The 144,179-nt window shown below is 32.7% G+C and overlaps 1 protein-coding gene across 1 annotated transcript; it reads left to right on the forward strand.

Annotated features, from left to right (window-relative positions):
- Window positions 1-6,642: 6,642 nt before the first annotated feature.
- On the forward strand, window positions 6,643-109,329 carry LOC110733803. The gene is made up of 7 exons (XM_021913868.1): window positions 6,643-6,892; window positions 6,992-7,075; window positions 7,313-7,475; window positions 105,750-106,624; window positions 106,898-107,618; window positions 107,766-108,133; window positions 108,644-109,329. The coding sequence occupies exons 1-7, from the start codon at window positions 6,643-6,645 to the stop codon at window positions 109,327-109,329; spliced, it is 3,147 nt and encodes a 1,048-aa protein (XP_021769560.1).
- Window positions 109,330-144,179: the final 34,850 nt, after the last annotated feature.

The raw sequence follows: 144,179 nt of genomic DNA on the forward strand, positions 1-144,179 counted from the left end.
TCAATTAGCTTTGTAGAATGCATTTGACTTTCATTTGATTCAATTAGTTTTGTTGAATGCATTTGACTTTCATTTGATTCAAAAAGCTTTGTTTGAATGTGTTTGACTTTCATTTGATTCAATTAGCTTTGTAGAATGCATTTGACTTTCATTTCATTCAATTAGCTTTGTTGAACGCATTAAACTTTAATTTGATTATAAATGCTTTGTATGAATGTGTTTGACTTTAATTTGATTCAAAAAGCTTAGTTTGAATGTGTTTGACTTTCATTTGATTATATTAGCTTTGTAGAATGCATTTGACTTTCATTTGATTCAATTACCTTTGTTGAATGCATTAGACTTTGATTTGATTCAAAATGCTTTGTTTGAATGTGTTTGACTTTAATTTAATTCAAAAAGCTTTGTTTGAATGTGTTTGACTTTCATTTGATTCAATTAGCTTCGTTTGAATGTGTTTGACTTTCATTTTATTCAGTTAGCTTTGTTTGAATGTGCTTTACTTTCATTTGATTCAATTAGCTTTGTAGAATGAATTTGTCTTTCATTTGATTCAATTAGCATTGTTAAATGCATTAGGCTTTCATTTGATTTAAAAACCTTTGTTTGAATGTGTTTAACTTTCATTTGATTCAATTAGCTTTGTTTGAATGTGTTTGACTTTCAAATTATTCAATTAGCTTTGTTAAATGCATTAGACTTTAACTTGTTTCAAAAAGATTTATTTTAATGTGTTTGGCTTTCATTTGATTAAATTAGTGTTGTTTTAATGTGTTTACTTTTCATTTAATTCAATTAGCTTTATAGAATGCATTTGACTCTCATTTGATTTATATAGCTTCGTTTTAATGCATTTAACATTCATTTAATTCAAAAAGCTTTATTTGAGTGTGTTGACTTTCATTTGATTTAATTAGCTTTGTTTGAAAGTGTTTGACTTAAATTTGATTCAAAAAGCTTTGTTTGAATGTGTTTGACTTTCATTTGATTCAATTAGCTTTGTAGAATGCATTTGTCTTACATTTGATTAAATTAGCATTATTGAATGCATTAGGATTTCATTTGATTCATAAGCTTTGAATGTGTTTGACTTTCAATTGATTCAATTAGCTTTGTAGAATGCATTTGACTTTCATTTGATTCAATTAGTTTTGTTGAATGCATTTGACTTTCATTTGATTCAAAAAGCTTTGTTTGAATGTGTTTGACTTTCATTTGATTCAATTAGCTTTGTAGAATGCATTTGACTTTCATTTCATTCAATTAGCTTTGTTGAACGCATTAAACTTTAATTTGATTATAAATGCTTTGTATGAATGTGTTTGACTTTAATTTGATTCAAAAAGCTTAGTTTGAATGTGTTTGACTTTCATTTGATTATATTAGCTTTGTAGAATGCATTTGACTTTCATTTGATTCAATTACCTTTGTTGAATGCATTAGACTTTGATTTGATTCAAAATGCTTTGTTTGAATGTGTTTGACTTTAATTTAATTCAAAAAGCTTTGTTTGAATGTGTTTGACTTTCATTTGATTCAATTAGCTTTGTTTGAATGTGTTTGACTTTCATTTTATTCAGTTAGCTTTGTTTGAATGTGCTTTACTTTCATTTGATTCAATTAGCTTTGTAGAATGAATTTGTCTTTCATTTGATTCAATTAGCATTGTTAAATTCATTAGGCTTTCATTTGAGTTAAAAACCTTTGTTTGAATGTGTTTAACTTTCATTTGATTCAATTAGCTTTGTTTGAATGTGTTTGACTTTCAAATTATTCAATTAGCTTTGTTAAATGCATTAGACTTTAACTTGTTTCAAAAAGATTTATTTTAATGTGTTTGGCTTTCATTAGATTAAATTAGTGTTGTTTTAATGTGTTTAACTTTCATTTGATTCAATTAGCTTTATATAATGCATTTGACTCTCATTTGATTTATATAGCTTCGTTGAATGCATTTGACATTCATTTTATTCAAAAAGCTTTGTTTGAGTGTGTTGACTTTCATTTGATTTAATTAGCTTTGTTTGAAAGTGTTTGACTTAAATTTGATTCAAAAAGCTTTGTTTGAATGTGTTTGACTTTCATTTGATTCAATTAGCTTTGTAGAATGCATTTGTCTTACATTTGATTAAATTAGCATTATTGAATGCATTAGGATTTCATTTGATTCATAAGCTTTGAATGTTTTTGACTTTCATTTGATTCAATTAGCTTTGTAGAATGCATTTGACTTTCATTTGTTTCAATTAGTTTTGTTGAATGCATTTGACTTTCATTTGATTCAAAACGCTTTGTTTGAATATGTTTGACTTTCATTTGATTCAATTAGCTTTGTAGAATGCATTTAACTTTCATTTCATTCAATTAGCTTTGTTGAATGCATTAGACTTTCATTTGATTCAAAAAGCTTTGTTTGAATGTGTTTAAATTTCATTTGATTCAATTAGTTTATTTTGAATGTGTTTGATTTTCATTTAATTAAATTAGCTTTGTTGAATGCATTAGACTTTAACTTGCTTCAAAAAGATTTATTTGAATGTGTTTGGCTTTCATTGGATTAAATTAGTGTTGTTTGTATGTTTTTAACTTTCATTTGATTCAATTAGCTTTGTAGAATGCATTTGACTTTCATTTGATTCATTTAGCTTTGTTGAATGCATTTGACATTCATTTTATTCAAAAAAGCTTTGTTTGAGTGTGTTGACTTTCATTTGATTTAATTAGCTTTGTTTGAATGTGTTTGACATAAATTGGATTCAAAAAGCTTTGTTTGAATGTGTTTGACTTTCATTTGATATAATTAGCTTTCATTGAATGGGTTTTGATTAGGGGATTTTGCTCCCACCAATCGGAATGCGCCACGTGGGCCAATCAGGTCCTGCCAAGTGTCCCCCAGTTGGACATCTCAGGGCTTGCCACGTGGCACACGCTTATTCGTCCACCCTGGACTTATTATGTCATGACACGTGGCATACTCCATGCCTAATGGAGAAGCCTGTCACCTAGGCCCAACTTCCGAGGGAAGCCCAATCAGCCCAAGGTTAACCTAAACCTAGATTGGCACGTTTCCCGAGGTTATAAATACCTCCCTTAATCCTCATTAAGGGAGATTACGCGAACAACGCAGATTACACACATTAAACACTCTCACCTAGAGAGACCCAATCACTTTAATTTCCGCATTAATTACTCCTTAATCAAGTACTAACTTGACCGTCAGAGGCGGATCTCCAAACATCCGGAGCATCCGTTTGTTTTGCAGGTACAGGCGTCCGGTTCCAGTCTCGGAATTGTAACTCTCCCGCAGGACATCAGAAAACCCTGAAACATTTTGGCGCCGTCTGTGGGGAGAGTACTTCTGAGATGGCACCCACGTTTGTACCGGCTCCTGAAGAGAGACGTCCCCTGGACGATCCTCTAGTTCAGTCGGACCACGATACTGAGAATGAATTTGAAGTTGAAGCTCACACAGCTTCAGACGGGACCCTAAGGGCCCGACGTACCTGTCATACCGAAAGGAGGGAACGGGAACATCTTCAAACTGGAAGCGAGCCAGCAGGCGCACCGCCTGTTCGGCAGCAGCCGACTGATGGGTCTGCTCCCATCACAAGGAACGAACTCATGACCTTCATGAGGGACTTCAAGGGAGAAATTCAAGAGTTGATCAACAAGAAGCCGCCTGCTCTGGACAAGGAGCAGTCGGCTAAGAAACCCTCCACTTCACGGAAGAGGAAGCCAGTTCAAGGGCGAGAGGCGACCCCTCATCCTAAATCTAGGAAGTGGGAGCCACCTGCCCTTGATTTCACAAAATACCGTTTTCCTACTCCAGGAAATAGGAAACATGTTCGTCATATTCAGGTGGACGGGTCGAGGAAAACATACACAGACGCTCGGCTACTGCTAGAGCAGAAGAAGAGTGACCGATTGTCAGAGTCGGCCTCTACTTCATACTTCCAAGACAGTCTGCGAAATACCTCGATGAGGCATACTCAGTCGTATCATGAGAGTCAGTCAGGCGGCACCTCCCGTCAGTCCGGCTTTCATAGCGACCAGGCGGTACCAAACTTACCGTTTGTACCGCAACAACAATATTTTTTACAGCCACCTCCGTTTGGTGGACATGCAGCAAAAAATGTCCAACCTATGGACTGGCAGCTACGGTTGCTTAGACTTGGTGAACAGCCGTCGGCCTTCTCCAAGGAAATTACTGAAGCCGCTCAGCCGGCCAAAGTAAAAAAATGTATTAGTAGGCGCCTATGACGGCACTACTAACCCAGAAGACCATCTGATGGCATTCACCAACCTGATGTACCTTCAAGGGTTGGATGATCCCACTTGGTGCAAGTGTTTCCCAGCGACTCTCAAAGGAATCGCACAACAATGGTTCGACAACCTGCCGACTGGTTGTGTAAATAACTTCAAGACGCTTGCTTACTTATTCACCTCCAACTTCGCCATGAACATCCCTGCGAAGAAGACGACCCTTGATTTAGGAACAATTCAGCAGGGCGAGAAGGAGGGGCTTCGTTCTTACATCAGGCGGTGATGAGTGACATTTATGTTACTCTTAGGGGTAGTGTATTGGTCTCTTTTATCCTGTTTTTCTTAGGTTTTTCTACCTCTTTTCTCCTCTTATGGCTTCCTTTTTTTTTATGGATGAAAAGTATGCTTATTTGCGCTTGTTTTGATAATCTTTATGCATAATTTTATCATCTCCATGCTCTCATGATCTTTGCTATCTTTTGCAGGTTCCATGACGGTCCTAAGCACGGTAGGAGGCCCCTTGGCCAAGTATGGAGGCATGGACAAAGACAAGAGGAGCAAAAGGGAAGGAGAGGAAGCAAGAAGAGGAAATTCAAGAGGAGGTGTGGCCGAACCTCTAAGAGGTTCGGTCGAACCAAGGTGTGGTCAAACTTTTGAAAAGTTCGACCGAACCTCCAAGGCAGTTTCAACCAAGTTTTCAGCATGTTTACAGGAGGGGTCGAACCAGGAAAGTTCGACCAAACAAGGATCAGGGAGGTTCGACCGAACCTACCCTGAGTTCGGCCGAACCTACCCTGAGTCCGACCGAACCTACCCAGAGTTTGGTCGGACCTTTTCCCGTTTCAGCTGACTTTTTTGCGGAGCTTCCTAAGCAATTTTGTAAGGGGTATAAATAGTTTTTTTTTGCTCATTAAAGAAAATGATTTTTTTTTCAGTTTAGAATAGATTTTAGGTTAGTTTTAGGTTTTAGAGAGAGAAACTCTCAAAATTTTAGAGAGAGAAAGTGAGGAGCACAATGGTTTTCATGGTTTTTGGATAATCAAATGAGGAATTTGAAGATCTCCACCTTTTATCAATGAGCATTTCTTACTTTCTCTTCTCTTATTGCTTTATTTAGTTGCTTTCATTATGCTTGAGTAGTTTCCCTTCTACTAGGTGTTGAGTGAGGCTTTGTAATGATTATTTGAGTTATTTGAGATAAATTTGATGATAATTGTGTGATTAAATTGATTGAATTGATGTAGGCATGTTGTTTGTTTTAGATTGGATTGATCTCCCATGATAGCACACTTAATTGCATATTGGTTTTAGTTTGACAAGGGATTGTGAATTAGAATTGATATATTTGATTGCATTTTGGGTAATTTTCTTCTATGCACCTAGTCAATGAGGGATCTAGGCTAGGAATTTGAGAGATTACTTTTGAGTGTAGTTAATTCTCATTATAATTCTTTCTTTGCATGATTGATTATCAAATGGATTCTCATTAGCTTATTAATTGTTCTAAGTGGATCTTTTCCCCTAGTAGACTTTATCATACCTTATTCTTTATATGTGTTTTAGTGTAGTTGTAGTGTCCTTTATCCGTAAATCGACTTCGGCATAGCTTAGGCATTAGATTAAGAACAATCTAGCATTACCGTTCCTTGTGGTTCGACTCCGAACTTACCACTAGACTTGTTTAGGGGTTAGTTTTAGGATTTATAAATTTATTTTATAGAGTGTGGAGTGTGCGACCGTTCTAACGCCCATCAAAATGGCGTCGTTGCCGGGGAACGATGCCAATGCTTGATTGTTTTTTATTGCTTGAGTCTAGGTCTTTGTGTATACTTTTTTTTATTTGTTTATTTATTTTTTGTTTGTTTGATTGTTTTTGTTAAAAAAAATTAAAAAATGCCATGTTTCTCATTTCCTCAATATGATGATGAGCCTTTTTGTGATTATTTCAATAGACTTGAGGGACTTGTAGATCGTAATTCTTATAGTCTTTGGGAGGCTTCTGAGATTTGTTATTTTGGTTTGAATAAGCAAACTAGGGATATTGTTGAAAGCATGTATAATGGTGAATTTAAAGCATTATCAACTGATGATGCTTGGGATTTTTATGTATGGTTTGCTAGGGATGTTTACAATAAGGGTAATCATGTTTCTAATATTGATGTGCAATGTGTCGATTCTTCTAATGTTAGCATGCATTCCCATGATTTGTCACATGATCTCATTAGTGAACCTAGAACAAATGATTTCAACTCTATTTCCCCTATTGTTCATGATGATGAGGTGCATTCCAATGTTGATGAGCATGGTGTGTTTCATTATTCTTCATTATTTAGCATGCCTTCTTGTGATGTACCTTTTTCTCCCAATAATGAATCTTATATGCTTGATTGTGCCCCCACTCCCCGTGATGATGATTATACTCATCCTTCTAAAGTTGATGCTTACAATCTTGGTTGTGATCCTTCTCCCCTTGTTAACCCTCAATTTTCTTCATCTTGTGAGTGTCCGATTGATTATTTAGAATCCCTTATTAGGTGTGTTGAGCTTGATTCTACTTTTGGGCCAAGTAAGGAGTTGTTTTTAAATTCTATGAGAAGTCAATTGGAGATGATGAATAGGAGTGAAGAGCGTATTGAGGAGGTAATAAGGAGAAAGGAAGAGCAAGAAAGCCAATTGTCATCTTTGTTGCATGATCTTGAATCTTTCAAATCCCATGTGTGTATTGAAGATGATGATGATGATGTTTTTGTGCAATCAAAAGATTGTGAGGAAGACAACAATGAGCTTTTGAGTGAAGTAAAGAGAGTTGAGAGTGAATGAAATGATGATTTTATGAATCAAAACCCTCTTTCTTATTTTGACCAAGTGCATGTTTGTGATTCCTCTATTCATGAGTATTTGGACTCATTTGAGATTATGTCCCATTTATTTTGTGAGGTTCAAATGAAAAATAATGACATTTTGAGTGAGTTCATAGAGAATGCTTCATGGGAAAGAGATGAATTTGAGATGAATTTGCATCCATTCATGCATGGTTTTGAGATCTTAGGCTTTCAGATTTCTAAGGGAAATGTTGTTTATCGTCGTGATAGGGAATTGGAAGATGAGGTTGTTTCTCTTGGAGATTGGTTGTTTGAGGGATATGTAGATCACGAGTGTTCTTCTTTTGAGAATTCAATGATTAATTTTCATTCCCTTATTAGTGATGAGAGGCAAGGTGGTGAAAATGAGATCATTTGTGAGACCATTTCTCCTATCCCCCCACGTCATCATATTCCATTTTCAAGAAAATTTGATCATGTTCCCTCCTATCCCATGTCACTCCCTTCTTTTCTCAAAGAGCCTATTGGGGACCCTCTTTCTATTTGTGATCTTCAAGCTCCCCACTCATCGATTATTGAGGAAAAGGGTGATTTTGCCACCAAAAAACATTTTAAGGAGAGTTTGCCTTCCTTTTCTTATTCTTCTTCTTCTTCTTTCTTTGTTGAATTTTCTTTTGATTCTTCTTCTTCTTTTTCTTGGCATCTCTCTCCTCATTTGCGTGCACTATCCTTGTTGCACGTTATCTTCCCGTCATTTTCCTACCTTCTTTCTTATAAAATGTGTAGTAGTGCATTTGATAAGCTCTTACGATCCTTGCAATATTATTTACTAGAGCGGTCAAGCTTGGACCTTAAGCAAGCCTTTCTCGGGAAGTAACCCGTGTTTATTGCTTTCATTTTTTATTTTTTTTAGAATAGTTTTCGGCCTCATGGAAATGTTTGTGTGCTTGGTGCTAGGTACATAACTTAATATACTCTTATACATTGGTTTGGATCAAGAATCGAGGAAGTTTGACTCCACTTTTGCTAGCACATGGAAAACAAGATTCAATTTTATAGGTAGTCAGCTTCAAGAAGGTTTAATTGGGTCATTTGCGGGTACTATACCCACCTAATATCCGGTAATATCCTTCCTTGCTCTTCCTCTAATGATTTGTGACTTGTTAGACATATGTTGGTTGGTTGGATGACTTTCTTTCTTTTCTCCTCCCATGGATTCTTTGGTTTAAAGTTTGAGCATGTTGCCTCATTCAAGCTTGGGGGAGGGTATTCTATCATGTTTGGTGGAATTTTGATTCATATATGCCATGCACATTTGTATATGCATTTCCATTTTCTTTATTTTGAAAATTCCAAAAAGATTTTGTTTCTATCAAGGCAAATTTGCAATGTGTTTTGTTTTGTTCTTACTTTTGACATAATACGCTTGGACTTGTATTCTTGAATGTCTTTATTCCTAAATTATAAAGGTATGCACGGTTTGAGAATGTGTTAGGTTGACTCTAGGATATGATATGCTAAGGTAGTTGTTAAGAACTTTGAGACCATGAAGCCCTAGTTCACTTGCTTGTGGTAAGATGGAGTTGCTCTCTATGGTGGATATGAAATCAAGAGTTAGTTATTGCTATCCCTAGTGAGGTAAATTGTTCAAGCCTTCATCATACTTTGTTGAGCGGCATATTTGGATCCTTGGCTATTGCATTCTCGTATCTAGAACTTGACTTTTAGCTCCCAAGATCGCGACCGTGCCACTTTAGGGGATGACAAAGGAATTTTTCTTTTTATAGGATAGATTTTCTATTTTTGAGTTTAGTTTATATTTGCCCCTCTTGCTAGCCCTTTTGAGCCATATACCTTCTTTTCTCTAGCCACAATACAAGCCTTGAAGCCTTGGTTTCACTTTCTACCTTTAGTTTTGTGAAGCAATTTAGTTTTCGAGCTTGTTTTATTGTTTATGGTGCAAGTTTAGAATTATGAGTTTATTTGCAAAGCAAGTATGTGTTGTATATAAGTTTGTGCATAAAAGCAAATGCATTTTGAGAAAAAGTCGTCCAAAGTTAAAGAGGCAAGGACTTTTAAATGAAAAAAAAAATGTCAAAAAAAAAAGGTAAAAGAAGAATGAAAAGCACAAAAATGATTTTGTTATAGTTGTTTTTTTTTCCCTTTTTTTGTTAGTTTGTTTTAAATAAGCTTGGGGGAAATTTATTTTATGAGCATAGTTGGTACTTTTGTTTTGGATTCGTTTGGATCTTGTGGAAAAAGTTCCACCCGAGCTTCACATGTAGGTTTACCACCAATTTCAAAAGTTTTCCACACCTTTACTCTCCTAGCCTGTGTATTACAACCTTGAAAGTCCTTTTGATCCTAGAGGGTTAAGTCATTTAGTGGTGGCAGGAAATAGGAATCAAGCCTATAGAGCGAGTTTGCATAGCCAAGATGTTGGGTAACCTTCTCATGTTTTGAATTTCTTACTTATTTTCCGGTTCCTTCGTGGAATCATGAGAAGCTAACTTGAAAGTGGATTTGAAACTTGTAGAGAGGTTGTGGTTTGATTAGTTGGAACAAAAGGTGGAATATGTTTCCGTTAGTTCTCTATGCTTAGCATATGCTATGTTTCAATCAACCTTGGACATCTTAGAACGTGCATACCTTTATTTTTTTTTAGAAAGATTGACATTCTTTAGTGCTTGTTCCATTGTAAAAATCCACTTAAGAACGCTTGTAACCTCTCTTTTACTTCAATTTATTTTATCTATTTGTTTATTGCTTTGCCTTGATTTTTGTCAAGAGTTATGGGTTAAACTCTTAGGTTACCCTTACGAGAGCATACTCGTCCTCTAGAGCGATCTATGGGGTTTAAAGTGCTTTATGCATGCGCTAAATGCATTCGTGTTTCCTACGAAAGTGAGTTAGTGTATATTCTTTCTCTTCTAGTTTTATTTTATTTTATTGTTTTTTTTAAAAAAAAAACATATACATCGTTTTCCGTTGTGTTTGTTTTGTTTTGCTCGAGGATGAGCAAAAGTTAAGCTTGGGGGTGTTTGATGAGTGACATTTATGTTACCCTTAGGGGTAGTGTATTGGTCTCTTTTATCCTGTTTTGCTTAGGTTTTTCTACCTCTTTTCTCCTCTTATGGCTTCCTTTTTTTTATGGATGAAAAGTATGCTTATTTGCGCTTGTTTTGATAATCTTTATGCATAATTTTATCATCCCCATGCTCTCGTGATCTTTGCTATCTTTTGCAGGTTCCATGACGGTCCTAAGCACGGTAGGAGGCCCCTTGGCCAAGTATGGAGGCATGGACAAAGACAAGAGGAGCAAAAGGGAAGGAGAGGAAGCAAGAAGAGGAAGTGTAAGAGGAGGTGTGGCCGAACCTCTAAGAGGTTCGGTCGAACCAAGGTGTGGTCAAACTTTTGAAAAGTTCGACTGAACCTCCAAGGCAGTTTCAACCAAGTTTTCAGCATGTTTACAGGAGGGGTCGAACCAGGAAAGTTCGACCAAACAAGGATCAGGGAGGTTCGACCGAACCTACCCTGATTTCGGCCGAACCTACCCTGAGTCCGACCGAACCTACCCAGAGTTCGGTCGGACCTTTTCCCGTTTCAGCTGACTTTTTGCGGAGCTTCCTAAGCAATTTTGTAAGGGGTATAAATAGTTTTTTTTGCTCATTAAAGAAAAAGATTTTTTTTTCAGTTTAGAATAGATTTTAGGTTAGTTTTAGGTTTTAGAGAGAGAAACTATCAAAATTTTAGAGAGAGAAAGTGAGGAGCACAATGGTTTTCATGGATTTTGGATAATCAAATGAGAAATTTGAAGATCTCCACCTTATATCAATGAGCATTTCTTACTTTTTCTTCTCTTATTGCTTTATTTAGTTGCTTTCATTATGCTTGAGTAGTTTCCCTTCTACTAGGTGTTGAGTGAGGCTTTGTAATGATTATTTAAGTTATTTGAGATAAATTTGATGATAATTGTGTGATTAAATTGATTAAATTGATGTTGGCATGTTGTTTGTTTTAGATTGGATTGATCTCCCATGATAGCACACTTAATTGCATATTGGTTTTAGTTTGACAAGGGATTGTGAATTAGAATTGATATATTTGATTGCATTTTGGGTAATTTTCTTCTATGCACCTAGTCAATGAGGGATCTAGGCTAGGAATTTGAGAGATTACTTTTGAGTGTAGTTAATTCTCATTATAATTCTTTCTTTGCATGATTGATTATCAAATGGATTCTCATTAGCTTATTAATTGTTCTAAGTGGATCTTTTCCCCTAGTAGACTTTATCATACCTTGTTCTTTATATGTGTTTTAGTGTAGTTGTAGTGTCCTTTATCCGTAAATCGACTTCGGCATAGCTTAGGCATTAGATTAAGAACAATCTAGCATTACCGTTCCTTGTGGTTCGACTCCGAACTTACCACTAGACTTGTTTAGGGGTTAGTTTTAGGATTTATAAATTTATTTGATTGAGTGTGGAATGTGCGACCGTTCTAACGCCCATCAGGCGGTTTAACCTGATGAGAATACAGATTCAAGGGTTACCGGATGAAGTAGCCTATACTGACTTTTTCAGAGGTCTCAAAGACGGGTCGACCTTCAAATTTGATTTGGTCCGAAAGAGGGTGTCGACTCTTCAAGAGGCCTTGATTGAAGCGGAAGCCTATATACAGGCGACTGATCTTTGTAGTACGGTAAAACAGTCAGACGGGAGAAGGTCCGACAAAAGAGAAGGACGACAGAAACAGTCGTCAAACAAAGACGAGAAGAGAAAAGAGGTCTGGGCGGCTGATTCCTCTAAACAGCCGGCCTAGAAGAAGAAAAAAGAATTCAAACCATACTCCCCAAAGTATGCGTTTAACAAGGATAGCCAATTTATCCTAAAGGAAATCAAGGGACGGATCTCAATTGAGAAGCCGATCCCCATGAAGGGTTCTGCAAACAATCGGAACAAGAAAAATTATGTGAGTATCATGAAGATGTTGGTCATCACACCAATGAATGCATCAGTCTCATGCGCTATCTGGACCGCCAGGCTGAGCAAGGTGATCTTGACACTTATGTCAAGAAATCTACGGGGAACACTTCCTCGAAAAAGCAGTCGGCCAAAAAGAATCAACAGGCCGACAGCTCCGATACAGATGATGCAGTCGTCTACACCATTGCAGGCGGCTTCTCAGGAGGCGGCCCCACTATTAGGGGCAAGAAAGACAATATCAGACGGTTAGATGTAAATTCCGTTCACCAAGAACGGCCCTCCAAATATTCATTTCCTGAGATTGTCATCACTGAAGAAGATCTAGGAGGGGTAAGAGGGCCGCATGACGACCCTATTGTTATTGAATGTAAAGTGGCTAACCAGAGAGTTGGCCGAATCCTCATAGATACCGGAAGCTCCTCAGATCTCATCAGTAGAAAATGTTTGTCGAAACTAAAATATCAGACTGATTGCATACATCCGGCATCCCACCCTTTAGTAGGGTTTGGAGGAGGAGTCGTCCACCTAGTGGGACGAGTGGATTTACCCATCCGCCTGGGCGAAAAAGGGGAAGGACGACACATGGTAGTCCGGTTCCTGGTAGTAGAAGAACTCTCGGCCTACAACATGATTCTGGCACGACCAACCCTGAATAATTCCAAGGCTGTTATAATCCCATCTCTTATGTTGCTCAAGTTTGAGAGGGATAATGGAACAGTCGGGTCCCTAAGGGGAGATCAGAGGATGGCCCGAGAGTGCTATCTCTCGGATGTCAAGCCCACTGTTATGGCCACTGGGTCGAGCGGTGGAAAAATAGACCTTGACAATGTCAAGGAGAGTGCGCATGTTCAAGAAGCAGGCGGCAAGAAGAGAAAGGCATCCCAGACAGGGGCCGCAAGAAAAGACAGAAAATAGCAATCATTGGCAGAGGAGCGGTCGGATGAATTCCGCCCTCAGCCAGCTGGTGAGCATACGGACCTGATCTTAGATGACTCGCGTCCTGACAGAACAGTCAAGGTTGGGACGACTGCTCTAAGGGACCTAGGTGACGACTTGCACAAACTATTGAAAGAATACAAGGACATCTTTGCATTCGAAGTCCATGAAATGCCAGGCATTACTCCTGATCTGGCGGTACATAAACTGGTCGTGGATTCGAAAAAGAAGCTGGTACGGCAGAAGAAGCGGAACCATGGCGAAGAAAGAAGTCAGGCGGCAGCCGCCGAAGTTAAAAAAATTACTTGATGCAGGGTTCATTCGGCAATGTTACTTCCCAGACTGGGTTGCAAATGTGGTGCTTGTTAAAAAGCCGAATGGCACCTGGCGAATGTGTGTAGACTACACAGACTTAAACAAGGCGTGCCCCAAAGACAGTTACCCTCTGCCTAAAATTGATAACCTGGTCGACTCAACAGCCGGCCATGCTTTGATGAGCTTTATGGACGCCTAATCTGGTTTCCATCAAATTCCTTTATGGAAGAAAGATCAGGAGAAGACGGCCTTCGTCACTGATCAGGGGTTATACTGTTACACGGTCATGCCGTTTGGTCTTAAGAATGCCCCGGCCACTTTCCAGCGAATGATAACCACTGTGTTTTTTGATCAGATTGGGAGAAATGTCGAGGCATATATTGATGATATGATTGTCAAGTCTAAACTTCAGAAAGATCATCTGTCGGACCTCCGAGAAACTTTCGCCACACTCAGGCGGCACCATGTCATGCTCAATCCCAGGAAATGTTTCTTTGGAGTTGAGTCTGGGAAATTTCTCGGATTCCTTATCAATCAGAGAGGAATAAAGGCGAACCCTGAGAATGTGAAGGCGGTCATCGACATGCAGTCGCCTCGTACCATCCGAGATGTTCAGAAGTTAACAGGTTGTCTGGCGGCCTTGGGAAGATTTCTAAGCCGATCAGGCGACAAATGCCTATACTTTTTCCAGGCAATTAAGAAAAAGGCAAGGTTTGAATGGGGGCCGAATGCTGAGGCGGCCTTCCAGAAATTGAAAGTTCACTTGCATTCCTTGCCGAGGCTGGTCAGCCCTTTGCCCAAAGAAGTACTCTACATGTACCTGGCCGTCTCTGATCATGCGTTAAGCGCTGTTCTCCTTGCTGAAAGAGACGGTTGTCAGCTCCCGGTCTACTTTGTCAGTCACGTACTGAAAAATGCCGAGTTGAGGTATCCCTTAGTGGAGAAATTTGGTCTTGCACTCTTCATGGCTGTTAAAAAATTGAAGCCCTACTTTTTGGCATATGCAGTCGTCGTGTATACAGACAAACCTATCAAGCGGCCACTGACCATCATGGAGTCGTTAGGCCGAATGATCAAATGGGCCATAAAAATACAGAGCCTCGAAGTTACCTTCGAGCCTAGAAAAGCAGTTAAGGGGCAAGCCTTTGCTGACTTTATTGTTGAGATGACTCGTCCTCCTAACTCTCAAGTTCCAGACCAAGTCTGGAAGGTATATGTGGATGGAAGCTCTACTTCAAATGGTTGTGGAGCAGGCGTCATATGTCAGTCGCCAGAGGGCGACAGGTACGAGTATGCTGTACGCTTCAGTTTTCAGGCCTCAAACAATGAGGCAGAATATGAAGCTTTACTAGCCGGAATCCGCATGTGCAAGGCGGCAGGGGCAAGAAAAATAGACGCCCTTGAGTGAGTCACAATTGATAGTGAGTCAGTACAATGGCGAATACGAAGCAACCCATCCAGCCATGATCAAGTATTTACAGGCGGTCCGACAAGCAGTCGGCTCCCTTGAGGATTTCCATCTGACCCAAGTGTCGAGATCAGAAAACAACCAGGCGGATGCACTTTCAAAATTAGCATCATCCGCCTCCTGTGATACTCCTCGAACTGTTTTTTGGGAAGTAATGGAGAAGAGAAGCATCGAGGAAGACCCTATTGGAATCCTAGACAGAAGCTCAACCTGCATGGATCCAATCAGGGCATATCTGACAAACGGTACCCTGCCGGATGATCATCAACAGGCGGCAGCACTGAAAAAATGAGCAACCAGTTTTGAAATAATAAAGGGAGAACTTCACAAAAGGGGGTACCTTCAACCCTTCTTAAAGTGTGTTACTCCAGAAAAGGGACGAGAGATACTAGACGATCTTCACTCTGGTTACTGTGCTTCCCATATAGGCGGTAGGACGCTTGCTCAACGGGCAAGGCGGCAGGGCTACTTTTGGCCTACTTTAGAAGCAGATGCAATGGAGATGGTGAAAAAATGTGACAAGTGCCAAAGGTTTGGCAAGCTAATTCACCGTCCGGCTACAGACCTCACTACCATTCATAGCCCACTACCGTTTGCTAAGTGGGGCATGGACATTCTGGGTCCATATACGCCTGCTACAGGCGGAAGGAGGTACATACTTGTTGTCGTCGACTACTTCACTAAATGGGTAGAGGCGGAAGCTATAAAGGGAATCAAGACGAAGGATGTAATTTCATTCATTTGGAAAAATGTCATCACTCGGTTCGGGGTTCCCATGTCTATGGTTTTTGATAATGGTCCCCAATTTGAGACGCCTGTTCTCGAAAGCTGGTTGGGTGACCAAGGAATTGCACACTACTTTGCATCTGTCGGCCGTCCACAAGCAAACGGCCAGGTAGAAGCCTTTAATAAAATCATCTCAGACGGTCTCAAGAAAAAGATTGAACGAGCAGGCGGCCTATGGGCGGATGAATTACCACATGTTCTCTAGGTCATTAGGACGACTGAAAAAGGGGCGACTGGAGAAACTCCATTCCTCCTAACTTATGGTGCGGAAGCTGTTCTTCCAATAGAACACTACGAGCCGACTCTTCGAGTAATGCTATATGACGAAGAGGCAAACTGGGAAGCCATGCGCCTGGCATTAGACTCACTTCCTGAAAGGAGGGGCAATGCTGTCTTGCGCCATGAAATTTACCGCCTAAGAATGACTAGATCATACAACAAAAAAGTACACAGGCGTCCACTCAAAGTGGGGGACTTTGTATTTAGAAAAATAGAAGCAGTTGGAAGGGCTAATGAGTCTGGCAAACTAACTCCCAACTGGGAAGGACCCTACCGAATCTGTGAAGAGGTCAGGGACGGTACCTACCGTCTGGAAACACCAGACGGCCAACCTTTGCCTCAAACTTGGAATGCAGATAATCTTAAGAAATATTTCTTTTGAATGATATAAATAGTCAAGGGCTACTTAATAAAAGTTTGCATACTTAATATTCAATTTTGTACTAAGAGGGGCACGCCTACTAACAAACAGTCGGCTACTCTCCATACTCAGTTTTCATTTTTACTTAAGAGGGGCATGCCTACTGACAAACAGTCGGCTACTCTCCATGTTTAATTTTTATTCTTACTTAAGAGGGGAAGGCCACCTATACATTTACAGTCTCCTACTCTCCATTGAGTATTTCACTTTATCATCAGAGGGGCATGCCGTCTGTACCTTTACAGTCGGCTACTCTCCATTGAGTATTTTACTCTATCTTCAAAGCATGCCGTCTGTACCTTTACAGTCGGCTACTCTCCATTGAGTATTTTACTCTATCTTCAGAGGGGCATGCCGCCTGTACCTTTACAGTCGGCTACTCTCCATTGAATATTTTACTCTATCACCATAGGGGCATGCCGTCTGGATATATAGTCGGCTACTCTCCATAGAAGATGATGCAAATCACGAAAGTCCTATTAGTCCTAGTAACAATTCTCATTCAAGTCCAAGCACAAGTCCAAGTTACGGTTCATCCAAAGAAGTGATACTTGCGAAATCATTTGAAGACCAAACCTTGGATTCTTTTGCTGCCCATGGTCCGTTTGGTTTTAATCATGGATTTACTTGCTTAATTGCTCATTAAGAACGTTATTTGAAGCATTTTGAATAGCCATTTCAGTTGGGAGGAACTCAAGGAGAAACTTCAATGCATGAATAATGAAAGGGGCGTGAATCAGGGGGGGTTACAAATGCACCTCCAACGGTTTTCTTGCTGAATTTGTGGCTGTTTGTTTAGCTCAATTACATGCGTTTAATAAAGACGTTAAGGGGCATATGAAGACTAAGAGGCTGCTGCACTTAGACGTAATTTAGTCTTAGTTTCATTTTCGTTGTTTAAAGCTTTAATAAATCAGTTTGCTTCTTTGAGTTAAGCAATGATTGTTAGTTCTTTTAGTTGCTTATAAAAGGCATGTAATTGTAGTTTGTAAGGAGATTTTGATCAATGAAAAAGAGCTTTTGCTTGAACTTAAAAACTGATTATTTGTTTGTGAAATAACCGGTTTTTGTACCAAGTTAGACTTGAAGAGATTGAGTGGTCAAGTGAGTAATCCTTCCATACAATTTGAACTTAGTAGGTTGAGTGAGAAATCCTTGCCTTCATATCCTTGTTTGTTAAGTGAGTAATCCTTGCAAACCTACACCTAAATTCTACATAAACGTACCTAAACACCAACCTAAAATCTATCCTTTGCTTAAGCTTGATTCATTAACTTGTTTAAACTAATTTCATCTATTAGTTTTTACATCATTTGGCGCGTCAGGTAGGGGGTTGTTTCTGTCCAAATGGATCATGCAAACCTAAATGAAACCGTTGACCAAAGGAGACTTAGAATTATGGAGGAAAACCAACAAAGGCTCTTGGAAACCAATGAGCAATTACATGGTAATATAATGGCTCTAATGGCTCGTTTGTTGACACAAGAACAAAGGGATGGGCGTCAAAACCCTCCTAGATATGATGACAAGAGTCTAAAGATGGATGAAGACCTTTTTTATGGTACTCTTGACCCTGAGAAGTACTTGGAGTGGGAGCAATCACTTGAGAGGTATTTTGAGTTCAAAGACGTTGAGGAAGATGAACAAAAGTACAAGATTGCTAAGGTGAAGATAGCCAAGTATGCTGAAACTTGGTTGAAAGGAGTCCAAAGAAAACGGGAAAGCAATGGTAAAACTCGTATTTCTACATGGACCAAGCTTTGGAAGAAACTTAGGGAACGTTTTGTGCCTTCTAATTATAAACAATCCATGTATGTTAAATGGAGTACCTTGCAACAAGGTAGTAGTAGTGTGGAGGAGTATATAAAAGAGTTTGAAAGATTATCCATTATTTGTGAAATAGTGGAAAATGAGGATTTGAAACTAGGGAGGTTTATGGCTGGTCTAGATAAGGAGATCCTTGAAAAGATAGAAGTGCAACCCAATTTGACTTTCGATGAAGCTTGCAAACTTTCTGTTAAGTTTGATAATCAAAAGAAAAAGAAAAATCCTTCTAATCCATTTGAGCCAAAATACAAACGCCCATTCAATCCACCAAAAGAAAACTCTTCTTTTCCAAATTCCACCAAAAGAAACCCAAGTTCCTTTGACCCAAAAGAAAAAGGCAAAGCTGTTGCCAAAACCGGGGACTTGAGTGACATAGTGTGTTTTAAGTGTCATGGAAGAGGACACTATAAGAGGGATTGTCCTAATACTAGAGCTTTAACCATGAGAGAGCTCAAAAATATGATGGCTCAACCTTTTAGCCTAGATGAGGAGTTAGAGGATGAAAATGTTGTTGAAAATGACCCTTTGGAATCTTATGATTCTAATGAAGAGGAGGAGCAAGGTGATGATTGTTTCCCCGAAAAAAACAGCTTAGTCTTGAGGAGAGCTTTACAAATGCAAGTTGAGGTTGAAAGAAACCCTTTGCAATGGGAGAATGTCTTTTTAACCAAATGCAAGGTTAATGGAGATGTTTGTGACTTAATTGTTGATAGTGGTAGTGAAGCGAATGTCGTGTCAAGTGACCTTGTGAAAAAACTTGATTTGAAAACCACTAGACACCCTACCCCTTACAAATTGAGTTGGCTTGATAAGAGTAAGAGTACGGGAGTTAGGAGACATTGCTTAGTAAACTTTCAGATTGGTTCTTATGTTGATGAGATTTTGTGTGATGTCATTCCAATGGATGCATGTCACGTTTTATTAGGAAGACCATGGCAAAGTGATAGAAAATCAATCCATGATGGTCTAACTAATACCTATACTATCACCCACCAAGGCAGCAAGAAAGTGTTGCATCCCTTACCACCACAAAAAAAGATTCCCCAAACACAATTCCCACCACCACAAACACCACAAAAAGAGCCCAAAAGAAAGGAAATCTTGTTACTTTCTTTCAAAGAATTCGAAAAGACCTTAGAGAAGGAAGATGAGGTGTTTTTGTTGTTGTCTAAGGAGGAGCATGAAGGGTTTGTTCAACAAAACCCTAGGTTGGCCGAATTAGTCAAAGCTTATGAGGATGTTTTTCCTAATGAGTTACCTTTAGGATTACCTCCCATTCGTGGGATTGAGCATCAAATTGACCTAATTCCGGGAGCACCCCTTCCTAACAAACCACCTTATAGATGTAATCCCATGGAAACTAAAGAGTTGCAAAAACAAATTGAGGAGTTGATGCAAATGGGTTATGTAAGAGAGTCTATGAGTCCTTGTGCTGTTCCTACTTTGTTAGTGCCTAAAAAAGATGGAACATGGAGGATGTGTATTGATAGTAGGGCTGTGAACAATATAACCATTAAGTATAGGTTTCCCATACCTAGGCTTGATGATATGTTGGATGAGTTGAGTGGGGCTAGAGTGTTTTCAAAAATTGATTTGAGAAGTGGGTATCACCAAATTCGTATGAGGGAGGGTGATGAGTGGAAAACAGCTTTTAAAACCAAGCATGGGTTGTATGAATGGCTTGTTATGCCATTTGGTTTAACAAATGCCCCAAGTACTTTCATGAGGCTTATGAATGAGATGTTGAGGCCTTTTTTGGGGAGGTTTGTAGTTGTTTATTTAGATGATATTCTCATCTATAGTACAAATGAGGAAGATCATTTGAGGCACTTGGAAGAAATCTTTAGAACTTTGAGGGAGAAAAAATTGTATGGGAAGTTGGAGAAGTGTCATTTTTTGCTAACCGAAATTGTTTTTCTTGGTTACATTGTTCCAGGTGATGGAATCAAGGTGGATCCAAGCAAAATAGAAGCCATTGCTTCGTGGCCTATCCCAAAAACCATAACTGAAGTTCGTTCATTTCATGGACTAACCTCTTTCTATAGAAGGTTCATTAAGAACTTAATTACCCTCATGGCTCCTATCACCGAGTGTACAAAGAAAGGAACCTTCCAATGGAACCCTCAAGCCCAAGAGGCGTTTGAACTAGTGAAAAAAAAGATGTGTGAGGCACCTGTTTTAGCCTTACCGAATTTCATGAAACCCTTTGAAGTTGAGTGTGATGCAAGTGGGAAGGGAATAGGGGCTGTCCTAATCCAAGAAAAAAAACCCATTGCCTACTTTAGTGAGAAATTGAGCCAAGGGAAATTGAACTATTCCACTTATGACAAAGAATTTTATGCCATGGTTCGAGCCTTAGATCATTGGTCACATTATTTGAGGCCACAACCATTCATCTTGCATTCGGATCATGAGTCTTTGAGGTTCATACATGGCCAAAAAAAATTGAATGCTAGGCATGCTAAGTGGGTAGAATTCTTACAATCATTCAACTTTGCTACAAAATATAAGCAAGGGAAAGCCAACATCGTGGCTGATGCATTGTCAAGGAGGCATACTCTTCTTGGAATCATGGAGGTTAAGGTCCTTGGTTTTGAAATTATGAAATAAGCTTACAAAGATGACCATGAACTTATGGAAATCATTGAAGCTTGCAAACATGGAGTGAATGGTCAATTCGTGATGGTGGATGGTTTTCTTTTCAAAGGAAACAAACTTTGTGTTCCGAAAGGGGCAATTTGTGACTTATTGATAAGGGAAGCTCATGGAGGAGGACTTGCTGGTCATATGGGTATTCAAAAGACCCTAGAGATCTTGCAAAGTCACTTTTATTGGCCTAAGATGCTAGCTAACGTGCACCAAATCTTAGCTAGATGTTCTACTTGTCAAAGGGCCAAAATGACCTTTCATAGAGGTGAATACAAGCCTTTGCCAATTCCCGAAAGACCTTGGGAGGATTTGAGTATGGATTTCATCATGGCCTTGCCTAGAACAGCTCGTGGAAAAGATTCAATCATGGTGGTTGTTGATCGGTTTTCGAAGATGGCCCATTTCATTGCTTGTAAAAAGGTGGATGATGCTTATAACGTGGCTCAACTTTTTTTCAAGGAGGTGGCTAAGTTACATGGTTTGCCTAGAACCATTGTTTCAGATCGTGATACAAAATTTGTGAGCCATTTTTGGAAGTCATTATGGAGGCTCGTGGGTACCAAGCTGTTTTTCTCAACTAGCCATCATCCACAAACGGATGGTCAAACTGAGGTGGTGAATAGAGTTCTTGGAACATTGCTTCGTGCCTTAGTGAACAAAGGAGGGAAAGATTGGGATCTAAAGCTAGCTCATGCTGAATTTGCTTACAATAGAACTCCAAGTAAAACCACGAAATACTCACCATTCGAAATTGTTTATGGGGTCAATCCTTATGTTCCTATTGATTACATTGCAATTCCTAAGGACAAATTTGTTCATGGGACAGCCAAGGAGCATGTTGAGTTCATGATGAATGTTCATAAAGAAGTTAGGAAGAACATTGAGAAAGCTAACGAGTCCTACAAGAAGCAAGCAAACAAACACTTGAGCAACGTGAGAAAATTCGAAGTGGGTGATCTTGTTTGGATTTTTCTTCGAAAAGAAAGGTTCCCTAAGCAACGAAAGCACAAGTTGATGCCAAGGGCAGAGGGTCCTTTTCAAATCATGGAAAGGATCAATGATAATGCATACAAAGTTGATCTTGGAGAGCAATTTGGAGTTTCATCAACTTTCAATATTGGTGACCTAGCTCCTTATTTAGAAGATGAAGAGTTGAGGACAACTCCTTTCGAAGAAGGGGAGGATGATGCAAATCACGAAAGTCCTATTATTCCTAGTCACAATTCTCATTCAAGTCCAAGCACAAGTCCAAGTTACGGTTCATCCAAAGAAGTGATACTTGCGAAATCATTTGAAGACCAAACCTTGGATTCTTTTGCTGCCCATGGTCCGTTTGGTTTTAATCATGGATTTACTTGCTTAATTGCTCATTAAGCACATTATTTGAAGCATTTTGAACAGCCATTTCAGTTGGGAGGAACTCAAGGAGAAACTTCAATGCATGAATAATGAAAGGGGCGTGAATCAAGGGGGGGTTACAAATGCACCTCCAACGGTTTTCTTGCTGAATTTGTGGCTGTTTGTTTAGCTCAATTACATGCGTTTAATAAAGACGTTAAGGGGCATATGAAGACTAAGAGGCTGCTGCACTTAGACGTAATTTAGTCTTAGTTTCATTTTCGTTGTTTAAAGCTTTAATAAATCAGTTTGCTTCTTTGAGTTAAGCAATGATTGTTAGTTCTTTTAGTTGCTTATAAAAGGCATGTAATTGTAGTTTGTAAGGAGATTTTTATCAATGAAAAAGAGCTTTTGCTTGAACTTAAAAACTGATTATTTGTTTGTGAAATAACCGGTTTTTGTACCAAGTTAGACTTGAAGAGATTGAGTGGTCAAGTGAGTAATCCTTCCATAAAATTTGAACTTAGTAGGTTGAGTGAGAAATCCTTGCCTTCATATCCTTGTTTGTTAAGTGAGTACCTTGCAAACCTACACCTAAATTCTACATAAACGTACCTAAACACCAACCTAAAATCTATCCTTTGCTTAAGCTTGATTCATTAACTTGTTTAAACTAATTTCATCTATTAGTTTTTACATCAGAAGATGGTCGACTGGTTCCAAAGCACACAGCCACCCCCCTTATACTTAGCTAAAAATGATCAGGGCCTGGCCGACCCTGTGCCTAAACAGGCGGCTACCCTCCTCTTACTTAGCACCTACGTTCACCAAGAACTAACCAAGGCCACAAGCGGAATGATCAGTCCAGGGGCCAAGCCAACTGATCCAATCTTTAAACTAATACGACCTGTCCCAACATCATAGCAGGCATCCGGCGGCATCCCTCCGGATGAAATTTGTCGCAGAGAGCAGCTCCCTTTTGGGTGGAACATTGCTCTATAAACTAATTACACGACACCTATACGACTGTCCCCAAGGGCAACCACGTAGCCGTTTTTGAGACAAGGATAACTCTATCACTAACCAAACCAGTGGTAGCAGTTGACATCTGAGTCAGATGACCGCCTGTATTACTTGGGATAAATGCAGGGGGTACCTCTTGAGTTAATAGCCAACAAACATTGGCGAATCAAAAGGTTCAGCCGGCTTCCGCCGCCTGGTACCTTTATTACTCAAGCAGGAGTGACGACGACTGAGTAACACCAAAGTTAACTCATAGTCACTCTCTCAAACTTAGTATGGAGCCTAAAAGGTATGAGTCGTCCGCCTATTTTTGACAAACAGGGGCTCTCAACCACTACTCCTGCTAGGTTAACAACCTATGAGTTAAAAGCCAACAAACATTGGCGAATAAAGGGGAACAACCGGTACCCACCGCTTGATACCTCTACTACTCAGTTACTTGGTCACTCCTTAAAAATTTAGTATGAAACTAAAAAGGTGTTCATACAGCACCTGTTCACACTAGATTAAATATGGCGGGGAACAGTCGACCTAGACGGCCTAAAGTCTCTAGCCTAAAAGCATGACAAGTAGGAAACCACTTTCCTACTTGGTTAATTTTACAAATGACAGGACCGCCTGCCTAAAGGGGATCCAGTCTTTAAAATGTTTCGAATACCGATTGGATAAATGGCCGACTGATCGTCTAGCCTGGAAACAGACAAACAGTCGTCCAGGGGCATAGGCGGCGTGACTAACTATCCTTACCTGTCTGCAACTATCGGCCATGTAAAACAGTCGGTATAGTGTATAATTGGATATCAGAATATTCAATACTTAAACAAATTTGAAGCAAAACAAAAATATTCATTAAAAAGAAGCCGGTCATTAAAGACCAGCAAAATATTCAGAGCCCCGGCCCCCTGGCCGGGTAAATACAAACAAACGGCACGCAGGCCGGGGAAAGAAGACATAAAGCTTATGAAGGGGGCAGATCTTCAATATTAGCAGCTGCCGCCTGGTCAGCACTCTTTTTGCTGGACTCGGCTTCAGCTGCATCCTTCTTTGATGTATTACCCCCAAGCGGCACAAGCGCCACCACCGGCTGCTCCTCCTCCTCCAGTGCCTCTTCCTCAGCAGCCGCCAGGATCTCTTGATTATATCTATCAGAACACTGGCGGTACGTTTTTTCCCAGGAGGCAAAGTCGGCATTGGGGAAGAGGCGGCCCCAAGTCATGCGCTGGATTTGAGCAGAGTCTTCCATCATCTCCCGGACCAGCTCTTTCTTTTCTTGCTCGGCCTTTTCCGAGAGCTCCTGAGTAAGACTCTTCTCCTGGGTCACCAGGCGTACCTTTACGCTCGCCAAGGATTTCTCCAAGGTTTCGTATGAGGACATCTTTTGGCGAAGAGGTCTCAGCTCGGTCTTGAGGTTGTTGATGGTCGCCTCCAGCTCGCTATTCCTCTTCTGGGCCGCCTCTAACTGAGCCCGGATAGCGGCGGTAGCCTGCGCCTGATAATAAAGAATATCAATGGTCAGAACTTCATTTTGGGCAATTTGAACATTGCCTTATCACAGTCAGAGGCGGCCATAGCTTTTGCAGCCTTTACCTCTTTGTTCTTCCGGTCAAGCGGCTTGCGAAGGCCGTTCACTCGGAGCAGGGCCTAAGTAAAAAGGGGAACAGGCGTTAGTTTCCAAACAAAAAAGAAAACAGGCGTCCTGGAATTCAAATACTCAAAAATATGCTAAGTATACCTCAGCAAGGACCCCTGCAATCCCGTCTAGGTCAAGGGTGCCGACACCCCTGACCGCCTCCCTTTCAGCTGGAGGAACGACTTTGATCATAGACTTGGCCACTTCGACCAAGTCAGGCTCTTGAGGGCCGGCTGCATCAAGCATAAACAAACGGATTAGACCTAGTAAAGGAGGGAGCAAGTCTAAAATTTACAAGGACAATTTCATACTTCTAGGTGGCCTAGCTGGAGTTTTAGAAGAAGTGGTCGGCTGTTTCTCAGCCGCCTCATGTTTCCTGGCAGAACCAGGAGAGCTCGCAACAGTCGTCCTCCGGGCCTTGGGGTCCGGCTGTTGGGAAGAAGAAGCTCTTGGAGCGCCCGTCTAAAAAAGAAGAAAAGAGTTAGTATATGCATAAACACAACTCCAAAAAGAGGGTGAAAGGTTCGAAGCCCACCAAGGGTGCCCCCTTGTTGGGGAAGTCGGTTGAAGACTGTTGCATGATGGAGGCCCGCAACATGGCCGCCGCAATCTTGGAGGCGGTAATTTTGCTCATGGCGTCCGCTGCAAAAACAAATAGCAAAGTTAATAAAAGTCATAACAAGAAATGCATGGAACAACAGAGTATTCGACAGGCCGGCTACCTCTTGAGCACCGACTGCTGAGGCCACAGGCGGCCAAAAAGTACTCGTCGTAGAGCCATTTGAAGCTCGGGACGCAGTGCAGGGGTACTTGCTCTCGTACCCCTGAAGTATAGTTCACCTTCGACTCTACTTTGAAGAGTCCTTTATCTAGGATCTCTTTCTTAGCCTTGGGGGGAACAGGCGGCATGCTGCGGCCGCCTGCAAGAAGGGGCGGATTCCTGTTCCACCTGTTGAAGCGCTTGTTCAGCTATGTGTCTGAACTCTCAATGATAAGGAAGGTGCTCCGCCAGTCCTTCCATTTGTTTGCTTTACCTCTCGTCATAAGGTAGCCCCTGTGGCTCGTCTATTGATACCAGCCGGTACCGCCTGCCTTAGGGGTCCGGCTGAGGTAGTTCATGTGGGCGAAAGCCTCGAAGTTCGGCTCCACCCCGTGCAGTTCGCACCCGGCCACATAGCCGAGTACGTTGACCCAGGAGTTCGGGGCTAACTGCCATAACCCCAACTCATACCCATCCAAGATCCGCTGAACAGCCGGATGTAGTGGGAAGAGCAGCCCAGCCTTGATGGCCGCCTCGTAGCAGCCAAAGCAGGCGCCATCATAACTGGTACCAGCCGGCCAGACGACTGTGTCTTCTGGATCCGGCACGAACACTAAAAAGCGGGGCCCATTGTGTGGTTTGCGATAAAGCTCTCCACTTTCTCTTGCATGGCCGTGATCCGGCCCCAAGGTACCGTGCAGTAGTAGGGGGTATTTTGCTCTCGGTGACAGGCGGATGGCTCCGCCCAATCGTCCCCCTTCTCAATTGCGTGAGAAAGCCTCGCCTCTTGTAGGCGACTGTTTTTCTCTTCTGTGTCCAGAGAAGCATGGCCAGAAGAGCTAGACTCGGAATCGTCCTCTGACGAGTCCGAAGAGGACGACTTCTCCCCTCTCCCGGAGGGGCCCGCCTCTTCTCCTTTAAAAGGAGCAGGAGAGAATGTAGAATTGTCAACTGTAAAATGGGAAGGGGTCACTTTGACTCCTCCCTCAGAACTGCCGTCTTTCAAGCCGCTTTGTTTCACTTCCACATCTGGCGCCTGGTCAGATGTTTCACTAATCGGCACCCTGTGGGAGGAGCCGTCTGAGTTTGAGATCCTGACAGTCTTTTTTGTTCTGGCCATCATGCTCTGCATAGACACAGATACAGTCGGACTTTGTATAAAGGGCAAAGATGGGTCCAGAAAAGGGCAGGCGACACTCCTAGTCCTAGATTCAGCCGTCCCCGGTGACCGGCTGATCACTAACCTAGGTCGTGTCGTGTGCTTCCGTGGTGCCATTTCAAAAAAGAATAAAGTAAAGAGAAAATTAAGAGTAAGAGAACCGACGGTTACCTGAACGAGTGACGATTGATGAAGTTCTGAAAATCCTTTGCAGTCGGCTTGTTAGAGCAGGCGGTAAGCAGAAAGGGTCCAAAATGTCAGAGCAAGTTCAGGGGTCCGAATGTTCTCTCACAAAGTTTTCAAGTGTGAAAATGACCGAAGTCAACACTCCTTTATATAGGCGAAGTGAAAAGGCGAAGGGTCACTTCCAGAATTCAAAATTTTGGCGGGAGAATCTCTCGACCTCTCGCCGAGTGACACTTGTAGCAGGCCGTCGCCTGTTACAGGGCGATACCTGTCACAGGTAACATGTGACCAGTCACGTGCCACCTGTGAGGGGCAAATGATTAGGGGATTTTGCTCCCACCAATCGGAATGCGCCACGTGGGCCAATCAGGTCCTGCCAAGTGTCCCCCAGTTGGACATCTCAGGGCTTGCCACGTGGCACACGCTTATTATTCCACCCTGGACTTATTATGTCATGACACGTGGCATACTCCATGCCTAATGGAGAAGCCGGTCACCTAGGCCCAACTTCCGAGGGAAGCCCAATCAGCCCAAGGTTAACCTAAACCTAGATTGGCACGTTTCCCGAGGTTATAAATACCTCCCTTAATCCTCATTAAGGGAGATTACGCGAACAACGCAGATTACACACATTAAACACTCTCACCTAGAGAGACCCAATCACTTTAATTTTCGCATTAATTACTCCTTAATCAAGTACAAACTTGACCGTCGGAGGCGGATCTCCAACCATCCGGAGCATCCGTTTGTTTTGCAGGTACAGGCGTCCGGTTCCAGTCTCGGAATTGTAACTCTCCCGCAGGACATCAGAAAACCCCGAAACAGGTTTGACTTTCATTTGATTTAATTAGCTTTGTTTAAATGTGTGTGACTTAAATTTGATTAATAAAGCTTGTTTGAATGTGTTTGACTCTCATTTGATTCAATTAGGTTTTTTTTAATGTGTTTGACTTTCATATGATTCAATTAGTTTTGTTGAATGCATAAGACTTTCATTGGATTCAATTAGCTTTGTTTGAATGTGTTTGAATTTCCATTGATTCAATTAGATTTGTAGAATGCATTTGACATTCATTTTATTCAATAAGCTTTGTTTGAATGGGATTGACTTTCATTCGAGTGAATTAGCATTGTTTGAATGTGTTTAACTTAAATTTGATTCATAAAGCTTGTTTGAATGTGTTTGACTTTCATTTGATTCAATTAGCTTTGTTGAATGCATCTGACTTTCATTTGATTCAATTAGCTTTGTTGAATGCATTTGACATTCATTTTATTCAAAAAGCTTTGTTTGATTGTGTTGACTTTCATTTGATTTAATTAGCTTTGTTTGAATGTGTTTGACATAAATTGGATTCAAAAAGCTTTGTTTGAATGTGTTTGACTTTCATTTGATATAATTAGCTTTCATTGAACGGGTTTGACTTTCAGTTGATTTCATTAGCTTTGTTTGAATGTGTATGACTTAAATTTGATTAATAAAGCTTGTTTGAATGTGTTTGACTCTCATTTGATTCAATTAGGTTTTTTTTTAATGTGTTTGACTTTAATATGATTCAATTAGCTTTGTTGAATGCATAAGACTTTCATTGGATTCAATTAGCTTTGTTTGAATGTGTTTGACTTTCCATTGATTCAATTAGATTTGTAGAATTCATTTGACATTCATTTTATTCAATAAGCTTTGTTTGAATGGGATTGACTTTCATTCGAGTGAATTAGCTTTGTTTGAATGTGTTTGACTTAAATTTGATTCATAAGGCTTGTTTAAATATGTTTGACTTTCATTTGATTTAATTAGCTTTGTAGAATGCATTTGACTTTCATTTGATTCAATTACCTTTGTTGAATGCATTAGACTTTAATTTTTTTCAAAAATCTTTTTTTGAATGTGTTTGTCGTTCTTTTGATTCAATTAGCTTTGTTGAATGCATCTGAATTTCATTTGATTCAATTAGCTTTGTTGAACACATTAAACTTTAATTTGATTATAAATGCTTTGTATGAATGTGTTTGACTTTAATTTGATTCAAAAAGCTTAGTTTGAATGTGTTTGACTTTCATTTGATTCAATTAGCTTTGTAGAATGCATTTGACTTTCATTTGATTCAATTATCTTTGTTGAATGCATTAGACTTTGATTTGATTCAAAATGCTTTGTTTGAATGTGTTTGACTTTAATTTAATTCAAAAAGCTTTGTTTGAATGTGTTTGACTTTCATTTGATTCAATTAGCTTTGTTTGAATGTGTTTGGCTTTCATTTTATTCAGTTAGCTTTGTTTGAATGTGCTTTACTTTCATTTGATTCAATTAGCTTTGTAGAATGAATTTGTCTTTCATTTGATTCAATTAGCATTGTTAAATGCATTAGGCTTTCATTTGATTTAAAAACCTTTGTTTGAATGTGTTTAACTTTCATTTGATTCAATTAGCTTTGTTTGAATGTGTTTGACTTTCAAATTATTCAATTAGCTTTGTTAAATGCATTAGACTTTAACTTGTTTCAAAAAGATTTATTTTAATGTGTTTGGCTTTCATTGGATTAAATTAGTGTTGTTTTAATGTGTTTAACTTTCATTTGATTCAATTAGCTTTATAGAATGCATTTGACTCTCATTTGATTTATATAGCTTCGTTGAATGCATTTGACATTCATTTAATTCAAAAGCTTTGTTTGAGTGTGTTCACTTTCATTTGATTTAATTAGCTTTGTTTGAAAGTGTTTGACTTAAATTTGATTCAAAAAGCTTCGTTTGAATGTGTTTGACTTTTATTTGATTCAATTAGCTTTGTAGAATGCATTTGTCTCACATTTGATTAAATTAGCATTATTGAATGCATTAGGATTTCATTTGATTCATAAGCTTTGAATGTGTTTGACTTTCATTTGATTCAATTAGCTTTGTAGAATGCATTTTACTTTCATTTGATTCAATTAGTTTTGTTGAATGCATTTGACTTTCATTTGATTCAAAAAGCTTTGTTTGAATGTGTTTGAATTTCATTTGATTCAATTAGCTTTGTAGAATGCATTTGACTTTCATTTCATTCAATTAGCTTTGTTGAATGCATTAGACTTTCATTTGATTCAAAAAGCTTTGTTTGAATGTGGTTAAATTTCATTTGATTCAATTAGTTTATTTTGAATTTGTTTGATTTTCATTTAATTAAATTAGCTTTGTTGAATGCATTAGACTTTAACTTGCTTCAAAAAGATTTATTTGAATGTGTTTGGCTTTCATTGGATTAAATTAGTGTTGTTTGTATGTTTTTAACTTTCATTTGATTCAATTAGCTTTGTAGAATGCATTTAACTTTCATTTGATTCATTTAGCTTTGTTGAATGCATTTGACATTCATTTTATTCAAAAAGCTTTGTTTGAGTGTGTTGACTTTCATTTGATTTAATTAGCTTTGTTTGAATGTGTTTGACATAAATTGGATTCAAAAAGCTTTGTTTGAATGTGTTTGACTTTCATTTGATTTAATTAGCTTTGTTTGAATGTGTATGACTTAAATTTGATTAATAAAGCTTGTTTGAATGTGTTTGACTCTCATTTGATTCAATTAGCTTTTTTTGAATGTGTTTGTCTTTCATATGATTCAATTAGCTTTGTTGAATGCATAAGACTTTCATTGGATTCAATTAGCTTTGTTTGAATGTGTTTTACTTTCCATTGATTCAATTAGATTTGTAGAATGCATTTGACATTCATTTTATTTAATAAGCTTTGTTTGAATGGGATTGACTTTCATTCGAGTGAATTAGCTTTGTTTGAATGTGTTTGACTTAAATTTGATTCATAAACCTTGTTTGAATGTGTTTGACTTTCATTTGATTCAATTAGCTTTGTAGAATGCATTTGACTTTCATTTGATTCAATTACCTTTGTTGAATGCATTAGACTTTAATTTTTTTCAAAAATCTTTATTTGAATGTGTTTGTCGTTCTTTTGATTCAATTAGTTTTGTTGAATGCATCTGACTTTCATTTGATTCAATTAGCTTTGTTGAACGCATTAAACTTTAATTTGATTATAAATGCTTTGTATGAATGTGTTTGACTTTAATTTGATTCAAAAAGCTTAGTTTGAATGTGTTTGACTTTCATTTGATTCAATTAGCTTTGTAGAATGCATTTGACTTTCATTTGATTCAATTATCTTTGTTGAATGCATTAGACTTTGATTTGATTCAAAATGCTTTGTTTGAATGTGTTTGACTTTCATTTGATTCAATTAGCTTTGTAGAATGCATTTGACTTTCATTTGATTCAATTAGTTTTGTTGAATGCATTTGACTTTCATTTGATTCAAAAAGCTTTGTTTGAATGTGTTTGAATTTCATTTGATTCAATTAGCTTTGTAGAATGCATTTGACTTTCATTTCATTCAATTAGCTTTGTTGAATGCATTAGACTTTCATTTGATTCAAAAAGCTTTGTTTGAATGTGTTTAAATTTCTTTTGATTCAATTAGTTTATTTTGAATTTGTTTGATTTTCATTTAATTAAATTAGCTTTGTTGAATGCATTAGACTTTAACTTGCTTCAAAAAGATTTATTTGAATGTGTTTGGCTTTCATTGGATTAAATTAGTGTTGTTTGTATGTTTTAAACTTTCATTTGATTCAATTAGCTTTGTAGAATGCATTTGACTTTCATTTGATTCATTTAGCTTTGTTGAATGCATTTGACATTCATTTTATTCAAAAAGCTTTGTTTGAGTGTGTTGACTTTCATTTGATTTAATTAGCTTTGTTTGAATGTGTTTGACATAAATTGGATTCAAAAAGCTTTGTTTGAATGTGTTTGACTTTCATTTGATATAATTAGCTTTCATTGAATGGGTTTGACTTTCATTTGATTTAATTAGCTTTGTTTGAATGTGTATGACTTAAATTTGATTAATAAAGCTTGTTTGAATGTGTTTGACTCTCATTTGATTCAATTAGCTTTTTTTGAATGTGTTTGTCTTTCATATGATTCAATTAGCTTTGTTGAATGCATAAGACTTTCATTGGATTCAATTAGCTTTGTTTGAATGTGTTTTACTTTCCATTGATTCAATTAGATTTGTAGAATGCATTTGACATTCATTTTATTTAATAAGCTTTGTTCGAATGGGATAGACTTTCATTCGAGTGAATTAGCTTTGTTTGAATGTGTTTGACTTAAATTTGATTCATAAACCTTGTTTGAATGTGTTTGACTTTCATTTGATTCAATTAGCTTTGTAGAATGCATTTGACTTTCATTTGATTCAATTACCTTTGTTGAATGCATTAGACTTTAATTTTTTTCAAAAATCTTTATTTGAATGTGTTTGTCGTTCTTTTGATTCAATTAGTTTTGTTGAATGCATCTGACTTTCATTTGATTCAATTAGCTTTGTTGAACGCATTAAACTTTAATTTGATTATAAATGCTTTGTATGAATGTGTTTGACTTTAATTTGATTCAAAAAGCTTAGTTTGAATGTGTTTGACTTTCATTTGATTCAATTAGCTTTGTAGAATGCATTTGACTTTCATTTGATTCAATTATCTTTGTTGAATGCATTAGACTTTGATTTGATTCAAAATGCTTTGTTTGAATGTGTTTGACTTTCATTTGATTCAATTAGCTTTGTAGAATGCATTTGACTTTCATTTGATTCAATTAGTTTTGTTGAATGCATTTGACTTTCATTTGATTCAAAAAGCTTTGTTTGAATGTGTTTGAATTTCATTTGATTCAATTAGCTTTGTAGAATGCATTTGACTTTCATTTCATTCAATTAGCTTTGTTGAATGCATTAGACTTTCATTTGATTCAAAAAGCTTTGTTTGAATGTGTTTAAATTTCTTTTGATTCAATTAGTTTATTTTGAATTTGTTTGATTTTCATTTAATTAAATTAGCTTTGTTGAATGCATTAGACTTTAACTTGCTTCAAAAAGATTTATTTGAATGTGTTTGGCTTTCATTGGATTAAATTAGTGTTGTTTGTATGTTTTTAACTTTCATCTGATTCAATTAGCTTTGTAGAATGCATTTGACTTTCATTTGATTCATTTAGCTTTGTTGAATGCATTTGACATTCATTTTATTCAAAAAGGTTTGTTTGAGTGTGTTGACTTTCATTTGATTTAATTAGCTTTGTTTGAATGTGTTTGACATAAATTGGATTCAAAAAGCTTTGTTTGAATGTGTTTGACTTTCATTTGATATAATTAGCTTTCATTGAATGGGTTTGACTTTCATTTGATTTAATTAGCTTTGTTTGAATGTGTATGACTTAAATTTGATTAATAAAGCTTGTTTGAATGTGTTTGACTCTCATTTGATTCAATTAGCTTTTTTTGAATGTGTTTGTCTTTCATATGATTCAATTAGCTTTGTTGAATGCATAAGACTTTCATTGGATTCAATTAGCTTTGTTTGAATGTGTTTTACTTTCCATTGATTCAATTAGATTTGTAGAATGCATTTGACATTCATTTTATTTAATAAGCTTTGTTTGAATGGGATTGACTTTCATTCGAGTGAATTAGCTTTGTTTGAATGTGTTTGACTTAAATTTGATTCATAAACCTTGTTTGAATGTGTTTGACTTTCATTTGATTCAATTAGCTTTGTAGAATGCATTTGACTTTCATTTGATTCAATTACCTTTGTTGAATGCATTAGACTTTAATTTTTTTCAAAAATCTTTGTTTGAATGTGTTTGTCGTTCTTTTGATTCAATTAGCTTTGTTGAATGCATCTGACTTTCATTTGATTCAATTAGCTTTGTTGAACGCATTAAACTTTAATTTGATTATAAATGCTTTGTATGAATGTGTTTGAGTTTAATTTGATTCAAAAAGCTTAGTTTGAATGTGTTTGACTTTCATTTGATTCAATTAGCTTTGTAGAATGCATTTGACTTTCATTTGATTCAATTATCTTTGTTGAATGCATTAGACTTTGATTTGATTCAAAATGCTTTGTTTGAATGTGTTTGACTTTAATTTAATTCAAAAAGCTTTGTTTGAATGTGTTTGACTTTCATTTGATTCAATTAGCTTTGTTTGAATGTGTTTGACTTTCATTTTATTCAGTTAGCTTTGTTTGAATGTGCTTTACTTTCATTTGATTCAATTAGCTTTGTAGAATGAATTTGTCTTTCATTTGATTCAATTAGCATTGTTAAATGCATTAGGCTTTCATTTGATTTAAAAACCTTTGTTTGAATGTGTGTAACTTTCTTTTGATTCAATTAGCTTTGTTTGAATGTGTTTGACTTTCAAATTATTCAATTCGCTTTGTTAAATGCATTAGACTTTAACTTGTTTCAAAAAGATTTATTTTAATGTGTTTGGCTTTCATTGGATTAAATTAGTGTTGTTTTAATGTGTTTAACTTTCATTTGATTCAATTAGCTTTGTAGAATGCATTTGACTCTCAGTTGATTTATATAGCTTCATTGAATGCATTTGACATTCATTTAATTCAAAAAGCTTTGTTTGAGTGTCTTGACTTTCATTTGATTTAATTAGCTTTGTTTGAAAGTGTTTGACTGAAATTTGATTCAAAAAGCTTCGTTTGAATGTGTTTGACTTTCATTTGATTCAATTAGCTTTGTAGAATGCATTTGTCTTACATTTGATTAAATTATCATTTTTGAATGCATTAGGATTTCATTTGATTCATAAGCTTTGAATGTTTTTAACTTTCATCTGATTCAATTAGCTTTGTAGAATGCATTTGACTTTCATTTGATTCACTTAGCTTTGTTGAATGCATTTGACATTCATTTTATTCAAAAAGCTTTGTTTGAGTGTGTTGACTTTCATTTGATTTAATTAGCTTTGTTTGAATGTGTTTGACATAAATATGATTCAAAAAGCTTTGTTTGAATGTGTTTGACTTTCATTTGATATAATTAGCTTTCATTGAATGGGTTTGACTTTCATTTGATTTAATTAGCTTTGTTTGAATGTGTATGACTTAAATTTGATTAATAAAGCTTGTTTGAATGTGTTTGACTCTCATTTGATTCAATTAGCTTTTTTTGAATGTGTTTGTCCTTCATATGATTCAATTAGCTTTGTTGAATGCATAAGACTTTCATTGGATTCAATTAGCTTTGCTTGAATGTGTTTTACTTTCCATTGATTCAATTAGATTTGTAGAATGCATTTGACATTTATTTTATTTAATAAGCTTTGTTTGAATGGGATTGACTTTCATTCGAGTGAATTAGCTTTGTTTGAATGTGTTTGACTTAAATTTGATTCATAAACCTTGTTTGAATGTGTTTGACTTTCATTTGATTCAATTAGCTTTGTAGAATGCATTTGACTGTCATTTGATTCAATTACCTTTGTTGAATGCATTAGACTTTAATTTTTTTCAAAAATCTTTGTTTGAATGTGTTTGTCGTTCTTTTGATTCAATTAGCTTTGTTGAATGCATCTGACTTTCATTTGATTCAATTAGCTTTGTTGAACGCATTAAACTTTAATTTGATTATAAATGCTTTGTATGAATGTGTTTGACTTTAATTTGATTCAAAAAGCTTAGTTTGAATGTGTTTGACTTTCATTTGATTCAATTAGCTTTGTAGAATGCATTTGACTTTCATTTGATTCAATTATCTTTGTTGAATGCATTAGACTTTGATTTGATTCAAAATGCTTTGTTTGAATGTGTTTGACTTTAATTTAATTCAAAAAGCTTTGTTTGAATGTGTTTGACTTTCATTTGATTCAATTAGCTTTGTTTGAATGTGTTTGACTTTCATTTTATTCAGTTAGCTTTGTTTGAATGTGCTTTACTTTCATTTGATTCAATTAGCTTTGTAGAATGAATTTGTCTTTCATTTGATTCAATTAGCATTGTTAAATGCATTAGGCTTTCATTTGATTTAAAAACCTTTGTTTGAATGTGTGTAACTTTCATTTGATTCAATTAGCTTTGTTTGAATGTGTTTGACTTTCAAATTATTCAATTAGCTTTGTTAAATGCATTAGACTTTAACTTGTTTCAAAAAGATTTATTTTAATGTGTTTGGCTTTCATTGGATTAAATTAGTGTTGTTTTAATGTGTTTAACTTTCATTTGATTCAATTAGCTTTATAGAATGCATTTGACTCTCAGTTGATTTATATAGCTTCATTGAATGCATTTGACATTCATTTAATTCAAAAAACTTTGTTTGAGTGTCTTGACTTTCATTTGATTTAATTAGCTTTGTTTGAAAGTGTTTGACTTAAATTTGATTCAAAAAGCTTCGTTTGAATGTGTTTGACTTTCATTTGATTCAATTAGCTTTGTAGAATGCATTTGTCTTACATTTGATTAAATTATCATTATTGAATGCATTAGGATTTCATTTGATTCATAAGCTTTGAATGTTTTTAACTTTCATCTGATTCAATTAGCTTTGTAGAATGCATTTGACTTTCATTTGATTCACTTAGCTTTGTTGAATGCATTTGACATTCATTTTATTCAAAAAGCTTTGTTTGAGTGTGTTGACTTTCATTTGATTTAATTAGCTTTGTTTGAATGTGTTTGACATAAATAGGATTCAAAAAGCTTTGTTTGAATGTGTTTGACTTTCATTTGATATAATTAGCTTTCATTGAATGGGTTTGACTTTCAGTTGATTTAATTAGCTTTGTTTGAATGTGTATGACTTAAATTTGATTAATAAAGCTTGTTTGAATGTGTTTGACTCTCATTTGATTCAATTAGGTTTTTTTGAATGTGTTTGACTTTCATATGATTTAATTAGCTTTGTTGAATGCATAAGACTTTCATTGGATTCAATTAGCTTTGTTTGAATGTGTTTGACTTTCCATTGATTCAATTAGATTTGTAGAATGCATTTGACATTCATTTTATTCAATAAGCTTTGTTTGAATGGGATTGACTTTCATTCGAGTGAATTAGCTTTGTTTGAATGTGTTTGACTTAAATTTGATTAATAAAGCTTGTTTGAATGTGTTTGACTTTCATTTGATTCAATTAGCTTTGTAGAATGCATTTGACTTTCATTTGATTCAATTAGCTTTGTTGAATGCATTAGACTTTAATTTTTTTCAAAAATCTTTGTTTGAATGTGTTTGTCGTTCTTTTGATTCAATTAGCTTTGTTGAATGCATCTGACTTTCATTTGATTCAATTAGCTTTGTTGAACGCATTAAACTTAAATTTGATTACAAATGCTTTGTATGAATGTGTTTGACTTTAATTTGATTCAAAAAGCTTAGTTTGAATGTGTTTGACTTTCATTTGATTCAATTAGCTTTGTAGAATGCATTTGACTTTCATTTGATTCAATTATCTTTGTTGAATGCATTAGACTTTGATTTGATTCAAAATGCTTTGTTTGAATGTGTTTGACTTTAATTTAATTCAAAAAGCTTTGTTTGAATGTGTTTGACTTTCATTTGATTCAATTAGCTTTGTTTGAATGAGTTTGATTTTCATTTTATTCAGTTAGCTTTGTTTGAATGTGCTTTACTTTCATTTGATTCAATTAGCTTTGTAGAATGAATTTGTCTTTCATTTGATTCAATTAGCATTGTTAAATGCCTTAGGCTTTCATTTGATTTAAAAACCTTTGTTTGAATGTGTTTAACTTTCATTTGATTCAATTAGCTTTGTTTGAATGTGTTTGACTTTCAAATTATTCAATTCGCTTTGTTAAATGCATTAGACTTTAACTTGTTTCAAAAAGATTTATTTTAATGTGTTTGTCTTTCATTGGATTAAATTAGTGTTGTTTTAATGTGTTTAACTTTCATTTGATTCAATTAGCTTTATAGAATGCATTTGACTCTCATTTGATTTATATAGCTTCGTTGAATGCATTTGACATTCATTTTATTCAAAAAGCTTTGTTTGAGTGTGTTGACTTTCATTTGATTTAATTAGCTTTGTTTGAAAGTGTTTCACTTAAATTTGATTCAAAAAGCTTTGTTTGAATGTGTTAGACTTTCATTTGATTCAATTAGCTTTGTAGAATGCATTTGTCTTACATTTGATTAAATTAGCATTATTGAATGCATTAGGATTTCATTTGATTCATAAGCTTTGAATGTGTTTGACTTTCATTTGATTCAATTAGCTTTGTAGAATGCATTTGACTTTCATTTGATTCAATTAGTTTTGTTGAATGCATTTGACTTTCATTTGATTCAAAAAGCTTTGTTTGAATGTGTTTGACTTTCATTTGATTCAATTAGCTTTGTAGAATGCATTTGACTTTCATTACATTCATTTAGCTTTGTTGAATGCATTAGACTTTCATTTGATTCAAAAAGCTTTGTTTGAATGTGTTTAAATTTCATTTGATTCAATTAGTTTATTTTGAATGTGTTCTGTTTTCATTTAATTAAATTAGCTTTGTTGAATGCATTAGACTTTAACTTGCTTCAAAAAGATTTATTTGAATGTGTTTGGCTTTCATTGGATTAATTTAGTGTTGTTTGTATGTTTTTAACTTTCATTTGATTCAATTCGCTTTGTATAATGCATTTGACTTTCATTTGATTCATTTAGCTTTGTTGAATGCATTTGACATTCATTTTATTCAAAAAGCATTGTTTAAGTGTGTTGACTTTTACTTGATTTAATTAGCTTTGTTTGAATGTGTTTGACATAAATTGGATTCAAAAAGCTTTGTTTGAATGTGTTTGACTTTCATTTGATATAATTAGCTTTCATTGAATGGGTTTGACTTTCATTTGATTTAATTAGCTTTGCTTGAATGTGTATGACTTAAATTTGATTAATAAAGCTTGTTTGAATGTGTTTGACTCTCATTTGATTCAATTAGGTTTTTTTGAATGTGTTTGACTTTCATATGATTTAATTAGCTTTGTTGAATGCATAAGACTTTCATTGGATTCAATTAGCTTTGTTTGAATGTGTTTGACTTTCCATTGATTCAATTAGATTTGTAGAATGCATTTGACATTCATTTTATTCAATAAGCTTTGTTTGAATGGGATTGACTTTCATTCGAGTGAATTAGCTTTGTTTGAATGTGTTTGACATAAATTTGATTCATAAACCTTGTTTGAATGTGTTTGACTTTCATTTGATTCAATTAGCTTTGTAGAATGCATTTGACTTTCATTTGATTCAATTACCTTTGTTGAATGCATTAGACTTTAATTTTTTTCAAAAATCTTTGTTTGAATGTGTTTGTCGTTCTTTTGATTCAATTAGCTTTGTTGAATGCATCTGACTTTCATTTGATTCAATTAGCTTTCTTGAACGCATTAAACTTAAATTTGATTATAAATGCTTTGTATGAATGTGTTTGACTTTAATTTGATTCAAAAAGCTTAGTTTGAATGTGTTTGACTTTCAATTGATTCAATTAGCTTTGTAGAATGCATTTGACTTTCATTTGATTCAATTATCTTTGTTGAATGCATTAGACTTTGATTTGATTCAAAATGCTTTGTTTGAATGTGTTTGACTTTAATTTAATTCAAAAAGCTTTGTTTGAATGTGTTTGACTTTCATTTGATTCAATTAGCTTTGTTTGAATGAGTTTGACTTTCATTTTATTCAGTTAGCTTTGTTTGAATGTGCTTTACTTTCATTTGATTCAATTAGCTTTGTAGAATGCATCTGACTTTCATTTGATTCAATTAGCTTTGTTGAACGCATTAAACTTAAATTTGATTATAAATGCTTTGTATGAATGTGTTTGACTTTAATTTGATTCAAAAAGCTTAGTTTGAATGTGTTTGACTTTCAATTGATTCAATTAGCTTTGTAGAATGCATTTGACTTTCATTTGATTCAATTATCTTTGTTGAATGCATTAGACTTTGATTTGATTCAAAATGCTTTGTTTGAATGTGTTTGACTTTAATTTAATTCAAAAAGCTTTGTTTGAATGTGTTTGACTTTCATTTGATTCAATTAGCTTTGTTTGAATGAGTTTGATTTTCATTTTATTCAGTTAGCTTTGTTTGAATGTGCTTTACTTTCATTTGATTCAATTAGCTTTGTAGAATGAATTTGTCTTTCATTTGATTCAATTAGCATTGTTAAATGCCTTAGGCTTTCATTTGATTTAAAAACCTTTGTTTGAATGTGTTTAACTTTCATTTGATTCAATTAGCTTTGAATGTGTTTGACTTTCAAATTATTCAATTCGCTTTGTTAAATGCATTAGACTTTAACTTGTTTCAAAAAGATTTATTTTAATGTGTTTGGCTTTCATTGGATTAAATTAGTGTTGTTTTAATGTGTTTAACTTTCATTTGATTCAATTAGCTTTATAGAATGCATTTGACTCTCATTTGATTTGTATAGCTTCGTTGAATGCATTTGACATTCATTTTATTCAAAAAGCTTTGTTTGAGTGTGTTGACTTTCATTTGATTTAATTAGCTTTGTTTGAAAGTGTTTGACTTAAATTTGATTCAAAAAGCTTTGTTTGAATGTGTTAGACTTTCATTTGATTCAATTAGCTTTGTAGAATGCATTTGTCTTACATTTGATTAAATTAGCATTATTGAATGCATTAGGATTTCATTTGATTCATAAGCTTTGAATGTGTTTGACTTTCATTTGATTCAATTAGCTTTGTAGAATGCATTTGACTTTCATTTGATTCAATTAGTTTTGTTGAATGCATTTGACTTTCATTTGATTCAAAAAGCTTTGTTTGAATGTGTTTGACTTTCATTTGATTCAATTAGCTTTGTAGAATGCATTTGACTTTCATTACATTCAATTAGCTTTGTTGAATGCATTAGACTTTCATTTGATTCAAAAAGCTTTGTTTGAATGTGTTTAAATTTCATTTGATTCAATTAGTTTATTTTGAATGTGTTTGATTTTCATTTAATTAAATTAGCTTTGTTGAATGCATTAGACTTTAACTTGCTTCAAAAAGATTTATTTGAATGTGTTTGGCTTTCATTGGATTAAATTAGTGTTGTTTGTATGTTTTTAACTTTCATTTGATTCAATTCGCTTTGTATAATGCATTTGACTTTCATTTGATTCATTTAGCTTTGTTGAATGCATTTGACATTCATTTTATTCAAAAAGCATTGTTTAAGTGTGTTGACTTTTACTTGATTTAATTAGCTTTGTTTGAATGTGTTTGACATAAATTGGATTCAAAAAGCTTTGTTTGAATGTGTTTGACTTTCATTTGATATAATTAGCTTTCATTGAATGGGTTTGACTTTCATTTGATTTAATTAGCTTTGCTTGAATGTGTAGGACTTAAATTTGATTAATAAAGCTTGTTTGAATGTGTTTGACTCTCATTTGATTCAATTAGGTTTTTTTGAATGTGTTTGACTTTCATATGATTTAATTAGCTTTGTTGAATGCATAAGACTTTCATTGGATTCAATTAGCTTTGTTTGAATGTGTTTGACTTTCCATTGATTCAATTAGATTTGTAGAATGCATTTGACATTCATTTTATTCAATAAGCTTTGTTTGAATGGGATTGACTTTCATTCGAGTGAATTAGCTTTGTTTGAATGTGTTTGACATAAATTTGATTCATAAACCTTGTTTGAATGTGTTTGACTTTCATTTGATTCAATTAGCTTTGTAGAATGCATTTGACTTTCATTTGATTCAATTACCTTTGTTGAATGCATTAGACTTTAATTTTTTTCAAAAATCTTTGTTTCAATGTGTTTGTCGTTCTTTTGATTCAATTAGCTTTGTTGAATGCATCTGACTTTCATTTGATTCAATTAGCTTTCTTGAACGCATTAAACTTAAATTTGATTATAAATGCTTTGTATGAATGTGTTTGACTTTAATTTGATTCAAAAAGCTTAGTTTGAATGTGTTTGACTTTCAATTGATTCAATTAGCTTTGTAGAATGCATTTGACTTTCATTTGATTCAATTATCTTTGTTGAATGCATTAAACTTTGATTTGATTCAAAATGCTTTGTTTGAATGTGTTTGACTTTAATTTAATTCAAAAAGCTTTGTTTGAATGTGTTTGACTTTCATTTGATTCAATTAGCTTTGTTTGAATGAGTTTGACTTTCATTTTATTCAGCTAGCTTTGTTTGAATGTGCTTTACTTTCATTTGATTCAATTAGCTTTGTAGAATGCATCTGACTTTCATTTGATTCAATTAGCTTTGTTGAACGCATTAAACTTAAATTTGATTATAAATGCTTTGTATGAATGTGTTTGACTTTAATTTGATTCAAAAAGCTTAGTTTGAATGTGTTTGACTTTCAATTGATTCAATTAGCTTTGTAGAATGCATTTGACTTTCATTTGATTCAATTATCTTTGTTGAATGCATTAGACTTTGATTTGATTCAAAATGCTTTGTTTGAATGTGTTTGACTTTAATTTAATTCAAAAAGCTTTGTTTGAATGTGTTTGACTTTCATTTGATTCAATTAGCTTTGTTTGAATGAGTTTGACTTTCATTTTATTCAGTTAGCTTTGTTTGAATGTGCTTTACTTTCATTTGATTCAATTAGCTTTGCAGAATGAATTTGTCTTTCATTTGATTCAATTAGCATTGTTAAATGCATTAGGCTTTCATTTGATTTAAAAACCTTTGTTTGAATGTGTTTAACTTTCATTTGATTCAATTAGCTTTGTTTGAATGTGTTTGACTTTCAAATTATTCAATTCGCTTTGTTAAATGCATTAGACTTTAACTTGTTTCAAAAAGATTTATTTTAATGTGTTTGGCTTTCATTGGATTAAATTAGTGTTGTTTTAATGTGTTTAACTTTCATTTGATTCAATTAGCTTTATAGAATGCATTTGACTCTCATTTGATTTATATAGATTCGTTGAATGCATTTGACATTCATTTTATTCAAAAAGCTTTGTTTGAGTGTGTTGACTTTCATTTGATTTAATTAGCTTTGTTTGAAAGTGTTTGACTTAAATTTGATTCAAAAAGCTTTGTTTGAATGTGTTAGACTTTCATTTGATTCAATTAGCTTTGTAGAATGCATTTGTCTTACATTTGATTAAATTAGCATTATTGAATGCATTAGGATTTCATTTGATTCATAAGCTTTGAATGTGTTTGACTTTCATTTGATTCAATTAGCTTTGTAGAATGCATTTGACTTTCATTTGATTCAATTAGTTTTGTTGAATGCATTTGACTTTCATTTGATTCAAAAAGCTTTGTTTGAATGTGTTTGACTTTCATTTGATTCAATTAGCTTTGTAGAATGCATTTGACTTTCATTACATTCAATTAGCTTTGTTGAATGCATTAGACTTTCATTTGATTCAAAAAGCTTTGTTTGAATGTGTTTAAATTTCATTTGATTCAATTAGTTTATTTTGAATGTGTTTGATTTTCATTTAATTAAATTAGCTTTGTTGAATGCATTAGACTTTAACTTGCTTCAAAAAGATTTATTTGAATGTGTTTGGCTTTCATTGGATTAAATTAGTGTTGTTTGTATGTTTTTAACTTTCATTTGATTCAATTCGCTTTGTAGAATGCATTTGACTTTCATTTGATTCATTTAGCTTTGTTGAATGCATTTGACATTCATTTTATTCAAAAAGCATTGTTTGAGTGTGTTGACTTTCACTTGATTTAATTAGCTTTGTTTGAATGTGTTTGACATAAATTGGATTCAAAAAGCTTTGTTTGAATGTGTTTGACTTTCATTTGATATAATTAGCTTTCATTGAATGGGTTTGACTTTCATTTGATTTCATTAGCTTTGCTTGAATGTGTATGACTTAAATTTGATTAATAAAGCTTGTTTGAATGTGTTTGACTCTCATTTGATTCAATTAGGTTTTTTTGAATGTGTTTGTTTTTCATATGATTAAATTAGCTTTGTTGAATGCATAAGACTTTCATTGGATTCAATTAGCTTTGTTTGAAAGTGTTTGACTTTCCATTGATTCAATTAGATTTGTAGAATGCATTTGACATTCATTTTATTCAATAAGCTTTGTTTGAATGGGATTGACTTTCATTCGAGTGAATTAGCTTTGTTTGAATGTGTTTGACATAAATTTGATTCATAAACCTTGTTTGAATGTGTTTGACTTTCATTTGATTCAATTAGCTTTGTAGAATGCATTTGACTTTCATTTGATTCAATTACCTTTGTTGAATGCATTAGACTTTAATTTTTTTCAAAAATCTTTGTTTGAATGTGTTTGTTGTTCTTTTGATTCAATTAGCTTTGTTGAATGCATCTGACTTTCATTTGATTCAATTAGCTTTCTTGCGCATTAAACTTAAATTTGATTATAAATGCTTTGTATGAATGTGTTTGACTTTAATTTGATTCAAAAAGCTTAGTTTGAATGTGTTTGACTTTCAATTGATTCAATTAGCTTTGTAGAATGCATTTGACTTTCATTTGATTCAATTATCTTTGATGAATGCATTAGACTTTGATTTGATTCAAAATGCTTTGTTTGAATGTGTTTGACTTTAATTTAATTCAAAAAGCTTTGTTTGAATGTGTTTGACTTTCATTTGATTCAATTAGCTTTGTTTGAATGAGTTTGACTTTCATTTTATTCAGTTAGCTTTGTTTGAATGTGCTTTACTTTCATTTGATTCAATTAGCTTTGTAGAATGAATTTGTCTTTCATTTGATTCAATTAGCATTGTTAAATGCATTAGGCTTTCATTTGATTTAAAAACCTTTGTTTGAATGTGTTTAACTTTCATTTGATTCAATTAGCTTTGTTTGAATGTGTTTGACTTTCAAATTATTCAATTCGCTTTGTTAAATGCATTAGACTTTAACTTGTTTCAAAAATATTTATTTTAATGTGTTTGGCTTTCATTGGATAAAATTAGTGTTGTTTTAATGTGTTTAACTTTCATTTGATTCAATTAGCTTTATAGAATGCATTTGACTCTCATTTGATTTATATAGATTCGTTGAATGCATTTGACATTCATTTTATTCAAAAAGCTTTGTTTGAGTGTGTTGACTTTCATTTGATTTAATTAGCTTTGTTTGAAAGTGTTTGACTTAAATTTGATTCAAAAAGCTTTGTTTGAATGTGTTTAACTTTCATTTGATTCAATTAGCTTTATAGAATGCATTTGACTCTCATTTGATTTATGTAGATTCGTTGAATGCATTTGACATTCATTTTATTCAAAAAGCTTTGTTTGAGTGTGTTGACTTTCATTTGATTTAATTAGCTTTGTTTGAAAGTGTTTGACTTAAATTTGATTCAAAAAGCTTTGTTTGAATGTGTTAGACTTTCATTTGATTCAATTAGCTTTGTAGAATGCATTTGTCTTACATTTGATTAAATTAGCATTATTGAATGCATTAGGATTTCATTTGATTCATAAGCTTTGAATGTGTTTGACTTTCATTTGATTCAATTAGCTTTGTAGAATGCATTTGACTTTCATTTGATTCAATTAGTTTTGTTGAATGCATTTGACTTTCATTTGATTCAAAAAGCTTTGTTTGAATGTGTTTGACTTTCATTTGATTCAATTAGCTTTGTAGAATGCATTTGACTTTCATTACATTCAATTAGCTTTGTTGAATGCATTAGACTTTCATTTGATTCAAAAAGCTTTGTTTGAATGTGTTTAAATTTTATTTGATTCAATTAGTTTATTTTGAATGTGTTTGATTTTCATTTAATTAAATTAGCTTTGTTGAATGCATTAGACTTTAACTTGCTTCAAAAAGATTTATTTGAATGTGTTTGGCTTTCATTGGATTAAATTAGTGTTGTTTGTATGTTTTTAACTTTCATTTGATTCAATTCGCTTTGTAGAATGCATTTGACTTTCATTTGATTCATTTAGCTTTGTTGAATGCATTTGACATTCATTTTATTCAAAAAGCATTGTTTGAGTGTGTTGACTTTCACTTGATTTAATTAGCTTTGTTTGAATGTGTTTGACATAAATTGGATTCACAAAGCTTTGTTTGAATGTGTTTGACTTTCATTTGATATAATTAGCTTTCATTGAATGGGTTTGACTTTCATTTGATTTCATTAGCTTTGCTTGAATGTGTATGACTTAAATTTGATTAATAAAGCTTGTTTGAATGTGTTTGACTCTCATTTGATTCAATTAGGTTTTTTTGAATGTGTTTGTTTTTCATATGATTAAATTAGCTTTGTTGAATGCATAAGACTTTCATTGGATTCAATTAGCTTTGTTTGAATGTGTTTGACTTTCCATTGATTCAATTAGATTTGTAGAATGCATTTGACATTCATTTTATTCAATAAGCTTTGTTTGAATGGGATTGACTTTCATTCGAGTGAATTAGCTTTGTTTGAATGTGTTTGACATAAATTTGATTCATAAACCTTGTTTGAATGTGTTTGACTTTCATTTGATTCAATTAGCTTTGTAGAATGCATTTGACTTTCATTTGATTCAATTACCTTTGTTGAATGCATTAGACTTTAATTTTTTTCAAAAATCTTTGTTTGAATGTGTTTGTTGTTCTTTTGATTCAATTAGCTTTGTTGAATGCATCTGACTTTCATTTGATTCAATTAGCTTTCTTGCGCATTAAACTTAAATTTGATTATAAATGCTTTGTATGAATGTGTTTGACTTTAATTTGATTCAAAAAGCTTAGTTTGAATGTGTTTGACTTTCAATTGATTCAATTAGCTTTGTAGAATGCATTTGACTTTCATTTGATTCAATTATCTTTGTTGAATGCATTAGACTTTGATTTGATTCAAAATGCTTTGTTTGAATGTGTTTGACTTTAATTTAATTCAAAAAGCTTTGTTTGAATGTGTTTGACTTTCATTTGATTCAATTAGCTTTGTTTGAATGAGTTTGACTTTCATTTTATTCAGTTAGCTTTGTTTGAATGTGCTTTACTTTCATTTGATTCAATTAGCTTTGTAGAATGAATTTGTCTTTCATTTGATTCAATTAGCATTGTTAAATGCATTAGGCTTTCATTTGATTTAAAAACCTTTGTTTGAATGTGTTTAACTTTCATTTGATTCAATTAGCTTTGTTTGAATGTGTTTGACTTTCAAATTATTCAATTCGATTTGTTAAATGCATTAGACTTTAACTTGTTTCAAAAAGATTTATTTTAATGTGTTTGGCTTTCATTGGATTAAATTAGTGTTGTTTTAATGTGTTTAACTTACATTTGATTCAATTAGCTTTATAGAATGCATTTGACTCTCATTTGATTTATATAGATTCGTTGAATGCATTTGACATTCATTTTATTCAAAAAGCTTTGTTTGAGTGTGTTGACTTTCATTTGATTTAATTAGCTTTGTTTGAAAGTGTTTGACTTAAATTTGATTCAAAAAGCTTTGTTTGAATGTGTTTAACTTTCATTTGATTCAATTAGCTTTATAGAATGCATTTGACTCTCATTTGATTTATGTAGATTCGTTGAATGCATTTGACATTCATTTTATTCAAAAAGCTTTGTTTGAGTGTGTTGACTTTCATTTGATTTAATTAGCTTTGTTTGAAAGTGTTTGACTTAAATTTGATTCAAAAAGCTTTGTTTGAATGTGTTAGACTTTCATTTGATTCAATTAGCTTTGTAGAATGCATTTGTCTTACATTTGATTAAATTAGCATTATTGAATGCATTAGGATTTCATTTGATTCATAAGCTTTGAATGTGTTTGACTTTCATTTGATTCAATTAGCTTTGTAGAATGCATTTGACTTTCATTTGATTCAATTAGTTTTGTTGAATGCATTTGACTTTCATTTGATTCAAAAAGCTTTGTTTGAATGTGTTTGACTTTCATTTGATTCAATTAGCTTTGTAGAATGCATTTGACTTTCATTACATTCAATTAGCTTTGTTGAATGCATTAGACTTTCATTTGATTCAAAAAGCTTTGTTTGAATGTGTTTAAATTTCATTTGATTCAATTAGTTTATTTTGAATGTGTTTGATTTTCATTTAATTAAATTAGCTTTGTTGAATGCATTAGACTTTAACTTGCTTCAAAAAGATTTATTTGAATGTGTTTGGCTTTCATTGGATTAAATTAGTGTTGTTTGTATGTTTTTAACTTTCACTTGATTTAATTAGCTTTGTTTGAATGTGTTTGACATAAATTGGATTCAAAAAGCTTTGTTTGAATGTGTTTGACATTCATTTTATTCAAAAAGCATTGTTTGAGTGTGTTGACTTTCACTTGATTTAATTAGCTTTGTTTGAATGTGTTTGACATAAATTGGATTCAAAAAGCTTTGTTTGAATGTGTTTGACTTTCATTTGATATAATTAGCTTTCATTGAATGGGTTTGACTTTCATTTGATTTCATTAGCTTTGCTTGAATGTGTATGACTTAAATTTGATTAATAAAGCTTGTTTGAATATGTTTGACTCTCATTTGATTCAATTAGGTTTTTTTGAATGTGTTTGACTTTCATATGAATTAATTAGCTTTGTTGAATGCATAAGACTTTCATTGGATTCAATTAGCTTTGTTTGAATGTGTTTGACTTTCCATTGATTCAATTAGATTTGTAGAATGCATTTGACATTCATTTTATTCAATAAGCTTTGTTTGAATGGGATTGACTTTCATTCGAGTGAATTAGCTTTGTTTGAATGTGTTTGACATAAATTTGATTCATAAACCTTGTTTGAATGTGTTTGACTTTCATTTGATTCAATTAGCTTTGTAGAATGCATTTGACTTTCATTTAATTCAATTACCTTTGTTGAATGCATTAGACTTTAATTTTTTTCAAAAATCTTTGTTTGAATGTGTTTGTCGTTCTTTTGATTCAATTAGCTTTGTTGAATGCATCTGACTTTCATTTGATTCAATTAGCTTTGTTGAACGCATTAAACTTAAATTTGATTATAAATGCTTTGTATGAATGTGTTTGACTTTAATTTGATTCAAAAAGCTTAGTTTGATTGTGTTTGACTTTCAATTGATTCAATTAGCTTTGTAGAATGCATTTGACTTTCATTTGATTCAATTATCTTTGTTGAATGCATTAGACTTTGATTTGATTCAAAATGCTTTGTTTGAATGTGTTTGACTTTAATTTAATTCAAAAAGCTTTGTTTGAATGTGTTTGACTTTCATTTGATTCAATTAGCTTTGTTTGACTGAGTTTGACTTTCATTTTATTCAGTTAGCTTTGTTTGAATGTGCTTTACTTTCATTTGATTCAATTAGCTTTGTAGAATGAATTTGTCTTTCATTTGATTCAATTAGCATTGTTAAATGCATTAGGCTTTCATTTGATTTAAAAACCTTTGTTTGAATGTGTTTAACTTTCATTTGATTCAATTAGCTTTGTTTGAATGTGTTTGACTTTCAAATTATTCAATTCGCTTTGTTAAATGCATTAGACTTTAACTTGTTTCAAAAAGATTTATTTTAATGTGTTTGGATTTCATTGGATTAAATTAGTGTTGTTTTAATGTGTTTAACTTTCATTTGATTCAATTAGCTTTATAGAATGCATTTGACTCTCATTTGATTTATATAGCTTCGTTGAATGCATTTGACATTCATTTTATTCAAAAAGCTTTGTTTGAGTGTGTTGACTTTCATTTGATTTAATTAGCTTTGTTTGAAAGTGTTTGACTTAAATTTGATTCAAAAAGCTTTGTTTGAATGTGTTAGACTTTCATTTGATTCAATTAGCTTTGTAGAATGCATTTGTCTTACATTTGATTAAATTAGCATTATTGAATGCATTAGGATTTCATTTGATTCATAAGCTTTGAATGTGTTTGACTTTCATTTGATTCAATTAGCTTTGTAGAATGCATTTGACTTTCATTTGATTCAATTAGTTTTGTTGAATGCATTTGACTTTCATTTGATTCAAAAAGCTTTGTTTGAATGTGTTTGACTTTCATTTGATTCAATTAGCTTTGTAGAATGCATTTGACTTTCATTACATTCAATTAGCTTTGTTGAATGCATTAGACTTTCATTTGATTCAAAAAGCTTTGTTTGAATGTGTTTAAATTTCATTTGATTCAATTAGTTTATTTTGAATGTGTTTGATTTTCATTTAATTAAATTAGCTTTGTTGAACGCATTAAACTTAAATTTGATTACAAATGCTTTGTATGAATGTGTTTGACTTTAATTTGATTCAAAAAGCTTAGTTTGAATGTGTTTGACTTTCATTTGATTCAATTAGCTTTGTAGAATGCATTTGACTTTCATTTGATTCAATTATCTTTGTTGAATGCATTAGACTTTGATTTGATTCAAAATGCTTTGTTTGAATGTGTTTGACTTTAATTTAATTCAAAAAGCTTTGTTTGAATGTGTTTGACTTTCATTTGATTCAATTAGCTTTGTTTGAATGAGTTTGATTTTCATTTTATTCAGTTAGCTTTGTTTGAATGTGCTTTACTTTCATTTGATTCAATTAGCTTTGTAGAATGAATTTGTCTTTCATTTGATTCAATTAGCATTGTTAAATGCCTAAGGCTTTCATTTGATTTAAAAACCTTTGTTTGAATGTGTTTAACTTTCATTTGATTCAATTAGCTTTGTTTGAATGTGTTTGACTTTCAAATTATTCAATTCGCTTTGTTAAATGCATTAGACTTTAACTTGTTTCAAAAAGATTTATTTTAATGTGTTTGGCTTTCATTGGATTAAATTAGTGTTGTTTTAATGTGTTTAACTTTCATTTGATTCAATTAGCTTTATAGAATGCATTTGACTCTCATTTGATTTATATAGATTCGTTGAATGCATTTGACATTCATTTTATTCAAAAAGCTTTGTTTGAGTGTGTTGACTTTCATTTGATTTAATTAGCTTTGTTTGAAAGTGTTTGACTTAAATTTGATTCAAAAAGCTTTGTTTGAATGTGTTAGACTTTCATTTGATTCAATTAGCTTTGTAGAATGCATTTGTCTTACATTTGATTAAATTAGCATTATTGAATGCATTAGGATTTCATTTGATTCATAAGCTTTGAATGTGTTTGACTTTCATTTGATTCAATTAGCTTTGTAGAATGCATTTGACTTTCATTTGATTCAATTAGTTTTGTTGAATGCATTTGACTTTCATTTGATTCAAAAAGCTTTGTTTGAATGTGTTTGACTTTCATTTGATTCAATTAGCTTTATAGAATGCATTTGACTTTCATTACATTCAATTAGCTTTGTTGAATGCATTAGACTTTCATTTGATTCAAAAAGCTTTGTTTGAATGTGTTTAAATTTCATTTGATTCAATTAGTTTATTTTGAATGTGTTTGATTTTCATTTAATTAAATTAGCTTTGTTGAATGCATTAGACTTTAACTTGCTTCAAAAAGATTTATTTGAATGTGTTTGGCTTTCATTGGATTAAATTAGTGTTGTTTGTATGTTTTTAACTTTCACTTGATTTAATTAGCTTTGTTTGAATGTGTTTGACATAAATTGGATTCAAAAAGCTTTGTTTGAATGTGTTTGACTTTCATTTGATATAATTAGCTTTCATTGAATGGGTTTGACTTTCATTTGATTTCATTAGCTTTGCTTGAATGTGTATGACTTAAATTTGATTAATAAAGCTTGTTTGAATGTGTTTGACTCTCATTTGATTCAATTAGGTTTTTTTGAATGTGTTTGACTTTCATATGATTTAATTAGCTTTGTTGAATGCATAAGACTTTCATTGGATTCAATTAGCTTTGTTTGAATGTGTTTGACTTTCCATTGATTCAATTAGATTTGTAGAATGCATTTGACATTCATTTTATTCAATAAGCTTTGTTTGAATGGGATTGACTTTCATTCGAGTGAATTAGCTTTGTTTGAATGTGTTTGACATAAATTTGATTCATAAACCTTGTTTGAATGTGTTTGACTTTCATTTGATTCAATTAGCTTTGTAGAATGCATTTGACTTTCATTTAATTCAATTACTTTTGTTGAATGCATTAGACTTCAATTTTTTTCAAAAATCTTTGTTTGAATGTGTTTGTCGTTCTTTTGATTCAATTAGCTTTGTTGAATGCATCTGACTTTCATTTGATTCAATTAGCTTTGTTGAACGCATTAAACTTAAATTTGATTATAAATGCTTTGTATGAATGTGTTTGACTTTAATTTGATTCAAAAAGCTTAGTTTGAATGTGTTTGACTTTCATTTGATTCAATTAGCTTTGTAGAATGCATTTGACTTTCATTTGATTCAATTATCTTTGTTGAATGCATTAGACTTTGATTTGATTCAAAATGCTTTGTTTGAATGTGTTTAACTTTAATTTCATTCAAAAAGCTTTGTTTGAATGTGTTTGACTTTCATTTGATTCAATTAGCTTTGTTTGAATGTGTTTGACTTTCATTTTATTCACTTAGCTTTGTTTGAATGTGCTTTACTTTCATTTGATTCAATTAGCTTTGTAGAATGAATTTGTCTTTCATTTGATTCAATTAGCATTGTTAAATGCATTAGGCTTTCATTTGATTTAAAAACCTTTGTTTGAATTTGTTTCACTTTCATTTGATTCAATTAGCTTTGTTTGAATGTGTTTGACTTTCAAATTATTCAATTAGCTTTGTTAAATGCATTAGACTTTAACTTGTTTCAAAAAGATTTATTTTAACGTGTTTGGATTTCATTGGATTAAATTAGTGTTGTTTTAATGTGTTTAACTTTCATTTGATCCAATTAGCTTTATAGAATGCATTTAAATCTCATTTGATTTATATAGCTTCGTTGAATGCATTTGATATTCATTTAATTCAAAAAGCTTTGTTTAAGTGTGTTGACTTTCATTTGATTTAATTAGCTTTGTTTGAAAGTGTTTGACTTAAATTTGATTCAAAAAGCTTTGTTTGAATGTGTTTGACTTTCATTTGATTCAATTAGCTTTGTAGAATGCATTTGTCTTACATTTGATTAAATTAGCATTATTGAATGCATTAGGATTTCATTTGATTCATAAGCTTTGAATGTGTTTGACTTTCATTTGATTCAATTAGCTTTGCAGAATGCATTTGACTTTCATTTGATTCAATTAGTTTTGTTTGAATGCATTTGACTTTCATTTGATTGAAAAAGCTTTGTTTGAATGTGTTTGACTTTCATTAGATTCAATTAGCTTTGTAGAATGCATTGGAATTTCATTTCATTCAATTAGCTTTGTTGAATGCATTAGACTATCATTTGATTCAAAAAGCTTTGTTTGAATGTGTTTAAATTTCATTTGATTCAATTAGTTTATTTTGAATGTGTTTGATTTTCATTTAATTAAATTAGCTTTGTTGAATGCATTAGACTTTAACTTCCTTCAAAAAGATTTATTTGAATGTGTTTGGCTTTCATTGGATTAAATTAGTGTTGTTTGTATGTTTTTAACTTTCATTTGATTCAATTAGCTTTGTAGAATGCATTGGACTTTCATTTGATTCATTTAGCTTTGTTGAATGCATTTGACATTCATTTTATTCAAAAAGCTTTGTTTGAGTGTGTTGACTTTCATTTGATTTAATTAGCTTTGTTTGAATGTGTTTGACATAAATTGGATTCAAAAAGTTTGGTTTGAATGTGTTTGACTTTCATTTGATATAATTAGCTTTCATTGAATGGGTTTGACTTTCATTTGATTTAATTAGCTTTGTTTGAATGTGTATGACTTAAATTTGATTAATAAAGCTTGTTTGAATGTGTTTGACTCTCATTTGATTCAATTAGGTTTGTAGAATGCATTTGACTTTCATTTAATTCAATTAGTTATGTTGAATGCATTTGACTTTCATTTGATTCAAAAAGCTTTGTTTGAATGTGATTGACTTTCATTTGATTTAATTAGCTTTGTAGAATGCATTTGACTTTCATTTGATTCAATTAGCTTTGTTGAATGCATTAAACTTTCATTTGATTCAAAAAGCTTTGTTTGAATGTGTTTAAATTTCATTTGATTCAATTAGTTTTGTTTGAATGTGTTTGACTTTCATTTAATTAAATTAGCTTTGTTGAATGTATTTGACATTCATTTTATTCAAAAAGCTTTGTTTGAGTGTGTTGACTTTCATTTGATTTAATTAGCTTTGTTTGAATGTGTTTGACTTAAATTTGATTCAAAATGCTTTGTTTGAATTTGTTTGACTTTAATTTAATTCAAAAAGCTTTGTTTGAATGCATTTGACTTTCCATTGATTCAATTAGTTTTGTTGAATGCATTTGACTTTCATTTGATTCAATTAGCTTTGTTTGAATGCATTTGACTTTCCATTGATTCAATTAGTTTTGTTGAATGCATTTGACTTTCATTTGATTGAAAAAGCTTTGTTTGAATGTGTTTGATTTTCATTTAATTCAATTAGCTTTGTAGAATGCATTTGACTTTCATTTCATTCAATTAGCTTTGTTGAATGCATTAGGCTTTCATTTGATTTAAAACCTTTGTTTGAATGTGTTTAACTTTCATTTGATTCAATTAGCTTTGTTTGAATGTGTTTGACTTTCAAAATATTCAATTAGCTTTGTTAAATGCATTAGACTTTAACTTGTTTCAAATAGATTTATTTTAATCTGTTTGGCTTTCTTTGGATTAAATTAAAGTTGTTTGAATGTGTTTAACTTTCATTAGATTCAATTAGCTTTATAGAATGCATTTGACTTTCATTTGATTTATTTAGCTTCGTTGAATGCATTTGACATTCATTTTATTCAAAAAGCTTTGTTTGAGTGTGTTGACTTTCATTTGATTTAATTAGCTTTGTTTAAAATTGTTTGACTTAAATTTTATTCAAAAAGCTTTGTTTGAATGTGTTTAACTTTCATTTCATTCAATTAGCTTCGTAGAATGCATTTGTCTTTCATTTGATTAAATTAGCATTGTTGAATGCATTAGGATTTCATTTGATTCATAAGCTTTGAATGTGTTTCTCTTTCATTTGATTCAATTAGCTTTGTAGAATGCATTTGACTTTCATTTAATTCAATTAGTTATGTTGAATGCATTTGACTTTCATTTGATTCAAAAAGCTTTGTTTGAATGTGATTGACTTTCATTTGATTTAATTAGCTTTGTAGAATGCATTTGACTTTCATTTGATTCAATTAGCTTTGTTGAATGCATTAAACTTTCATTTGATTCAAAAAGCTTTGTTTGAATGTGTTTAAATTTCATTTGATTCAATTAGTTTTGTTTGAATGTGTTTGACTTTCATTTAATTAAATTAGCTTTGTTGAATGTATTTGACATTCATTTTATTCAAAAAGCTTTGTTTGAGTGTGTTGACTTTCATTTGATTTAATTAGCTTTGTTTGAATGTGTTTGACTTAAATTTGATTCAAAATGCTTTGTTTGAATTTGTTTGACTTTAATTTAATTCAAAAAGCTTTGTTTGAATGCATTTGACTTTCCATTGATTCAATTAGTTTTGTTGAATGCATTTGACTTTCATTTGATTCAATTAGCTTTGTTTGAATGCATTTGACTTTCCATTGATTCAATTAGTTTTGTTGAATGCATTTGACTTTCATTTGATTGAAAAAGCTTTGTTTGAATGTGTTTGATTTTCATTTAATTCAATTAGCTTTGTAGAAAGCATTTGACTTTCATTTCATTCAATTAGCTTTGTTGAATGCATTAGGCTTTCATTTGATTTAAAACCTTTGTTTGAATGTGTTTAACTTTCATTTGATTCAATTAGCTTTGTTTGAATGTGTTTGACTTTCAAAATATTCAATTAGCTTTGTTAAATGCATTAGACTTTAACTTGTTTCAAATAGATTTATTTTAATCTGTTTGGCTTTCTTTGGATTAAATTAAAGTTGTTTGAATGTGTTTAACTTTCATTAGATTCAATTAGCTTTATAGAATGCATTTGACTTTCATTTGATTTATTTAGCTTCGTTGAATGCATTTGACATTCATTTTATTCAAAAAGCTTTGTTTGAGTGTGTTGACTTTCATTTGATTTAATTAGCTTTGTTTAAAAGTGTTTGACTTAAATTTTATTCAAAAAGCTTTGTATGAATGTGTTTGACTTTCATTTGATTCAATTAGCTTCGTAGAATGCATTTGTCTTTCATTTGATTAAATTAGCATTGTTGAATGCATTAGGATTTCATTTGATTCATAAGCTTTGAATGTGTTTCTCTTTCATTTGATTCAATTAGCTTTGTAGAATGCATTTGACTTTCATTTAATTCAATTAGTTATGTTGAATGCATTTGACTTTCATTTGATTCAAAAAGCTTTGTTTGAATGTGATTGACTTTCATTTGATTTAATTAGCTTTGTAGAATGCATTTGACTTTCATTTGATTCAATTAGCTTTGTTGAATGCATTAAACTTTCATTTGATTCAAAAAGCTTTGTTTGAATGTGTTTAAATTTCATTTGATTCAATTAGTTTTGTTTGAATGTGTTTGACTTTCATTTAATTAAATTAGCTTTGTTGAATGCATTAGACTTTAACTTGCTTCAAAAAGATTTATTTGAATGTGTTTGGATTTCATTGGATTAAATTAGTGTTGTTTGAATGTTTTTAACTGTCATTTGATTCAATTAGCTTTGTAGAATGCATTTGACTTATATTTGATTCATTTAGCTTTGTTGAATGCATTTGACATTCATTTTATTCAAAAAGCTTTGTTTGAGTGTGTTGACTTTCATTTGATTTAATTAGCTTTGTTTGAATGTGTTTGACATAAATTGGATTCAAAAAGCTTTGTTTGAATGTGTTTGACTTTCATTTTATTCAATTAGCTTTGTTGAATGCATTAGACTTTAACTTGATATAAAAGGATATATTTGAATGTGTTTGGCTTTCGTTAGATTAAATTAGTGTTGTTTGAATGTGTTTAACTTTCATTTGATTCAATTAGCTTTGTTGAATGCATTTGACATTCATTTTATTTAAAAAGCTTTGTTTGAGTGTGTTGATTTTCATTTGATATTAGCTTTGTTTGAATGTGTTTGACTTAAATTTGATTCAAAAAGCTTTGTTTGAATGTGTTTGATTATCATTTGATTCAATTAGCTTTGTAGAATGCATTTGACTTTCATTTGATTCAATTATCTTTGTTGAATGCATTAGACTTTGATTTGATTCAAAATGCTTTGTTTGAATTTGTTTGACTTTAATTTAATTCAAAAAGCTTTGTTTGAATGTATTTGACTTTCATTTGATTCAATTAGCTTTGTAGAATGCATTTGACTTTCATTTAATTCAATTAGTTTTGTTGAATGCATTTGACTTTCATTTGATTCAAAAAGCTTTGTTAGAATGTGATTGACTTTCATTTGATTCAATTAGGTTTGTTTGAATGTGTTTGACTTTCATTTAATTCAATTAGCTTTGTAGAATGCATTTGACTTTCATTTGATTCAATTAGCTTTGTTGAATGCATTAGACTTTCATTTGATTCAAAAAGCTTTGTTTGAATGTGTTTAAATTTCATTTGATTCAATTAGTTTTGTTTGAATGTGTTTGACTTTCATTTAATTAAATTAGCTTTGTTGAATGCATTAAACTTTAACTTGCTTCAAAAAGATTTATTTGAATGTGTTTGGATTTCATTGGATTAAATTAGTGTTGTTTGAATGTTTTTAACTTTCATTTGATTCAATTAGCTTTGTAGAATGCATTTGACTTTCATTTGATTCAATTAGCTTTGTTGAATGCATTAGACTTTCATTTGATTCAAAAAGCTTTGTTTGAATGTGTTTAAATTTCATTTGATTCAATTAGTTTTGTTTGAATGTGTTTGACTTTCATTTAATTAAATTAGCTTTGTTGAATGCATTAAACTTTAACTTGCTTCAAAAAGATTTATTTGAATGTGTTTGGATTTCATTGGATTAAATTAGTGTTGTTTGAATGTTTTTAACTTTCATTTGATTCAATTAGCTTTGTAGAATGCATTTGACTTTCATTTGATTCAATTAGCTTTGTTGAATGCATTAGACTTTCATTTGATTCAAAAAGCTTTGTTTGAATGTGTTTAAATTTTATTTGATTCAATTAGTTTTGTTTGAATGTGTTTGACTTTCATTTAATTAAATTAGCTTTGTTGAATGTATTTGACATTCATTTTATTCAAAAAGCTTTGTTTGAGTGTGTTGACTTTCATTTGATTTAATTAGCTTTGTTTGAATGTGTTTGACTTAAATTTGATTCAAAATGCTTTGTTTGAATTTGTTTGACTTTAATTTAATTCAAAAAGCTTTGTTTGAATGCATTTGACTTTCCATTGATTCAATTAGTTTTGTTGAATGCATTTGACTTTCATTTGATTCAATTAGCTTTGTTTGAATGCATTTGACTTTCCATTGATTCAATTAGTTTTGTTGAATGCATTTGACTTTCATTTGATTGAAAAAGCTTTGTTTGAATGTGTTTGACTTTCATTTAATTCAATTAGCTTTGTAGAATGCATTTGACTTTCATTTCATTCAATTAGCTTTGTTGAATGCATTAGGCTTTCATTTGATTTAAAACCTTTGTTTGAATGTGTTTAACTTTCATTTGATTCAATTAGCTTTGTTTGAATGTGTTTGACTTTCAAAATATTCAATTAGCTTTGTTAAATGCATTAGACTTTAACTTGTTTCAAATAGATTTATTTTAATCTGTTTGGCTTTCTTTGGATTAAATTAAAGTTGTTTGAATGTGTTTAACTTTCATTAGATTCAATTAGCTTTATAGAATGCATTTGACTTTCATTTGATTTATTTAGCTTCGTTGAATGTATTTGACATTCATTTTATTCAAAAAGCTTTGTTTCAGTGTGTTGACTTTCATTTGATTTAATTAGCTTTGTTTAAAAGTGTTTGACTTAAATTTTATTCAAAAAGCTTTGTTTGAATGTGTTTGACTTTCATTTGATTCAATTAGCTTTGTAGAATGCATTTGTCTTTCATTTGATTAAATTAGCATTGTTGAATGCATTAGGATTTCATTTGATTCATAAGCTTTGAATGTGTTTCTCTTTCATTTGATTCAATTAGCTTTGTAGAATGCATTTGACTTTCATTTAATTCAATTAGTTATGTTGAATGCATTTGACTTTCATTTGATTCAAAAAGCTTTGTTTGAATGTGATTGACTTTCATTTGATTTAATTAGCTTTGTTTGAATGTGTTTGACATAAATTGGATTCAAAAAGCTTTGTTTGAATGTGTTTGACTTTCATTTTATTCAATTAGTTTTGTTGAATGCATCAGACTTTAACTTGATATAAAAGGATATATTTGAATGTGTTTGGCTTTCGTTGGATTAAATTAGTGTTGTTTGAATGTGTTTAACTTTCATTTGATTCAATTAGCTTTGTTGAATGCATTTGACATTCATTTTATTTAAAAAGCTTTGTTTGAGTGTGTTGATTTTCATTTGATATTAGCTTTGTTTGAATGTGTTTGACTTAAATTTGATTCAAAAAGCTTTGTTTGAATGTGTTTGATTATCATTTGATTCAATTAGCTTTGTAGAATGCATTTGACTTTCATTTGATTCAATTATCTTTGTTGAATGCATTAGACTTTGATTTGATTCAAAATGCTTTGTTTGAAATTTGTTTGACTTTAATTTAATTCAAAAAGCTTTGTTTGAATGTATTTGACTTTCATTTGATTCAATTAGCTTTGTAGAATGCATTTGACTTTCATTTAATTCAATTAGTTTTGTTGAATGCATTTGACTTTCATTTGATTCAAAAAGCTTTGTTAGAATGTGATTGACTTTCATTTGATTCAATTAGGTTTGTTTGAATGTGTTTGACTTTCATTTAATTCAATTAGCTTTGTAGAATGCATTTGACTTTCATTTGATTCAATTAGCTTTGTTGAATGCATTAGACTTTCATTTGATTCAAAAAGCTTTGTTTGAATGTGTTTAAATTTCATTTGATTCAATTAGTTTTGTTTGAATGTGTTTGACTTTCATTTAATTAAATTAGCTTTGTTGAATGCATTAAACTTTAACTTGCTTCAAAAAGATTTATTTGAATGTGTTTGGATTTCATTGGATTAAATTAGTGTTGTTTGAATGTTTTTAACTTTCATTTGATTCAATTAGCTTTGTAGAATGCATTTGACTTTCATTTGATTCAATTAGCTTTGTTGAATGCATTAGACTTTCATTTTATTCAAAAAGCTTTGTTTGAATGTGTTTAAATTTCATTTGATTCAATTAGTTTTGTTTAAATGTGTTTGACTTTCATTTAATTAAATTAGCTTTGTTGAATGTATTTGACATTCATTTTATTCAAAAAGCTTTGTTTGAGTGTGTTGACTTTCATTTGATTTAATTAGCTTTGTTTGAATGTGTTTGACTTAAATTTGATTCAAAATGCTTTGTTTGAATTTGTTTGACTTTAATTTAATTCAAAAAGCATTGTTTGAATGCATTTGACTTTCCATTGATTCAATTAGTTTTGTTGAATACATTTGACTTTCATTTGATTCAATTAGCTTTGTTTGAATGCATTTGACTTTCCATTGATTCAATTAGTTTTGTTAAATGCATTTGACTTTCATTTGATTGAAAAAGCTTTGTTTGAATGTGTTTGACTTTCATTTAATTCAATTAGCTTTGTAGAATGCATTTGACTTTCATTTCATTCAATTAGCTTTGTTGAATGCATTAGGCTTTCATTTGATTTAAAACCTTTGTTTGAATGTGTTTAACTTTCATTTGATTCAATTAGCTTTGTTTGAATGTGTTTGACTTTCAAAATATTCAATTAGCTTTGTTAAATGCATTAGACTTTAACTTGTTTCAAATAGATTTATTTTAATCTGTTTGGCTTTCTTTGGATTAAATTAAAGTTGTTTGAATGTGTTTAACTTTCATTAGATTGAATTAGATTTATAGAATGCATTTGACTTTCATTTGATTTATTTAGCTTCGTTGAATGCATTTGACATTCATTTTATTCAAAAAGCTTTGTTTCAGTGTGTTGACTTTCATTTGATTTAATTAGCTTTGTTTAAAAGTGTTTGACTTAAATTTTATTCAAAAAGCTTTGTATGAATGTGTTTGACTTTCATTTGATTCAATTAGCTTTGTAGAATGCATTTGTCTTTCATTTGATTAAATTAGCATTGTTGAATGCATTAGGATTTCATTTGATTCATAAGCTTTGAATGTGTTTCTCTTTCATTTGATTCAATTAGCTTTGTAGAATGCATTTGACTTTCATTTAATTCAATTAGTTATGTTGAATGCATTTGACTTTCATTTGATTCAAAAAGCTTTGTTTGAATGTGATTGACTTTCATTTGATTTAATTAGCTTTGTAGAATGCATTTGACTTTCATTTGATTCAATTAGCTTTGTTGAATGCATTAAACTTTCATTTGATTCAAAAAGCTTTGTTTGAATGTGTTTAAATTTCATTTGATTCAATTAGTTTTGTTTGAATGTGTTTGACTTTCATTTAATTAAATTAGCTTTGTTGAATGCATTAGACTTTAACTTGCTTTAAAAAGATTTATTTGAATGTGTTTGGATTTCATTGGATTAAATTAGTGTTGTTTGAATGTTTTTAACTATCATTTGATTCAATTAGCTTTGTAGAATGCATTTGACTTATATTTGATTCATTTAGCTTTGTTGATTGCATTTGACATTCATTTTATTCAAAAAGCTTTGTTTGAGTGTGTTGACTTTCATTTGATTTAATTAGCTTTGTTTGAATGTGTTTGACATAAATTGGATTCAAAAAGCTTTGTTTGAATGTGTTTGACTTTCATTTTATTCAATTAGTTTTGTTGAATGCATCAGACTTTAACTTGATATAAAAGGATATATTTGAATGTGTTTGGCTTTCGTTGGATTAAATTAGTGTTGTTTGAATGTGTTTAACTTTCATTTGTTTCAATTAGCTTTGTTGAATGCATTTGACATTCATTTTATTTAAAAAGCTTTGTTTGAGTGTGTTGATTTTCATTTGATATTAGCTTTGTTTGAATGTGTTTGACTTAAATTTGATTCAAAAAGCTTTGTTTGAATGTGTTTGATTTTCATTTGATTCAATTAGCTTTGTAGAATGCATTTGACTTTCATTTGATTCAATTATCTTTGTTGAATGCATTAGACTTTGATTTGATTCAAAATGCTTTGTTTAAATGTGTTTGACTTTAATTTGATTCAAAAAGCTTTGTTTGAATTTATTTGACTTTGATTTGATTCAATTAGCTTTGTTTGAATGTGTTTGACTTTCATTTGATTCAATTAGCTATGTTTGAATGTGTTTGAATTCATTTGATTCAATTAGCTTTTTTGAATGTGTTTGACTTTCATTTGATTCAATTAGCTTTGTTTGAATGTGTTTGACTTTCATTTAATTTAATTAGCTTTGTAGAATGCATTTGACTTTCATTTGATTCAATTAGCTTTGTTGAATGCATTAGACTTTCATTTGATTCAAAAAGCTTTGTTTGAATGTGTTTAAATTTCGTTTGATTCAATTAGTTTTGTTTGAATGTGTTTGACTTTCATTTAATTAAATTAGCTTTGTTGAATGCATTAGACTTTAACTTGCTTCAAAAAGATTTATTTGAATGTGTTTGGATTTCATTGGATTAAATTAATGTTGTTTGAATGTTTTTAACTTTCATTTGATTCAATTAGCTTTGTAGAATGCATTTGACTTTCATTTGATTCTATTAGCTTTGTTGAATGCATTAGACTTTCATTTGATTCAAAAAGCTTTGTTTGAATGTGTTTAAATTTCATTTGATTCAATTAGTTTTGTTTGAATGTGTTTGACTTTCATTTAATTAAATTAGCTTTGTTGAATGCATTTGACATTCATTTTATTCAAAAAGCTTTGTTTGAGTGTGTTGACTTTCATTTGATTTAATTAGCTTTGTTTGAATGTGTTTGACTTAAATTTTATTCAAAATGCTTTGTTTGAATTTGTTTGACTTTAAATTAATTCAAAAAGCTTTGTTTGAATGTATTTGACTTTCATTTGATTCAATTAGCTTTGCTTGAATGCATTTCACTTTCCATTGATTCAATTAGTTTTGTTGAATGCATTTGACTTTCATTTGATTGAAAAAGCTTTGTTTGAATGTGTTTGACTTTCATTTAATTCAATTAGCTTTGTAGAATGCATTTGACTTTCATTTCATTCAATTAGCTTTGTTGAATGCATTAGACTTTCATTTGATTCAAAAAGCTTTGTTTGAATGTGTTTAAATTTCATTTGATTCAATTAGTTTTGTTTGAATGTGTTCGACTTTCATTTAATTAAATTAGCTTTGTTGAATGCAGTAGACTTTAACTTGCTTCAAAAAGATTTATTTGAATTTGTTTGGCTTTCATTGGATTAAATTAGTGTTGTTTGAATGTTTTTAACTTTCATTTGATTCAATTAGCTTTTTAGAATGCATTTGACTTTCATTGAATGCATTTGACATTCATTTTTATTCAAAAAGCTTTGTTTGAGTGTGTTGACTTTCATTTGATTTAATTAGCTTTGTTTGAATGTGTTTGACATAAATTGGACTCAAAAAGCTTTGTTTGAATGTGTTTGACTTTCATTTGATATAATTAGCTTTCATTGAATGGGTTTGACTTTCATTTGATTTAATTAGCTTTGTTTGAATGTGTATGACTTAAATTTGATTAATAAAGCTTGTTTGAATGTGTTTGACTCTCATTTGATTCAATTAGCCTTTTTTGAATGTGTTTGACTTTCATATGATTCAATTAGCTTTGTTGAATGCATAAGACTTTCATTGGATTCAATTAGCTTTGTTTGAATGTGTTTGAATTTCCATTGATTCAATTAGATTTGTAGAATGCATTTGACATTCATTTTATTCAATAAGCTTTGTTTGAATGGGATTGGCTTTCATTCGAGTGAATTAGCTTTGTTTGAATGTGTTTGACTTAAATTTGATTCATAAAGCTTGTTTTAATGTGTTTGACTTTTATTTGATTCAATTAGCTTTGTAGAATGAATTTGACTTCCATTTGATTCAATTACCTTTGTTGAATGCATTAGACTTTAAGTTTTTTCAAAAATCTTTGTTTGAATGTGTTTGTCGTTCTTTTGATTCAATTAGCTTTGTTGAATGCATCTGACTTTCATTTGATTCAATAAGCTTTGTTGAACGCATTAATCATTAATTTGATTATAAATGCTTTGTATGAATGTGTTTGACTTTAATTTGATTCAAAAAGCTTAGTTTAAATGTGTTTGACTTTCATTTGATTCAATAAGCTATGTTTGAATGTGTTTGACTTTCATTTGATTCAATTAGCTTTTTTGAATGTGTTTGACTTTCAATTGATTCAATTAGCTTTGTTGAATGCATTTGACTATAATTTGATTCAAAAAGCTTTGTTTGAATGTATTTGACTTTCATTTGATTCAATTAGCTTTGTTTGAATGTGTTTGACTTTCATTTAATTCAATTAGCTTTGTAGAATGTATTTGACTTTCATTTGATTCAATTAGCTTTATTGAATGCATTATACTTTAATTTGATTCAAAAAGCTTTGTTTGAATATGATTGACTTTTATTTGATTCAATTAGCTTTGACATTCATTTAATTCAATTAGCTTTGTAGAATGCGTTTGACTTTCATTTGATTCAATTAGCTTTGTTTAATGCATTAGACTTTAAATTTTTTCAAAAATCTTTGTTTGAATGTGTTTGTCGTTCTTTTGATTCAATTAGCTTTGTTGAATGCATTTGACTTTCATTTGATTCAATTAGCTTTGTTGAATGCATTAGACTTTCATTTGATTCAAAAAGCTTTGTTTGAATGTGTTTAAATTTCATTTGATTCAATTAGTTTTGTTTGAATGTGTTTGACTTTCATTTAATTAAATTAGCTTTGTTGAATGCATTAAACTTTAACTTGCTTCAAAAAGATTTATTTGAATGTGTTTGGATTTCATTGGATTAAATTAGTGTTGTTTGAATGTTTTTAACTTTCATTTGATTCAATTAGCTTTGTAGAATGCATTTGACTTTCATTTGATTCAATTAGCTTTGTTGAATGCATTAGACTTTCATTTTATTCAAAAAGCTTTGTTTGAATGTGTTTAAATTTCATTTGATTCAATTAGTTTTGTTTAAATGTGTTTGACTTTCATTTAATTAAATTAGCTTTGTTGAATGTATTTGACATTCATTTTATTCAAAAAGCTTTGTTTGAGTGTGTTGACTTTCATTTGATTTAATTAGCTTTGTTTGAATGTGTTTGACTTAAATTTGATTCAAAATGCTTTGTTTGAATTTGTTTGACTTTAATTTAATTCAAAAAGCATTGTTTGAATGCATTTGACTTTCCATTGATTCAATTAGTTTTGTTGAATACATTTGACTTTCATTTGATTCAATTAGCTTTGTTTGAATGCATTTGACTTTCCATTGATTCAATTAGTTTTGTTGAATGCATTTGACTTTCATTTGATTGAAAAAGCTTTGTTTGAATGTGTTTGACTTTCATTTAATTCAATTAGCTTTGTAGAATGCATTTGACTTTCATTTCATTCAATTAGCTTTGTTGAATGCATTAGGCTTTCATTTGATTTAAAACCTTTGTTTGAATGTGTTTAACTTTCATTTGATTCAATTAGCTTTGTTTGAATGTGTTTGACTTTCAAAATATTCAATTAGCTTTGTTAAATGCATTAGACTTTAACTTGTTTCAAATAGATTTATCTTAATCTGTTTGGCTTTCTTTGGATTAAATTAAAGTTGTTTGAATGTGTTTAACTTTCATTAGATTGAATTAGCTTTATAGAATGCATTTGACTTTCATTTGATTTATTTAGCTTCGTTGAATGCATTTGACATTCATTTTATTCAAAAAGCTTTGTTTCAGTGTGTTGACTTTCATTTGATTTAATTAGCTTTGTTTAAAAGTGTTTGACTTAAATTTTATTCAAAAAGCTTTGTATGAATGTGTTTGACTTTCATTTGATTCAATTAGCTTTGTAGAATGCATTTGTCTTTCATTTGATTAAATTAGCATTGTTGAATGCATTAGGATTTCATTTGATTCATAAGCTTTGAATGTGTTTCTCTTTCATTTGATTCAATTAGCTTTGTAGAATGCATTTGACTTTCATTTAATTCAATTAGTTATGTTGAATGCATTTGACTTTCATTTGATTCAAAAAGCTTTGTTTGAATGTGATTGACTTTCATTTGATTTAATTAGCTTTGTAGAATGCATTTGACTTTCATTTGATTCAATTAGCTTTGTTGAATGCATTAAACTTTCATTTGATTCAAAAAGCTTTGTTTGAATGTGTTTAAATTTCATTTGATTCAATTAGTTTTGTTTGAATGTGTTTGACTTTCATTTAATTAAATTAGCTTTGTTGAATGCATTAGACTTTAACTTGCTTTAAAAAGATTTATTTGAATGTGTTTGGATTTCATTGGATTAAATTAGTGTTGTTTGAATGTTTTTAACTATCATTTGATTCAATTAGCTTTGTAGAATGCATTTGACTTATATTTGATTCATTTAGCTTTGTTGAATGCATTTGACATTCATTTTATTCAAAAAGCTTTGTTTGAGTGTGTTGACTTTCATTTGATTTAATTAGCTTTGTTTGAATGTGTTTGACATAAATTGGATTCAAAAAGCTTTGTTTGAATGTGTTTGACTTTCATTTTATTCAATTAGTTTTGTTGAATGCATCAGACTTTAACTTGATATAAAAGGATATATTTGAATGTGTTTGGCTTTCGTTGGATTAAATTAGTGTTGTTTGAATGTGTTTAACTTTCATTTGTTTCAATTAGCTTTGTTGAATGCATTTGACATTCATTTTATTTAAAAAGCTTTGTTTGAGTGTGTTGATTTTCATTTGATATTAGCTTTGTTTGAATGTGTTTGACTTAAATTTGATTCAAAAAGCTTTGTTTGAATGTGTTTGATTTTCATTTGATTCAATTAGCTTTGTAGAATGCATTTGACTTTCATTTGATTCAATTATCTTTGTTGAATGCATTAGACTTTGATTTGATTCAAAATGCTTTGTTTAAATGTGTTTGACTTTAATTTGATTCAAAAAGCTTTGTTTGAATTTATTTGACTTTGATTTGATTCAATTAGCTTTGTTTGAATGTGTTTGACTTTCATTTGATTCAATTAGCTATGTTTGAATGTGTTTGAATTCATTTGATTCAATTAGCTTTTTTGAATGTGTTTGACTTTCATTTGATTCAATTAGCTTTGTTTGAATGTGTTTGACTTTCATTTAATTTAATTAGCTTTGTAGAATGCATTTGACTTTCATTTGATTCAATTAGCTTTGTTGAATGCATTAGACTTTCATTTGATTCAAAAAGCTTTGTTTGAATGTGTTTAAATTTCGTTTGATTCAATTAGTTTTGTTTGAATGTGTTTGACTTTCATTTAATTAAATTAGCTTTGTTGAATGCATTAGACTTTAACTTGCTTCAAAAAGATTTATTTGAATGTGTTTGGATTTCATTGGATTAAATTAATGTTGTTTGAATGTTTTTAACTTTCATTTGATTCAATTAGCTTTGTAGAATGCATTTGACTTTCATTTGATTCTATTAGCTTTGTTGAATGCATTAGACTTTCATTTGATTCAAAAAGCTTTGTTTGAATGTGTTTAAATTTCATTTGATTCAATTAGTTTTGTTTGAATGTGTTTGACTTTCATTTAATTAAATTAGCTTTGTTGAATGCATTTGACATTCATTTTATTCAAAAAGCTTTGTTTGAGTGTGTTGACTTTCATTTGATTTAATTAGCTTTGTTTGAATGTGTTTGACTTAAATTTTATTCAAAATGCTTTGTTTGAATTTGTTTGACTTTAAATTAATTCAAAAAGCTTTGTTTGAATGTATTTGACTTTCATTTGATTCAATTAGCTTTGCTTGAATGCATTTCACTTTCCATTGATTCAATTAGTTTTGTTGAATGCATTTGACTTTCATTTGATTGAAAAAGCTTTGTTTGAATGTGTTTGACTTTCATTTAATTCAATTAGCTTTGTAGAATGCATTTGACTTTCATTTCATTCAATTAGCTTTGTTGAATGCATTAGACTTTCATTTGATTCAAAAAGCTTTGTTTGAATGTGTTTAAATTTCATTTGATTCAATTAGTTTTGTTTGAATGTGTTCGACTTTCATTTAATTAAATTAGCTTTGTTGAATGCAGTAGACTTTAACTTGCTTCAAAAAGATTTATTTGAATTTGTTTGGCTTTCATTGGATTAAATTAGTGTTGTTTGAATGTTTTTAACTTTCATTTGATTCAATTAGCTTTTTAGAATGCATTTGACTTTCATTGAATGCATTTGACATTCATTTTTATTCAAAAAGCTTTGTTTGAGTGTGTTGACTTTCATTTGATTTAATTAGCTTTGTTTGAATGTGTTTGACATAAATTGGACTCAAAAAGCTTTGTTTGAATGTGTTTGACTTTCATTTGATATAATTAGCTTTCATTGAATGGGTTTGACTTTCATTTGATTTAATTAGCTTTGTTTGAATGTGTATGACTTAAATTTGATTAATAAAGCTTGTTTGAATGTGTTTGACTCTCATTTGATTCAATTAGCCTTTTTTGAATGTGTTTGACTTTCATATGATTCAATTAGCTTTGTTGAATGCATAAGACTTTCATTGGATTCAATTAGCTTTGTTTGAATGTGTTTGAATTTCCATTGATTCAATTAGATTTGTAGAATGCATTTGACATTCATTTTATTCAATAAGCTTTGTTTGAATGGGATTGGCTTTCATTCGAGTGAATTAGCTTTGTTTGAATGTGTTTGACTTAAATTTGATTCATAAAGCTTGTTTTAATGTGTTTGACTTTTATTTGATTCAATTAGCTTTGTAGAATGAATTTGACTTCCATTTGATTCAATTACCTTTGTTGAATGCATTAGACTTTAAGTTTTTTCAAAAATCTTTGTTTGAATGTGTTTGTCGTTCTTTTGATTCAATTAGCTTTGTTGAATGCATCTGACTTTCATTTGATTCAATAAGCTTTGTTGAACGCATTAATCATTAATTTGATTATAAATGCTTTGTATGAATGTGTTTGACTTTAATTTGATTCAAAAAGCTTAGTTTAAATGTGTTTGACTTTCATTTGATTCAATAAGCTATGTTTGAATGTGTTTGACTTTCATTTGATTCAATTAGCTTTTTTGAATGTGTTTGACTTTCAATTGATTCAATTAGCTTTGTTGAATGCATTTGACTATAATTTGATTCAAAAAGCTTTGTTTGAATGTATTTGACTTTCATTTGATTCAATTAGCTTTGTTTGAATGTGTTTGACTTTCATTTAATTCAATTAGCTTTGTAGAATGTATTTGACTTTCATTTGATTCAATTAGCTTTATTGAATGCATTATACTTTAATTTGATTCAAAAAGCTTTGTTTGAATATGATTGACTTTTATTTGATTCAATTAGCTTTGACATTCATTTAATTCAATTAGCTTTGTAGAATGCGTTTGACTTTCATTTGATTCAATTAGCTTTGTTTAATGCATTAGACTTTAAATTTTTTCAAAAATCTTTGTTTGAATGTGTTTGTCGTTCTTTTGATTCAATTAGCTTTGTTGAATGCATCTGACTTTCATTTGATTCAATTAGCTTTGTTGAACGCATTAAACTTTAATTTGATTATAAATGCTTTGTATGAATGTGTTTGACTTTCATTTGATTTAATTAGCTTTGTTGAAAGCATTTGACTATAATTTGATTCAAAAAGCTTTGTTTGAATGTGTTTAAATTTCATTTGATTCAATTAGTTTTGTTTGAATGTGTTCGACTTTCATTTAATTAAATTAGCTTTGTTGAATGCATTAGACTTTAACTTGCTTCAAAAAGATTTATTTGAATTTGTTTGGCTTTTATTGGATTAAATTAGTGTTGTTTGAATGTTTTTAACTTTCATTTGATTCAATTAGCTTTTTAGAATGCATTTGACTTTCATTGAATGCATTTGACATTCATTTTTATTCAAAAAGCTTTGTTTGAGTGTGTTGACTTTCATTTGATTTAATTAGCTTTGTTTGAATGTGTTTGACATAAATTGGACTCAAAAAGCTTTGTTTGAATGTGTTTGACTTTCATTTGATATAATTAGCTTTCATTGAATGGGTTTGACTTTCATTTGATTTAATTAGCTTTGTTTGAATGTGTATGACTTAAATTTGATTAATAAAGCTTGTTTGAATGTGTTTGACTCTCATTTGATTCAATTAGCCTTTTTTGAATGTGTTTGACTTTCATATGATTCAATTAGCTTTGTTGAATGCATAAGACTTTCATTGGATTCAATTAGCTTTGTTTGAATTTCCATTGATTCAATTAGATTTGTAGAATGCATTTGACATTCATTTTATTCAATAAGCTTTGTTTGAATGGGATTGGCTTTCATTCGAGTGAATTAGCTTTGTTTGAATGTGTTTGACTTAAATTTGATTCATAAAGCTTGTTTTAATGTGTTTGACTTTTATTTGATTCAATTAGCTTTGTAGAATGAATTTGACTTCCATTTGATTCAATTACCTTTGTTGAATGCATTAGACTTTAAGTTTTTTCAAAAATCTTTGTTTGAATGTGTTTGTCGTTCTTTTGATTCAATTAGCTTTGTTGAATGCATCTGACTTTCATTTGATTCAATAAGCTTTGTTGAACGCATTAAACTTTAATTTGATTATAAATGCTTTGTATGAATGTGTTTGACTTTAATTTGATTCAAAAAGCTTAGTTTAAATGTGTTTGACTTTCATTTGATTCAATAAGCTATGTTTGAATGTGTTTGACTTTCATTTGATTCAATTAACTTTTTTGAATGTGTTTGACTTTCAATTGATTCAATTAGCTTTGTTGAATGCATTTGACTATAATTTGATTCAAAAAGCTTTGTTTGAATGTATTTGACTTTCATTTGATTCAATTAGCTTTGTTTGAATGTGTTTGACTTTCATTTAATTCAATTAGCTTTGTAGAATGTATTTGACTTTCATTTGATTCAATTAGCTTTATTGAATGCATTATACTTTAATTTGATTCAAAAAGCTTTGTTTGAATATGATTGACTTTTATTTGATTCAATTAGCTTTGACATTCATTTAATTCAATTAGCTTTGTAGAATGCGTTTGACTTTCATTTGATTCAATTAGCTTTGTTTAATGCATTAGACTTTAAATTTTTTCAAAAATCTTTGTTTGAATGTGTTTGTCGTTCTTTTGATTCAATTAGCTTTGTTGAATGCATCTGACTTTCATTTGATTCAATTAGCTTTGTTGAACGCATTCAACTTTAATTTGATTATAAATGCTTTGTATGAATGTGTTTGACTTTCATTTGATTTAATTAGCTTTGTTGAAAGCATTTGACTATAATTTGATTCAAAAAGCTTTGTTTGAATGTGTTTGACTTTCATTTGATTTAATTAGCTTTGTAAAATACATTTGTCTTTCATTTGATTAAATTAGAATTGTTGAATGCATTAGGCTTTCATTTGATTCATAAGCTTAGTTTGAATGTGTTTGACTTTCATTTGATTCAATAAGCTATGTTTGAATGTGTTTGACTTTCATTTGATTCAATTAGCTTTTTTGAATGTGTTTGACTTTCATTTGATTCAATTAGCTTTGTTGAATGCATTTGACTATATTTTGATTTAAAAACCTTTGTTTGAATGTATTTGACTTTCATTTGATTCAATTAGCTTTGTTTGAATGTGTTTGACTTTCATTTAATTCAATTAGCTTTGTAGAATGTATATGACTTTCATTTGATTCAATTAGCTTTATTGAATGCATTATACTTTAATTTGATTCAAAAAGCTTTGTTTGAATATGATTGACTTTTATTTGATTCAATTAGCTTTGACATTCAATTAATTCAATTAGCTTTGTAGAATGCATTTGACTTTCATTTGATTCAATTAGCTTTGTTTAATGCATTAGACTTTCATTTGATTGAAAAAGCTTTGTTTGAATGTGTTTAACTTTCATTTGATTCAATTAGCTTTATTTGAATGTGTTTGACTTTCATTTTATTCAATTAGTTTTGTTGAATGCATTAGACTTTAACTTGATATAAAAGGAAAATTTGAATGTCTTTGGCTTTCGTTGGATTAAATTATTGTTGTTTGAATGTGTTTAACTTTCATTTGATTCAATTAGCTTTGTTGAATGCATTTGACATTCATTTTATTCAAAAAGCTTTGTTTGAGTGTGTTGACTTTTTTTTTTATTTAATTAGCTTTGTTTGAATGTGTTTGACTTAAATTTGATTCAAAAAGCTTTGTTTGAATGTGTTTGATTTTCATTTGATTCAATTAGCTTTGTAGAATGCATTTGACTTTCATTTGATTCAATTAGCTTTGTTGAATGCATTAGACTTTCATTTGATTCAAAATGCTTTGTTTAAATGTGATTGACTTTAATTTGATTCAAAAAGCTTTGTTTGAATGTATTTGACTTTCATTTGATTCAATTAGCTTTGTTTGAATGTGTTTGACTTTCATTTGATTCAATTAGCTTTGTTTGAATGTGTTTGACTTTCCTTTGATTCAATTAGCTTTGTTTGAATGTGTTTGACTTTTATTTTATTCAATTAGATTTGTTTGAATGTCCTTTACTTTCATTTGATTCAATTAGCTTTGTAGAATGAATTTGTCTTTCTTTTGATTCAATTAGCATTATTGAATGCATTAGGCTTTCATTTGATTTAAAACCTTTGTTTGAATGCGTTTAACTTTCATTTGATTCAATTAGCTTTGTTTGAATGTGTTTGACTTTCAAATTATTCAATTATCTTTGTTAAATGCATTAGACTTTAACTTGTTTCAAAAAGATTTATTTTAATGTGTTTGGTTTTCATTGGATTAAATTAGTGTTGTTTGAATGTGTTTAACTTTCATTAGATTCAATTAGCTTTATAGAATGCATTTGACTTTCATTTGATATATTTAGCTTCGTTGCATGCATTTGACATTCATTTTATTCAAAAAGCTTTGTTTGAGTGTGTTGACTTTCATTTGATTTAATTAGCTTTGTTTAAAAGTGTTTGACTTAAATTTGATTCAAAAAGATTTGTATGAATGTGTTTGACTTTCATTTGATTCAATTAGCTTTGTAGATTGCATTTGTCTTTCATTTGATTAAATTAGCATTGTTGAATGCATTAGGATTTCATTTGATTCATAAGCTTTGAATGTGTTTCTCTTTCATTTGATTCAATTAGCTTTGTAGAATGCATTTGACTTTCATTTAATTCAATTAGTTATGTTGAATGCATTTGACTTTCATTTGATTTAATTAGCTTTGTAGAATGCATTTGACTTTCATTTGATTCAATTAGCTTTGTTGAATGCATTAAACTTTCATTTTTTTCAAAAAGCTTTGTTTGAATGTGATTGACTTTCATTTGATTTAATTAGCTTTGTAGAATGCATTTGACTTTCATTTGATTCAATTAGCTTTGTTGAATGCATTAAACTTTCATTTGATTCAAAAAGCTTTGTTTGAATGTGTTTAAATTTCATTTGATTCAATTAGTTTTGTTTGAATGTGTTTGACTTTCATTTAATTAAATTAGCTTTGTTGAATGCATTAGACTTTAACTTGCTTCAAAAAGATTTATTTGCATGTGTTTGGATTTCATTGGATTAAATTAGTGTTGTTTGAATGTTTTTAACTTTCATTTGATTCAATTAGCTTTGTAGAATGCATTTGACTTATATTTGATTCATTTAGCTTTGTTGAATGCATTTGACATTCATTTTATTCAAAAAGCTTTGTTTGAGTGTGTTGACTTTCATTTGATTTAATTAGCTTTGTTTGAATGTGTTTGACATAAATTGGATTCAAAAAGCTTTGTTTGAATGTGTTTGACTTTCATTTTATTCAATTAGCTTTGTTGAATGCATTAGACTTTCATTTGATTCAATTATCTTTGTTGAATGCATTAGACATTGATTTGATTCAAAATGCTTTGTTTAAATGTGATTGACTTTAATTTGATTCAAAAAGCTTTGTTTGAATGTATTTGACTTTCATTTGATTCAATTAGCTTTGTTTGAATGTGTTTGACTTTCATTTGATTCAATTAGCTTTGTTTGAATGTGTTTGACTTTCCTTTGATTCAATTAGCTTTGTTTGAATGTGTTTGACTTTTATTTTATTCAATTAGATTTGTTTGAATGTCCTTTACTTTCATTTGATTCAATTATCTTTGTAGAATGAATTTGTCTTTCTTTTGATTCAATTAGCATTATTGAATGCATTAAGCTTTCATTTGATTTAAAACATTTGTTTGAATGCGTTTAACTTTAATTTGATTCAATTAGCTTTGTTTGAATGTGTTTGACTTTCAAATTATTCAATTATCTTTGTTTAATGCATTAGACTTTAACTTGTTTCAAAAAGATTTATTTTAATGTGTTTGGCTTTCATTGGATTAAATTAGTGTTGTTTGAATGTGTTTAACTTTCATTAGATTCAATTAGCTTTATAGAATGCATTTGACTTTCATTTGATATATTTAGCTTCGTTGAATGCATTTGACATTCATTTTATTCAAAAAGCTTTGTTTGAGTGTGTTGACTTTCATTTGATTTAATTAGCTTTGTTTAAAAGTGTTTGACTTAAATTTGATTCAAAAAGATTTGTATGAATGTGTTTGACTTTCATTTGATTCAATTAGCTTTGTAGACTGCATTTGTCTTTCATTTGATTAAATTAGCATTGTTGAATGCATTAGGATTTCATTTGATTCATAAGCTTTGAATGTGTTTCTCTTTCATTTGATTCAATTAGCTTTGTAGAATGCATTTGACTTTCATTTAATTCAATTAGTTATGTTGAATGCATTTGACTTTCATTTGATTCAAAAAGCTTTGTTTGAATGTGATTGACTTTCATTTGATTTAATTAGCTTTGTAGAATGCATTTGACTTTCATTTGATTCAATTAGCTTTGTTGAATGCATTAAACTTTCATTTGATTCAAAAAGCTTTGTTTGAATGTGTTTAAATTTCATTTGATTCAATTAGTTTTGTTTGAATGTGTTTGACTTTCATTTAATTAAATTAGCTTTGTTGAATGCATTAGACTTTAACTTGCTTCAAAAAGATTTATTTGCATGTGTTTGGATTTCATTGGATTAAATTAGTGTTGTTTGAATGTTTTTAACTTTCATTTGATTCAATTAGCTTTGTAGAATGCATTTGACTTATATTTGATTCATTTAGCTTTGTTGAATGCATTTGACATTCATTTTATTCAAAAAGCTTTGTTTGAGTGTGTTGACTTTCATTTGATTTAATTAGCATTGTTTGAATGTGTTTGACATAAATTGGATTCAAAAAGCTTTGTTTGAATGTGTTTGACTTTCATTTTATTCAATTAGCTTTGTGGAATGCATTAGACGTTAACTTGATATAAAAGGATATATTTGAATGTGTTTGGCTTTCGTTGGATTAAATTAGTGTTGTTTGAATGTGTTTAACTTTCATTTGATTCAATTAGCTTTGTAGAATGCATTTGACTTTCATTTGATATATTTAGCTTCGTTGAATGCATTTGACATTCATTTTATTCAAAAAGCTTTGTTTGAGTGTGTTGACTTTCATTTGATTTAATTAGCTTTGTTTAAAAGTGTTTGACTTAAATTTGATTCAAAAAGATTTGTATGAATGTGTTTGACTTTCATTTGATTCAATTAGCTTTGTAGACTGCATTTGTCTTTCATTTGATTAAATTAGCATTGTTGAATGCATTAGGATTTCATTTGATTCATAAGCTTTGAATGTGTTTCTCTTTCATTTGATTCAATTAGCTTTGTAGAATGCATTTGACTTTCATTTAATTCAATTAGTTATGTTGAATGCATTTGACTTTCATTTGATTCAAAAAGCTTTGTTTGAATGTGATTGACTTTCATTTGATTTAATTAGCTTTGTAGAATGCATTTGACTTTCATTTGATTCAATTAGCTTTGTTGAATGCATTAAACTTTCATTTGATTCAAAAAGCTTTGTTTGAATGTGTTTAAATTTCATTTGATTCAATTAGTTTTGTTTGAATGTGTTTGACTTTCATTTAATTAAATTAGCTTTGTTGAATGCATTAGACTTTAACTTGCTTCAAAAAGATTTATTTGCATGTGTTTGGATTTCATTGGATTAAATTAGTGTTGTTTGAATGTTTTTTAACTTTCATTTGATTCAATTAGCTTTGTAGAATGCATTTGACTTATATTTGATTCATTTAGCTTTGTTGAATGCATTTGACATTCATTTTATTCAAAAAGCTTTGTTTGAGTGTGTTGACTTTCATTTGATTTAATTAGCATTGTTTGAATGTGTTTGACATAAATTGGATTCAAAAAGCTTTGTTTGAATGTGTTTGACTTTCATTTTATTCAATTAGCTTTGTGGAATGCATTAGACGTTAACTTGATATAAAAGGATATATTTGAATGTGTTTGGCTTTCGTTGGATTAAATTAGTGTTGTTTGAATGTGTTTAACTTTCATTTGATTCAATTAGCTTTGTTGAATGCATTTGACATTCATTTTATTCAAAAAGCTTTGTTTGAGTGTGTTGATTTTCATTTGATATTAGCTTTGTTTGAATGTGTATGACTTAAATTTGATTCAAAAAGCTTTGTTTGAATGTGTTTGATTATCATTTGATTCAATTAGCTTTGTAGAATGCATTTGACTTTCATTTGATTCAATTATCTTTGTTGAACGCATTAGACTTTGATTTGATTCAAAATGCTTTGTTTGAATTTGTTTGACTTTAATTTGATTCAAAAAGCATTGTTTGAATGTATTTGACTTTCATTTGATTCAATTAGCTTTGTTTGAATGCATTTGACTTTCATTTGATTCAATTAGTTTTGTTGAATGCATTTGACTTTCATTTGATTGAAAAAGCTTTGTTTGAATGTGTTTGACTTTCATTTGATTCAATTAGCTTTGTTTGAATGTGTTTGACTTTCATTTGATTCAATTAGCTTCGTTTGATTGTGTTTGACTTTCCTTTGATTCAATTAGCTTTGTTTGAATGTGTTTGACTTTTATTTTATTCAATTAGATTTGTTTGAATGTCCTTTACTTTCATTTGATTCAATTAGCTTTGTAGAATGAATTTGTCTTTCTTTTGATTCAATTAGCATTGTTGAATGCATTAGGCTTTCATTTGATTTAAAACCTTTCTTTGAATGTGTTTAACTTTCATATGATTCAATTAGCTTTGTTTGAATGTGTTTGACTTTCAAATTATTCAATTAGCTTTGTTAAATGCATTAGACTTTAACTTGTATCATAAAGATTTATTTTAATGTGTTTGGCTTTCATTGGATTAAATTAGTGTTGTTTGAATGTGTTTGACTTTCATTAGATTCAATTAGCTTTATAGAATGCATTTGACTTTCATTTGATTTATATAGCTTCGTTGAAAGCATTTGACATTCATTTAATTCAAAAAGCTTTGTTTGAGTGTGTTGACTTTCATTTGATTTAATTAGCTTTGTTTGAAAGTGTTTGACTTAAATTTGATTCAAAAAGCTTTGTATGAATGTGTTTGACTTTCATTTGATTCAATTAGCTTTGTAGAATGCATTTGACTTTCATTTGATTCAATTAGCTTTGTTGAATGCATTAAACTTTCATTTGATTCAAAAAGATTTGTTTGAATGTGTTTATATTTCATTTGATTCAATTAGTTTTGTTTGAATGTGTTTGACTTTCATTTAATTAAATTAGCTTTGTTGAATACATTAGACTTTAACTTGCTTCAAAAAGATTTATTTGCATGTGTTTGGATTTCATTGGATTAAATTAGTGTTGTTTGAATATTTTAACTTTCATTTGATTCAATTAGCTTTGTAGAATGCATTTGACTTATATTTGATTCATTTAGCTTTGTTGAATGCATTTGACATTCATTTTATTCAAAAAGCTTTGTTTGAGTGTGTTGACTTTCATTTGATTTAATTAGCTTTGTTTGAATGTGTTTGACATAAATTGGATTCAAAAAGCTTTGTTTGAATGTGTTTGACTTTCATTTTATTCAATTAGCTTTGTTGAATGCATTAGACGTTAACTTGTATCAAAAAGATTTATTTTAATGTGCTTGGCTTTCATTGGATTAAATTAGTGTTGTTTGAATGTGTTTAACTTTCATTAGATTCAATTAGCTTTATAGAATGCATTTGACTTTCATTTGATTTATATAGCTTCGTTGAATGCATTTGACATTCATTTTATTCAAAAAGCTTTGTTTGAGTGTGTTGACTTTCATTTGATTTAATTAGCTTTGTTTGAAAGTGTTTGACTTAAATTTGATTCAAAAAGCTTTGTATGAATTGTTTGACTTTCATTTGATTCAATTAGCTTTGTAGAATGCATTTGTCTTTCATTTGATTAAATTAGCATTGTTGAATGCATTAGGATTTCATTTGATTCATAAGCTTTGAATGTGTTTCTCTTTCATTTGATTCAATTAGCTTTGTAGAATGCATTTGACTTTCATTTAATTCAATTAGTTTTGTTGAATGCATTTGACTTTCATTTGATTCAAAAAGCTTTGTTTGAAATGTGATTGACTTTCATTTGATTTAAGTAGCTTTGTAGAATGCATTTGACTTTCATTTGATTAAATTAGCTTCGTTGAATGCATTAAACTTTCATTTCATTCAAAAAGCTTTGTTTGAATGTGTTTAAATTTCATTTGATTCAATTAGTTTTGTTTAAATGTGTTTGACTTTCATTTAATAATATTAGCTTTGTTGAATGCATTAGACTTTAACTTGCTTCAAAAAGATTTATTTCAATGTGTTTGGATTTCATTGGATTAAATTAGTGTTGTTTGAATGTTTTTAACTTTCATTTGATTCAATTAGCTTTTTAGAATGCATTTGACTTTCATTTGATTCATTTAGCTTTGTTGAATGCATTTGACATTCATTTTATTCAAAAAGCTTTGTTTGAGTGTGTTGACTTTCATTTGATATAATTAGCTTTGTTTGAATGTGTTTGACATAAATTGGATTCAAAAAGCTTTGTTTGAATGTGTTTGACTTTCATTTGATATAATTAGCTTTCATTGAGTGGGTTTGACTTTCTTTTGATTTAATTAGCTTCGTTTAAATGTGTATGACTTAAATTTGATTAATAAAGCTTGTTTGAATGTGTTTGACTCTCATTTGATTCAATTAGCTTTTTTTGAATGTGTTTGACTTTCATATGATTAAATTAGCTTTGTTGAATGCATAAGACTTTCATTGGATTCAATTAGCTTTGTTTGAATGTGTTTGACTTTCCATTGATTAAATTAGATTTGTAGAATGCATTTGACATTCATTTTATTCAATAAGCTTTGTTTGAATGGGATTGACTTTCATTCGAGTGAATTAGCTTTGTTTGAATGTGTTTGACTTAAATTTGATTCATAAAGCTTGTTTGAATGTGTTTGACTTTCATTTGATTCAATTAGCTTTGTAGAATGCATTTGACTTCCATTTGATTATATTACCTTTGTTGAATGCATTAGACTTTAAGTTTTTTCAAAAATCTTTGTTTGAATGTGTTTGTCGTTCTTTTGATTCAATTAGCTTTGTTGAATGCATCTGACTTTCTTTTGATTCAACTAGCTTTGTTGAACGCATTAAACTTTAATTTGATTATAAATGCTTTGTATGAATTTGTTTGACTTTAATTTGATTCAAAAAGCTTAGTTTGAATGTTTTTGACTTTCACTTGATTCAATTAGCTATGTTTGAATTTGTTTGACTTTCATTTGATTCAATTAGATCTTTTGAATGTGTTTGACTTTCATTTGATTCAATTAGCTTTGTTGAATGCATTTGACTATAATTTGATTCAAAAAGCTTTGTTTGAATGTATTTGACTTTCATTTGATTCAATTAGGTTTGTTTGAATGTGTTTGACTTTCATTTAATTCAATTAGCTTTGTAGAATGTATTTGACTTTCATTTGATTCAATTAGCTTTATTGAATGCATTATACTTTAATTTGATTCAAAAAGCTTTGTTTGAATATGATTGACTTTTATTTGATTCAATTAGCTTTGACATTCATTTAATTCAATTAGCTTTGTAGAATGCATTTGACTTTCATTTGATTCAATTAGCTTTGTTTAATGCATTAGACTTTCATTTGATTTAAAAAGCTTTGTTTGAATGTGTTTAACTTTCATTTGATTCAATTAGCTTTGTTTGAATGTGTTTGACTTTCATTTTATTCAATTACCTTTGTTGAATGCATTAGACTTTAACTTGATATAAAAGGATATATTTGAATGTGTTTGGCTTTCGTTGGATTAAATTAGTGTTGTTTGAATGTGTTTAACTTTCATTTGTTTCAATTAGCTTTGTTGAATGCATTTGATTTTCATTTAATTCAATTAGCTTTGTAGAATGCATTTGACTTTCATTTGATTCAATTACCTTTGTTGAATGCATTAGACTTTAATTTTTATTCAAAAATCTTTGTTTGAATGTGTTTGTCGTTCTTTTGATTCAATTAGCTTTGTTGAATGCATCTAACTTTCATTTGATTCAATTAGCTTTGTTGAACGCATTAAACTTTAATTTGATTATAAATGCTTTGTATGAATGTGTTTAACTTTAATTTGATTCAAAAAGCTTAGTTTGATTGTGTTTGACTTTCATTTGATTCAATTAGCTATGTTTGAATGTGTTTGACTTTCATTTGATTCAATTAGCTTTTTTGAATGTGTTTGACTTTCATTTGATTCAATTAGCTTTGTAGAATGCATTTGACTATAATTTGATTTAAAAAGCTTTGTTTGAATGTATTAGACTTTCATTTGATTCAATTAGGTTTGTTTGAATGTGTTTGACTTTCATTTAATTCAATTAGCTTTGTAGAATGTATTTGACTTTCATTTGATTCAATTAGCTTTAACGAATGCATTATACTTTACTTTGATTCAAAAAGCTTTGTTTGAATATGATTGACTTTTATTTGATTCAATTAGCTTTGACATTCATTTAATTCAATTAGCTTTGTAGAATGCATTTGACTTTCATTTGATTCAATTAGCTTTGTTTAATGCATTAGACTTTCATTTGATTCAAAAAGCTTTGTTTGAATGTGTTTAACTTTCATTTGATTCAATTAGCTTTGTTTGAATGTGTTTGACTTTCATTTTATTCAATTAACTTTGTTGAATGCATTAGACTTTAACTTGATATTAAAGGATGTATTTGAATGTGTTTGGCTTTCGTTGGATTAAATTAGTGTTGTTTGAATGTGTTTAACTTTCATTTGATTCAATTAGCTTTGTTGAATGCATTTGACATTCATTTTATTCAAAAAGCTTTGTTTGAGTGTGTTGACTTTCATTTGATTCAATTACCTTTGACATTCGTTTAATTCAATTAGCTTTGTAGAATGCATTTGACTTTCATTTGATTCAATTACCTTTGTTGAATGCATTAGACTTTAATTTTTTTTCAAAAATCTTTGTTTGAATGTGTTTGTCATACTTTTGATTCAATTAGCTTTGTTGAATGCATCTGACTTTCATTTGATTCAATTAGCTTTGTTGAACGCATTAAACTTTAATTTGATTATAAATGCTTTGTATGAATGTGTTTAACTTTAATTTGATTCAAAAAGCTTAGTTTGATTGTGTTTGACTTTCATTTGATTCAATTAGTTATGTTTGAATGTGTTTGACTTTCATTTGATTCAATTAGCTTTTTTGAATGTGTTTGACTTTCATTTGATTCAATTTGCTTTGTAGAATGCATTTGACTATAATTTGATTTAAAAAGCTTTGTTTGAATGTATTAGACTTTCATTTGATTCAATTAGGTTTGTTTGAATGTGTTTGACATTCATTTAATTCAATTAGCTTTGTAGAATGCATTTGACTTTCATTTGATTCAATTAGCTTTGTTTAATGCATTAGACTTTCATTTGATTCAAAAAGCTTTGTTTGAATGTGTTTAACTTTCATTTGATACAATTAGCTTTGTTTGAATGTGTTTGACTTTCATTTTATTCAATTAGCTTTGTTGAATGCATTAGACTTTAACTTGATATAAAAGGATATATTTGAATGTGTTTGGCTTTCGTTGGATTAAATTAGTGTTGTTTGAATGTGTTTAACATTCATTTGATTCAATTAGCTTTGTTGAATGCATTTGACATTCATTTTATTCCAAAAGCTTTGTTTGAGTGTGTTGACTTTCATTTGATTTAATTAGCTTTGTTTGAATGTGTTTGACTTAAATTTGATTCAAAAAGCTTTGTTTGAATGTGTTTGATTTTCATTTGATTCAATTAGCTTTGTAGAATGCATTTGACTTTCATTTGATTCAATTATCTTTGTTTGATTCAAAATGCTTTGTTTGAATGTGTTTGACTTTAATTTGATTCAAAAAGCTTTGTTTGAATTTATTTGACTTTCATTTGATTCAATTAGCTTTGTTTGAATGTGTTTGACTTTCATTTGATTCAATTAGCTTTGTTTGAATGTGTTTGACTTTCCTTTGATTCAATTAGCTTTGTTTGAATGTGTTTGACTTTTATTTTATTCAATTAGATTTGTTTGAATGTCCTTTACTTTCATTTGATTCAATTAGCTTTGTAGAATGAATTTGTCTTTCTTTTGATTCAATTAGCATTGTTGAATGCATTAGGCTTTCATTTGATTTAAAACCTTTGTTTGAATGTGTTTAACTTTCATTTGATTTAATTAGCTTTGTTTGAATGTGTTTGACTTTCAAATTATTCAATTAGCTTTGTTAAATGCATTAGACTTTAACTTGTTTCAAAAAGATTTATTTTAATGTGTTTGGCTTTCCTTGGATTAAATTAGTGTTGTTTTAATGTGTTTAACTTTCATTAGATTCAATTAGCTTTATAGAATACATTTGACTTTCATTTGATTTATATAGCTTCGTTGAATGCATTTGACATTCATTTTATTCAAAAAGCTTTGTTTGAGTGTGTTGACTTTCTTTTGATTTAATTAGCTTTGTTTAAAAGTGTTTGACTTAAATTTGATTCAAAAAGCTTTGTATGAATGCGTTTGACTTTCATTTGATTCAATTAGCTTTGTAGAATGCATTTGTCTTTCATTTGATTAAATTAGCATTGTTGAATGCATTAGGATTTCATTTGATTCATAAGCTTTGAATGTGTTTCTCTTTTATTTGATTCAATTACCTTTGTAGAATGCATTTGACTTTCATTTAATTCAATTAGTTTTGTTGAATGCATTTGACTTTTACTTGATTCAAAAAGCTTTGTTAGAATGTGATTGACTTTCATTTGATTCAATTAGGTTTGTTTGAATGTGTTTGACTTTCATTTAATTCAATTAGCTTTGTAGAATGCATTTGACTTTCATTTGATTAAATTAGCACTGTTGAATGCATTGGGATTTCATTTGATTCATAAGCTTTGAATGTGTTTCTCTTTCATTTGATTCAATTAGCTTTGTAGAATGCATTTGATTTTCATTTAATTCAATTAGTTTTGTTGAATGCATTTGACTTTCATTTGATTCAAAAAGCTTTGTTAGAATGTGATTGACTTTCATTTGATTCAATTAGCTTTGTAGAATGCATTTGACTTTCATTTGATTCAATTAGCTTTGTTGAATGCATTAGACTTTCATTTGATTCAAAAAGCTTTGTTTGAATGTTTTTAAATTTCATTTGATTCAATTAGTTTTGTTTGAATGTGTTTGACTTTCATTTAATTAAATTAGCTTTGTTGAATGCATTAGACTTTAACTTGCTTCAAAAAGATTTATTTGAATGTGTTTGGATTTCATTGGATTAAATTTAGTGTTGTTTGAATGTTTTTAACTTTCATTTGATTCAATTAGCTTTGTAGAATGCATTTGACTTTCATTTGATTCATTTAGCTTTGTTGAATGCATTTGACATTCATTTTTATTCAAAAAGCTTTGTTTGAGTGTGTTGACTTTCATTTGATTTAATTAGCTTTGTTTGAATGTGTTTGACATAAATTGGATTCAAAAAGCTTTGTTTGAATGTGTTTGACTTTCATTTGATATAATTAGCTTTCATTGAATGGGTTTGACTTTCATTTGATTTAATTAGCTTTGTTTGAATGTGTATGACTTAAATTTGATTAATAAAGCTTGTTTGAATGTGTTTGACTCTCATTTGATTCAATTAGGTTTTTTTTGAATGTGTTTGACTTTCATATGATTCAATTAGCTTTGTTGAATGCATAAGACTTTCATTGGATTCAATTAGCTTTGTTTGAATGTGTTTGACTTTCCATTGATTCAATTAGATTTGTAGAATGCATTTGACATTCATTTTATTCAATAAGCTTTGTTTGAATGGGATTGACTTTCATTCGAGTGAATTAGCTTTGTTTGAATGTGTTTGACTTAAATTTGATTCATAAAGCTTGTTTGAATGTGTTTGACTTTCATTTGATTTAATTAGCTTTGTAGAATGCATTTGACTTTCATTTGATTAAATTAGCATTGTTGAATGCATTAGACTTTAATTTTTTTTCAAAAATCTTTGTTTGAATGTGTTTGTCGTTCTTTTGATTCAATTAGCTTTGTTGAATGCATCTGACTTTCATTTGATTCAATTATCTTTGTTGAATGCATTAAACTTTAATTTGATTATAAATGCTTTGTATGAATGTGTTTAACTTTAATTTGATTCAAAAAGCTTAGTTTGATTGTGTTTGACTTTCATTTGATTCAATTAGCTATCTTTGAATGTGTTTGACTTTCATTTGATTCAATTAGCTTTTTTGAATGTGTTTGACTTTCATTTGATTCAATTAGCTTTGTAGAATTCATTTGACTATAATTTGATTCAAAAAGCTTTGTTTGAATGTATTTGACTTTCATTTGATTCAATTAGGTTTGTTTGAATGTGTTTGACTTTCATTTAATTCAATTAGCTTTGTAGAATGTATTTAACTTTCATTTGATTCAATTAGCTTTATTGAACGCATTATACTTTAATTTGATTCAAAAAGCTTTGTTTGAATATGATTGACTTTTATTTGATTCAATTAGCTTTGACATTCATTTAATTCAATTAGCTTTGTAGAATGCATTTGACTTTCATTTGATTCAATTAGCTTTGTTTAATGCATTAGACTTTCATTTTATTCAAAAAGCTTTGTTTGAATGTGTTTAACTTTCATTTGATTCAATTAGCTTTGTTTGAATGTGTTTGACTTTCATTTTATTCAATTAGCTTTGTTGAATGCATTAGACTTTAACTTGATATAAAAGGATATATTTGAATGTGTTTGGCTTTCGTTGGATTAAATTAGTGTTGTTTGAATGTGTTTAACTTTCATTTGATTCAATTAGCTTTGTTGAATGCATTTGACATTCATTTTATTCAAAAAGCTTTGTTTGAGTGTGTTGACTTTCATTTGATTTAATTAGCTTTGTTTGAATGTGTTTGACTTAAATTTGATTCAAAAAGCTTTGTTTGAATGTGTTTGATTTTCATTTGATTCAATTAGCTTTGTAGAATGCATTTGACTTTCATTTGATTCAATTATCTTTGTTGAATGCATTAGACTTTGATTTGATTCAAAATGCTTTGTTTGAATGTGTTTGACTTTAATTTGATTCAAAAAGCTTTGTTTGAATTTATTTGACTTTCATTTGATTCAATTAGCTTTGTTTGAATGTGTTTGACTTTCATTTGATTCAATTAGCTTTGTTTGAATGTGTTTGACTTTCCTTTGATTCAATTAGCTTTGTTTGAATGTGTTTGACTTTTATTTTATTCAATTAGATTTGTTTGAATGCCTTTACTTTCATTTGATTCAATTAGCTTTCTAGAATGAATTTGTCTTTCTTTTGATTCAATTAGCATTGTTGAATGCATTAGGCTTTCATTTGATTTAAAACCTTTGTTTGAATGTGTTTAACTTTCATTTGATTTAATTAGCTTTGTTTGAATGTGTTTGACTTTCAAATTATTCAATTAGCTTTGTTAAATGCATTAGACTTTAACTTGTTTCAAAAAGATTTATTTTAATGTGTTTGGCTTTCATTGGATTAAATTAGTGTTGTTTGAATGTGTTTAACTTTCATTAGATTCAATTAGCTTTGTAGAATGCATTTGACTTTCATTTGATTTATATAGCTTCGTTGAATGCATTTGATATTCATTTTATTCAAAAAGCTTTGTTTGAGTGTGTTGACTTTCATTTGATTTAATTAGCTTTGTTTGAAAGTGTTTGACTTAAATTTGATTCTAAAAGCTTTGTATGAATGTGTTTGACTTTCATTTGATTCAATTAGCTTTGTAGAATGCATTTGTCTTTCATTTGATTAAATTAGCATTGTTGAATGCATTAGGATTTCATTTGATTCATAAGCTTTAAATGTGTTTCTCTTTCATTTGATTCAATTAGCTTTGTAGAATGCATTTGATTTTCATTTAATTCAATTAGCTTTGTAGAATGCATTTGACTTTCATTTGATTCAATTAGCTTTGTTGAATGCATTAGACTTTCATTTGATTCAAAAAGCTTTATTTGAATTTTTTTAAATTTCATTTGATTCAATTAGTTTTGTTTGAATGTGTTTGACTTTCGTTTAATTAAATTAGCTTTGTTGAATGCATTAGACTTTAACTTGCTTCAAAAAGATTTATTTGAATGTGTTTGGATTTCATTGGATTAAATTTAGTGTTGTTTGAATGTTTTTAACTTTCATTTGATTCAATTAGCTTTGTAGAATGCATTTGACTTTCATTTGATTCATTTAGCGTTGTTGAATGCATTTGACATTCATTTTTATTCAAAAAGCTTTGTTTGAGTGTGTTGACTTTCATTTGATTTAATTAGCTTTGTTTGAATGTGTTTGACCTAAATTGGATTCAAAAAGCTTTGTTTGAATGTGTTTGACTTTCATTTGATATAATTAGCTTTCATTGAATGGGTTTGACTTTCATTTGATTTAATTAGCTTTGTTTGAATGTGTATGACTTAAATTTGATTAATAAAGCTTGTTTTAATGTGTTTGACTCTCATTTGATTCAATTAGCTTTTTTTGAATGTGTTTGACTTTCATATGATTCAATTAGCTTTGTTGAATGCATAAGACTTTCATTAGATTCAATTAGCTTTGTTTGAATGTGTTTGACTTTCCATTGATTCAATTAGATTTGTAGAATGCATTTGACATTCATTTTATTCAATAAGCTTTGTTTGAATGGGATTGACTTTCATTCGAGTAAATTAGCTTTGTTTGAATGTGTTTGACTTAAATTTGATTCATAAAGCTTGTTTGAATGTGTTTGACTTTCATTTGATTCAATTAGCTTTGTAGAATGCATTTGACTTCCATTTGATTCAATTACCTTTGTTGAATGCATTAGACTTTAAGTTTTTTCAAAAATCTTTGTTTGAATGTGTTTGTCGTTCTTTTGATTCAATTAGCTTTGTTGAATGCATCTGACTTTCATTTGATTCAATTATCTTTGTTGAACGCATTAAACTTTAATTTGATTATAAATGCTTTGTATGAATGTGTTTAACTTTAATTTGATTCAAAAAGCTTAGTTTGATTGTGTTTGACTTTCATTATATTCAATTAGCTATGTTTGAATGTGTTTGACTTTCATTTGATTCAATTAGCTTTTTTGAATGTGTTTGACTTTCATTAGATTCAATTAGCTTTGTAGAATGCATTTGACTATAATTTGATTTAAAAAGCTTTGTTTGAATGTATTTGACTTTCATTTGATTCAATTAGGTTTGTTTGAATGTGTTTGACTTTCATTTAATTCAATTAGCTTTGTAGAATGTATTTGACTTTCATTTGATTCAATTAGCTTTATTGAACGCATTATACTTTAATTTGATTCAAAAAGCTTTGTTTGAATATGATTGACTTTTATTTGATTCAATTAGCTTTGACATTCATTTAATTCAATTAGCTTTGTAGAATGCATTTGACTTTCATTTGATTCAATTAGCTTTGTTTAATGCATTAGACTTTCATTTTATTCAAAAAGCTTTGTTTGAATGTGTTTAACTTTCATTTGATTCAATTAGCTTTGTTTGAATGTGTTTGACTTTCATTTTATTCAATTAGCTTTGTTGAATGCATTAGACTTTAACTTGATATAAAAGGATATATTTGAATGTGTTTGGCTTTCGTTGGATTAAATTAGTGTTGTTTGAATGTGTTTAACTTTCATTTGATTCAATTAGCTTTGTTGAATGCATTTGACATTCATTTTATTCAAAAAGCTTTGTTTGAGTGTGTTGACTTTCATTTGATTTAATTAGCTTTGTTTGAATGTGTTTGACTTAAATTTGATTCAAAAAGCTTTGTTTGAATGTGTTTGATTTTCATTTGATTTAATTAGCTTTGTAGAATGCATTTTACTTTCATTTGATTCAATTATCTTTGTTGAATGCATTAGACTTTGATTTGATTCAAAATGCTTTGTTTGAATGTGTTTGACTTTAATTTGATTCAAAAAGCATTGTTTGAATTTATTTGACTTTCATTTGATTCAATTAGCTTTGTTTGAATGTGTTTGACTTTCAGTTGATTCAATTAGCTTTGTTTGAATGTGTTTGACATTCCTTTGATTCAATTAGCTTTGTTTGAATGTGTTTGACTTTTATTTTATTCAATTAGATTTGTTTGAATGTCCTTTACTTTCATTTGATTCAATTAGCTTTGTAGAATGAATTTGTCTTTCTTTTGATTCAATTAGCATTGTTGAATGCATTAGGCTTTCATTTGATTTAAAACCTTTGTTTGAATGTGTTTAACTTTCATTTACTTTAATTAGCTTTGTTTGAATGTGTTTGACTTTCAAATTATTCAATTAGCTTTGTTAAATGCATTAGACTTTAACTTGTTTCAAGAAGATTTATTTTAATGTGTTTGGCTTTCATTGGATTAAATTAGTGTTGTTTGAATGTGTTTAACTTTTATTAGATTCAATTAGCTTTGTAGAATGCATTTGACTTTCATTTGATTTATATAGCTTCGTTGAATGCATTTGACATTCATTTTATTCAAAAAGCTTTGTTTGAGTGTGTTGACTTTCATTTGATTTAATTAGCTTTGTTTGAAAGTGTTTGACTTAAATTTGATTCTAAAAGCTTTGTATGAATGTGTTTGACTTTCATTTGATTCAATTAGCTTTGTAGAATGCATTTGTCTTTCATTTGATTAAATTAGCATTGTTGAATGCATTAGGATTTCATTTGATTCATAAGCTTTGAATGTGTTTCTCTTTCATTTGATTCAATTAGCTTTGTAGAATGCATTTGATTTTCATTTAATTCAATTAGCTTTGTAGAATGCATTTGACTTTCATTTGATTCAATTAGCTTTGTTGAATGCATTAGACTTTCATTTGATTCAAAAAGCTTTGTTTGAATGTTTTTAAATTTCATTTGATTCAATTAGTTTTGTTTGAATGTGTTTGACTTTCATTTAATTAAATTAGCTTTGTTGAATGCATTAGACTTTAACTTGCTTCAAAAAGATTTATTTGAATGTGTTTGGATTTCATTGGATTAAATTTAGTGTTGTTTGAATGTTTTTAACTTTCATTTGATTCAATTAGCTTTGTAGAATGCATTTGACTTTCATTTGATTCATTTAGCTTTGTTGAATGCATTTGACATTCATTTTTATTCAAAAAGCTTTGTTTGAGTGTGTTGACTTTCATTTGATTTAATTAGCTTTGTTCGAATGTGTTTGACATAAATTGGATTCAAAAAGCTTTGTTTGAATGTGTTTGACTTTCATTTGATATAATTAGCTTTCATTGAATGGGTTTGACTTTCATTTGATTTAATTAGCTTTGTTTGAATGTGTATGACTTAAATTTGATTAATAAAGCTTGTTTGAATGTGTTTGACTCTCATTTGATTCAATTAGCTTTTTTTGAATGTGTTTGACTTTCATATGATTCAATTAGCTTTGTTGAATGCATAAGACTTTCATTGGATTCAATTAGCTTTGTTTGAATGTGTTTGACTTTCCATTGATTCAATTAGATTTGTAGAATGCATTTGACATTCATTTTATTCAATAAGCTTTGTTTGAATGGGATTGACTTTTATTCGAGTGAATTAGCTTTGTTTGAATGTGTTTGACTTAAATTTGATTCATAAAGCTTGTTTGAATGTGTTTGACTTTCATTTGATTTAATTAGCTTTGTAGAATGCATTTGACTTTCATTTGATTAAATTAGCATTGTTGAATGCATTAGACTTTAATTTTTTTTCAAAAATCTTTGTTTGAATGTGTTTGTCGTTCTTTTGATTCAATTAGCTTTGTTGAATGCATCTGACTTTCATTTGATTCAATTATCTTTGTTGAATGCATTAAACTTTAATTTGATTATAAATGCTTTGTATGAATGTGTTTAACTTTAATTTGATTCAAAAAGCTTAGTTTGATTGTGTTTGACTTTCATTTGATTCAATTAGCTATCTTTGAATGTGTTTGACTTTCATTTGATTCAATTAGCTTTTTTGAATGTGTTTGACTTTCATTTGATTCAATTAGCTTTGTAGAATGCATTTGACAATAATTTGATTCAAAAAGCTTTGTTTGAATGTATTTGACTTTCATTTGATTCAATTAGGTTTGTTTGAATGTGTTTGACTTTCATTTAATTCAATTAGCTTTGTAGAATGTATTTGACTTTCATTTGATTCAATTAGCTTTATTGAATGCATTATACTTTAATTTGATTCAAAAAGCTTTGTTTGAATATGATTGACTTTTATTCGATTCATTTAGCTTTGACATTCATTTAATTCAATTAGCTTTGTAGAATGTATTTGACTTTCATTTGATTCAATTAGCTTTGTTTAATGCATTAGACTTTCATTTGATTCAAAAAGCTTTGTTTGAATGGGTTTAACTTTCATTTGATTCAATTAGCTTTGTTTGAATGTGTTTGACTTTCATTTTATTCAATTAGCTTTGTTGAATGCATTAGACTTTAACTTGATATAAAAGGATATATTTGAATGTGTTTGGCTTTCGTTGGATTAAATTAGTGTTGTTTGAATGTGTTTAACTTTCATTTGATTCAATTAGCTTTGTTGAATGCATTTGACATTCATTTTATTCAAAAAGCTTTGTTTGAGTGTGTTGACTTTCATTTGATTTAATTAGCTTTGTTTGAATGTGTTTGACTTAAATTTGATTCAAAAAGCTTTGTTTGAATGTGTTTGATTTTCATTTGATTCAATTAGCTTTGTAGAATGCATTTGACTTTCATTTGATTCAATTATCTTTGTTGAATGCATTAGACTTTGATTTGATTCAAAATGCTTTGTTTGAATGTGTTTGACTTTAATTTGATTCAAAAAGCATTGTTTGAATTTATTTGACTTTCATTTGATTCAATTAGCTTTGTTTGAATGTGTTTGACTTTCATTTGATTCAATTAGCTTTGTTTGAATGTGTTTGACATTCCTTTGATTCAATTAGCTTTGTTTGAATGTGTTTGACTTTTATTTTATTCAATTAGATTTGTTTGAATGTCCTTTACTTTCATTTGATTCAATTAGCTTTGTAGAATGAATTTGTCTTTCTTTTGATTCAATTAGCATTGTTGAATGCATTAGGCTTTCATTTGATTTAAAACCTTTGTTTGAATGTGTTTAACTTTCATTTACTTTAATTAGCTTTGTTTGAATGTGTTTGACTTTCAAATTATTCAATTAGCTTTGTTAAATGCATTAGACTTTAACTTGTTTCAAGAAGATTTATTTTAATGTGTTTGGCTTTCATTGGATTAAATTAGTGTTGTTTGAATGTGTTTAACTTTTATTAGATTCAATTAGCTTTGTAGAATGCATTTGACTTTCATTTGATTTATATAGCTTCGTTGAATGCATTTGACATTCATTTTATTCAAAAAGCTTTGTTTGAGTGTGTTGACTTTCATTTGATTTAATTAGCTTTGTTTGAAAGTGTTTGACTTAAATTTGATTCTAAAAGCTTTGTATGAATGTGTTTGACTTTCATTTGATTCAATTAGCTTTGTAGAATGCATTTGTCTTTCATTTGATTAAATTAGCATTGTTGAATGCATTAGGATTTCATTTGATTCATAAGCTTTGAATGTGTTTCTCTTTCATTTGATTCAATTAGCTTTGTAGAATGCATTTGATTTTCATTTAATTCAATTAGCTTTGTAGAATGCATTTGACTTTCATTTGATTCAATTAGCTTTGTTGAATGCATTAGACTTTCATTTGATTCAAAAAGCTTTGTTTGAATGTTTTTAAATTTCATTTGATTCAATTAGTTTTGTTTGAATGTGTTTGACTTTCATTTAATTAAATTAGCTTTGTTGAATGCATTAGACTTTAACTTGCTTCAAAAAGATTTATTTGAATGTGTTTGGATTTCATTGGATTAAATTTAGTGTTGTTTGAATGTTTTTAACTTTCATTTGATTCAATTAGCTTTGTAGAATGCATTTGACTTTCATTTGATTCATTTAGCTTTGTTGAATGCATTTGACATTCATTTTTATTCAAAAAGCTTTGTTTGAGTGTGTTGACTTTCATTTGATTTAATTAGCTTTGTTCGAATGTGTTTGACATAAATTGGATTCAAAAAGCTTTGTTTGAATGTGTTTGACTTTCATTTGATATAATTAGCTTTCATTGAATGGGTTTGACTTTCATTTGATTTAATTAGCTTTGTTTGAATGTGTATGACTTAAATTTGATTAATAAAGCTTGTTTGAATGTGTTTGACTCTCATTTGATTCAATTAGCTTTTTTTGAATGTGTTTGACTTTCATATGATTCAATTAGCTTTGTTGAATGCATAAGACTTTCATTGGATTCAATTAGCTTTGTTTGAATGTGTTTGACTTTCCATTGATTCAATTAGATTTGTAGAATGCATTTGACATTCATTTTATTCAATAAGCTTTGTTTGAATGGGATTGACTTTTATTCGAGTGAATTAGCTTTGTTTGAATGTGTTTGACTTAAATTTGATTCATAAAGCTTGTTTGAATGTGTTTGACTTTCATTTGATTTAATTAGCTTTGTAGAATGCATTTGACTTTCATTTGATTAAATTAGCATTGTTGAATGCATTAGACTTTAATTTTTTTTCAAAAATCTTTGTTTGAATGTGTTTGTCGTTCTTTTGATTCAATTAGCTTTGTTGAATGCATCTGACTTTCATTTGATTCAATTATCTTTGTTGAATGCATTAAACTTTAATTTGATTATAAATGCTTTGTATGAATGTGTTTAACTTTAATTTGATTCAAAAAGCTTAGTTTGATTGTGTTTGACTTTCATTTGATTCAATTAGCTATCTTTGAATGTGTTTGACTTTCATTTGATTCAATTAGCTTTTTTGAATGTGTTTGACTTTCATTTGATTCAATTAGCTTTGTAGAATGCATTTGACAATAATTTGATTCAAAAAGCTTTGTTTGAATGTATTTGACTTTCATTTGATTCAATTAGGTTTGTTTGAATGTGTTTGACTTTCATTTAATTCAATTAGCTTTGTAGAATGTATTTGACTTTCATTTGATTCAATTAGCTTTATTGAATGCATTATACTTTAATTTGATTCAAAAAGCTTTGTTTGAATATGATTGACTTTTATTCGATTCATTTAGCTTTGACATTCATTTAATTCAATTAGCTTTGTAGAATGTATTTGACTTTCATTTGATTCAATTAGCTTTGTTTAATGCATTAGACTTTCATTTGATTCAAAAAGCTTTGTTTGAATGGGTTTAACTTTCATTTGATTCAATTAGCTTTGTTTGAATGTGTTTGACTTTCATTTTATTCAATTAGCTTTGTTGAATGCATTAGACTTTAACTTGATATAAAAGGATATATTTGAATGTGTTTGGCTTTCGTTGGATTAAATTAGTGTTGTTTGAATGTGTTTAACTTTCATTTGATTCAATTAGCTTTGTTGAATGCATTTGACATTCATTTTATTCAAAAAGCTTTGTTTGAGTGTGTTGACTTTCATTTGATTTAATTAGCTTTGTTTGAATGTGTTTGACTTAAATTTGATTCAAAAAGCTTTGTTTGAATGTGTTTGATTTTCATTTGATTCAATTAGCTTTGTAGAATGCATTTGACTTTCATTTGATTCAATTATCTTTGTTGAATGCATTAGACTTTGATTTGATTCAAAATGCTTTTTTTAAATGTGTTTGACTTTAATTTGATTCAAAAAGCTTTGTTTGAATTTATTTGACTTTCATTTGATTCAATTAGCTTTGTTTGAATGTGTTTGACTTTCATTTGATTCAATTAGCTTTGTTTGAATGTGTTTGACTTTCCTTTGATTCAATTAGCTTTGATTGAATGTGTTTGACTTTTATTTTATTCAATTAGATTTGTGTGAATTTTCTTTACTTTCATTTGATTCAATTAGCTTTGTAGAATGAATTTGTCTTTCTTTTGATTCAATTAGCATTGTTGAATGCATTAGGCTTTCATTTGATTTAAAACCTTTGTTTGAATGTGTTTAACTTTCATTTGATTCAATTAGCTTTGTTTGAATGTGTTTGACTTTCAAATTATTCAATTAGCTTTGTTAAATGCATTAGACTTTAATTTGTTTCAAAAAGATTTATTTTAATGTGTTTGGCTTTCATTGGATTAAATTAGTGTTGTTTGAATGTGTTTAACTTTCATTAGATTCAATTAGCTTTATAGAATGCATTTGACTTTCATTTGATTTATATAGCTTCGTTGAATGCATTTGACATTCATTTTATTCAAAAAGCTTTGTTTGAGTGTGTTGACTTTCATTTGATTTAATTAGCTTTGTTTAAAAGTGTTTGACTTAAATTTGATTCAAAAAGCTTTGTATGAATGTGTTTGACTTTCATTTGATTCAATTAGCTTTGTAGAATGCATTTGTCTTTCATTTGATTAAATTAGCATTGTTGAATGCATTAAGATTTCATTTGATTCATAAGCTTTGAATGTGTTTCTCTTTCATTTGATTCAATCAGCTTTTGTAGAATGCATTTGACTTTCATTTAATTCAATTAGTTTTGTTGAATGCATTTGACTTTCATTTGATTCAAAAAGCTTTGTTAGAATGTGATTGACTTTCATTTGATTCAATTAGCTTTGTAGAATGCATTTGACTTTCATTTGATTCAATTAGCTTTGTTGAATGCATTAGACTTTCATTTGATTCAAAAAGATTTGTTTGAATGTGTTTAAATTTCTTTTGATTCAATTAGTTTTTTTTGAATGTATTTGACTTTCATTTAATTAAATTAGCTTTGTTAAATGCATTAGACTTTAACTTGCTTCAAAAAGATTTATTTGAATGTATTTGGATTTCATTGGATTAAATTAGTGTTGTTTGAATGTTTTTAACTTTCATTTGATTCAATTAGCTTTGTAGAATGCATTTGACTTTCATTTGATTCATTTAGCTTTGTTGAATGCATTTGACATTCATTTTATTCAAAAAGCTTTGTTTGAGTGTGCTGACTTTCATTTGATTTAATTAGCTTTGTTTGAATGTGTTTGACATAAATTGGATTCAAAAAGCTTTGTTTGAATGTGTTTGACTTTCATTTGATATAATTAGCTTTCATTGAATGGATTTGACTTTCATTTGATTAAATTAGCTTTGTTTGAATGTGTATGACTTAAATTTGATTAATAAAGCTTGTTTGAATGTGTTTGACTCTCATTTGACTCAATTAGCTTTTTTTGAATGTGTTTCTTTCATATGATTCAATTAGCTTTGTTGAATGCATAAGACTTTCATTGGATTCAATTAACTTTGTTTGAATGTATTTGATTTTCCATTGATTCAATTAGATTTGTAGAATGCATTTGACATTCATTTTATTCAATAAGCTTTGTTTGAATGGGATTGACTTTCATTCGAGTGAATTAGCTTTGTTTGAATGTGTTTGACTTAAATTTGATTCATAAAGCTTGTTTGAATGTGTTTGACTTTCATTTGATTCAATTAGCTTTGTAGAATGCATTTGACTTTCATTCGATTCAATTACCTTTGTTGAATGCATTAGACTTTAATTTTTTTCAAAAATCTTTGTTTGAATGTGTTTGTCGTTCTTTTGATTCAATTAGCTTTGTTGAATGCATCTGACTTTCATTTGATTCAATTAGCTTTGTTGAATGCATTAAACTTTAATTTGATTATAAAGTCTTTGTATGAATGTGTTTAACTTTAATTTGATTCAAAAAGCTTAGTTTGATTGTGTTTGACTTTCATTTGATTCAATTAGCTATGTTTGAATGTGTTTGACTTTCATTTGATTCAATTAGCTATGTTTGAATGTGTTTGACTTTCATTTGATTCAATTAGCTTTTTTGAATGTGTTTGACTTTCATTTGATTCAATTAGCTTTGTAGAATGCATTTGACTATAATTTGATTCAAAAAGCTTTGTTTGAATGTATTTGACTTTCATTTGATTCAATTAGGTTTGTTTGAATGTGTTTGACTTTCATTTAATTCAGTTAGCTTTGTAGAATGTATTTGACTTTCATTTGATTCAATTAGCTTTATTGAATGCATTATACTTTAATTTGATTCAAAAAGCTTTGTTTGAATATGATTGACTTTTATTTGATTCAATTAGCTTTGACATTCATTTAATTCAATTAGCTTTTGATGTGGATTTAAACCCCTTAACTTAATAAAGAATCTAAAATCACACAAGTAACACAAGCCCTTCGAATTTCGTTAGAAAATCGAACAACTTAAAGATAACAAACTGGATATGACTTTGAAAACGACCACTCCTGGAACGAATTCAACGCCTCTCAAATTACCTAGACCACTCCTGGAACTAAGTACTTTGATGAACAAAATTTAAACTACTCTTAGAACTAAGAATTGAACGTTCTAATTATCAAAACAACTCCTTGAATTGAAAACTAGCAAAAGAATTTGTAAGCAATTAAGCAAAACAAACTATAAACTTGTATTGAATTTTCTCGTTTTTTGTTGTTGTGTACAAAGCCACGAAAAATCCCTTATTTATAGACTAAAACTAACTATTCCTAAGTCTATTCAAACTAGAAAAAAACCCTAGCCTTGATCCCAAAGTATCCTAGATAGAATAGGAAAACCAATTCTAATGGAATTAGGAAACTAGTAATAAGACTAGTTCTAATTAACCTAAAACTTCTTAAAACAATTCCTAACTGACTTAGAAATTATTTTAAACTAAAATAACAGAAATTAAGAATATTCCTAATTGCTTAAACCAAGAAAAACCCTTTCAAGTGAAAGGTAAAAACTTGCAAGCAAAAACTCTAGAAAAAACTAAGTTAGGAAAATCTTTCTTTTCGTACTACCGCCGAACCACTTTCTCACGCGCCGCCGTCATCGACACGCGCCCCACCGCCGTTTAGCTGGACTCAGGCCGGAGCTAGGGAGACGGCGCATGGCACCTAGATCGGCGCGTCGCCGCCGCTGCCGTCGTCGGAACCCAACTGGTCCTTGACTTCTTCTTTAATGGCTGCGCATGTTAACCATTCTTGATTCTTTACTCCAAGCTCGAACCCTATTGGCCTTAAAACCAATATGATTGGCTCTTCAAAAGAATTTCCCTCTTGATCCACATCAGCTTTGTAGAATGCATTTGACTTTCATTTGATTCAATTAGCTTTGTTTAATGCATTAGACTTTCATTTGATTCAAAAAGCTTTGTTTGAATGTGTTTAACTTTCATTTGATTCAATTAGCTTTGTTTGAATGTGTTTGACTTTCATTTTATTCAATTAGCTTTGTTGAATGCATTAGACTTTAACTTGATATAAAAGGATATATTTGAATGTGTTTGGCTTTCGTTGGATTAAATTAGTGTTGTTTGAATGTGTTTAACTTTCATTTGATTCAATTAGCTTTGTTGAATGCATTTGACATTCATTTTATTCAAAAAGCTTTGTTTGAGTGTGTTGACTTTCATTTGATTTAATTAGCTTTGTTTGAATGTGTTTGACTTAAATTTGTTTCAAAAAGCTTTGTTTGAATGTGTTTGATTTTCATTTGATTCAATTAGCTTTGTAGAATGCATTTGACTTTCATTTGATTCAATTATCTTTGTTGAATGCATTAGACTTTGATTTGATTCAAAATGCTTTGTTTGAATGTGTTTGACTTTAATTTGATTCAAAAAACTTTGTTTGAATTTATTTGACTTTCATTTGATTCAATTAGCTTTGTTTGAATGTGTTTGACTTTCATTTGATTCAATTAGCTTTGTTTGAATAAGTTTGACTTTCCTTTGATTCAATTAGCTTTGTTTGAATGTGTTTGACTTTTATTTTATTCAATTAGATTTGTTTGAATGTCCTTTACTTTCATTTGATTCAATTAGCTTTGTAGAATGAATTTGTCTTTCTTTTGATTCAATTAGCATTGTTGAATGCATTAGGCTTTCATTTGATTTAAAACCTTTGTTTGAATGTGATTAACTTTCATTTGATTTAATTAGCTTTGTTTGAATGTGTTTGAGTTTAAAATTATTCAATTAGCTTTGTTAAATGCATTAGACTTTAACTTGTTTCAAAAAGATTTATTTTAATGTGTTTGGCTTTCCTTGGATTAAATTAGTGTTGTTTTAATGTGTTTAACTTTCATTAGATTCAATTAGCTTTATAGAATACATTTGACTTTCATTTGATTTATATAGCTTCGTTGAATGCATTTGACATTCATTTTATTCAAAAAGCTTTGTTTGAGTGTGTTGACTTTCTTTTGATTTAATTAGCTTTGTTTGAAAGTGTTTGACTTAAATTTGATTCTAAAAGCTTTGTATGAATGTGTTTGACTTTCATTTGATTCAATTAGCTTTGTAGAATGCATTTGTCTTTCATTTGATTAAATTAGCATTGTTGAATGCATTAGGATTTCATTTGATTCATAAGCTTTGAATGTGTTTCTCTTTCATTTGATTCAATTAGCTTTGTAGAATGCATTTGACTTTCATTTAATTCATTTAGTTTTGTTGAATGCATTTGACTTTCATTTGATTCAAAAAGCTTTATTAGAATGTGATTGACTTTCATTTGATTCAATTAGCTTTGTAGAATGCATTTGACTTTCATTTGATTCAATTAGCTTTGTTGAATGCATTAGACCTTCATTTGATTCAAAAAGCTTTGTTTGAATGTGTTTAAATTTCATTTGATTCAATTAGTTTTGTTTGAATTGTTTGACTTTCATTTAATTAAATTAGCTTTGCTGAATGCATTAGACTTTAACTTGCTTCAAAAAGATTTATTTGAATGTGTTTGGATTTCATTGGATTAAAAGTGTTGTTTGAATGTTTTTAACTTTCATTTGATTCAATTAGCTTTGTAGAATGCATTTGACTTTCATTTGATTCATTTAGCTTTGTTGAATGCATTTGACATTCATTTTTATTCAAAAAGCTTTGTTTGAGTGTGTTGACTTTCATTTGATTTAATTAGCTTTGTTTGAATGTGTTTGACATAAATTGGATTCAAAAAGCTTTGTTTGAATGTGTTTGACTTTCATTAGATATAATTAGCTTTCATTGAATGGGTTTGACTTTCATTTGATTTAATTAGCTTTGTTTGAATGTGTATGACTTAAATTTGATTAATAAAGCTTGTTTGAATGTGTTTGACTCTCATTTGATTCAATTAGCTTTTTTTGAATGTGTTTGACTTTCATATGATTCAATTAGCTTTGTTGAATGCATAAGACTTTCATTGGATTCAATAGCTTTGTTTGAATGTGTTTGACTTTCCATTGATTCAATTAGATTTGTAGAATGCATTTGACATTCATTTTATTCAATAAGCTTTGTTTGAATGGGATTGACTTTCATTCGAGTGCATTAGCTTTGTTTGAATGTGTTTGACTTAAATTTGATTCATAAAGCTTGTTTGAATGTGTTTGACTTTCATTTGATTCAATTAGCTTTGTAGAATGCATTTGACTTCCATTTGATTCAATTACCTTTGTTAAATGCATTAGACTTTAAGTTTTTTCAAAAATCTTTGTTTAAATGTGTTTGTCCTTCTTTTGATTCAATTAGCTTTGTTGAATGCATCTGACTTTCATTTGATTCTATTAGCTTTGTTGAACGCATTAAACTTTAATTTGATTATAAATTCTTTGTATGAATGTGTTTGACTTTAATTTGATTCAAAAAGCTTAGTTTGAATGTGTTTGACTTTCATTTGATTCAATTAGCTATGTTTGAATGTGTTTGACTTTCATTTGATTCAATTAGCTTTGTTGAATGCATTTGACTATAATTTGATTCAAAAAGCTTTGTTTGAATGTATTTGACTTTCATTTGATTCAATTAGGTTTGTTTAAATGTGTTTGAATTTCATTTAATTCAATTAGCTTTGTAGAATGTATTTGACTTTCATTTGATTCAATTAGCTTTATTGAATGCATTATACATTAATTTGATTCAAAAAGCTTTGTTTGAATATGATTGACTTTTATTTGATTCAATTAGCTTTGACATTCATTAAATTCAATTAGCTTTGTAGAATGCATTTGACTTTCATTTGATTCAATTAGCTTTGTTTAATGCATTAGACTTTCATTTGATTCAAAAAGCTTTGTTTGAATGTGTTTAACTTTCATTTGATTCAATTAGGTTTGTTTGAATGTGTATGACTTAAATTTGATTAATAAAGCTTGTTTGAATGTGTTTGACTCTCATTTGATTCAATTAGCTTTTTTTGAATGTGTTTGACTTTCATATGATTCAATTAGCTTTGTTGAATGCATAAGACTTTCATTGGATTCAATTAGCTTTGTTTGAATGTGTTTGACTTTCCATTGATTCAATTAGATTTGTAGAATGCATTTGACATTCATTTTATTCAATAAGCTTTGTTTGAATAGGATTGACTTTCATTCGAGTGAATTAGCTTTGTTTGAATGTGTTTGACTTAAATTTGATTCATAAAGCTTGTTTGAATGTATTTGACTTTCATTTGATTCAATTAGGTTTGTTTGAATGTGTTTGAATTTCATTTAATTCAATTAGCTTTGTAGAATGTATTTGACTTTCATTTGATTCAATAAGCTTTATTGAATGCATTATACTTTAATTTGATTCAAAAAGCTTTGTTTGAATATGATTAACTTTTATTTGATTCAATTAGCTTTGACAGTCATTTAATTCAATTAGCTTTGTAGAATGCATTTGACTTTCATTTGATTCAATTAGCTTTGTTTAATGCATTAGACTTTCATTTGATTCAAAAAGCTTTGTTTGAATGTGTTTAACTTTCATTTGATTGAATTAGCTTTGTTTGAATGTGTTTGACTTTCATTTTATTCAATTAGCTTTATTGAATGCATTAGACTTTAACTTGATATAAAAGGATATATTTGAATGTGTTTGGCTTTCGTTGGATTAAATTAGTGTTGTTTGAATGTGTTTAACTTTCATTTGATTCAATTAGCTTTGTTGAATGCATTTGACATTCATTTTATTCAAAAAGCTTTGTTTGAGTGTGTTGACTTTCATTTGATTTAATTAGCTTTGTTTGAATGTGTTTGACTTAAATTTGATTCAAAAAGCTTTGTTTGAATGTGTTTGATTTTCATTTGATTCAATTAGCTTTGTACAATGTATTTGACTTTCATTTGATACAATTATCTTTGTTGAATGCATTAGACTTTGATTTGATTCAAAATGTTTTGTTTGAATGTGTTTGACTTTAATTTGATTCAAAAAGCTTTGTTTGAATTTATTTGACTTTCATTTGATTCAATTAGCTTTGATTGAATGTGTTTGACTTTTATTTTATTCAATTAGATTTGTTTGAATGTCCTTTACTTTCATTTGATTCAATTAGCTTTGTAGAATGAATTTTTCTTTCTTTTGATTCAATTAGCATTGTTGGATGCATTAGGCTTTCATTTGATTTAAAACCTTTGTTTGAATGTGTTTAACTTTCATTTGATTCAATTAGCTTTGTTTGAATGTGTTTGACTTTCAAATTATTCAATTAGCTCTGTTAAATGCATTAGATTTTAACTTGTTTCAAAAAGATTTATTTTTATGTGTTTGGCTTTCATTGGATTTAATTAGTGTTGTTTGAATGTGTTTAACTTTCATTAGATTCAATTAGCTTTATAGAATGCATTTGACTTTCATTTGATTTATATAGCTTCGTTGAATGCATTTGACATTCATTTTATTCAAAAAGCTTTGTTTGAGTGTGTTGACTTTCATTTGATTTAATTAGCTTTGTTTAAAAGTGTTTGACTTAAATTTGATTCAAAAAGCTTTGTATGAATGTGTTTGACTTTCATTTGATTCAATTAGCTTTGTAGAATGCATTTGTCTTTCATTTGATTAAATTAGCATTGTTGAATGCATTAAGATTTCATTTGATTCATAAGCTTTGAATGTGTTTCTCTTTCATTTGATTCAATTAGCTTTGTAGAATGCATTTGTCTTTCATTTGATTAAATTAGCATTGTTGAATGCATTAGGATTTCATTTGATTCATAAGCATTGAATGTGTTTCTCTTTCATTTGATTCAATTAGCTTTGTAGAATGCATTTGACTTTCATTTAATTCAATTAGTTTTGTTGAATGCATTTGACTTTCATTTGATTCAAAAAGCTTTGTTAGAATGTGATTGACTTTCATTTGAATCAATTAGCTTTGTAGAATGCATTTGACTTTCATTTGATTCAATTAGCTTTGTTGAATGCATTAGACCTTCATTTGATTCAAAAAGCTTTGTTTGAATGTGTTTAAATTTCATTTGATTCAATTAGTTTTGTTTGAATTGTTTGACTTTCATTTAATTAAATTAGCTTTGTTGAATGCATTAGACTTTAACTTGCTTCAAAAAGATTTATTTGAATGTGTTTAGATTTCATTGGATTAAATTAGTGTTGTTTGAATGTTTTTAACTTTCATTTGATTCAATTAGCTTTGTAGAATGCATTTGACTTTCATTTGATTCATTTAGCTTTGTTGAATGCATTTGACATTCATTTTTATTCAAAAAGCTTTGTTTGAGTGTGTTGACTTTCATTTGATTTAATTAGCTTTGTTTGAATGTGTTTGACATAAATTGGATTCAAAAAGCTTTGTTTGAATGTGTTTGACTTTCATTAGATATAATTAGCTTTCATTGAATGGGTTTGACTTTCATTTGATTTAATTAGCTTTGTTTGAATGTGTATGACTTAAATTTGATTAATAAAGCTTGTTTGAATGTGTTTGACTCTCATTTGATTCAATTAGCTTTTTTTGAATGTGTTTGACTTTCATATGATTCAATTAGCTTTGTTGAATGCATAAGACTTTCATTGGATTCAATTAGCTTTGTTTGAATGTGTTTGACTTTCCATTGATTCAATTAGATTTGTAGAATGCATTTGACATTCATTTTATTCAATAAGCTTTGTTTGAATGGGATTGACTTTCATTCGAGTGAATTAGCTTTGTTTGAATGTGTTTGACTTAAATTTGATTCATAAAGCTTGTTTGAATGTATTTGACTTTCATTTGATTCAATTAGGTTTGTTTGAATGTGTTTGAATTTCATTTAATTCAATTAGCTTTGTAGAATGTATTTGACTTTCATTTGATTCAATTAGCTTTATTGAATGCATTATACTTTAATTTGATTCAAAAAGCTTTGTTTGAATATGATTGACTTTTATTTGATTCAATTAGCTTTGACATTCATTTAATTCAATTAGCTTTGTAGAATGCATTTGACTTTCATTTGATTCAATTATCTTTGTTGAATGCATTAGACTTTCATTTGATTCAAAAAGCTTTGTTTGAATGTGTTTGACTTTAATTTAATTCAAAAAGCTTTGTTTGAATGTGTTTGACTTTGGTTTGATTCAATTAGCTTTGTTTGAATGTGTTTGACTTTCATTTGATTCAATTAGCTTTGTAGAATGCATTTGACTTTCATTTGATTCAATTAGTTTTGTTGAATGCATTTGACTTTCATTTGATTCAAAAAGCTTTGTTTGAATGTGTTTGACTTTCATTTGATTCAATTAGCTTTGTAGAATGCATTTGTCTTAAATTTGATTAAATTAGCATTATTGAATGCATTAGGATTTCATTTGATTCATAAGCTTTGAATGTGTTTGTGATGCAAATCATGAAGAGTCCATTAGTCCAATCAAGCATGATCATCCTACAAGTCCAATTCACAAAGAAATCATTCTTGCTAAGTCATTTGAAGATCAAGTGGTAGATACTTTTTGTGCGCATGGACCGTTTCTTGCTAACCAAGGGTTTACTTGTTTACATTCTGGTTATGAATGTTAATGGGCATCCTAGGCACGTTTTGAACAGCCTTAGGCATAGGAAAAGGCGTCCTTGAAGCAAGGAGAAACTTCATTGCAAGTCATAAACATTTAGCATGAAGAAAGGCATGAATCAAGGGGAGGTTACTCCACGTTTTTTGCTGGTTCTTTATGGCTGTTTTTAAGCTTCTTTTCAGCAGTTTTTAAGAGGTTAATTAAGGGTGATTAAAGCCTAAAATCAGTTAAGAAAATCTGCTTAGCATAGGCGTGATTCTAGGCTAGGTTTTAGCTTTCATGTTTAGTTACAATAAACACACGTTAAGCTTGTTTAATGCGTGTAGTTTAGTACTAGTTTGTTTTCTTTATTTAAGCTTATGAAATGTAAGTGTATGGCAGATTATGATATATGAATTAAGAAAGTTTTCTCCTTAAAACTATTTATTCTTGTTGTTAAGATAAATCGTTTTTTTCCAAGTTTAACTTGACGAATTTGAGTGGTTAAGTGAGTTTTCCTTCCATGCAAATTAAACAACTAGTGGGTTTTAAGTGAGTAATCCTTGCCTACATATCTTGTTTGTTTAAGTGAGTAATCCTTACAAACGTTCCTTAACCATTTCCAAAACAACCTACAAACCTTTACCCGTAATTTGACTTAAAACACCAACCTTTTTTTTTTCTTCTTTCCACTTAAGTTTGATCCATTAAGCTTGTATTAACTAAGACTTTCTATTAGTTTTTACATCATTTGGCGCGTCAGGTAGGGGGGCATTTCTGTCCAAAATGGATTAAGCAAACCCAAATGAAACCATTGACCAAAGGAGACTTAGAATGATGGAGGAAAACCAACAAAGACTCTTGGAAACCAATGAGCAATTACATGGTAATATAATGGCTCTAATGGCTCGTTTGTTGACACAAGAACAAAGGGATGGGCGTCAAAACCCTCCTAGATATGATGACAAGAGTCTAAAGGTGGATGTAGACCTTTTTGATGGTACTCTTAACCCTGAGAAGTACTTGGAGTGGGAGCAATCACTTGAGAGGTACTTTGAGTTCAAAGACGTTGAGGAAGATGAACAAAAGTACAAGATTGCTAAGGTAAAGATAGCCAAGTATGCTGAAACTTGGTTGAAAGGAGTCCAAAGAAAACGAGAAAGCAATGGGAAAACTCGTATTTCTACATGGACCAAGCTTAGGAAGAAACTTAGGGGACGATTTGTTCCTTCTAACTACAAGCAATCCATGTATGTGAAATGGAGCACTTTGCAGCAAGGAGGGAGTAGTGTGGAGGAATACATTAAAGAATTTGAGAAACTTTCCATTGTGTGCGAAATAGTGGAAAATGAAGAACTCAAATTAGGGAGGTTTATGGCTGGTTTGGATAAGGACATTTATGAGAAAGTAGAAGTGCAACCCAATCTGACCTTTGATGAAGCTTGTAAGCTTTCGGTGAAATTTGACAATCAAAAGAAGAAGAAGAAACCTTCGAACCCTTTTGACCCAAAATTCAAACGCCCATTTAACCCACCAAAAGAAACCCCTTCCTTTCCAAATTCCACTACCAAAAAGAACCCTGCCTCGTTTGATCTTTCACAAAAAGAAAAAGGAAAAACCAAAACCGGAGACTTAAGTGACATTGTTTGTTTCAAATGTCATGGGAGAGGACATTACAAGAGAGATTGTCCTAATGCAAGAGCTTTAACCATACGAGAGCTTAAGAATATGATGGCACAACCTTTTGTCCTTGAAGAAGAGAAGGAGAATGAAAATGGTAGTGAAAATGTACCTTTAGAGTCTTATGATTCTAATGAGGAGGAGGAGCAAGTTGATGACTGTTTTCCCGAAAAAAATAGTCTAGTAATGAGGAGAGCCCTCCAAATGCACGTGGAGGTTGAGAAAACCCCAATTCAAAGAGAAAATGTCTTCTTAACCAAATGCAAGGTTAATGAAGATGTGTGTGACTTGATTGTTGATAGTGGCAGTGAAGCTAATGTTGTGTCAAGTGATCTTGTTAAGAAACTTGACTTGAAGACTACTAGACATCCTACTCCTTACAAGTTGAGTTGGCTTGATAAGAGCAAGAGTACGGGAGTTAGAAAACAATGTCTAGTAAAATTTCAGATTAGTTCGTATGTGGATGAAATTTTATGTGATGTCATTCCCATGGATGCTTGTCACATTTTGTTAGGGAGGCCATGGCAAAGTGACAAAAAATCAGTACATGATGGCCTATCAAACACCTACACCATTACTCACCAAGGCAGCAAGAAAGTGTTGCACCATTTACCACCACAAAAAAGCCTTTCCCAAACACAATCCCCACCACCAAAAAAAGAGCCCAAAAGAAAGGACATTTTGTTGCTTTCCTTAAAAGAATTCGAAAACTCTTTGGAGAAGGAAGATGAAGTGTTCTTATTGTTTTCTAAAGAGGAACACGAAGGTTTATTCCAACAAAACCCTAGGCTAGCCGCATTGATCAAGGAGTATGAAGATGTTTTTTCTAATGAATTACCACAAGGGTTGCCTCCTATTCGTGGTATAGAACATCAAATAGATTTGATTCCGGGAGCCCCCCTTCCGAATAAACCCCCTTATAGATGCAATCCCATGGAAACTAAGGAATTACAAAGACAAATTGAGGAGTTGATGCAAATGGGTTACGTGAGAGAATCCATGAGTCCTTGTGCCGTTCCAGCTTTGTTAGTGCCAAAAAAGGATGGAACATGGAGGATGTGTATTGATAGTAGGGCGGTGAATAACATAACCATTAAGTATAGGTTTCCTATTCCTAGACTTGATGATATGTTAGATGAGTTGAGTGGAGCTCAAGTGTTTTCCAAGATAGATTTAAGGAGTGGATATCACCAAATTAGAATGAGGGAAGGTGATGAATGGAAAACAGCCTTTAAAACTAAGCATGGTTTGTATGAGTGGCTTGTTATGCCATTTGGATTAACAAATGCTCCAAGCACCTTCATGAGACTTATGAACGAAATGTTGAGGCCATTTTTGGGGAAGTTTGTAGTTGTTTACTTAGACGACATTCTCATCTATAGTAAAAATGAGGAGGAGCAATTGAAACACTTGGAAGAGATTTTAAAAACCTTGAGAGAGCAACAATTGTATGGGAAGTTGGAGAAGTGCCATTTTTTGCTAACAGATATTGTTTTCCTTGGTTATATTGTTTCAGGTGAAGGAATTAAAGTTGATCCAAGCAAAGTGGAAGCCATTTCTTCATGGCCAATTCCAAAAACAGTCACGGAGGTTCGTTCATTTCATGGACTTACTTCGTTCAATAGGAGGTTTATTGAACATTTTAGCACCCTTATGGCTCCCATCACCGAATGTACAAAGAAGGGAAGCTTTCAATGGACTCCACAGGCTCAAAAGGTGTTTGAGTTGGTGAAAAAGAAGATGTGTGAAACGCCGGTTCTAGCCCTTCCAGATTTCATGAAACCATTTGAAGTTGAGTGTGATGCAAGTGGAAAAGGAATAGGGGCTGTCCTAATCCAAGAGAAGAAGCCAATTGCGTATTTTAGTGAGAAATTGAGCCAAGGCAAATTGAATTACTCCACTTATGACAAAGAATTATATGCCATGGTTCGAGCTTTGGATCATTGGTCACATTATTTGAGGCCACAGCCTTTCATCTTACATTCGGATCATGAATCTTTAAGGTTCATTCATGGACAAAAGAAGTTGAATGCAAGGCATGTTAAGTGGGTGGAATTCCTACAATCTTTCAACTTTGCAACCAAGTACAAGAAAGGCAAAACCAATATTGTGGCGGATGCATTATCAAGAAGGCATAATCTTCTTGGAATCATGGAAACTAAAATTCTTGGTTTTGAGGTCATGAAGGAATCATACAAAGATGATCTTGAACTCAAGGAAATCATGGAGTCTTGCAAGAATGGAGTCCACGGTTCATTTGTCATAATAGATGGTTTCCTTTTCAAAGGGAACAAACTTTGTGTTCCTAAAGGTGCAATTCGAGAGTTGTTGATCAAGGAAGCTCATGGAGGAGGACTTGCTGGTCATATGGGTATACAAAAGACCCTAGAAATCTTACAAAGTCATTTTTATTGGCCAAAAATGTTAGCTAATGTGCACCAAGTTTTGGCTAGGTGTTCTATTTGTCAAAGAGCCAAAATGACGTTTCATAAGGGAGAGTATAAGCCTTTTCCCATTCCCGAAAGACCTTGGGAAGATTTGAGTATGGATTTCATAATGGCCTTGCCTAGAACAGCTCGTGGAAAAGATTCTATCATGGTGGTCGTTGATCGGTTTTCAAAGATGGCTCATTTCATAGCTTGTAAGAAGGTGGATGATGCGTTCAATGTGGCGCAACTTTTTTTTAAAGAAGTGGCTAGATTACATGGTTTGCCTAGAACCATAGTTCCGGATCGTGACACTAAGTTTGTGAGTCATTTTTGGAAGTCCTTGTGGAGGCTCGTGGGTACTAAGCTACTTTTCTCAACAAGCCATCATCCACAAACGGATGGTCAAACCGAAGTGGTGAACCGAATTCTTGGTTCTTTGCTTCGTGCCTTAGTGAATAAGGGAGGTAAAGATTGGGACTTGAAGTTAGCTCATGCAGAGTTTGCCTACAATAGAACTCCAAGCAAAACTACAAAGTATTCACCTTTTGAAGTTGTGTATGGTGTGAATCCTTATGTGCCGATTGATTACATTTCGCTTCCTAAAGATAAGTTCGTGCATGGGACAGCCAAGGAGCATATAGAATTCATGATTGATGTCCATAAAGAAGTTAGGAAAAACATAGAAAAGGCAAATGAGTCATACAAGAAGCAAGCTAACAAAAACTTGAGAAATATGAAGAAGTTCGAAGTGGGTGATCTTGTGTGGATATTCTTGCGCAAAGAAAGGTTTCCTAAACAAAGGAAACACAAATTGATGCCTAGGGCAGAGGGACCTTTTCAAATCATGGAAAAGATCAATGATAATGCTTACAAATCATCAACTTTCAACGTGGGTGACTTGGCTCCTTATCTAGAAGATGATGAGTTGAGGGCAACTCCTTTCGAAGAAGGGGAGAATGATGCAAATCATGAAGAGTCCATTAGTCCAATCAAGCATGATCATCCTACAAGTCCAATTCACAAAGAAATCATTCTTGCTAAGTCATTTGAAGATCAAGTGTTAGATACTTTTTGTGCGCATGGACTGTTTCTTGCTAACCAAGGGTTTACTTGTTTACATTCTGGTTATGAATGTTAATGGGCATCCTAGGCACGTTTTGAACAGCCTTAGGCATAGGAAAAGGCGTCCTTGAAGCAAGGAGAAACTTCATCGCAAGTCATAAACATTTAGCATGAAGAAAGGCATGAATCAAGGGGAGGTTACTCCACGTTTTTTGCTGGTTCTTTATGGCTGTTTTTAAGCTTCTTTTCAGCAGTTTTTAAGAGGTTAATTAAGGGTTATTAAAGTCTAAAATCAGTTAAGAAAATCTGCTTAGCATAGGCGTGATTCTAGGCTAGGTTTTAGCTTTCATGTTTAGTTACAATAAACACACGTTAAGCTTGTTTAATGCGTGTAGTTTAGTACTAGTTTGTTTTCTTTATTTAAGCTTATGAAATGTAAGTGTATGGCAGATTATGATATATGAATTAAGAAAGTTTTCTCCTTAAAACTATTTATTCTTGTTGTTAAGATAAATCGTTTTTTTCCAAGTTTAACTTGACGAATTTGAGTGGTTAAGTGAGTTTTCCTTCCATGCAAATTAAACAACTAGTGGGTTTTAAGTGAGTAATCCTTGCCTAAATATCTTGTTTGTTTCAGTGAGTAATCCTTACAAACTAATCCTTCTTTCCTCTAAAAAACTTTCCTTAACCATTTCCAAAACAACCTACAAACCTTTACCCGTAATTTGACTTAAACACCAACCTTTTTTTTTCTTCTTTCCACTTAATTTTGATCCATTAAGCTTGTATTAACTAAGACTTTCTATTAGTTTTTACATCAGTTTGACTTTCATTTGATTCAATTAGCTTTGTAGAATGCATTTGACTTTCATTTGATTTAATTAGTTTTGTTGAATGCATTTGACTTTCATTTGATTGAAAAAGCTTTGTTTGAATGTGTTTGACTTTCTTTTGATTCAATTAGCTTTGTAGAATGCATTTGACTTTCATTTCATTCAATTAGCTTTGTTGAATGCATTAGACTTTCATTTGATTCAAAAAGCTTTGTTTGAATGTGTTTAAATTTCATTTGATTCAATTAGTTTACTTTGAATGTGTTTGATTTTCATTTAATTAAATTAGCTTTGTTGAATGCATTAGACTTTAACTTGCTTCAAAAAGATTTATTTGAATGTGTTTGGCTTTCATTGGATTAAATTAGTGTTGTTTGTATGTTTTTAACTTTCATTTGATTCAATTAGCTTTGTAGAATGCATTTGACTTTCATTTGATTCATTTAGATTTGTTGAATGCATTTGACATTCATTTTATTCAAAAAGCTTTGTTTGAGTGTGTTGACTTTCATTTGATTTAATTAGCTTTGTTTGAATGTGTTTGACATAAATTGGATTCAAAAAACTTTGTTTGTATGTGTTTGACTTTCATTTGATATAATTAGCTTTCAATGAATGGGTTTGACTTTCATTTGATTTAATTAGCTTTGTTTGAATGTGTATGACTTAAATTTGATTAATAAAGCTTGTTTGAATGTGTTTGACTCTCATTTGATTCAATTAGATTTTTTTGAATGTGTTTGACTTTCATATGATTCAATTAGCTTTGTTGAATGCATAAGACTTTCATTGGATTCAATTAGCTTTGTTTGAATGTGTTTGACTTTCCATTGATTCAATTAGATTTGTAGAATGCATTTGACATTCATTTTATTCAAAAAGCTTTGTTAGAATGGGATTGACATTCATTTGAGTGTGTTGACTTTCATTTGATTTAATTAGCTTTGTTTAAAAGTGTTTGACTTAAATTTGATTCAAAAAGCTTTGTATGAATGTGTTTGACTTTCATTTGATTCAAAAAGCTTAGTTTGAATGTGTTTGACTTTCATTTGATTCAATTAGCTTTGTAGAATGCATTTGACTTTCATTTGATTCAATTATCTTTGTTGAATGCATTAGACTTTGATTTGATTCAAAATGCTTTGTTTGAATGTGTTTGACTTTAATTTAATTCAAAAAGCTTTGTTTGAATGTGTTTGACTTTGATTTGATTCAATTAGCTTTGTTTGAATGTGTTTGACTTTCATTTTATTCAGTTAGCTTTGTTTGAATGTGCTTTACTTTCATTTGATTCAATTAGCTTTGTAGAATGAATTTGTCTTTCATTTGATTCAATTAGCATTGTTAAATGCATTAGGCTTTCATTTGATTTAAAAACCTTTGTTTAAATGTGTTTAACTTTCATTTGATTCAATTAGCTTTGTTTGAATGTGTTTGACTTTCAAATTATTCAATTAGCTTTGTTAAATGCATTAGACTTTAACTTGTTTCAAAAAGATTTATTTTAATGTGTTTGGCTTTCATTGGATTAAATTAGTGTTGTTTTAATGTGTTTAACTTTCATTTGATCCAATTAGCTTTATAAAATGCATTTGACTCTCATTTGATTTATATAGCTTCGTTGAATGCATTTGACATTCATTTTATTCAAAAAGCTTTGTTTGAGTGTGTTGACTTTCATTTGATTTAATTAGCTTTGTTTGAAAGTGTTTGACTTAAATTTGATTCAAAAAGCTTTGTTTGAATGTGTTTGACTTTCATTTGATTTAATTAGCTTTGTAGAATGCACTTGTCTTACATTTGATTAAATTAGCATTATTGAATGCATTAGGATTTCATTTAATTCATAAGCTTTGAATGTGTTTGACTTTCATTTGATTCAATTAGCTTTGTAGAATGCATTTGACTTTTATTTGATTCAATTAGTTTTGTTGAATGCATTTGACTTTCATTTGATTCAAAAAGCTTTGTTTGAATGTGTTTGACTTTCATTTGATTCAATTAGCTTTGTAGAATGCATTTGACTTTCATTTCATTCAATTATCTTTGTTGAATGCATTAGACTTTCATTTGATTCAAAAAGCTTTGTTTTGAATGTGTTTAAATTTCATTTGATTCAATTAGTTTATTTTGAATGTGTTTGATTTTCATTTAATTAAATTAGCTTTGTTGAATGCATTAGACTTTAACTTGCTTCAAAAAGATTTATTTGAATGTGTTTGGCTTTCATTGGATTAAATTAGTGTTGTTTGTATGTTTTTAACTTTCATTTGATTCAATTAGCTTTGTAGAATGCATTTGACTTTCATTTGATTCATTTAGCTTTGTTGAATGCATTTGACATTCATTTTATTCAAAAAGCTTTGTTTGAGTGTGTTGACTTTCATTTGATTTAATTAGCTTGTTTAAATGTGTTTGACATAAATTGGATTCAAAAAGCTTTGTTTGTATGTGTTTGACTTTCATTTGATATAATTAGCTTTCATTGAATGGGTTTGACTTTCATTTGATTTAATTAGCTTTGTTTGAATGTGTATGACTTAAATTTGATTAATAAAGCTTGTTTGAATGTGTTTGACTCTCATTTGATTCAATTAGATTTTTTTGAATGTGTTTGACTTTCATATGATTCAATTAGCTTTGTTGAATGCATAAGACTTTCATTGGATTCAATTAGCTTTGTTTGAATGTGTTTGACTTTCCATTGATTCAATTAGATTTGTAGAATGCATTTGACATTCATTTTATTCAAAAAGCTTTGTTAGAATGGGATTGACATTCATTTGAGTGTGTTGACTTTCATTTAATTTAATTAGCTTTGTTTAAAAGTGTTTGACTTAAATTTGGTTCAAAAAGCTTTGTATGAATGTGTTTGACTTTCATTTGATTCAAAAACCTTAGTTTGAATGTGTTTGACTTTCATTTGATTCAATTAGCTTTGTAGAATGCATTTGACTTTCATTTGATTCAATTATCTTTGTTGAATGCATTAGACTTTGATTTGATTCAAAATGCTTTGTTTGAATGTGTTTGACTTTAATTTAATTCAAAAACCTTTGTTTGAATGTGTTTGACTTTGATTTGATTCAATTAGCTTTGTTTGATTGTGTTTGACTTTCATTTTATTCAGTTAGCTTTGTTTGAATGTGCTTTACTTTCATTTGATTCAATTAGCTTTGTAGAATGAATTTGTCTTTCATTTGATTCAATTAGCATTGTTAAATGCATTAGGCTTTCATTTGATTTAAAAACCTTTGTTTGAATGTGTTTAACTTTCATTTGATTCAATTAGCTTTGTTTGAATGTGTTTGACTTTCAAATTATTCAATTAGCTTTGTTAAATGCATTAGACTTTAACTTGTTTCAAAAAGATTTATTTTAATGTGTTTGGCTTTCATTGGATTAAATTAGTGTTGTTTTAATGTGTTTAACTTTCATTTGATCCAATTAGCTTTATAAAATGCATTTAACTCTCATTTGATTTATATAGCTTCGTTGAATGCATTTGACATTCATTTTATTCAAAAAGCTTTGTTTGAGTGTGTTGACTTTCATTTGATTTAATTAGCTTTGTTTGAAAGTGTTTGACTTAAATTTGATTCAAAAAGCTTTGTTTGAATGTGTTTGACTTTCATTTGATTCAATTAGCTTTGTAGAATGCACTTGTCTTACATTTGATTAAATTAGCATTATTGAATGCATTAGGATTTCATTTGATTCATAAGCTTTGAATGTGTTTGACTTTCATTTGATTCAATTAGCTTTGTAGAATGCATTTGACTTTCATTTGATTCAATTAGTTTTGTTGAATGCATTTGACTTTCATTTGATTCAAAAAGCTTTGTTTGAATGTCTTTGACTTTCATTTGATTCAATTAGCTTTGTAGAATGCATTTGACTTTCATTTCATTCAATTATCTTTGTTGAATGCATTAGACTTTCATTTGATTCAAAAAGCTTTGTTGGAATGTGTTTAAATTTCATTTGATTCAATTAGTTTATTTTGAATGTGTTTGATTTTCATTTAATTAAATTTGCTTTGTTGAATGCATTAGACTTTAACTTGCTTCAAAAAGATTTATTTGAATGTGTTTGGCTTTCATTGGATTAAATTAGTGTTGTTTGTATGTTTTTAACTTTCATTTGATTCAATTAGCTTTGTAGAATGCATTTGACTTTCATTTGATTCATTTAGCTTTGTTGAATGCATTTGACATTCATTTTATTCAAAAAGCTTTGTTTGAGTGTGTTGACTTTCATTTGATTTAATTAGCTTTGTTTGAATGTGTTTGACATAAATTGGATTCAAAAAACTTTGTTTGTATGTGTTTGACTTTCATTTGATATAATTAGCTTTCAATGAATGGGTTTGACTTTCATTTGATTTAATTAGCTTTGTTTGAATGTGTATGACTTAAATTTGATTAATAAAGCTTGTTTGAATGTGTTTGACTCTCATTTGATTCAATTAGATTTTTTTGAATGTGTTTGACTTTCATATGATTCAATTAGCTTTGTTGAATGCATAAGACTTTCATTGGATTCAATTAGCTTTGTTTGAATGTGTTTGACTTTCCATTGATTCAATTAGATTTGTAGAATGCATTTGACATTCATTTTATTCAAAAAGCTTTGTTAGAATGGGATTGACATTCATTTGAGTGTGTTGACTTTCATTTGATTTAATTAGCTTTGTTTAAAAGTGTTTGACTTAAATTTGATTCAAAAAGCTTTGTATGAATGTGTTTGACTTTCATTTGATTCAAAAAGCTTAGTTTGAATGTGTTTGACTTTCATTTGATTCAATTAGCTTTGTAGAATGCATTTGACTTTCATTTGATTCAATTATCTTTGTTGAATGCATTAGACTTTGATTTGATTCAAAATGCTTTGTTTGAATGTGTTTGACTTTAATTTAATTCAAAAAGCTTTGTTTGAATGTGTTTGACTTTGATTTGATTCAATTAGCTTTGTTTGAATGTGTTTGACTTTCATTTTATTCAGTTAGCTTTGTTTGAATGTGCTTTACTTTCATTTGATTCAATTAGCTTTGTAGAATGAATTTGTCTTTCATTTGATTCAATTAGCATTGTTAAATGCATTAGGCTTTCATTTGATTTAAAAACCTTTGTTTAAATGTGTTTAACTTTCATTTGATTCAATTAGCTTTGTTTGAATGTGTTTGACTTTCAAATTATTCAATTAGCTTTGTTAAATGCATTAGACTTTAACTTGTTTCAAAAAGATTTATTTTAATGTGTTTGGCTTTCATTGGATTAAATTAGTGTTGTTTTAATGTGTTTAACTTTCATTTGATCCAATTAGCTTTATAAAATGCATTTGACTCTCATTTGATTTATATAGCTTCGTTGAATGCATTTGACATTCATTTTATTCAAAAAGCTTTGTTTGAGTGTGTTGACTTTCATTTGATTTAATTAGCTTTGTTTGAAAGTGTTTGACTTAAATTTGATTCAAAAAGCTTTGTTTGAATGTGTTTGACTTTCATTTGATTTAATTAGCTTTGTAGAATGCACTTGTCTTACATTTGATTAAATTAGCATTATTGAATGCATTAGGATTTCATTTGATTCATAAGCTTTGAATGTGTTTGACTTTCATTTGATTCAATTAGCTTTGTAGAATGCATTTGACTTTCATTTGATTCAATTAGTTTTGTTGAATGCATTTGACTTTCATTTGATTCAAAAAGCTTTGTTTGAATGTCTTTGACTTTCATTTGATTCAATTAGCTTTGTAGAATGCATTTGACTTTCATTTCATTCAATTATCTTTGTTGAATGCATTAGACTTTCATTTGATTCAAAAAGCTTTGTTGGAATGTGTTTAAATTTCATTTGATTCATTTAGTTTATTTTGAATGTGTTTGATTTTCATTTAATTAAATTTGCTTTGTTGAATGCATTAGACTTTAACTTGCTTCAAAAAGATTTATTTGAATGTGTTTGGCTTTCATTGGATTAAATTATTGTTGTTTGTATGTTTTTAACTTTCATTTGATTCAATTAGCTTTGTAGAATGCATTTAACTTTCATTTGATTCATTTAGCTTTGTTGAATGCATTTAACATTCATTTTATTCAAAAAGCTTTGTTTGAGTGTGTTGACTTTCATTTGATTTAATTAGCTTTGTTTGAATGTGTTTGACATAAATTGGATTCAAAAAGCTTTGTTTGTATGTGTTTGACTTTCATTTGATATAATTAGCTTTCATTGAATGGGTTTGACTTTCATTTGATTTAATTAGCTTTGTTTGAATGTGTATGACTTAAATTTGATTAATAAAGCTTGTTTGAATGTGTTTGACTCTCATTTGATTCAATTAGGTGTTTTTGAATGTGTTTGACTTTCATATGATTCAATTAGCTTTGTTGAATGCATAAGACTTTCATTGGATTCAATTAGCTTTGTTTGAATGTGTTTGAATTTCCATTGATTCAATTAGATTTGTAGAATGCATTTGACATTCATTTTATTCAAAAAGCTTTGTTAGAATGGGATTGACATTCATTTGAGTGTGTTGACTTTCATTTGATTTAATTAGCTTTGTTTTAAAGTGTTTGACTTAAATTTGATTCAAAAAGCTTTGTATGAATGTGTTTGACTTTCATTTGATTCAAAAAGCTTAGTTTGAATGTGTTTGACTTTCATTTGATTCAATTAGCTTTGTAGAATGCATTTGACTTTCATTTGATTCAATTATCTTTGTTGAATGCATTAGACTTTGATTTGATTCAAAATGCTTTGTTTGAATGTGTTTGACTTTAATTTAATTCAAAAAGCTTTGTTTGAATGTGTTTGACTTTGATTTGATTCAATTAGCTTTGTTTGAATGTGTTTGACTTTCATTTTATTTAGTTAGCTTTGTTTGAATGTGCTTTACTTTCATTTGATTCAATTAGCTTTGTAGAATGTATTTGTCTTTCATTTGATTCAATTAGCATTGTTAAATGCATTAGGCTTTCATTTGATTTAAAAACCTTTGTTTAAATGTGTTTAACTTTCATTTGATTCAATTAGCTTTGTTTGAATGTGTTTGACTTTCAAATTATTCAATTAGCTTTGTTAAATGCATTAGACTTTAACTTGTTTCAAAAAGATTTATTTTAATGTGTTTGGCTTTCATTGGATTAAATTAGTGTTGTTTTAATGTGTTTAACTTTCATTTGATCCAATTAGCTTTATAAAATGCATTTGACTCTCATTTGATTTATATAGCTTCGTTGAATGCATTTGACATTCATTTTATTCAAAAAGCTTTGTTTGAGTGTGTTGACTTTCATTTGATTTAATTAGCTTTGTTTGAAAGTGTTTGACTTAAATTTGATTCAAAAAGCTTTGTTTGAATGTGTTTGACTTTCATTTGATTTAATTAGCTTTGTAGAATGCACTTGTCTTACATTTGATTAAATTAGCATTATTGAATGCATTAGGATTTCATTTGATTCATAAGCTTTGAATGTGTTTGACTTTCATTTGATTCAATTAGCTTTGTAGAATGCATTTGACTTTTATTTGATTCAATTAGTTTTGTTGAATGCATTTGACTTTCATTTGATTCAAAAAGCTTTGTTTGAATGTGTTTGACTTTCATTTGATTCAATTAGCTTTGTAGAATGCATTTGACTTTCATTTCATTCAATTATCTTTGTTGAATGCATTAGACTTTCATTTGATTCAAAAAGCTTTGTTGGAATGTGTTTAAATTTCATTTGATTCAATTAGTTTATTTTGAATGTGTTTGATTTTCATTTAATTAAATTAGCTTTGTTGAATGCATTAGACTTTAACTTGCTTCAAAAAGATTTATTTGAATGTGTTTGGCTTTCATTGGATTAAATTAGTGTTGTTTGTATGTTTTTAACTTTCATTTGATTCAATTAGCTTTGTAGAATGCATTTAACTTTCATTTGATTCATTTAGCTTTGTTGAATGCATTTAACATTCATTTTATTCAAAAAGCTTTGTTTGAGTGTGTTGACTTTCATTTGATTTAATTAGCTTTGTTTGAATGTGTTTGACATAAATTGGATTCAAAAAGCTTTGTTTGTATGTGTTTGACTTTCATTTGATATAATTAGCTTTCATTGAATGGGTTTGACTTTCATTTGATTTAATTAGCTTTGTTTGAATGTGTATGACTTAAATTTGATTAATAAAGCTTGTTTGAATGTGTTTGACTCTCATTTGATTCAATTAGGTGTTTTTGAATGTGTTTGACTTTCATATGATTCAATTAGCTTTGTTGAATGCATAAGACTTTCATTGGATTCAATTAGCTTTGTTTGAATGTGTTTGACTTTCCATTGATTCAATTAGATTTGTAGAATGCATTTGACATTCATTTTATTCAAAAAGCTTTGTTAGAATGGGATTGACATTCATTTGAGTGTGTTGACTTTCATTTGATTTAATTAGCTTTGTTTTAAAGTGTTTGACTTAAATTTGATTCAAAAAGCTTTGTATGAATGTGTTTGACTTTCATTTGATTCAAAAAGCTTAGTTTGAATGTGTTTGACTTTCATTTGATTCAATTAGCTTTGTAGAATGCATTTGACTTTCATTTGATTCAATTATCTTTGTTGAATGCATTAGACTTTGATTTGATTCAAAATGCTTTGTTTGAATGTGTTTGACTTTAATTTAATTCAAAAAGCTTTGTTTGAATGTGTTTGACTTTGATTTGATTCAATTAGCTTTGTTTGAATGTGTTTGACTTTCATTTTATTTAGTTAGCTTTGTTTGAATGTGCTTTACTTTCATTTGATTCAATTAGCTTTGTAGAATGTATTTGTCTTTCATTTGATTCAATTAGCATTGTTAAATGCATTAGGCTTTCATTTGATTTAAAAACCTTTGTTTAAATGTGTTTAACTTTCATTTGATTCAATTAGCTTTGTTTGAATGTGTTTGACTTTCAAATTATTCAATTAGCTTTGTTAAATGCATTAGACTTTAACTTGTTTCAAAAAGATTTATTTTAATGTGTTTGGCTTTCATTGGATTAAATTAGTGTTGTTTTAATGTGTTTAACTTTCATTTGATCCAATTAGCTTTATAAAATGCATTTGACTCTCATTTGATTTATATAGCTTCGTTGAATGCATTTGACATTCATTTTATTCAAAAAGCTTTGTTTGAGTGTGTTGACTTTCATTTGATTTAATTAGCTTTGTTTGAAAGTGTTTGACTTAAATTTGATTCAAAAAGCTTTGTTTGAATGTGTTTGACTTTCATTTGATTTAATTAGCTTTGTAGAATGCACTTGTCTTACATTTGATTAAATTAGCATTATTGAATGCATTAGGATTTCATTTGATTCATAAGCTTTGAATGTGTTTGACTTTCATTTGATTCAATTAGCTTTGTAGAATGCATTTGACTTTTATTTGATTCAATTAGTTTTGTTGAATGCATTTGACTTTCATTTGATTCAAAAAGCTTTGTTTGAATGTGTTTGACTTTCATTTGATTCAATTAGCTTTGTAGAATGCATTTGACTTTCATTTCATTCAATTATCTTTGTTGAATGCATTAGACTTTCATTTGATTCAAAAAGCTTTGTTTTGAATGTGTTTAAATTTCATTTGATTCAATTAGTTTATTTTGAATGTGTTTGATTTTCATTTAATTAAATTTGCTTTGTTGAATGCATTAGACTTTAACTTGCTTCAAAAAGATTTATTTGAATGTGTTTGGCTTTCATTGGATTAAATTAGTGTTGTTTGTATGTTTTTAACTTTCATTTGATTCAATTAGCTTTGTAGAATGCATTTGACTTTCATTTGATTCATTTAGCTTTGTTGAATGCATTTAACATTCATTTTATTCAAAAAGCTTTGTTTGAGTGTGTTAACTTTCATTTGATTTAATTAGCTTTGTTTGAATGTGTTTGACATAAATTGGATTCAAAAAGCTTTGTTTGTATGTGTTTGACTTTCATTTGATATAATTAGCTTTCATTGAATGGGTTTGACTTTCATTTGATTTAATTAGCTTTGTTTGAATGTGTATGACTTAAATTTGATTAATAAAGCTTGTTTGAATGTGTTTGACTCTCATTTGATTCAATTAGGTTTTTTTGAATGTGTTTGACTTTCATATGATTCAATTAGCTTTGTTGAATGCATAAGACTTTCATTGGATTCAATTAGCTTTGTTTGAATGTGTTTGACTTTCCATTGATTCAATTAGATTTGTAGAATGCATTTGACATTCATTTTATTCAAAAAGCTTTGTTAGAATGGGATTGACATTCATTTGAGTGTGTTGACTTTCATTTGATTTAATTAGCTTTGTTTTAAAGTGTTTGACTTAAATTTGATTCAAAAAGCTTTGTATGAATGTGTTTGACTTTCATTTGATTCAAAAACCTTAGTTTGAATGTGTTTGACTTTCATTTGATTCAATTAGCTTTGTAGAATGCATTTGACTTTCATTTGATTCAATTATCTTTGTTGAATGCATTAGACTTTGATTTGATTCAAAATGCTTTGTTTGAATGTGTTTGACTTTAATTTAATTCAAAAAGCTTTGTTTGAATGTGTTTGACTTTGATTTGATTCAATTAGCTTTGTTTGAATGTGTTTGACTTTCATTTTATTTAGTTAGCTTTGTTTGAATGTTCTTTACTTTCATTTGATTCAATTAGCTTTGTAGAATGTATTTGTCTTTCATTTGATTCAATTAGCATTGTTAAATGCATTAGGCTTTCATTTGATTTAAAAACCTTTGTTTAAATGTGTTTAACTTTCATTTGATTCAATTAGCTTTGTTTGAATGTGTTTGACTTTCAAATTATTCAATTAGCTTTGTTAAATGCATTAGACTTTAACTTGTTTCAAAAAGATTTATTTTAATGTGTTTGGCTTTCATTGGATTAAATTAGTGTTGTTTTAATGTGTTTAACTTTCATTTGATCCAATTAGCTTTATAAAATGCATTTGACTCTCATTTGATTTATATAGCTTCGTTGAATGCATTTGACATTCATTTTATTCAAAAAGCTTTGTTTGAGTGCGTTGACTTTCATTTGATTTAATTAGCTTTGTTTGAAAGTGTTTGACTTAAATTTGATTCAAAAAGCTTTGTTTGAATGTGTTTGACTTTCATTTGATTTAATTAGCTTTGTAGAATGCACTTGTCTTACATTTGATTAAATTAGCATTATTGAATGCATTAGGATTTCATTTGATTCATAAGCTTTGAATGTGTTTGACTTTCATTTGATTCAATTAGCTTTGTAGAATGCATTTGACTTTTATTTGATTCAATTAGTTTTGTTGAATGCATTTGACTTTCATTTTATTCAAAAAGCTTTGTTTGAATGTGTTTGACTTTCATTTGATTCAATTAGCTTTGTAGAATGCATTTGACTTTCATTTCATTCAATTATCTTTGTTAAATGCATTTGACTTTCATTTGATTCAAAAAGCTTTGTTGGAATGTGTTTAAATTTCATTTGATTCAATTAGTTTATTTTGAATGTGTTTGATTTTCATTTAATTAAATTTGCTTTGTTGAATGCATTAGACTTTAACTTGCTTCAAAAAGATTTATTTGAATGTGTTTGGCTTTCATTGGATTAAATTAGTGTTGTTTGTATGTTTTTAACTTTCATTTGATTCAATTAGCTTTGTAGAATGCATTTAACTTTCATTTGATTCATTTAGCTTTGTTCAATGCATTTAACATTCATTTTATTCAAAAAGCTTTGTTTGAGTGTGTTAACTTTCATTTGATTTAATTAGCTTTGTTTGAATGTGTTTGACATAAATTGGATTCAAAAAGCTTTGTTTGTATGTGTTTGACTTTCATTTGATATAATTAGCTTTCATTGAATGGGTTTGACTTTCATTTGATTTAATTAGCTTTGTTTGAATGTGTATGACTTAAATTTGATTAATAAAGCTTGTTTGAATGTGTTTGACTCTCATTTGATTCAATTAGGTGTTTTTGAATGTGTTTGACTTTCATATGATTCAATTAGCTTTGTTGAATGCATAAGACTTTCATTGGATTCAATTAGCTTTGTTTGAATGTGTTTGACTTTCCATTGATTCAATTAGATTTGTAGAATGCATTTGACATTCATTTTATTCAAAAAGCTTTGTTAGAATGGGATTGACATTCATTTGAGTGTGTTGACTTTCATTTGATTTAATTAGCTTTGTTTTAAAGTGTTTGACTTAAATTTGATTCAAAAAGCTTTGTATGAATGTGTTTGACTTTCATTTGATTCAAAAAGCTTAGTTTGAATGTGTTTGACTTTCATTTGATTCAATTAGCTTTGTAGAATGCATTTGACTTTCATTTGATTCAATTATCTTTGTTGAATGCATTAGACTTTGATTTGATTCAAAATGCTTTGTTTGAATGTGTTTGACTTTAATTTAATTCAAAAAGCTTTGTTTGAATGTGTTTGACTTTGATTTGATTCAATTAGCTTTGTTTGAATGTGTTTGACTTTTATTTTATTCAGTTAGCTTTGTTTGAATGTGCTTTACTTTCATTTGATTCAATTAGCTTTGTAGAATGTATTTATCTTTCATTTGATTCAATTAGCATTGTTAAATGCATTAGGCTTTCATTTGATTTAAAAAGCTTTGTTTGAGTGTGTTGACTTTCATTTGATTTAATTAGTGTTTCGGGGTTTTCTGATGTCCTGCGGGAGAGTTACAATTCCGAGACTGGAACCGGACGCCTGTACCTGCAAAATAACGGAGACTCCTGGGAGCTCCGCCTCCAACGGTCAAGTTAGTACCTGATTAAGGAGTAATTAATGCGGAAATTAAAGTGATTTGGTCTCTCTAGGTAATCTGCTTTGTTAGCAAGATCAGCCGGTTATTACTGTGTGTAATTAATGTGTTTTTTCCGTAATGTTTCTATTCTCCCCCTTAATGAGGATTAAGGGAGGTATTTATAACCTTGGAAAACGTGCCCATCCTAGGTTTAGGTAAACCTAGGGCCGATTGGGCTTCCCTCGGAAGTTGGGCCTGGGTGGCCGGTTTCTCCATTAGGCATGGAGTATGCCACATGTCTTGACATAACAGGTCCAAGGTGGACGAATAAGCGCGTGCCACGTGGGAAGCCCTGACTGTTCCAACTGGGGGACACTTGGCAGGACCTGATTGGTCCACGTGGCGCATTCCGATTGGTGGGAGCAAAATCCCCTAATCAATTAGCTTTGTTTGAATGTGTTTGACATAAATTGGATTCAAAAAACTTTGTTTGTATGTGTTTGACTTTCATTTGATATAATTATCTTTGTTGAATGCATTAGACTTTGATTTGATTCAAAATGCTTTGTTTGAATGTGTTTGACTTTAATTTGATTCAAAAATCTTTGTTTGAATTTATTTGAATTTCTTTTGATTCAATTAGCTTTGTTTGAATGTGTTTGACTTTCATTTGATTCAATTAGCTTTGTTTGAATGTGTTTGACTTTCATTTGATTCAATTAGCTTTGTTTGAATGTGTTTGACTTTCCTTTGATTCAATTAGCTTTGTTTGAATGTGTTTGACTTTTATTTTATTCAATTAGATTTGTTTGAATGTCCTTTACTTTCATTTGATTCAATTAGCTTTGTAGAATGAATTTGTCTTTCTTTTGATTCAATTAGCATTGTTGAATGCATTAGGCTTTCATTTGATTTAAAACCTTTGTTTGAATGTGTTTCGGGGTTTTCTGATGTCCTGCGGGAGAGTTACAATTTCGGGACTGGAACCGGACGCCTGTACCTGCAAAATAACGGAGACTCCTGGGAGCTCCGCCTCCAACGGTCAAGTTAGTACCTGATTAAGGAGTAATTAATGCGGAAATTAAAGTGATTTGGTCTCTCTAGGTGAGAGTGTTTAATGTAGGTAATCTGCTTTGTTAGCGAGATCAGCCGGTTATTACTGTGTGTAATTAATGTGTTTTTTCCGTAATGTTTCTGTTCTCCCCCTTAATGAGGATTAAGGGAGGTATTTATAACCTTGGAAAACGTGCCCATCCTAGGTTTAGGTAAACCTAGGGCCGATTGGGCTTCCCTCGGAAGTTGGGCCTGGGTGGCCGGTTTCTCCATTAGGCATGGAGTATGCCACATGTCTTGACATAACAGGTCCAAGGTGGACGAATAAGCGCGTGCCACGTGGGAAGCCCTGACTATTCCAACTGGGGGACACTTGGCAGGACCTGATTGGTCCACGTGGCGCATTCCGATTGGTGGGAGCAAAATCCCCTAATCATTTGCCCCTCACAGGTGGCACGTGATTGGTCACGTGTTACCTGTGACAGGTGTCGCACTGTAACAGGCGACGGCCTGCTACAGGTGTTAGTCGGCGAAAGGATGAGAGATTTCTTGAGTCATTTTCACACTTTGAGAACTTTTTGAGAACATTCGGACCCCTGAACTTGCTCTGACATTTTGGACCTTTTCTGCCTACCGCCTGTTCTGACAAGCCGACTGCACAAGATTTTCAGAACTTCATCGACCGTCACTCGTTCAGGTAACTCAGTTCTCTTACTCTTAATTTTCTTTTTATTTTCTGAAATGGCACCACGGAAGCACACGACACGACCTAGGTTAGTGATCAGCCGGTCACCGGGGACGGCTGAATATAGGACTAGGAGTGCCGCCTGCCCTTTTCCGGACCCATCTTTGCCCTTTATACAAAGTCCGATTGTATCTGTGTCTATGCAGAGCAGGATGGCCAGAACGAAAAAGACAGCTAGGATCTCAAATTCAGACGGCTCCTCCCACAGGGTGCCGCTTAGTGAAACATCTGACCAGGCGCCAGATGTGGAAGTGAAACAAGGCGACCTGGATGCCGGCAATTCTGTGGGGGGAGTCATAGTGACCCCTTCCCATTTAACAGTTAACAAATCTGCTCCTTTTCAAAGAGAGGAGGCGGGCCCCTCCGGGAGAGGGGAGGAGTCGTCCTCTTCGGACTCGTCGGAGGACGACTCCGAGTCAAGCTCTTCTGGCCATGCTTCTTTGGGTACAGAAGAGAAAAACAGCCGCCTGCAAGAGGCGAGACTTTCTCACGCAGTTGAGAAGGGGGACAATTGGGCGGAACCATCCGCCTCTTACCGAGAGCTAAATACCCCCTACTACTGCACGGTACCTCGGGGCCGAATCACAGCCATGCAAGAGAAAGTGGAGAGCTTTATTGCAAACCACACCATGGGCCCCGATTTTCTAGTGTTTGTGCCGGATCCAGAAGACACAGTCGTCTGGCCGACTGGTTCCAGTTATGATAGCGCCTGCTTTGGCTGCTACGAGGCGGCCATCAAGGTAGGGCTTCGCTTCCCATTACATCCGGCTGTTCAGCGGATTTTGGATGGGTATGAGTTGGGGTTATTGCAGTTAGCCCCAAACTCCTGGGTCAACGTACTCGGCTATGTGGCCGGGTGCGAACTGCACGGGGTGGAGCCGAGCTTCGAGTCTTTCGCCCATATGAACTATCTCAGCCGGACCCCTAAGACAGGCGGTACCGGCTGGTATCAATTGACAAGCCACAGGGGCTACCTCATGACAAGAGGTAAAGCAAACAAGTGGAAGGACTGGCGGAGCACCTTCCTCATCATTGAGAGTTCAGACATTGAGCTGAACAAGCGCTTCAATAGGTGGAACAGGAATCCTCCCCTTCTTGCAGGCGGCCGTAGCATGCCGCCTGTTCCCCCCAAGGCTAAGAAAGAGATCCTTGATAAAGGACTCTTTAAAGTAGAGTCGAGGGTCGACTCTACTTCAGGGGTACGAGAGCAAGTACCCCTGCACTGCGTCCCGAGCTTCAAGTGGCTCTATGACGAGTACTTTTTGGCCGCCTGCGGCCTCAGCAGTCGGTGTTCAAGAGGTAGTCGGCCTGTCGAATACTCTGTTGTTCCATACATTTGTTGTTTATCTTTTATTAACTTTGCTGTTTGTTTTTGCAGCTGACGCCATGAGCAAAATCACCGCCTCCAAGACTGCGGCGGCCATGTTGCGGGCCTCTATTATGCAACAAGCTTCAACCGACTCCCCCAAAAAGGGGGCACCCTTGGTGAGCTCCGAACCTTTCACCCTCTTTTTGGAGTGTTTATGCATATACTGACTTTTTTCTTCTGTTTTAGACGGGTGCTCCAAGAGCTTCATCTTCCCAACAGCCGGACCCCAAGGCCCGGAAGACGACTGTTGGGAGCTCTCCTGGTTCTGCCAGGAAACAGGTGGCGGCTGAGAAACAGCCGGCCACTTCTTCTAAAACTCCAACTGGGCCGCCTAGAGGTATGAAGTTGTCCTTGTAAATTTTAGACTTGCTCCCTTTTTTACTAAGTCTAATCCGTTTGTTTATGCTTGATGCAGCCGGCCCCCAGGAGCCTGACTTGGTAGAGATGGCCAAGTCTATGATCAGGGCAGTTCCTCCAGCCGAAAGGGAGGCGGTCAGGGGTGTCGGCACCCTTGACCTTGACGGGATTGCAGGGGTCCTAGCTGAGGTATACTTAGCATATTTTTGAGTTTTTGGATTTCTGGACGCCTGTTTTATTTTTTGTTTGGAAACTGACGCCTGTTTCTTTGTACTTAGGCCCTGCTCCGAGTGAACGGCCTTCGCAAGCCGCTTGATCGGAAGAACAAAGAGGTAAAGGCTGCAAAAGCTATGGCCGCCTCTGACTGTGATAAGGCAATGTTTCAAATTGCCCAAAATGAAGTTCTGACCATTGATATTCTTTATTATCAGGCGCAGGCTACCGCCGCTGTTCGGGCTCCGTTAGAGGCGGCCCAGAAGAAGAATGACGAGCTGGAGGCGACCATCACAAATCTCAAGGCCGAGCTGAAACCTCTTCGCCTGAAAATGTACTCTTACGAAGCCATGGAGAAATCCTTGGCCAGCGTAAAGGAACGCCTGGTGACCCAGGAGAAGAGTCTTACCCAAGAGCTCTCGGAAAAGGCCGAGCAAGAGAAGAAAGAGCTGGTCCGGGAGATGATGGAAGACTCCGCTCAAATCTAGCGCATGACCTGGGGCCGCCTCTTCCCCAGTGCCGACTTTGCCTCTTGGGAAAGAACGTACCGCCAGTGTTTGGATACATATAATCAAGAGATCCTGGCGGCTGCTGAAGAAGAGGCGTTGGAGGAAGCGTTGGAGGAGGAGGATCCGGTAGTGGCGCTTGTGCCGCTTGGGGGTAAGGCATCAAAAAAGGATGCAGCTGAAGCCAAGTCCAGCAAGAAGAGTGCTGACCAGGCGGCAGCTGCTAATACTGAACTGCCCCCTTCTTAAGCTTTATGTATTCTTTCCACGGCCTGCGTGCCGTTTGCTTTGTATTTACCCGGCCAGGGAGCCGGGGCTTTGAATATTTTGCTGGTCTTTAATGACCGGCTTATTTTTAATGAATTTTTGTTTTGCCTCAAATTTGTCTAAGTATTGAATATTCCAATATCCAATTGTTCACTAGACCGACTGTTTTACATGGCCGATAGTTGCAGATAGGTACGGAAAGTTAGTCACGCCGCCTATGCCCCTGGACGACTGGTTGTCTGTTTCCAGGATAGACGATCAGTCGGCCATTTATCCAATCAGTATTCGAACTATTTTAAAGACTGAATCCTTTTTAGGCAGGCGGTCCTGTCTTTTGTAAATTTAACCAAGTAGGAAAGTGGTCTGACCAAGTAAATATGAGTGTTACCTAAGTAGGAAAGTAGTTGAGATAACAAGCGGCGGGTACCGGTTGTTTCCCTTTATTCAATATTTGTTGGCTTTTAACTCGTAATTTGTTAACTTAGCAGGAGTAGTGGTTGAGAGCCCCTGTTTGATAAAAACAAGCGGACGACTCATACCTTTTAGGCTCCATACTAAGTTTGAGGGAGTGACTATAAGTTAACATAGGAGTTACTTAGTCTCCGTCACACTAGATTGAGTAGTAGAGGTTCCAGGCGGCGGAGGCCGGCTGATCCCCTTGATTCGCCAATGTTTGTCTGCTATTAACTCAATAGGTTACCTAGTAGGAATAGGGGTTTGAGTGCCCTTGTTTGCCAAAAAAACAGGCGGTCTACTCAAACCTTTTAGGTTCCATACCAAATTTGAGGGAGTGACTATGAGTTAACATTGGAGTTACTCAATTGCCGTCGTTCTTGCTTGAGAAGTAGAGGTACCAGGCGGCGGAGGCCGGCTAGACCCCTTGATTCGCCAATGTTTGTTGGCTATTAACTCAAGAGGTACCCCCTGCATTTGTCCCAAGTAATACAGGCGGTCATCTGACTCAGATGTCAACTGCTACCACTGGTTTGGTTAGTGATAGAGTTATCCTTGTCTCAAAAACGGCTACGTGGTTGCCCTTAGGGACAGTCGTATAGGTGCCGTGTAATTAGTTTATAGAGCAATGTTCCACCCAAAAGGGAGCTGCTCTCTGCGACGAATTTCATCCAAAGGGATGGCGCCGGACACCTGCTATGATGTTGGGACAGGTCGTAGTAGTTTTGTAAATTTGATCAGTTGGCTTGGCGCCTTGTCTGATCATTCGGCCTGTGGCCTTGGTAAGTTCTTGGTGAACGTAGGTGCTAAGTAAAAGGAGGGTGCACAGGGTCGACCAGGCCCCAATCTTTTTAGCTAAGTATTAGGGGGGTGGCTATGTGTTTGGAACCAGACGGCCATCTTCTTATGGAGAGTAGCCGACTATATGTCCAGACAACATGCCCCTAAATAGAGTAAAATACTCAATGGAGAGTGGCCGACTGTAAAGGTACAGACGGCATGCCCCTCTAAAAATAGAGTAAAACTCAATGGAGAGTAGCCGACTGTAAAGGTACAGACGACATGCCCCTCTTTAAGTAAGTAAAAATTAAACATGGAGAGTAGCCGACTATTTGTTAGTAGGCGTGCCCCTCTTAGTACGAAATTGAATAGTAAGTGCAAACTTTTATTAAGTAGCTCTTGACTATTTACATCATTCAAAAGAAATATTTCTTAAGATTATCTACATTCCAAGTTCGAGGCAACGGTTGTCCGTCTGGTGTTTCCAGACGGTAGGTACCGTCCCTGACTTCCTCATAGATTCGGTAGGGTCCTTCCCAGTTGGGAGTTAGTTTGCCAGACTCATTAGCCCTACCAACTGCTTCCATTTTTCTAAGTACAAAGTCCCCTACTTTGAGTGGACGCCTGTGTACTTTTTTGTTGTATGATCTAGTCATTCTCAGGCGATAAATCTCATGGTGCAAGACAACATTGCCCCTCTTTTCAGGAAGTGATTCTAATGCCAGGCGCATGGCTTCCCAGTTTGCCTCTTCGTCATATAGCATTACTCGAAGAGTCGGCTCGTAGTGTTCTATTGGAAGAACAGCTTCCGCACCGTAAGTTAGGAGGAATGGAGTTTCTCCAGTCGCCCCTTTTTCAGTCGTCCTAATGGCCCAGAGAACATGTGGTAGTTCATCCGCCCAGAGGCCGCCTGCTCGTTCAATCTTTTTCTTGAGACCGTCTGAGATGATTTTATTAAAGGCTTCTACCTGGCCGTTTGCTTGTGGACGGCCGACAGATGCAAAGTAGTTTGCAATTCCTTGGTCACCCAACCAGCTTTTGAGAACAGGCGTCTCAAATTGGGGACCATTATCAAAAAACCATAGACATGGGAACCCCGAACCGAGTGATGACATTTTTCCAAATGAATGAAATTACATCCTTCGTCTTGATTCCCTTTACAGCCTCCGCCTCTACCCATTTGGTGAAGTAGTCGACGGCAACAAGTATGTACCTCCTTCCGCCTGTAGCAGGCGTATATGGACCCAGAATGTCCATGCCCCACTTAGCAAACGGTAGTTGTTTCGGGGTTTTCTGATGTCCTGCGGGAGAGTTACAATTCCGAGACTGGAACCGGACGCCTGTACCTGCAAAATAACGGAGACTCCTGAGAGCTCCGCCTCCAACGGTCAAGTTAGTACCTAATTAAGGAGTAATCAATACAGAAATTAAAGTAATGAGATCTCTCTAGGTGAGAGTGCTTAGTGTTGGTAATCTGCGTTGTTAGCGAGATTAGCCGGTTGTTAATAACTCTGTTCTTCTCTGCTTGATCTCTTGATTGCTCTTTTTTTTGTTAATAAGAATTAATTAAGTATTTATAGCCTTGAGAAGCGTGCAACTCTCTAGGTTTAAGGTAAACCTAGGGCTGATCGGGCCTCTAGACTGGATTGGGCCTTGTTGGCCGGTTTTCCCATTTGGCATGGGTGGACACGTGGCGTGTCTTAATTGGTCCGTAGAGGACGTATCCGTGATTGACACGTGGCAGGCTCCTGTTGGCCTTCGTGAAGGACACGTGGCGGAACCTGGTTGGTCCACTTGCCAAACGGTGATTGGTGGATAAAAATCCCCTAATCATTTGCCCCTCACAGGTGGCACGTGACTGGTCACGTGTCGCCTGTGACAGGTGTCGCACGGTGACAGGCGACGGCCTGCTTCAGGTGTCACCTTGCAAACGGCCGAGAGATTTTCCCGCCCAAATTTTGAATTTGGAAGCGACCCTTCGCCTTCTCACTTTGCCTATAAAAGGAAGTGCTGACTTCAGTCATTTTCACATTTGAGAACTTTGCGAGAACATCCGGACCCCTGAACTTGCTCTGACATTTCGGACTTTTTCTGCCTACCGCCTGTTCTGACAAGCCGACTGACCCGAACTTCCAGGACTTCATCAACCGTCACTCGTTCAGGTAACTCAGTTCTCTTTCAATTTTCTTTTTATTTTTTGAAATGGCACCACGGAAGCACACGACACGACCTAAGTTAGTGATCAGCCGGTCACCGGGGACGGCTGAATCTAGGACTAGGAGTGCCGCCTGCCCTTTTCTGGACCCATCTTTGCTCTTTATACAAAGTCCGACTGTATCTGTGTCTATGCAGAACGTGATGGCCAGAACAAAAAAGACTGCTATGATATCAAACTCAGACGGCTCCTCCCAAAGGGTGCTCCTTAGTGAAACATCTGACCAGGCGCCAGATGTAGAACGAGGCGACTGTCAAGCCGACAGTTCTGAGAGAGGGGCCAAGGTGTTCCCTTCCCAGCTTACCGTTGACATGTCTAATTTTCCTTCTGCTCCTTCTAAGGGAGAGGAAGCGGGCCCCTCTAGGAGAGGGGAGGAGTCGTCCTCCTCGGACTCGTCAGAGGACGAGTCTGAGTCCAGCTCTTCTGGCCACAGTTCTCCAGGCTCAGAAGAAAAACATAGCCGCCTTCAGGAGGCGAGACTTTCTCATACAGTTGAGAAAGGGGACAATTGGGCGGAGCCATCCGCCTCTTACAGAGAGGAAAACGCCCCCTACTACTGCAGGGTACCCCGGGGCCGGATTTCAACCATGCAAGACAACGTGGCGAGCTTTATTGCTAACCACAAAATGGGCCCAGAATTTTTACTGTTTGTGCCGGATCCAGAAGACACTGTCGTCTGGCCGGCTGGTACCAGCTATGATGACGGCTGCTTTGGCTGCTATGTGGCGGCCATCAAAGCTGGACTGCGCTTCCCATTACATCCGGCTGTTCAGCGGATTTTAGATGGGTATGATTTGGGGTTATGGCAGTTAGCCCCCAACTCTTGGGTAAACGTACTCGGCTATGTGGCCGGGTGCGAAATGTACGGGGTGGAGCCAAGCTTTGAGGCTTTCGCCCACATGAACTATCTCAGCCGGACCCCTAAGTCGGGAGGTACCGGCTGGTATCAATTAACAAGCCATAGGGGTTACCTCATGACGAGAGGTAAGGCGAACAAATGGAAGGATTGGCGGAACACCTTCCTTATCATTGAGGGTTCAGACACGGAGCTGAACCAACGTTTTAACAAGTGGAATAGGGATCCGCCTCTTCTCGCAGGCGGCCGCAGCATGCCGCCTGTTCCCCCAAAGGCTAAAAAAGAGATCCTAGACAAAGGACTCTTCAAGGTAGAGACTAGGGTGAACTCTACTTCAGGGGTACGAGAGCAAGTACCCCTAAACTGCGTCCCGAGCTTCAAGTGGCTCTATGACGAGTACTTCTTGGCCGCCTGTGGCCTCGGCAGTCGGTGCTCTAGAGGTAGCCGGCCTGGCAAATACTCTGTTTTTTCACGCCTTGTTTACTTGGGATCTTTACTAACTTTGCTGTTTATTTTTTGCAGCTGACGCCATGAGTAAAATAACAGCATCCAAGACTGCGGCGGCCATGTTGCGGGCCTCTCTCATGCAACAGTCTTGTGCCGACTCCCCCAACAAGGGGGCACCCTTGGTAAACTTCGAAAACTCTTCCTCTTTTAGTTGTCTTATGCATATACTAACTCTTTTTGGTTTCAGTCTGGCACTCCAAGGGCTTCTTCCTCGCAACAGCCGGACCCCAAGGCCCGGAGGACGACTGTTGCAAGCTCTCCTGGATCTTCCAGGAAAACTGTGGCGGCTGAAAAGCAACCGGCCACTTCTTCAAAAACCCAGGCGGGGCCGCCTAGATGTATGAATACTCGTAAAAACTCACACTTGCTTCCTGCTTGACTAGGTCTAACTTGTTTTTTCCTTTCACTTAATGCAGCCGGCCCCCAAGGGCTTGACTTGGTTGAGGTAGCCAAGTCAATGGTTAAAGTAGTTCCTCCATCTGACAGGGAGGCGGTCAGGGGTGCCGGCACCCTTGACCTTGATGGGATTTCAGGGGTCCTTGCTGAGGTACACTTAGCATATTTTTGAGCTTTTGAGTTCCAGGACGCCTGTTAACTTTTCTGTCTGACGCCTGTTTTTCTTTGTACTTAGGCCCTGCTCCGAGTCAACAGCCTTCGCAAGCCGATTGATCGGAAAAACAAAGAGGTAAAGGCCGCAAAGGCTATGGCCGCCTCCAGCTGTGATAAGGCAATGTTTCAAATTGCCCAAAATGAAGTACTGACCATTGATCTTCTTTATTATCAGGCGCAGGCTACCGCCGCTGTTCGGGCTCAGTTAGAGGCGGCCCAAAAGAAGGTTGACGAGCTGGAGGGGACCGTCACCAACCTTAAGGCCGAGCTGAAACCTCTTCGCCAAAAAATGCACTCTTACGAAGCCATGGAGAAATCTTTGGCCAACGTAAAAGAAAGCCTGGTGAACCAAGAGAAGAGTCTTACCCAAGAGCTCTCGGAAAAGGCCGAGCAAGAGAAGAAAGAGCTCGTCCGGGAGATGGTGGAAGACTCCGCTCAAATCCAGCGCATGACCTGGGAACGACTGTTCCCCAGTGCCGACTTTGCCTCATGGGAAAGAACGTACCGCCAGTGTTCGGAAATATATAATCAACAGATCCTGGCGGCTGCTGAAGAAGAGGCGTTGGACGGTGCGTTGGAGGAGGAAGAGCCGGTCGTGGCGCTTGTGCCACTTGGGGGTAAGGCATCAAAAGAGGGTGCAGCTAAGGCCGAGTCCAGCAAGAAGAGTGCTGACCAGGCGGCAGCTGCTGATACTGAACTGCCCCCTTCTTAAGCTTTAAGTATTTCTTTTTTTTTTTTTTTTTTTTTTTTTCACGGCCTGCGTGCCGTTTGCTTTGTAATTACCCGGCCAGGGGGCCGGGGTTTTGAATATTCTGCTAGTCTTTAATGGCCGGCTCATTTATCAAATTTTTGTTTTGGTTTAAATTTGTCTAAGTATTTTTAATTTGTTCACTAGACCGACTGTTTTGTATGGCCGAACGTTAAGACAGGTACAAATAGTAAGTATGCCGCTTATGCCCCTGGACGACTGGTTGTCTGTTTCCAGGATAGATGATCAGTCGGCCATTTATTCAATCGGTATACGAACTATTTATTCAATTTGTCTGACCAAGTAAATAGTATATCCTAGTTGCCAAGGATTTAAGTAGGATAACAAGCGGCTGATGCCGGTTGTTTCCCTTTATTGCCAATGTTGGCTTTTAACTCGTAATTTGTTAATCTAGCAAGAGTATTGGTTGAGAGCCCTTGTTTATAAAAAACAGGTGGACGACTCATACCTTTTAGGCTCCATACTAAGTTTGAGTGACTATTAAGTTAACATAGGAGTTAGTCTTCGTCACAATCTAGATTGAGTAGTAGAGGTACCAGGCGGCGTATGCCGGCTAGACCCCTTGATTCGCCAATGTTGGTTGGCTATTAACTCAATAGGTTACTTAGTAGGAATAGGGGTTCGAGGGCCCTTGTTTGTTTAAAACAGGCGGACGACTCAAACTTTAGATTCCATACCAAGTTTGAAGGAGTGACTATGAGTTAACGTTGGAGTTACTCAGTCGTCGTCACTTTTGTTTGAGAAGTAGAGGTACCAGGCGGCGTAGGCTGGCTAGACCCCTTGATTCGCCAATGTTTGTTAGCTATCATCTCAATAGGTACCCCCTGCATCTATCCCAAGTAATACAGGCGGTCATCTGACTCAGAGGTCAACTGCTACCACTGATTTGGTTAGTGGTAGAGTTATCCTTGTCTCAAAAACGGCTACGTGGTTGCCCTTGGGGACAGTCGTATAGGTGCCGTGTAATTAGTTTATAGAACAATGTTCCACCCAAAAGGGAGCTGCTCTCTGCGACGAATTTCATCCGGAGGGATGCCGTCGGACGCCTGCTATGATGTTGGGACAGGTCGAATTAGTTTTGTAGATTTGATCAGGTGGCTTGGCGCCTGGTCTGATCATTCGGCCGGTGGCCTTTGTAAGTTCTTGGTGAACGTAGGTGCTAAGTGAGAGAAGGGTAGCCGCCTGTTAGGCACAGGGTCGGCCAGGCCCTAATCTTTTTAGCTAAGTGTTTGAGTAAAATACTCAATGGAGAGTAGCCGACTGTAAAGGAACAGACGGCGTGCCCCTCAGAAGATAGAGTGAAAAACTCAATGGAGAGTAGCCGACTGTAAGGAACAGACGGCATGCCCCTCGTAATACAATTAAATAGTAGCTCTCTACTTTACATCTCTCAGAAGAAATATTTTTTAAGATTATCTACATTCCAAGTTCGAGGCAACGATTGTCCGTCTGGTGTTTCCAGACGGTAGGTACCGTCCCTGACTTCCTCATAGATTCGGTAGGGTCCTTCCCAGTTGGGAGTTAGTTTGCCAGACTCATTAGCCCTACCTACTGCTTCCATTTTTCTAAGTACAAAGTCCCCCACTTTGAGTGGACGCCTGTGTACTTTTTTGTTGTATGATCTAGTCATTCTCAGGCGATAGATCTCATGGCGCAAAACAGCATTGCCCCTCTTTTCAGGAAGTGAGTCTAATGCCAAGCGCATGGCTTCCCAGTTTGCCTCTTCGTCATATAGCATTACTCGAAGAGTCGGCTCGTAGTGTTCTATTGGAAGAACAGCTTCCGCACCATAAGTTAGGAGGAATGGAGTTTCTCCAGTCGCCCCTTTTTCAGTTGTCCTAATGGCCCAGAGAACATGTGGTAGTTCATCCGCCCATAGGCCGCCTGCTCGTTCAATCTTTTTCTTGAGACCGTCTGAGATGATTTTATTAAAGGCTTCTACCTGGCCGTTTGCTTGTGGACGGCCGACAGATGCAAAGTAGTGGGCAATTCCTTGGTCTCCCAACCAGCTTTTGAGAACAGGCGTCTCAAATTGGGGACCATTATCAAAAACCATAGACATGGGAACCCCGAACCGAGTGATGACGTTTTTCCAAATGAATGAAATTACATCTTTCGTCTTGATCCCCTTTACAGCCTCCGCCTCTACCCATTTAGTGAAGTAGTCAACGGCAACAAGTATATACCTTCTGCCGCCTGTAGCAGGCGTATATGGACCCAGAATGTCCATGCCCCACTTAGCAAACGGTAGTGGGCTGTGAATGGTAGTGAGGTCAGTAGCCGGACGGTGAATTAATTTGCCAAACCTTTGGCACTTGTCACATTTTTTCACCATCTCCATTGCATCTGCTTCCAAAGTAGGCCAAAAGTAGCCCTGCCGCCTTGCCCTTTGAGCAAGCATCCTACCACCTATATGGGAAGCACAGAAACCAGAGTGAAGATCATCTAGTATCTCTCGTCCCTTTTCAGGAGTAACACACTTTAAGAAGGGTTGAAGGTACCCCTCTTGTGAAGTTCTCCCTGTATCATTTCAAAACAGGAGGCTCGTTTTTTCAGTGCTGCCGCTTGTTGAGGATCATTCGGCAGTGTACCGTTTGTCAGATATGCCCTGATTGAATCCATCCAGGTTGAGCTTCTGTCTAGGATTCCAATAGGGTTTTCCTCGATGCTTCTCTTCTCCATTACTTCCCAAAAAACAGTTCGAGGAGTATCGGAGGAGGCGGATGATGCTAATTTCGAAAGTGCATCTGCCTGGTTGTTTTCTGATCTCGGCACTTGGATCAGATGGAAATCCTCAAGGGAGCCGACTGCTTGTCGGACCGCCTGTAAATACTTGATCATGGCCGGATGAGTTGCTTCGTATTCGCCATTGTACTGACTCACTATCAATTGTGAATCAGAATAGGCGTCTATTTTTCTTGCCCCTGCCGCCTTGCACATGCGGATCCCGGCTAGTAAAGCTTCATATTCTGCCTCATTGTTTGAAGCCTGAAAACTGAAGCGTAGAGCATACTCGAACCTGTCGCCCTCTGGAGATTGACATACGACACCTGCTCCACAACCGTTTGAAGTAGAGCTTCCGTCCACATATACCTTCCAGACTTGGTCTGGAACTTGAGAGTCAGGAGGACGAGTCATCTCTACAATAAAGTCAGCAAAGGCTTGCCCCTTCACTGCTTTTCTAGGCTCGAAAGTAATTTCGAGACTCTGCATTTCTATGGCCCATTTGATCATTCGTCCGGATGACTCCATGGTGGTAAGGGGCCGCTTGATTGGTTGGTCGGTATACACGACGACTGCATGTGCCAGAAAGTAGGGCTTCAATTTTTTAACAGCCATGAAGAGTGCAAGACCAAATTTCTCCACTAGGGGATACCTCAACTCGGCATTTTTCAGTACGTGACTGACAAAGTAGACCGGGAGCTGACAGCCGTCCCTTTCAGCAAGGAGCACAGCGCTTAACGCATGATCAGAGACAGCCAGGTACATGTAGAGATTTTCTTTGGGCAAAGGGCTGACCAGCCTCGGCAAGGAATGCAAGTGAACCTTTAATTTCTGGAAGGCGGCCTCAGCATCCGGCCCCCATTCAAACCTTGCCTTTTTCTTAATTGCCTGGAAAAAGTATAGGCATTTGTCGCCTGATCGACTTAGGAATCTCCCCAAGGCCGCCAGACAACCTGTTAACTTTTGAACCTCTCGGATGGTACGAGGCGACTGCATGTCAATGACCGCCTGTACCTTCTTAGGGTTCGCCTCTATTCCTCTCTGGTTGATAAGAAATCCGAGAAATTTCCCAGACTCAACTCCAAATACACATTTCTTGGGATTGAGCATGACATGGTGCCGCCTGAGTGTGGCGAAAGTTTCTCGGAGGTCCGTCAGATGATCTTTCTGAAGTTTAGTCTTGACAATCATATCATCAATATATGCCTCGACGTTTCTCCCAATTTGATCAAAGAACACTGTGTTTATCATTCGTTGGAAGGTAGCCGGGGCATTCTTAAGACCAAACGGCATGACCGTGTAACAGTACAATCCCTGATCAGTGACGAAGGCCGTCTTCTCCTGATCTTTCTTCCATAAAGGAATTTGATGGAAACCAGAATAAGCGTCCATAAAACTCATCAAGGCATGGCCGGCTGTTGAGTCGACCAGATTATCAATTTTAGGCAGAGGGTAACTGTCTTTGGGGCACGCCTTGTTCAAGTCTGTGTAGTCTACACACATTCGCCAGGTGCCATTCGGCTTTTTAACAAGCACCACATTTGCAACCCAATCTGGGAAGTAACATTGCCGAATGAACCCTGCATCAAGTAATTTTTTGACTTCGGCAGCTGCCGCCTGACCTCTTTCCTCACCATGGTTCCGCTTCTTTTGCCGTACCGGCTTCTTTTTCGGATCCACAGCGAGTTTATGTACTGCCAGATCAGGACTAATGCCTGGCATTTCATGGACTTCAAATGCAAAGATGTCCTTGTATTCTTTCAACAGGTTGTGAAAGTCATCACCAAGGTTTCTCAGAGCAGTCGTCCCAACTTTGACTGTTCGATCAGGACGGAAGTCGTCTAATATCAGGTCCGCATGCTCACCAGCCGGCTGAGGGCGGAACTCATCCGGCCGCTCCTCTGCCAATGATTGCTATTTTCTTGCTTTTCTTGCGGACTCTGTCTGGGACGCCTTTCTCTTTTTGTCGCCTGTTTCTTGAACAGGCGCACTCTCCTTGATATTGTCAAGGTCTGTTTTTTCTCCACTTGACCCAGTGGCCATAACAGTGGGCTTGACATCCGAGAGATAGCACTCTCGGGCCATCCTCTGATCTCCCCTTAGGGAGCCGACTGTTCCATTATCCCTCTCAAACTTAAGCAGCATAAGAGACGAGATTATAACAGCCTTGGAAATGTTCAGGGTTGGTCGACCCAGAATCATGTTGTAGGCCGAGAGTTCCTCTACTACTAGGAACCGGACTACCATGTGTCGTCCTTCCCCTTTTTCGCCCAGACGAATGGGTAAATCTACTCGTCCCAGTGGGTGGACGACTCCTCCTCCAAACCCTATTAAAGGGTGGGAGGCCGGATGTATGCAGTCCGTCTGATATTTCAGTTTTGACAGACATTTGCTGCTGATGAGATCTGAGGAGCTCCCGGTATCTATGAGGATTCGGCCAACTCTCTGGTTGGCCACTTTACATTCAATAACGAGAGGGTCGTCATGCGGCCCCCTTACCCCTCCTAGATCCTCTTCAGTGATGACAATCTCAGGAAATGTATATTTGGACGGCCGTTCTTGGTGAACGGAATTTACATCTAACCGCCTTATATTATCTTTGTTGCCCCTAATAGTGGGGCCGCCTCCTGAGAAGCCGCCTGCAATGGTGTAGACGACTGCATCATCTGTATCGGAACTGTCGGCCTGTTGATTCTTTTTGGCCGACTGCTTTTTTGAGGAAGTATTCCCGTCGATTTCTTGACATAAGTGTCAAGATCACCTTGATCAGCCAAGCGGTCTAGGTACCGCATGAGACTGATGCAGTCATTGGTGTGATGACCAACGTCATCATGATAAGCACAGATTTTGTCTTGGTTCCGGTTGCTCGCAGAACCCTTCATGGGGAGCGGCTTCTCAATTGAGAGCCGTCCCTTTATTTCTTTTAGGATAAACTGGTTATCCTTGTTAAACACATACTTTGGGGAGTATGGTTTGAATTCTTTTTTCTTTTTCTGGGCCGGCTGTTTAGAGGAATCAACCGCCCAGACCTCTTTTCTTTTCTCATCTTTGTTGGACGACTGTTTCTGTCGTCCTTCTCTTTTGTCGAACCTTTTCCCGTCCGACTGTTTTATCGTACACAGATCAGTCGCCTGTATATAGGCTTCTGCTTCAATCAAGGCCTCTTGAAGAGTCGCCACCCTTTTTCGAACTAAATCAAATTTGAAGGTAGACCCGTCTTTGAGACCTCTAAAAAAATCAGTATAAGCTACCTCATCCGGTAACCCTTGAATCTGTATTCTCATCAGGTTGAACCGCCTGATGTAGGAACGAAGCCCCTCCTTCTCGCCCTGCTGAATTGTTCCCAAATCAAGGGTCGTTTTCTTCGCAGGAATGTTCATGGCGAAGTTGGAGGCAAATAAGTAAGCAAGCGTCCTGAAGCTGTTTACACAACCAGTCGGCAGGTTGCCGAACCATTGCTGTGCAATTCCCTTGAGAGTCGCTGGGAAACACTTGCACCAAGTGGGATCATCCAACCCTTGAAGGTACATCAGGTTGGTGAATGCCATCAGATGGTCTTCTGGGTTAGTAGTGCCGTCATAGGCGCCTACTAGAACATTTTTTACTTTGGCCGGCTGAGCGGCTTCAGTAATTTCCTTGGAGAAGGCCGACGGCTGTTCACCAAGTCTAAGCAGCCGTAACTGCCAGTCCATAGGTTGGACGTTTTTTGCTGCAGGTCCACCAAATGGAGGTGGCTGCATAAAATACTGTTGTTGCGGCACAAATGGTAAGTTCGGTACCGCCTGGGCACTATGAAAGCCGGACTGACGGGAGGTGCCGCCTGACTGACTCTCATGGTACGACTGAGTATGCCTCATCGAGGCATTTCGCAAACTGTCCTGAAAATTTGAAGTAGAAGCCGACTCTGATAATCGGTCACTCTTCTTCTGCTCTAGCAGGTGCCGAGCATCTGTGAACGTTTGCTTTGACCCGTCCGCCTGAATATGACGAACCGGTTTCCTATTTCCCGTAGGATAACGGAGTTTTGTGAAATCAAGAGCAGGTGGCTCCCGCTTCTTGGATTTAGGATGGGGAGTCGCCTCTCGCCCTTGAACTGGCTTCCTTTTCAGTGATGTGGAAGGTTTCTTGGCCGACTGCTCTTTGACTAAAGCAGGCGGTTTTTTGTTGATCAACTCTTGGATCTCTCCCTTGAAGTCCCTCATGAAGGTCATGAGTTCGTTCCTTGTGATGGGAGCAGACCCATCAGTCGGCTGTTGCCGAGCAAGCGGTGCGCCTGCTGGCTTGCTTCCTGTTTGAAGATGCTCCCGTTCCCTCCTTTCGGTATGACGGGTACGTCGGGCCCTTAGGGTCCCGTCTGGAGCTGTATGAGTTTCCACTTCAAATTCACTTTCGGTATCATGGTCCGACTGAACTTGAGGGTCGTCTAGGGGACGCCTCTCTTCTGGAGTCGGTACAGACTTGGATGCCATCTCTGAAGTACTCTCCCCACAGACGGCGCCAAATGTTTCGGGGTTTTCTGATGTCCTGCGGGAGAGTTACAATTCCGAGACTGGAACCGGACGCCTGTACCTGCAAAATAACGGAGACTCCTGAGAGCTCCGCCTCCAACGGTCAAGTTAGTACCTGATTAAGGAGTAATCAATATAGAAATTAAAGTAATGAGATCTCTCTAGGTGAGAGTGCTTAGTGTTGGTAATCTGCGTTGTTAGCGAGATTAGCCGGTTGTTAATAACTCTGTTCTTCTCTGCTTGATCTCTTGATTGCTCTTTTTTTTTTTAATAAGAATTAATTAAGTATTTATAGCCTTGAGAAGCGTGCAACTCTCTAGGTTTAAGGTAAACCTAGGGCTGATCGGGCCTCTAGACTGGATTGGGCCTTGTTGGCCGGTTTTCCAATTTGGCATGGGTGGACACGTGGCGTGTCTTAATTGGTCCGTAGAGGACGTATCCGTGATTGACACGTGGCAGGCTCCTGTTGGCCTTCGTGAAGGACACGTGGCGGAACCTGGTTGGTCCACTTGCCAAACGGTGATTGGTGGATAAAAATCCCCTAATCAGTAGTGGGCTGTGAATGGTAGTGAGGTCAGTAGCCGGACGGTGAATTAGTTTGCCAAACCTTTGGCACTTGTCACATTTTTTCACCATCTCCTTTGCATCTGCTTCCAAAGTAGGCCAAAAGTAGCCCTGCCGCCTTGCCCTTTGAGCAAGCGTCCTACCGCCTATATGAGAAGCACAGTAACCAGAGTGAAGATCGTCTAGTATCTCTCGTCCCTTTTCTGGAGTAACACACTTTAAGAAGGGTTGAAGGTACCCCTTTTTGTGAAGTTCTCCCTTTATCATTTCAAAACAGGTGGCCCGTTTTTTCAGTGCTGCCGCCTGTTGAGGATCATCCGGTATTGTACCGTTTGTCAGATATGCCCTGATTGAATCCATCCAGGTTGAGCTTCTGTCTAGGATTCCAATAGGGTTTTCCTCGATGCTTCTCTTCTCCATTACTTCCCAAAAAACAGTTCGAGGAGTATCAGAGGAGACGGATGATGCTAATTTTGAAAGTGCATCTGCCTGGTTGTTTTCTGATCTCGGCACTTGGGTAAGATGGAAATCCTCAAGGGAGCCGACTGCTTGTCGGACCGCCTGTAAATACTTGATCATGGCCGGATGGGTTGCTTCGTATTCGCCATTGTACTGACTCACTATCAATTGTGAATCGGAACAGGAGTCTATTTTTCTTGCCCCTGCCGCCTTGCACATGCGGATCCCGGCTAGTAAAGCTTCATATTCTGCCTCATTGTTTGAAGCCTAAAAACTGAAGCGTAGAGCATACTCGTACCTGTCGCCCTCTGGCGACTGACATATGACGCCTGCTCCACAACCATTTGAAGTAGAGCTTCCGTCCACATATACCTTCCATACTTGGTCTGGAACTTGAGAGTCAGGAGGACGAGTCATCTCTACAATAAAATCAGCAAAGGTTTGCCTCTTCACTGCTTTTCTAGGCTCGAATGTAACTTCGAGGCTCTGTATTTCTATGGCCCACTTGATCATTCGGCCTGACGACTCCATGATGGTAAGTGGCCGCTTGATAGGTTGGTCTGTATACACGACGACTGCATGTGCCAAAAAGTAGGGCTTCAATTTTTTAACAGCCATGAAGAGTGCAAGACCAAATTTCTCCACTAGGGGATACCTCAACTCGGCATTTTTCAGTACGTGACTGACAAAGTAGACCGGGAGCTGACAGCCGTCTCTTTCAGCAAGGAGAACAGCGCTTAACGCCTGATCAGAGACGGCCAGGTACATGTAGAGTACTTCTTTGGGCAAAGGGCTGACCAGCCTCGGCAAGGAATGCAAGTGAACTTTTAATTTCTGGAAGGCGGCCTCAGCATCCGGCCCCCATTCAAACCTTGCCTTTTTCTTAATTGCCTGGAAAAAGTATAGGCATTTGTCGCCTGATCGGCTTAGAAATCTTCCCAAGGCCGCCAGACAACCTGTTAACTTCTGAACCTCTCGGATGGTACGAGGCGACTGCATGTCAATGACCGCCTGCACCTTCTCAGCGTTCGCCTCTATTCCTCTCTGATTGATAAGGAATCCGAGAAATTTCCCAGACTCAACTCCAAATACACATTTCTTGGGATTGAGCATGACATGGTGCCGCCTGAGTGTGGCGAAAGTTTCTCGGAGGTCCGACAGATGATCTTTCTGAAGTTTAGTCTTGACAATCATATCATCAATGTATGCCTCGACGTTTCTCCCAATCTGATCAAAGAACACAGTGTTTATCATTCGTTGGAAGGTAGCCGGGGCATTCTTAAGACCAAACGGCATGACCGTGTAACAGTATAACCCCTAATCAGTGACGAAGGCCGTCTTCTCCTGATCTTTCTTCCATAAAGGAATTTGATGGAAACCAGAATAGGCGTCCATAAAACTCATCAAGGCATGGCCGACTGTTGAGTCGACCAGGTTATCAATTTTAGGCAGAGGGTAACTATCTTTGGGGCACGCCTTGTTTAAGTCTGTGTAGTCTACACACATTCGCCAGGTGCCATTCGGCTTTTTAACAAGCACCACATTTGCAACCCAGTCTGGGAAGTAACATTGCCGAATGAACCCTGCATCAAGTAATTTTTTAACTTCGGCGGCTGCCGCCTGACTTCTTTCTTCGCCATGGCTCCGCTTCTTTTGCCGTACCGGCTTCTTTTTCGGATCCACGGCCAGTTTATGTACCGCCAGATCAGGACTAATGCCTGGCATTTTATGGACTTCGAATGCAAAGATGTCCTTGTATTCTTTCAATAGTTTGTGAAAGTTGTCACCAAGGTTTCTCAGAGCAGTCGTCCCAACTTTGACTGTTCGGTCAGGACGTGAGTCGTCTAAGATCAGGTCCGCATGCTCACCAGCCGGCTTAGGGCGGAACTCATCCGGCCGCTCCTCTGCCAATGATTGCTATTTTCTTTCTTTTCTTGCGGCCCCTGTCTGGGATGCCTTTCTCTTCTTGCCGCCTGCTTCTTGAACAGGCGCACTCTCCTTGTCAAGGTCTGTTTTTTCACCGCTTGACCCAGTAGCCATAACAGTGGGCTTGACATCCGAGAGATAGCACTCCCGGGCCATCCTCTGATCTCCCCTTAGGGAGCCGACTGTTCCATTATCCCTCTCAAACTTGAGCAACATAAGAGATGGGATTATAACAGCCTTGGAATTATTCAGGGTATGTCGACCCAGAATCATGTTGTAGGCCGAGAGTTCCTCTACTACCAGGAACCGGACTACCATGTGTCGTCCTTCCCCTTTTTCGCCCAGGCGGATGGGTAAATCTACTCGTCCTAGTGGGTGGACGACTCCTCCTCCAAACCCTACTAAAGGGTTGGAGGCCGGATGTATGCAATCAGTCTAATATTTTAGTTTCGA

This window comes from Chenopodium quinoa, unplaced genomic scaffold (genome assembly GCF_001683475.1).
Source record: "Chenopodium quinoa cultivar QQ74 unplaced genomic scaffold, ASM168347v1, whole genome shotgun sequence".
NCBI classification, from domain to species: domain Eukaryota; kingdom Viridiplantae; phylum Streptophyta; class Magnoliopsida; order Caryophyllales; family Amaranthaceae; genus Chenopodium; species Chenopodium quinoa.

Coding starts and splice junctions, on each gene's coding strand:
- LOC110733803 (XM_021913868.1), top strand. CDS start 6,643: ATGCTTGATTGTGCCCCCACTCCCCGTGATGATGATTATACTCATCCT. Junction 6,893..6,991: donor GATGAATAGGAGTGAAGAGC/GTATTGAGGAGG, acceptor TGTGTATTGAAG/ATGATGATGATGATGTTTTT. Junction 7,476..105,749: donor TCCCTTATTAGTGATGAGAG/GCAAGGTGGTGA, acceptor ATGTCATGGGAG/AGGACATTACAAGAGAGATT.